This window comes from Dendropsophus ebraccatus, chromosome 1 (assembly GCF_027789765.1).
Source record: "Dendropsophus ebraccatus isolate aDenEbr1 chromosome 1, aDenEbr1.pat, whole genome shotgun sequence".
Lineage (NCBI taxonomy): Eukaryota > Metazoa > Chordata > Amphibia > Anura > Hylidae > Dendropsophus > Dendropsophus ebraccatus.
In genome coordinates this window covers 216,100,923-216,226,425 of record NC_091454.1, presented here as the reverse complement: position 1 = coordinate 216,226,425, position 125,503 = coordinate 216,100,923, and the positions used below count along the sequence as shown (strand labels likewise).

At 44.6% G+C, this 125,503-nt stretch overlaps 1 protein-coding gene across 1 annotated transcript; it reads left to right on the top strand.

Moving 5' to 3' along the window:
- The first annotated feature begins 45,651 nt into the window (after window positions 1-45,651).
- LOC138769631 (complement C3-like) lies at window positions 45,652-124,157 on the top strand. The gene is made up of 41 exons (XM_069948230.1): window positions 45,652-45,698; window positions 47,706-47,795; window positions 49,745-49,931; window positions 53,378-53,540; window positions 56,683-56,753; window positions 58,054-58,148; window positions 58,243-58,325; window positions 60,426-60,513; window positions 61,912-62,014; window positions 62,904-63,021; window positions 65,416-65,531; window positions 73,224-73,370; window positions 73,720-73,926; window positions 78,029-78,232; window positions 79,459-79,620; window positions 80,787-80,916; window positions 81,992-82,039; window positions 84,228-84,330; window positions 85,439-85,524; window positions 91,770-91,909; window positions 92,002-92,208; window positions 93,104-93,164; window positions 93,341-93,427; window positions 93,561-93,758; window positions 96,198-96,273; window positions 100,878-101,037; window positions 101,521-101,622; window positions 102,501-102,651; window positions 103,422-103,585; window positions 108,586-108,741; window positions 108,852-108,911; window positions 109,640-109,730; window positions 110,950-111,001; window positions 113,172-113,259; window positions 115,076-115,165; window positions 115,640-115,745; window positions 118,372-118,461; window positions 120,420-120,503; window positions 121,420-121,503; window positions 121,863-122,004; window positions 123,940-124,157. The coding sequence occupies exons 1-41, from the start codon at window positions 45,667-45,669 to the stop codon at window positions 124,076-124,078; spliced, it is 4,761 nt and encodes a 1,586-aa protein (XP_069804331.1). The 5' UTR covers window positions 45,652-45,666; the 3' UTR covers window positions 124,079-124,157.
- Window positions 124,158-125,503: the final 1,346 nt, after the last annotated feature.

Below are 125,503 nucleotides of genomic sequence, written 5' to 3'. Positions count from 1 at the left end.
CTTAACCCTCTTGAGGCCAAAATGTTCAGTTTTGGGGCCATTTATTTCCCAGCCTAATAATACCAGCCTGCTTCTGCCCAGACCAGTAGCATCATTTTTTGACGCTCCAGGACTACTGGCAACTGAACTACAAGGTGGAATTATATTAACCTTCCTGGGTCTTGTCTTCTTTCTTCAGCAGACCGGCAAATAGTTGCACAAGGTTGCAGCAATGTCCCGTCTCAGCTGTTAAATGGCTGAGCAGAAATTGCAGGAGCCATCCCAACAGACAAAAAGTGCTGTGTGTTGCAGCTTTTTAAGAAAGATGTGACCCAGGAGGGTAAGTATAATCCGTCCCCCCCAACAGAGAAGAGTCTGATGCCAAGAGGGTGAAGGAACTGTTTCAGAGAAAATGAAAAATAAGAAAATGAAGATAAGTTGGCACTTATCTCCTTAATTTGTATAAAATTAGGTAACAATGTTATCATTGGGTGAGCACCAATTTGGACTCTTTTCTTGTTGACATAAAAATTCAACACTAAGGCTAGGTTCACACACAGTATATTTCAGGCAGTATTTGGCCCTCATGTCAGGTCCTCATAACAACCAAAACCAGGAGTGGATTGAAAGCACAGAAAGGTTATGTTCACATAATGTCGTAATTGAGTGGATGGGCGTCATTTAATGGCAAATATTTGCTGATATCTTAAAACAACGGCTGTTGTATTGAAATAAAGTTATTTACCGTTATATGGCGGCCATCCACTCAGTTTCAACATTGTGTGAACAGAGCCTTTCTGTGTTTTTAATCCACTCCTGGTTTTGGTTGCTATGAGGACCTGACATGAGGACCAAATACTGCCTGAAATATACTGTGTATGAACCCAGCCTAAAGGTTTTTGTCATGCCAAAAAAAATCTGACCAAGAGTAATCTTTTCAGAACTTTTTCCACTTCTAGGCTTCCCCCCTCATTATCAATAGACGGTTGTATTTTGGTGCTGAAATAAAGGCCATCCAGGAAGTCGGCCATCATTTTTATGTTGTAGAAACATAGCCTTAATTTCACCTATAGGATATGTTCCCACAATGTCCAAATAACGGCCATTATTTCATAAAGACTGCCGACATTTGTACGATTTGGGCTCAAATCTGGGCAATTCAGTGGAAAAAAAAGACCCTAAAATCTTTCAGGGTGAAAAAATCTAAACAAAAAGTACAATAATGTGGTTACAGAAACTGTGTAACCCACACTAAAATTGAGGCCCCACATTTGGGTAACAGTCTATTAGCATGGCACATTTAGACTTCACAAACTTTGTTGTCTCTAGATCTGTCCGATTATGAGGGCACAGCGCCCTCTTTATGTCAACACAGATTTTAAGCTTCATTCAGGTCTGGACTCTGGTTAGGCCATTCCAAAACACTGATCTTCTTCATGTGAAGCCATTCTTCTTCATGTTTAACCTCTTCATGTGTCACCTCTAAGGATGATTTTGTAATAGACGTTTCTGTACTTGTCTGGCAGCCAGTTATTTACATGGCTCTTCCCCTATATTTCTCCTGTTACTTATTAAAGAGAATGCTGGGTCAGGGTGGGGCGCAGGTTAAAACCCTACATAACCCCCTCCATGTCTCCAGGATAGCACATACCCCAGGAGGCATCATGGGGTGCGGAGCTCTATGTCTTATTCTACTATATGGACCCATTGGGACCTATGCACAGCAACCGTAAGTATATCGTGAACCCACATCTATAGCATTCATATATACTGAATAGAGATGAGCGAATAGTGAAATATTCAATTGGATTTGATTCGAATAGCTCCCGATATTTGACTATAAATATCGAATCCCATTATAGTCTATTTGACCACTTGGAGGTCATCAAAGGCCCAATGAAACCTCAGGAAGTGATGCCAACACCTCTGGAATGTATATAGGACAGCAGGGGAAGCATGCCTGGGTACACGATCGTAAAGTAGAAGTGTACCTTTTGGTCCAGCGGTACTTGCGTACGTATTAGGTGGGGAGTACTATTAGTGTATATATTATGCGCAGTACTTGCGTATGTATTATGTAGTGCGTATATATTACGCGCTCACTCATGCGTATGGATGACACAATACGCACGACGAATGCTAGGCCCCTGTATATTTGCAGATCTGAAAAGAAAACATGGCCCAAAGATCCACCCGATTCGATTTTGCTGAAGCCAAATACATGGTCCAAATCATGGACAGAATTGATAACAATCTCACAAAGTTGGCTTTGCGGAGGCAGTTTAATGTAAGAAGAAATCGGGAGCAGATCCAAAGAAAATGGTCGGACCTGAAATACAAAAGCCCAGAGTGGCTGAGACAGAGCCGTTTAGAGATACTCCAGGGTGAGTAATATGCTGGGAGCCTAATACTGGGTTGTGTAATGTACTGGGGAGCCCCACAGAGAAAAACATGCAGCAAGGTGGATGATAAAAAGCAATGCAAAAAATAAAATTTTTATTAACAATAAAATAAGAATTTTTAAGAAGACAAAAAAATATTAACTCTGCCTTTGGCGTCACCTTGCCAGCATTGCCTGCATTACTGCAAGCTCAAGTTGCAGGACTATCAGCAGGTGACTTGCTGCATAAAGGCGGGTGGACATGCGTCGGCATGCTGCCTCCAATTCAAAGTCGGTGGGTATATCTATTGAAGAAAAAAAATGTTATATAATTAGTATGATAAACTAAAAAAATTTTATTTGGTGGTTTTTAATTTGGTAGTGCAGTGCTTTTTAAAGACCTACCCCGATCTGCCGGAGCTGCTGGTGAAAGTGCGGCTCCTGGATATTCGAGAAGTCCACCAAGTGGGTCAGCTGCGACTATGCCATAGTGAGCGTAACCATCCCACTCCTATGTGTTGTTAAAGAATGCCTTATCGCCATCAGGGAGGACACCAGGGAGAGGGTGTGTAATGGGGTGTGTAATATACTGGGGAGTCCCATAGAGAAAAATATGCAGCAAGGTGGATGATAAAAAGAATGCAAAAAATAATGACAAACACTACATACACAAATAACATTTTTATTAACAATAAAATAAGAATTTTTAAGAAAAGAAAAAAAAAATAACTCTGCCTTTGGCTTCGTCTTGCCAGCATTGTCTGCATTTCTGGAAGCTCAAGTTGCAGGCCTCTCAGCAGATGACTCGCTGCATGAAGGCAGGTGGACTTATGCCTCCAATTCAAAGTCGGTGGATATTTCTGTTGAAGACAAAAAAAGTTATATAATTAGTATGATAAACTATAATTGTCCATTGTCCACATAATGGGGAGAAAAAATTCTAGGTTTCACAATGCTGGACCCCCGGTATAAAGATAACATCTCCTCTTTTATTCCAGTAGAGGAGAGGACCACCAGATTCCTTTCGTACCAGAGAGAACTGCTGCAGAATATGATGGAGATATTCCCACCTTCCATTGCTGGCGGCAGAGAAGAGAGTTCCTCTCAAAGCCGGACAACATCCATTAGGTCCACGGCCGCCAGGGGAACACTCTCCAAAGTAAGGGACACGTTTATGGCACCCCCTCGCCAAAGTTCTATCACAAATACGAACAGAAGGGACAAGTATTGATGGATGTTTCAGGAGTACCTGGCCGACCACAACCCTGTCCTCCCCGATCCCTCGGTGCCCTCGACAAACTCTCATTATACGCCTTGGAGGTGCTGGCCTATCCTGCCGCCAGCGTTCTGTCTGAAAGAGTCTTTAGCGCAGCTGAGGGCATCATCACAGATAAGCGCAGCCGCCTGTCAACTGACAGTGCTGACCGACTGACGCTCATCAAAATGAGGCTCACTTCATGGGCCTAATTTCATTGGCCTCTATACAATTTTTATGAGGGCTAACCTCATGGGCCTAAAGCTAATTTTTCGAGGGCTAACCTCATGGGCCTTGTGACAAGATACTATTTGTCATTTTAGAGGACAGATATGTGTCACCGAGGTGCCTGGCCTTGGTGAAGTGAACCGGTAGCTTTAGACAGTAACTGTAGGTTGACACTTTCATTAAATGCCTCAGCTGTTTCCACAGCTGATCCGGGTCTAGCTTTATTGGAGCAGTCAAAGCGACGGGTGGGATGACTGCTCCCACGTATTCCAGGCTTTTCCATTCCCCAAAAAATAAAAGGACTGCTATTTGGCTAAACAGCATGAGGAGAGAGACTCTATTGCCGTTTAAAGTAATCCCCATACCAACTTTGCTTTTTGTGATTTAAATGGCTACATGATAAATTTTCTTTTGCTCAATATTTGGCTTTCTGTCCATGCTAATGTAGAGGAAATAAGTTGTCAGAGTATTTTTTCCATTATACAAAGCGGTTATATTGTGTTTGGAGAAAAATGTGAATATTTTAATCTAATTCTTTTTCTCCCCCATATCAGTCGGTTCAGTCTCCCTGACTTTAAATTATATTATGTGGCGTCACAACTACCATTTATACTGGGCAGTAAAAATGTTAGTTTTATGGGACTAAGCAGATTATGGAGGGAGACTAAGAGAATTTGTAGGACAAAGTACAGTCTGGAGTTCACTGAAATTTGGGATAACCGTAACTTTGTAGAATTCTTGAAGCTCCCTTCACAGGTATATTGGAAACAGAGGCATTTTGTAAGGTTACTGATTTTTTTCAGAGGGCTCACTTAAAGAGAGCGAGATGCTAGGGCAAAGTCGGGAATGGGCTCACGTCTTTAGATATCACTCACTAAAAAATGCAGTTGCAAAAACACAAAAACACATAATAAGGAATTATTCATGGTTATGCACTCAGTAGGTATAGACAAGATAAAAAGTTTAGATAGGGGCCGGCACTTAATTTCTAAAATATATAAAATATTGTTGGAACAGAAATATGATAATGCACTAAGTGGGTTCAGGAAACAATTGGAGAAGGATTTAGGTACTTTCACAGAGGAGAGTTGGGATAGCATAATTGGGGGGGGGGGGGGGGGGGGGGGGGGGTAGTGAGGGCATCCTCGAATCCAGAACATAGACTTATTGAGTTCAAAATACTACACAGATCTTATTATACCCCTGTCCTTATGAAACACATTGGTTTTCGTAATGATTCTACCTGCCATAGATGTGCTATGGAAGAGGCGGGACTGATTCATAGATTTTGGTCCTGTCAGGTGGTGAAATCCTTTTGACTCCAGGTAGCAGATGAGCTAGAAAGCAGGGGGATATTCTCCAAACTTTATCTTTCGAAAGAGCAATACTAGGTGAAGACAGGGAGATAAGGAAACACAGGGATCTTATCAACACTCTCCAATTCCAAGCAAGGCTTGTGGTGCTGAGGAATTGGTTTTCATAAGAAATGGGATGTTTGGTAGAGGGGAAGTGTTAATAAGTTGGATTTGAATAAAGGGGAGGTGTGGGGTCTTTTCTCTTAGCTTTTGTTAGCGATCCTCTGCAATAATGCCGATGCCTCTAATGGTTAATATATTTAATTAATAAAACACATTTTCGTTGTAATAAAGTCACTTTCGTTGTTCAATAATTTAATTAAAACGAATCCATCATTGTGCAATTAAATATACTGTTAAAAGAAATATATATAAATAAATGTATATTTATATATATATATATATATATTTATTTTTTTACAGTATATTTAATTGCACAAATATGGATTTGTTTTAATTAAATTATTGAACAACGAAACTAATTTTATTACAACAAAAAAGTGTTTTATTAATTAAATATTAAACAGGAAAGTCTATTAAAGCCGTTAATTCATATTGCCGATAAAAGAGCTTTCTGTAATAATTAATACTTTATTTTAATTAAAACATCAAATGTTTAAACTAATTATGCTATCACAATAGCATTATTAGAAGAAACATTTTGAATCATATGTGCGCTCAGCTAATCAGCTGATCGGCTGAGCGCACATATAATTAGCGGGTCCGCAGCACAGTGACTTCATTGTGCTGCGGACCAGCGAAGAGGACACATGAAGACATCAGAGGGTGAGTATACAGCTCTCCCCACCCCTTCCCCAGCACTGCACCCATCCCAGCAAGGAAGGGGGGGTCACTTAACCCCTTCCTTGCTGGTATGGGTGCAATCTGACATCAGTCTGGCCCCAAAGGGGTTAAGGGGGATGCAATGTTTGGATTTTTTAAAATAAAATGGTCAATGAGGGGTGTGGGGGTGTTTTTATTTGAATAAAAAAAAATTTCACTTGTGTCTTGTCTTTATTTCTTTACTTTATAGACTTAGTAGTGGAAGCTGTCTAATAGACGGAATCCATTACTAAGTCGGGGCCTAGTGTTAGCCGGTATAAAATGGCTAACACTAACCCCCCATTATTACCCCAGTACCCAATGCCACCAGGGGCACTGGGAAGAGCCGGGTGCCAGTGGTCCCGAAGCGTCAAAATTGGCACTCCTCATCGACGTAGTCAATGTCGCTGACGTAGTCGATGACGTAGTCGCTGGTCATCGACGTAGTCCATCGAATCCGACGTAATCCACAGAATGCAGATATCTGAAAAACAAAAAGGGAGAAACACACAAAAAAAACACACAAACAGGAGCACAACACCCATCATTGTGAGCGGTGTTTTGCACCTTACAGTATGCAGCATCTTTACAGATTGATGCTTACAGTCTGGCCCCAAAGGGGTTAAGGGAGGATGCATTGCATCCCCCTTAACCCCTTTGGGGCCAGACTGATGTCAGACTGCACCCATACCAGCAAGGAAGGGGTTAAGTGACCCCCCTTCCTTGCTGGGATGGGTGCAGTGCTGGGGAGGGGGTGGGGAGAGCTGTATACTCACCCTCTGATGTCCCCATTTGTCCTCTTCGCTGGTCCGCAGCACAATGAAGTCACTGTGCGGCGGACCCGCTAATTATATGTGCGCTCAGCCGATCAGCGAATCAGCTGAGCGCACATATGATTCAAAATGTTTCTTCTAATAATGCTATTGTTAGGAATGTGACTTTGCGCTCCTCAGTCCATGTCGGGCGGCCAAGGAAGCGCTGAGTTTATGTCTGCTGTTGCACTGGTTTTGTGTCTGAATTGTGTTTCACTTCTCAGCCACACCTGCCTGGCCTGTCAGACTTCTGGCAGTGTAGGGGTTACTGCACTGCTAGGTCTGTTCAGCTGAGCTTGATGCTGGGATCTGGGCTGCTCCAATCAGCTGCTGGACCTGGTCTTTTTTCCTGGATAAAAAGCAGTCAGATCCTCTGTTCCCTGCTGGTTATTAGTTGTTTCTAGTCCCAGCTCCCCTGCTCCTTTCCCAGCGTTCCCTGTCCTAATCCCCTTGCTATTGCTCTGCCCGTGTTCTGACCTCTTGCTTGACATTTGACTATCCGCTCTCCTTCTGATTTTGTACTGCGTTGTCTGTTGGTTTTGACCCTGCTAGTTGACTATCCTCTATTGTGTTTTGTTTGTCTGTCTACGTTTTGTGTATCCACCTACGCAGTGTAGGGACCGACTCCGTGGTTGTCCGCGACCGTTTAGGGTCGACTGAGGCAAGTAGGCAGGTGACAGTGGGTGGGTTCAGATCTAGGGCCCACTGTCTTTTGTCTTGTCTACGCCTGCCAGTCCTGACAGAATAACCAGCCATACCATTTGGGATTTTTTTTCCCCATGGATCCAATGAAAGCGCTGATGGAACAGATGCAAAACCTGAACACTTTGGTTCAGGGACTTGCTGAGCGGGTCCAAGAACAAGAGGCTACACCCCGTCAGGTGACCATGACAACCCCCACACCTCCAGAACCACCTGTTCAGCTCCCTGAAAAATTCAAGGGAGATAGGAAGGATTTCCGATCCTTCAGAGAGGGGTGTAGACTATTTTTTCGGCTCCGTCCTCGCTCTTCTGGGGATGAGAGCCAAAAAGTGGGAATTATCATGTCCCTTCTGCAAGGCCCACCGCAGGAATGGGCATTCTCCTTACCTCCCAATGCAATTGAGTTGACTTCAGTTGATTATTTTTTTTCAGCCCTAGGGCTGTTGTATGATGACCCTGACCGGACTGCGGTGGCCGAACGCCAACTGACCTCCTTACGTCAGGGTAAGAGACCAGTAGAAGACTACTGCGCAGAGTTCCGGCAGTGGTGTATCCCGTCCACCTGGAATGATTCTGCCTTGCGGTATCAGTTTCGGCTGGGTCTTGCGGACCAGTTGAAGGACTTGCTAGTGGCCTACCCCCCTCCAGAGACCTTGGAGGAAACCATGACCTTAGCTATAAGGGTTGATAGACGTATGCGGGACAGACGCAGGGAAAAGGGAATCTCTGACTCGTTCAAAGCCCCATCATCTGTTGCTTCCTTCTCTAAGTCTTCTTCTCCCCTGTCACTATCTCAAGAAGAACCAATGCAAATTGGAGCGACAGATGCTAAGACCCGACGGGCCTATCGACTACAGCACAATCTGTGCCTATACTGTGGCAAGGCCGGACATCGTGTACAGGAATGTACATCCAGACCTGGATCACCGCCGGAAAACTCCAGCGCCTGAATGATTGTCGAGGGGGTCATTCAGGCGCACAGGTACCGCTCGATATGAAAAATAAGTTGATGGTGCCCATTTCACTATTTTTAGGTGAAAAATGTATTTCTGGGTTTGCCCATGTGGATTCTGGGGCATCTGCTAATTTTATTAATTCTGGGTTCTGGTCCTCTCTGGGGGTATGTCCGCTTCAGCTTAAGTGCCCGCTGAGTATTACTGGAGCGGATTTTACCCCATTGGCTCAGGGTAAGGTGAAATATATAACTCCCTCTCTTGATGTAAGGGTGGGTTCTATTCACTTCGAGTCATTGGAATTTTTAGTTATGGATAATTTGTCTTCAGACATTATTCTGGGGTTACCTTGGTTGGCACAACACAACCCAACATTTGATTGGTCCACCAGGGAATTGGTCAAATGGGGATCTAACTGTGCTTCGCATTGTGTTGCGCTGAATGTTGCAGATTGTTCTCCGGTTGAAGGAGAGATCCCTGAGTTTTTGTCAGATTTTGCAGATGTGTTTGATGAAAAAGCAGTAGATGTCTTACCGCCACATCGCCCATATGATTGTGCTGTTGATTTGGTTCCAGGGTCCAGGTATCCGAGGGGAAGAATTTTTAATTTGTCTAGGCCTGAGAGAGAGGCAATGCGTGAATACATCAAAGATAGTTTACGTAAAGGCCACATTCGCCCTTCTTCTTCTCCTATGGGTGCGGGATTTTTCTTTGTGGGGAAAAAAGATGGGGGCCTGCGCCCCTGTATTGACTATCGTGAGCTAAATAAAATTACAGTGAAAAACCAGCACCCTCTTCCTCTTATTCCTGATTTGTTTAATCAGATTGTTGGGGCTAAGTGGTTCTCCAAAATTGACCTGCGAGGGGCCTATAATCTGATCAGGATAAGAGAAGGTGATGAGTGGAAGACCGCTTTTAATACTCCCGAGGGGCACTTCGAGTACCTTGTTATGCCCTTCGGATTATGCAATGCGCCCGCGGTCTTTCAACACTTGGTAAATGATGTATTTCGTGAATACCTAGGACGATTTGTAGTGGTGTATTTGGATGACATATTGATTTTCTCTCCTGACTGGTCCTCACACATTTGTCATGTCCGTAAGGTTATGGAACTTTTAAGACAAAATCATTTATTTGCAAAATTGTCAAAGTGCCTGTTCGGCGTTCAGGAGGTTTCATTTTTGGGGTACAGAATCACACCCAACTCTTTTTGTATGGACCCTCTAAAAGTGTCAGCTATTGAAAAATGGGAGCGCCCTAATTGTCTTAAAGCATTACAGAGATTCTTGGGGTTCGCTAACTATTATAGAAAATTTATCAAGGGTTTTTCTGTAATTGCTAAACCCCTAACTGATCTAACTAGGAAAGGGGCTGATTTGGTACACTGGACTCCTGAAGCCGTTCAGGCATTTGACAAGCTTAAAGGATGTTTTTCGGTGGCTCCGGTCTTGACTCAACCTGACTTCGAAAAACCTTTTGTGATTGAAGTGGATGCCTCGGAGGTGGGGGTGGGAGCTGTTCTTTCACAGGGTCCAGAGACACTCACCAATCTCAGACCTATTGCTTACTTCTCTAGGAAATTCTCCAAAACTGAATGCAACTACGACATAGGCAACCGGGAGCTCCTTGCCATAAAATGGGCATTTGATGAATGGAGACATTTTCTAGAGGGGGCTAAGCACAAAATCAAGGTCCTAACTGATCACAAAAATCTGGTGTATCTAGACAAGGCTAAGCGTCTTACTCCTCGCCAGGCTAGATGGGCTCTCTTCTTCACACGTTTTGATTTTGAAATAACTTTCAGACCTGGTTCCAAAAACGTAAGAGCTGACGCCTTGTCCCGTAGCTTTGAGACCAGCAATGTCCCTAGTGGGGAATCAGAGACTATTTTAGCTCCCGGGGTTGTGGTAGCCATTCTACAGCCCGATCTTGCTGCCCAAGTGGTAGAGTCTCAGTCCCTGGCCCCTAAGAACACCCCTGAGAATAAGCTCTTTGTTCCTCCTAACCTTCGTTTAAGAGTACTGGAGGAGACACATTGCTCAGTGTTGGCAGGTCATCCGGGCATAGCTGGCACTCAGTATCTGTTATCACGACATTATTGGTGGCCCTCGTGGGCTCGGGATACTAAGTTGTTTGTAGAAGCCTGTGAGACCTGTGCCAGGTCCAAGGTACCTCGCAGACTCCCCGAGGGTCTGCTTCAACCCTTACCACTGCCTGCGAGACCTTGGACTCATGTCTCTATGGATTTCATCACCGATTTGCCCCCTTCCAGGGGGAAAACGGTGATTTGGGTCGTCATTGACAGATTTTCCAAGATGTGTCACCTCATTCCTCTTAGTAAACTCCCTAACGCTCGTACCCTAGCTTCCCTGTTTATTAACCATATCTTGCGTCTGCATGGGGTCCCTGAAAATATTGTATCCGATAGGGGCGTACAATTCGTATCGAAATTCTGGAAGGAATTCTGTGGTCGCTTAGGTATAACTTTGTCTTTTTCCTCCGCCTTTCATCCGCAATCCAATGGTCAAACCGAGAGGGTCAACCAATCACTGGAACAATTTTTAAGATGTTTTGTTGCAGGGTCACAAGACAAGTGGAAAGAGTACTTGCCTCTAGCTGAGTTTGCACTTAATAACCGAGAAAGTCAATCCCTCAAAATGTCGCCATTCTTTTGTAATTTTGGTTTTAATCCTAGATGTTCTTCAGTACATGCTGCCGAATCTGTTAACCCTTCTGCTGAAAAAATCTACAATAAACTGTGCACAGTTTGGGCCCAGGCTCTTCAGAACCTGGTTAAAGCCCAAGAAAGTTTTAAAAAACAATCTGATAAAAAACGTATATCTGGCCCAGAATATATGGTGGGGGATAAGGTATGGCTCTCTACTAGAAACTTAAGGTTAAAAGCCCCGTCTGGTAAACTTTCTCCAAAATACATTGGTCCTTATGTAATTATGAAAATCATTAACCCTGTGTCTTATCAGTTACAATTACCTAAGAGTTGGAAAATACATGATGTCTTTCATAAATCACTGTTAAAGAAATATGTTAACCCTGTGTTGCCGTCTACTTCCCCTGCTCCCTTGGTCGTCCAAGGTGAACTGGAATACGAGGTGGAGAGAATTCTGGATTCTCGTTGGGTCCAGAGTTCTCTACAATATCTTGTACACTGGAAGGGATTTGGTCCGGAAGAACGGACTTGGGTGGCGAGCAAAGACATGCATGCACCTCGTCTGGTTAGACAATACCACATGCGTAACCCTTCCAGGCCGGGTCCTTTAGGTGAGGGTCCTGAGGCCCCTCATAAGAGGGAGGGTACTGTTAGGAATGTGACTTTGCGCTCCTCAGTCCATGTCGGGCGGCCAAGGAAGCGCTGAGTTTATGTCTGCTGTTGCACTGGTTTTGTGTCTGAATTGTGTTTCACTTCTCAGCCACACCTGCCTGGCCTGTCAGACTTCTGGCAGTGTAGGGGTTACTGCACTGCTAGGTCTGTTCAGCTGAGCTTGATGCTGGGATCTGGGCTGCTCCAATCAGCTGCTGGACCTGGTCTTTTTTCCTGGATAAAAAGCAGTCAGATCCTCTGTTCCCTGCTGGTTATTAGTTGTTTCTAGTCCCAGCTCCCCTGCTCCTTTCCCAGCGTTCCCTGTCCTAATCCCCTTGCTATTGCTCTGCCCGTGTTCTGACCTCTTGCTTGACATTTGACTATCCGCTCTCCTTCTGATTTTGTACTGCGTTGTCTGTTGGTTTTGACCCTGCTAGTTGACTATCCTCTATTGTGTTTTGTTTGTCTGTCTACGTTTTGTGTATCCACCTACGCAGTGTAGGGACCGACTCCGTGGTTGTCCGCGACCGTTTAGGGTCGACTGAGGCAAGTAGGCAGGTGACAGTGGGTGGGTTCAGATCTAGGGCCCACTGTCTTTTGTCTTGTCTACGCCTGCCAGTCCTGACAGCTATTGATGTTTTAATTAAAGTAAAGTATTAATTATTACAGAAAGCTCTTTTACCGGCAATATGAATTAACGGCTTTTATAGAGTTTCCTGTAATAATTAATATTTAATTAATAAAACACATTTTCATTGTAATAAAATTAATTTCGTTGTTCAATAATTTAATTTAAATGAATCCATACTTGTGCAATTAAATATACTGTAAAAAAAATAAATATATATATATAAATATACATTTATTTATATATATATTTATTTTAACAGTATATTTAATTGCGCAATGATGGAGTCGTTTTAATTAAATTATTGAACAACGAAAGTGACTTTTTTAAAACGAAAATGTGTTTTATTAATTAAATATATTAACCATTAGAGGATTCGGCATTATTGCCGATTTGCCAGCTATTTTTTTTTTTCACTATTTTTGCACTTAAATTTTTTCCACTCTTTTCATTGTAATAGCAACTGCAACTACATGAAACAATACCCTATCACACTCCCACTATTGTACTGCAGCTGCAATTATTCAGCCGTTATTGCAAGGTTCGTTTTCGGCTCGGTTCGTAAGAATCCGAACTTCAGGAAAGTTCGGGGTATCGAACCGAACCGAATTTTTCAAAAGTTCGCTCATCCCTACTCCCAATTAATAAGAAATCATCTAAATAATGAATAACACCCCTTTCTGGCACCCCAACACTAACTACCCACTCAACAAAAGTAGCAAAGCTCTCAAAATAAAAACATGACAGTGTGAAACCCAAAGGTAACCAATTGTCAAAGAAGAAATTACCATCAAAGAAAAACCCAAATGAATTAAATCCTTCCGGATTAACGGGCAAAAGTTTAAAAGCTGACTTAACATCACTTTTTGCGAGCAATGCACCTGCAACAAAAGTCCTTAATAAACGTAGTGCATCCTCAAAGGAATCCCCACTAGGGAATGATAAATAATGAATCAACTTAAATGAATTAGGTTCCCTCTTGGGCACAATACCCAAGGGGGACACCCTAAAATCAGGGAAAGGAGGGGCAGGAAATGGGCCTGCCACCCTTCCTTCTCTCACAATTTCTTTAAAACCATGCACAGATTTCAAGTTGTCCACAATAACACAACCCGACCCAGTATAAGCCGGTACATGAAAACCATATGCAAAGCCAGTGTAAATGAGGTCAGCCCTCTGTCTGCCTGGGTAGGCTTCTAGCCAAGGGGACATGTTTTGGAGGCTCACTGGTGTCCACACTTTTAACAACTGCCTCTCTGGTGGTGGGCTGCTGAGACGCCTGCGCTGCTTTTTTGAAGCAGCGGGACATTGAGTGTTGTCCGCCACAGTGAGAGCATTCGTGGCGATATTTGCAATTGGCTGCCCATTTACACTGGCCTTCGTTATATGCAAAACAAAATCCTGTTCTACGAAAATTAGACTGCGCATTAACCGGTTGCTTAGACATCACACTCCTCTGTGGAAACATTAGGTTTAGCCACAACCCAACATCTTTTGAACCAAAACGCATATTAGGGTGCACTGCAAGTTTTTGACGATACATTTCGTCGTATGAAAACCATCCCATACCACCAAAATGTCTATATGCTTCCAAAATACTGTCAAGATGTCAAGCTGAACATAATTCGGTATGCTTTTCTCCCAGCACCGCACTATAAATACAAAACCCCTGGATCCAATTAAATATTGATCTAGGCACTCTTTTCCGAAATACCAGTACCTTATTCCAAACATGTAGGAACTGAGCGCTCCCGAAATAAGGTAGGCATAGCTGAAATATCCCATACATTGGCCAAAGGTGGCATAACTGGTGCCCCCTTTGCCAATAAGCCACAAAATTGCCTTACAGCAGGATTAGCAAGTAACACAGAAACATCAGACATGGCAGGGTTAACTGCCAACTCACCCACAGCTGCTGAAGACGATCCTCCTGGCTGCTGTGGTGCTGAAGTAGAAGCTGAGGGAGGCTGGAACTCAACGGCAGATTGGCTACTGGCATGCCCCTGAGAGTGCCTGCTGGCTTGTCTGCCGGAATGCCTGCTGGAGTGCTTGCTGTGGTGCCCGCTTGAATGCCTGCTGGAGTGCCCGCTGGAGTGCCCCCTGCATTGACTGCCGACCAACCTACTTTCTTCTGTGCGACCTCTGCCAGGAGACTCTCTGGGACCTGACCTCTCACGGCTTGCCGGACGGCTGCTTCCAGGGGGGGGCCAAAGAAGGCAGAGGATAGTTAGCTCTTTTACCCCTCCGCCTCCGCTTGACCGGCCTTTCCTCCCTCCGCAGCTCACCCTCTTCTGGCTCCTCGCTTGCCGCTTGCTCGTCTTGTCTAGGGGGCAGTATCACACCAATCTGGTAGGGGCACTGCTCGCGACCACTGGGGGCTCTTCCAGGCATCTCCGCAGCCAGGCCTCTCCGCCGGAGCTCTCTGCTCTCCTCAGCAATGCCGACAGCAGATCCTCCATCTTGATGACACCGGAATCGGATGGCGGTGGGCGGGACTTCCGGTTGCCGGGCCGCTCCTCCCCTTCAGACGTCGCTCACCGCTGCCGACGGCACCTCAGGACACCTGCTGCTGCGGACTGCTGCTGCGATGCCACGCCGGCCCAAAGGAAACAACTTGACCGCGTCGCGTGTCCGCTCCCCCGCTGCTGGGCAATTCTCCGCCGCTCTCCACTCGGCCTCTGGCTTCAGCTGGTCCACGCCGCTCCTCTCAGCTCCACCGGACCTCTTCAGTCTTCCTCCTCAGGTAGCTTCTTCTCCTAGGGATCAGCGCCGACTGAGCTCACAGCGCTGGGACTTTCCTTAAAGGGGTATTCCAGGGAAAATCCATAAATTAGCAATGGAAAGGGTTAACCAAGGTTAACCCTTTCCTAATATACTTACCTGTCCGTTTTTGGCCCCCCAAGGAGATCTCCGGTCCGGTCACGTGATGGTCCGGGCTGCAACTCGCGGATCCTCTTCTTCCGGTTCGGTGACGTCACCATAGCGGGCCGGCGTCGGCTCTCCTATTAGCAGCAGAGCACTAAACCCTGACTGGCTTGGTAGCGTGTAGCCAATCAGGGTTCAGTGCTCTGTGTCCCTGCTGTACCAAGTTAGCCGGGTGCTGATGTCCCCGGCCCCCCTCCTTCATGTATTATCACCCCGATCTCTCCCCCGGCCCTCTGTATAATTACCCCGATCTCTCCCCCGGCCCCCTTCCTTCATGTATTATCACCCCGATCTCTCCCCCGGCCCTCTGTATAATTACCCCGATCTCTCCCCCGGCCCTCTGTATAATTACCCCGATCTCTCCCCCGGCCCCCCTCCTTCATGTATTATCACCCCGATCTCTCCCCCGGCCCCCCTCCTTCATGTATTATCACCCCGATCTCTCCCCCGGCCCCCCTCCTTCATGTATTATCACCCCGATCTCTCCCCCGGCCCTCTGTATAATTACCCCGATCTCTCCCCCGGCCCCCCTCCTTCATGTATTATCACCCCGATCTCTCCCCCGGCCCTCTGTATAATTACCCCGATCTCTCCCCCGGCCCCCCTCCTTCCTGTGTATACAGTCCTATTCAAAGATCGCTCAGCCCCCGGTGTAACTGCTGCCTGCGCTGGCCCCGATCTCCGCACCTGTACTCAGCTGACAGGCGCTGTGTACGAAGCAAGGAAGAAATCTCTCCTGCACTCACTTACACAGCGCCTGTCAGCTGAGTACAGGTGCGGAGATCGGGGCCAGCGCAGGCAGCAGTTACACCGGGGGCTGAGCGATCTTTGAATAGGACTGTATACACAGGAAGGAGGGGGGCCGGGGGAGAGATCGGGGTAATTATACAGAAGGCCGGGGGAGAGATCGGGGTAATTATACAGAGGGCCGGGCGAGAGATCGGGGTAATTATACAGAGGGCCGGGGGAGAGATCGGGGTGATAATACATGAAGGAGGGGGGCCGGGGGAGAGATCGGGGTAATTATACAGAGGGCCGGGGGAGAGATCGGGGTGATAATACATGAAGGAGGGGGGCCGGGGGAGAGATCGGGGTGATAATACATGAAGGAGGGGGGCCGGGGGAGAGATCGGGGTAATTATACAGAGGGCCGGGGGAGAGATCGGGGTGATAATACATGAAGGAGGGGGGCCGGGGACATCAGCACCCGGCTAACTTGGTACAGCAGGGACACAGAGCACTGAACCCTGATTGGCTACACGCTACCAAGCCAGTCAGGGTTTAGTGCTCTGCTGCTAATAGGAGAGCCGACGCCGGCCCGCTATGGTGACGTCACCGAACCGGAAGAAGAGGATCCGCGAGTTGCAGCCCGGACCATCACGTGGCCGGACCGGAGATCTCCTTGGGGGGCCAAAAACGGACAGGTAAGTATATTAGGAAAGGGTTAACCTTGGTTAACCCTTTCCATTGCTAATTTATAGATTTTCCCTGGAATACCCCTTTAAATTCAAACTGAATCTCCCGCACTTTTTCCAACGGCCAATCACAGCTGACTGCCCGACCGTTGATCCAATTAGCTGATGGCAACAGCTGTTCAGGGAGAATCTTCTAGAACCGGACCGAACCACCTGTGAGGAGAAAAAGGGGGGGGGGGGGCGAAACAGGTAATGGGACAGACCAAGTCTGCCCTATACAAATATACATAGCACCTGGGGGGAGCTGCAATTCCGTGTGTCCCCCCATTAATTTGGGGGGGCCCTTCGCATCTACCTCATGGCTGATGCCTCATATAGTGTGTGCTCCTCCATCTACCTCATGGCTGATGCCCAGGGGCGGGCTGGGCCGGGGGGCAGGGTGGCATCTGCCCCCCGGGCCGGTCTTCCTCAGTACATTACAGGGCCGCACTGCCCCAGCGCTCTCCTCTCCTCACATAAATAAGCTGCAGGGCCGTCCTGTAATGTGGGCGGCTGAAGCTCCCTCCCCCCTCCCCCCGTTAAGCCCCGCCCCCCCCCCCGTGGACTCGTCCCATGTTCCTCCTGGCCCGGGACTTCCTGCCCCCAGCAGGCCTTGGGATGGTTATGTGTGGGGCCTCACAGCAGCTGCAGCCTGTGCTGCCATAGCAGGAGATCAGCAGTGTGGAGAGCAGGAGGCTACAGGCTGCTAACCTCCAGCTACACAGCGGCCTCCATCTACAGGGCTTCCTGACCATCTCCCCTCCTGTCCTGGGCTCCACTGCAGGAAATGTCAGGTACCTCAGGCTGTAGATAGCAGAGAGGTCGGGACAGAGAAGAGAAGGGGGTCTGCAGAGCTGGGCTGAGAGAAGCACACACACTAGCATCAGTTCCCCCAACCCCTTGTAGCTGCTGCCCTGTTCCCCCTATAGCTGCACCCTCTCCCCCAGGCTGCTTTGCCCCTGTCCACCTGTAGCTGATATGTACCTCCTAAGCTGCTGTTTCTCCCCTTCAGGCTGCTAGGCCCCCACACACTTCTGGCTGTTCCCCATAGCATTAGGATCCCTAATTGTACTAGAAGACGTCCAGTTATACTACACAAAAGTAAGTGTGACTGTGTATGTATGACAGAACTATGTATACGTGTCTGTAACATGTATGTGTATTTGCATATATGGCCAGGTTTACACTATGTAAAAACAACGGCCGTTATTTGTGAAATAACGGCCATTTTCTTTTGCACAACTACAGCCGTTATGAAATATGGCTGTTTTTACACAGAGTGAACCTGGCCTATGTGAGTAATATTTACACGTGTATGTATGTGTATATATATATATATATATATATATATATATATATATACACATACACACGTTAGGGCCCTATTCCACGGGAGCGATAATCGGCCGAATCTGCCCGATTATCGCTCGGTGGAATAGAGAGAACGATCAACCGATGATCATGTCATCTGCTGATCGTTCATTTAGGGCCAGACCTAAACTCATTGGTCCCCCACCACGCATCGCTACGCTGGAAAAGCGGTGCGCGGCGGGCGACCGACAATTTGTGAAGCAGCACCATACTTGTCCGGGCTTTTCCTGCACGCAATCTTCCTCCCCGGGTCCCGCTCGCAGCATCAGCAGCTCCGGAGCGGCCTGACTGAGCTGTCAGATCGCTCAGCCAATTACAGGCCGGGACCGCCACGGCCAGTGATTGGCTGAGCGGTCTGACAGCTTAGTCAGGCCGCTTCGGAGCTGCTGATGTTACGCCACGGGACCCGGGGAGGAAGACTGAGTGCAGGAGAAGCGCGGACAGGTAATTGCTGCATGGGCATCGGTAACTATGTCCCTGCAGCCCTCGCTTAACGATCATCGGGGCCGTGGAATAGGCCCAGTAAACGAGCACCGATCTAGCAGAATTTCGAATTTGCGCGATAACGGTCGAATTCGAACGATAATCGTACGTGTAAACACAGCGAATGATCAAACGATGAGCAAAAAATCGTTCATTTTGATCTTTCAACATGTTCTCAAATCATCGTTGATCGTACGCAAAAATTCGCAGATCGTACAGTGTAAACAGTCTTTCAACGATTTCCCCTATGTGTGAGATAGGCTTAAACGATTGCAAAATGATCGCAATGCGAATATTCTGTACGATGTATCATTCCGTCTAAATGCCGATCGTTTTAAAAAAAAAAATCGTTCATTCAAAATCGTTAATCGCGCGATCGGGCGAATTATCGCTACGTGTAAAAGTACCATAAGGCTTGGTTCTCATTTGTGTTTTTTTTTTTTACCTGCTCCTGATCATTGGCGGATACACACTCAATATGCATACACAACAATATGTATCCATACAGAACGATGCACACCCATACAGAACCATACAGTACAATATACACCCATACAGAACCATACAGTACAATATACACCCATACAGTACAATATACACCCATACAGAACCATACAGTACAATATACACCCATACAGAACCATACAGTACAATATACACCCATACAGTACAATATACACCCATACAGAACCATACAGTACAATATACACCCATACAGTACAATATACACCCAAACAGAACCATACAGCACAATATACACCCATACAGAACCATACAGTACAATATACACTCATACAGAGCCATACAGTACAATATACACCCATACAGTACAATATACACCCATACAGCACAATATACACCCAAACAGAACCATACAGTACAATATACACCCATACAGTACAATATACACCCATACAGAACCATACAGTACAATATACACCCATACAGTACAATATACACCCATACAAAACCATACAGTACAATATACACCCATACAGTACAATATACACCCATACAAAACCATACAGTACAATATACACCCATACAGTACAATATACACCCATACAGTACAATATACACCCATACAGAACCATACAGTGCAATATACACCCATACAGTACAATATACACCCATACAGAACCATACAGTACAATATACACCTATACAGAACCATACAGCACAATATACACCCATACAGAGCCATACAGTACAATATACACCCATACAGCCATACAGAACAATATACACCCATGCAGTACAATATACACCCATACAGAACCATACAGTACAATATACACCCAAACAGAACCATACAGCACAATATACACCCAAACAGAACCATACAGTACAATATACACTCATACAGAGCCATACAGTACAATATACACCCATACAGTACAATATACACCCATACAGCACAATATACACCCAAACAGAACCATACAGTACAATATACACCCATACAGTACAATATACACCCATACAAAACCATACAGTACAATATACACCCATACAGTACAATATACACCCATACAAAACCATACAGTACAATATACACCCATACAGTACAATATACACCCATACAGTAAAATACACCCATACAGAACCATACAGTGCAATATACACCCATACAGTACAATATACACCCATACAGAACCATACAGTACAATATACACCCATACAGAACCATACAGCACAATATACACCCATACAGAACCATATACACCCATACAGAACCATACAGTACAATATACACCCATACAGTACACTATACACCCATACAGAACCATACAGTACAATATACACCCATACTATGGCTGGGTTCACACTATGTATATTTGAGGCTGTATTTGTGAGGCTGTATAGCAACCAAAACCAGGAGTGGATTGAAAACACAGAAAGGCTATGTTCACATAATGTTGTAATTGAGTGGATGGCCGTCATTTAATGGCAAATTTTTGCTGTTATTTTAAAACAACGGCTGTTATATTGAAATAATGGCCGTTATTTACTGTTATATGGCGGCCATCCACTCAATTTCAACATTGTGTGAACAGATCCTTTCTGTGTTTTCAATCCACTCCTGGTTTTGGTTGCTATGAGGACCTGACTTGAGGACCAAATACTGCCTGAAGTATACAGTGTGTGAACCCAGCCTATATACAGTACAATATACACCCATACAGAACCATACAGTGCAATATACACCCATACAGTACAATATACACCCATACAGAACCATACAGTACAATATACACCCATACAGAACCATACAGCACAATATACCCCCATACAGAACAATACAGTACAATATACCCCCATACAGAACAATACGCACCCATACAGAACAATATACACCCATACAGTACAATATACACCCATACAAAACCATACAGTACAATATACACCCATACAGTACAATATACACCCATACAGAACCATCCAGTACAATATACACCCATACAGTACAATATACACCCATACAGTGAAATACACCCATACAGAACCATACAGTGCAATATACACCCATACAGAACCATACAGTGCAATATACACCCATACAGTGCAATATACACCCATACAGAACCATAATATAATTTTAGACTTCCAGCAAAAGTGATAAAAACTATAGTGAAAATACAGAAACCCCAGTTTCCCAGCATATTGTATTGTAGTCAGTATGATGGAGGTCACTCAGTTTTCCCATTATCTTATATTTAGTATGATGGAGGTCACCCAGCTTTCTACCAATCCTATACTCAGTATGATGGTGGTCATCCAGCTTTCCCACTATCTTATACTCATTATGATGTGGTCACCCAGCTTTCCCACCATCTTATACTCAGTGGTTGGTAGCTTCAGGGAGCTGTTTAGTAAATCTATACTGTTCAGCTGGAAACCACATCAGCACAATTGTGCAAATTGGTTCCCTTTAAGGAGCACTCCAGCCCTTATTACCCTCCACACATCAGTGCAGGGACAGTAGATGGTAGCCTGGACCTGTACTCCTGCCAGCGGCGATGTTCCAACAGTTCAGATAACGTCTCCAGCCCTTCCGGTCATTTGTGACCAGGGAATTCCTACTGCTCTGTGTGAAGAGGCCAGATGTCACTTTGTCAATGTAAGTCTATGGGACGGTTCCGTGTCAGCGCTGAGCCGTCCCATAGACTTATACAGGAAAAAGATCTCCGACCCCTTCACAGCGAGCAGTAGGAATTCCCTGTTTACAAATGACTGGAAGGGCTGAATGTGTTATCCAAAATGTCAGAACATTGCTGCTGGAGGAAGTATTGGAGTGGCTGCCATCTACCTTCCCTGCACTGATGTGGGGAGCGTAATAATAAGTGAGGGCCAGAGTGGTCCTTGAAGGATGGGCCGTTGGGCGGCTTCTCATGGGCCACTACTGTGTGCTTGCCCCCCAGGCTAAAATTTGCCAGCCAGCCCCTGCTGATACATATAGTGTGTGCTCCTCCTACATCTTCCCCAGTACTGATACCTCATATAGTGTGTGCTCTATATTTTTAACCCTATCATTATCCATAGAGTCACTATGATGTGGACCATTATGGCTTCTGCTCTAAAATGCAGCTAAGAAAATGTCAGGAAAATCCTCCTAGAAAAGCTGAACTTTTTATGGGAATAATCAGAATCCCTGTTGGTGCTGTGTAATGAATACTATGTAATACGATGGTAAACGTGATTGACTATAGGTATAAGAGGCTGTTCACATTTATGTCAGCACATTAATTAAGAAGGAAAGGTTGTTGGATCTATGGCTCCAGGTATAACATCACTATGACTGCTGTCGCCTGCACTGGTGCACTGAATGTGGCATGGTCCACAACTATCATACAACTGTGGTGTCCCACCAGTCACACCTGTCGAAAAAGCCTTAATCAAGGTGGTGATGAAGGTAGCATTTTCTCATTGTTTTCTATGTGAGCTCTCCCCCTTGTATGCACTATGGGGGAGATTTATCAACAGGGGATTTTTCTAGATGTGGTCTATCTCTGCTTTGGCATAGACTGGTCTATTTAATGTACAATTTACTATCAGGGATAAGCCTGGTCTATTTTCTGTGGTGCTGATTTCTTTGTCTCAGAATTGTCTCTAAATGGTCTCAGAATTGTCTCTGAATAGTCTCATTGGCCCTGGTTTGCCTCGTAGGTAATAAGGATTTTGTTTTTCCTTTCTTTTTCAGATACCGGTATGCAGAAGACTACGTTGGATTCATTTAGACTACGTCGATGACCAGCGGACCTTAAGGTGACTCTGTTCCCTACAATCTGACCCCCCAATAGCTGCTTTTAATCCAAGATCTGTCCTGGGGTCCGTTCGGCAAGTGATGCAGTTATTGTCCTAAAAAACAACTTTTAAACTTGCAGCCCTGTGTCAAACTGGCGTGGCCTAGATTGTGTATGCATCAGGCTGGCACAACCTCTCTGTCCCTCCTCCCCGCCCTCCTCATCATTAGGAATGCTCCAGGCAGATTTTCTACTATTCCTTACCTGTGCCCGGCACATGGGCTGGATCGTTAAGGCACCTGTGTAGTTTTCACTACAGAGGAATAGGAAAAATGGTGAAGAGGGTGGGGAGAAGGGATGGAGGGTTGGTGCAAAGTTAGGGCACAGATACTCCAAGTCATGGCCTTTGGGCACAGGACTGCAAGATTAAAAGTTGTTTTTTAGGACAATTACTGCATCACCTTGGATTAAAAGCAGCTATGCAAAGGTACAAGCGGTTTGGGGGGGACAGATTGTGGGTACAGAGTAGCTTTAATGTTCAATAAAATGGTCAATGAGGGGTGTGGGGGTGTTTTTATTTGAATAAAATTTTTTTCTAGGTGTGTTGTGTTTTCTTTCATTAATTTACAGGCTAAGTAGTGGAATCTGTCTCATAGACTAAATCCATTACTAAGTCGGGTTAGCCGGTATAAAATGGCTAACACTAACCCCCCCATTTTTTCCCCAGTACTCAATGCCACCAGGGGTACTAGGAAGAGTCGGGTGCCAGTAGTCCCAGAGCGGCTGCTGCTTACTTTTTTAACCTGGCTGGTTATGGAAAGGGGGGGGGGGGGGGGGTTGGGGGAATCCTATGCGGTTTTCTTTTCTTAAAATAAGTAATTAAAAAAAAAATATATATGAGATCCGCCCCTCCCCCTTTTCCATAACCAACTGGGTTAAAAACCAAACAGCAGCAGCCTAGTAGTACCAGGGTGGGAGGGGCCCTCCCTAGCCTAATATTACCAGCCTGCTGCCGCCCAGTCCAGGAGCGCCTATTTTGACTCTCTGGAACTACTAGCACCCGACTCTTCCCAGTACCCCTGGTGGCATTTGGTACCGGGTAATAATGGGGGGGTTAGTGTTAGCCATTTTATACTGGCTAACACTAAGTCCCGACTTAGTAGTTGAAACCATCTGATAGACGAAATCCATTACTAAGTCTGTAAATTAATGAAAGAAAACACAACACACCTAGAAAAAAAAATCAAATAAAAACACCCCAAACCACTCGTTGACCATTTTATTGTACATTAAAGTCTGCTGGTCACCGACGTAGTCCAAACGAATCCGATGTAATCCTCTGCATTCCGGTATCTGAAAAAGAAAAAAATACAAGCAAAAATAAACAGAAAGTAAGTGGTTAAGTCCCTGGGAGCCGGACTGTGAACGGGAGAGGATGCTGGTGGATGAAGGACCTGTGATCTTTGTCATGTGACGAGGGGTCGTCCCCTCTTATACCTCCCCTCTATGCTGTGAGTTGTAGTTCTCATATCTCCTCCTGTGATGTCCTCTGATCTCCCATAATAACAGGCTGTCCATGCTGGGAGTTGTAGTTCTCTTCTTATATCTCCTCTTGTGATGTCCTCTGATCTCCTATAATAACAGGCTGGACACGCTGGGAGTTGTAGTCCTATTATATCTCCTCCTGTAATGTCCTCTGATCTCCCATAATAACAGGCTGGACACGCTGGGGGTTGTAGTTCCCCCTGGTATACCTCATGTAATGCCTCCTGATTGTAACTCCATTCTAGCCTGCTCTATGGTGAACAAGCTAGAATACAGACTCCAGGGGGACGACCTCCTTCTAGCAACTTCATTCTAGTCCATTCTAGCATGGATCCGATCTCACCAACAGGCGCAGAGCGATGACGTCATCACACCTGCTGGTGGATCCACAAGGCGCACACAAGGGAGAAGAGGACCCGTCCCCTGCCTGGATTAGTGAGTATGGTTTTATTTTTTTATTTTCTTGTGTTGAGGGAGAGCAGGGGGGGCATTTCTATGGGGGCAGGGGGCATTACTATGGGGGCAGAGCAGGGGACATTACTATGGGGCAGATAAGGGGGCATTTCTATGGGGGCAGGGGGCATTTCTATAGGGGCAGGGGACATTTCTATGGGGGCAGGGGGCATTTCTATGGGGGCAGGTGACATTACTATGGGGGCAGAGGGCATTATTACTATATGGAGGGCACAACATGGGGACATTATTACTATATGGGGGGCTCAGCAAGGAACCCGCAAACCTCCTTACTTTACTGCACATGACACCAAACAGCGGAGTTACTACTGTATAGGTGGTATATACTGTATGGGTGTATAGGTGGTATATACTGTATGGGTGGGAAAAAGGGAAGGAAGTTGCTGGAAATGTGCGGAGCCTAAGATGTTTGTCTGACAGGTCCTGAAGAGAAGAATTGTAGCTTGAAGAAATCATCATGGTGGTCTGGGCCAGTTGCAGAGAAAAAGGTAAGTGACACCTCAGATCAAAGAAGACGTCTCCTGTGAGTTACTGAATTACGTTTTTTTTCGGTATTTTGTCAAACTTTATTTGGTAGGTGTGCCCCGAGGTGTGCTATACAAAGGGGCCCGCTGAGGCTCTCTCGCCCAAGGGCCCACAAAAACCTGGAGCCGGCCCTGACCGTAGGGCATGGAATCACAGCTTGATGATGGGATTCCCTGCTCCTGTACTGTAAGGAGGGGTGCGCTATGCACCCCTCCTTATGGTACAGCCCCAGAGGGTTAGTAGTGATGCTACTGCATCACTACTTAACTCCTTACACTCCGTGAACCAGGCGCACTGCACCCGACCCACGAACAAACTGGCTCCACATTAGGTGGTGAAATACACCAGTTGCACATGATAAATCATGCCTACTTTCAGTGTAAGATGAAGTAGGCATGATTGGTATATATAAGGGAAAAGTCGCAAAATTTTACACAGCTATGCGGTTGCGCAAAATTTTGTGAAAGGTTTATATTTTTTATAAATCTCCACTTATGTATTTTGTTGACCAATAGAGATACATTCTTCCTCTTCTGCCTATCACTATTCTTCTTCCTCTTTACACACATTCTTTCCACCACTCACAGGGGCTCTTACACATCCCTGAGCTAGTACTTACTTGGTAAGAGGAAGTGAAGTGGTAGTCTTACCCAGATTCTCGTGGTAAGTGGACACACAGTGCAGACGTCCCTGTTGTAGCCAAGCCAGGGCCAGGACCTTTGATCTGGACTGTTTAATCTTTGGTCCGAGTGTACAACTCACGTTTATGAAGCAGCCAGAGACACTTAGTTTCTCCAGTCTATCTACTATAGCCACTATGCAGTGCTATGCACTATAAGAGAGACAAAGTTGGAGATAAAACCAGCCCACGCTTAGAACCTCTCTTCAAAGTGCAGGGCAGTATCCTGATTCAGAGACATTGACCTGGATAGAACAAAGCAACCAGGAAAGGTCTACGTATTCTATCTCACAATGCAGGTGACAATGGGACATCCACGGACACTTAGCTTTACTCAGGTAGATAGGGCTGGGGCTTGTATCACCTTAGTAGGACGAGTACCTTGACACTATAGGGCCGAAGGTGGTCAGAGACACAATAGTCTAAACACGGGAAGTAACTCCTCACTCTCAAGTCTCAAATATCTCTCTAAAGTTCCAGCATAGCATAATACTACTTTGGGGTGGGACCCTCCTGACAAACTCCTCTCCTCTATGCTGCACTACTCTACTCTAAACTCTACAAACACAATTATCTCCACTGCATTCTTCTCTTTCAAGTACCTCTGCAGCACAACTCAAGTTGAAGCACTACAGTCTATACTAAGATATTTATTTCTGCCAAAGTGTTGTATATTATTCAGAGATCTGAACAGTAAAAGCTGTTCTATTTTTTATCATTGGGACTCAGTCATCCTTTCCTCAGCACCAACATCTTACACTAACAAGACATACCTTAGGTTAATTTTCCACTTTTCTGTGAGTGACGGTACCGATAGTCCGGGTGGGTCAAATGCCACTCAGGACTACTGTGACAAGAGCCCAAGGGACCCATCACAACCCATCAGGTCACCAATCATCTGGGGAACCGTACGTACTGGCCACACTAAAAACAGGTAATACCATCCCGCCTATGTGCTGCACTAGCACTCGCATCATGACAACTAACATCACTGGCCAAGTGTAACAACACCTACACGGTACTGCACAAAAACACCACACAACCACTAACCCCTGAATCAATGAACAATATGTATGTCTCATGGCCCTATGGAAAACCTTAATAGACCTATGGAGGACATTAAGAGGTGAATGTTATGAAGAACAAGTAAGAGTAAATGGTAAAGTCCAATAGATTTGGTTAAGAAAGTCTTATATACGGTGTTATGCTTTTCTGCCTTATTTCCATGTAAATGGCTTATCGGGTGGATACGGTAAGGGCATGTTTGTCTGTACTCTCTTACCTCATAACTGAGTAAAAGTAAATATTCTGCAGTAAAAGTCTGCTAATCCTTACTTGAGTCTCTTCCAATAATAACAAATACCGTATAAACATATCATTAAAGGGGTAGTTCAAAGGAAAAAAAAAATCTTTCGAATCAACTGGTGCCAGAAAGTGCCGGAGATTTGCAATTTACTTCTAATAAAAAAAAAATCTCAAGTCTTCCAGTACTTATCAGCTGCTGCATGGAGAGGTGTATTTTTTCATTGATCCCTTTGAGTAATCATTGGTATTGTTCGTAAAAGTCCCTTAGGGAGACTACAGAAGCTGACTATCCTGACTTTACTCCAAAAGCTCTTTAGAGTACAGTGGCTATACATAATATCCCCATATAAATGAGCGCCATGTTTGACAATGCGGCCCAATGTACATCTTGTGCGATGTATGCAATCCTTGATCAACCGATCGAGGGTGCATACCATTGTGGGAGATGTGTGCATGTTGCTGGTTTGAAAGCCCAGATCCTGGATCTAAATGAGCGGCTGCAACGATTGAGATGTATTAGCAAACTGGAAAGGGGTCTGGTGCTCACTGAGCAAGCGCTCCAAGGGGTAGATGGGGGAGAGAGTGATAGCATGGAGGTACAGGAGGAAGAGGCAGCTAGTTGGGTCACAGTTAGAAAAAGGGGTAGAGGGAAGAGTCTGAGGGAGGCCAGTCCTGATCTGGCACACCCCAACAAGTTTGCCAAATTGGCGGATGAGGGGGATGTTGATTCAGGGGTGGCATTGCTGCAGCAGGACACTGCCTCTGAAAGCCAGGGGGGTGTCTGCTCCAGTAAGGTGGGAAACAGGAGTTCAGGGCAGGCCAGACAGGTACTGGTAGTGGGGGACTCAATTATTAGGGGGACAGACAGGGCAATCTGTCACCGGGATCGTCGAACAGTGTGTTGCCTTCCTGGCGCTCGAGTTCGTCACATCGCGGATCGGGCTGACAGATTACTGGGAGGGGCTGGCGATGACCCAGCAGTCATGGTGCACATTGGCACCAATGATAAAGTTAGAGGTAGGTGGCGGGTCCTTAAAAACGATTTCAGGGACTTAGGCAGGAAGCTTAAAACTAGGACCTCCAAGGTGATATTTTCTGAAATATTACCTGTACCGCGAGCCACACCTGAGAGACAGCGGGAGATTAGGGAGGTAAATAAGTGGCTCAAGAGCTGGTGTAGGATAGGGGGGTTTGGGTTCATGGAGAACTGGGCCGACTTCTCGGTCGGTTACAGGCTCTACGGTAGGGACGGGCTGCATCTCAATGGGGAGGGTGCAGCCGTACTGGGGGAGAAGATGGCTAAGAGGTTGGAGGAGTGTTTAAACTAGGGACCGGGGGGGAGGGCAACTACAATATAGTAAGTAAAGACAGAGTAGATGGAGAGCTGGGCCTAGATTATGGAACTGGGGGTGGAGCGGCGGGAGGGGTTAGAATAGTCACTAGTGATAAAAGGAAAGGGAATATGGACAAACATATTAAATGTATGTATACTAATGCTCGAAGCCTCACTAATAAAGCTGAGGAATTAGAACTCATAATGGTTGAAGAGAAATATGATATAGTGGGGATAAGCGAGACATGGCTGGACGAGACCTATGACTGGGCCGTTAATATCCAGGGTTATAGTCTATTCAGAAATGACCGTAAAAATAAGAAAGGGGGAGGGGTCTGTCTATATGTTAAATCATGCCTTAAGCCCATTCTGCGGGAGGATATATGTGATGATAATGTGGAGTCTCTTTGGGTAGAAATAAGGGGAGGGACGAAGAATAATAAAATTCTTATAGGAGTGAGTTATAAACCTCCAAGTATAGTGGAAGAATCAGAAAATCTTCTTATAAGACAAATAGATGTGGCAGCGAAGCAGGGGGAAGTCATTATTATGGGGGACTTTAACTACCCAAATATCAACTGGAAAGCAGAAACCTGCAGCTCCAGGAAGGGAAGCGTGTTTTTGGAAATAGTAAAAGATAATTACCTTTCCCAACTAGTAGAGGAACCAACAAGAGGGGGGGCCCTTCTGGACCTGATCTTAACCAATAGGCCCGACAGAATATCAAAAATAGAGGTGGGGGGTCACCTAGGTAATAGTGACCATAACATAGTAAGTTTTCAATTATCCTTCAATAAAATTATTAGTAGAGGGGCTACAAAAACATTAAATTTCAGGAAGACTAATTTCCAAAAACTAAGAGAGGACCTTGGGAACATAGACTGGGACAATGCCTTCAGAAATAAAAGTACACAAGAGAAATGGGACATATTTAAGAGCATCCTGGGTAAATCGTGTGAACGACACATACCATATGGGAATAAACGTAGTAGAAATAAGAGAAATCCAATGTGGTTAACTACAGCTGTAAGGGGTGCAATAAATGATAAGAAACAAGCATTCAGACAACTAAAACAAGAAGGTAGTGGGGAAGCATTGAGCAACTATAGTCAGAAGAATAGAATGTGTAAAACACAAATAAAAGAAGCAAAAATAGCAACAGAAAGAAGGATAGCCACAGAAAGTAAAACAAATCCCAAAATGTTCTTCACCTATATAAATAACAAAAGACTTAAAACCGAAAATGTTGGTCCCCTCAAAAATAATCTGGGTGTAATGGTGGAGGGGGAAGAGGAAAAGGCCAATCTACTAAATACATTCTTCTCTACTGTATTCACAGAGGAGAATCCCATAACAGACGACATGACTAGGGATAATGTTAATCCTCCCATAAATCTCACCTGCCTAACACAGTAAGAAGTGGGAAAACGCCTTAAAAACATTAAAATCCATAAGTCACCGGGCCCAGAAGGTATCCATTGTAGAGTTTTGCAAGAATTAAATACTGTGTTGGACAGACCGTTATTCCTAATATTTAAAGATTCTATTACGACAGGGATTGTTCCACAGGACTGGCGCATAGCTAATGTGGTACCAATATTCAAGAAGGGGTCAAAGAGTGATCCTGGAAACTACAGGCCCGTAAGTCTAACATCTATAGTAGGTAAAGTATTTGAGGGGATTGTAAGAGATGCTATACTGGAGTATCTTAATGAAAATGATCTTATGACGCAGCACCAGCATGGATTTATGAGGGATCGGTCCTGTCAGACTAATCTGATCGGCTTCTATGAAGAGGTAAGTTATAGACTGGACCTGGGGGAGGCTGTGGATGTTGTGTATCTGGACTTTTCAAAGGCATTTGATACTGTGCCGCATGAAAGGTTGGTCTACAAAATGAGGATTCTGGGACTGGGGGAAAACGTATGCAAATGGGTAAGTAACTGGTTGTGTGATAGAAAACAGAGGGTGGTCATTGATGGAAAATATTCAGATTGGGTTTTAGTTACTAGTGGGGTACCACAGGGGTCAGTGTTGGGTCCACTTCTTTTTAATATTTTTATTAATGATCTTGTAGAGGGGCTACAGAGTAGAATCTCCATTTTTGCAGATGATGCTAAACTGGGTAAAGTAATCAGTACAGAGGAGGATAATATCATATTACAGAGGGATTTGGAGAAGCTAGAGGCTTGGGCGGAGAAATGGCAAATTAAGTTTAATGTGGATAAATGTAAGGTTATGCATTTGGGCCATAGAAATAATAAGTACAGTTATGTGCTAAATAATAAAACACTGGGTAAAACTACTTCCGAAAAGGACCTGGGGGTATTGGTGGACAGTAAACTCAACTTTAGTGATCAGTGCCAGGCAGCAGCTGCCAAGGCTAATAAAATAATGGGGTGCATCAAAAGAGGTATAGATGCTAAAGATGAGAACATAGTTTTGCCTCTTTATAAATCACTAGTCAGACCACATATGGAATACTGTGTACAGTTTTGGGCACCGGTATATAAGAAGGACATAGGTGAACTGGAGCGGGTGCAGAGGAGGGGACCAAGGTCATTAAGGGAATGGGTGGGTTACAGTACCAAGACAGGTTATCAAGCTTGGGGTTATTTACGCTAGAAAAAAGACGTCTTAGGGGGGATCTGATCACAATGTACAAATATATGAATGGACAGTACAGAGATCTTTGTAGTGGTCTTTTTACTCCTAGGTCTGTAACAATGACAAGGGGGCATCCTCTACGTCTAGAGGAAAGAAGATTTCATCATCAGCATCGACGCGGGTTCTTTACTGTACGAGCGGTAAGACTGTGGAACTCTCTGCCACATGAGGTTGTCATGGCCGATTCATTAAATAAGTTCAAGGGAGGCCTTGATACTTTTCTTGAACAATATAATATTACAAGTTATGGGCATTAGATTTCTGGTGATACGTTGATCCGGGGATTGTTCTGGTTGCCATTGCAGTCGGGGGGGGGGGGGGGGAGTTTCTCCAGGTGGTGGGGCGGTTGTCTTCTGCCCCATAGGGGTTTTTCGCCTTCCTGGATCAACACAGTAGGATTCTCCTAGGTTGAACCTGATGGACTCTTGTCTTCTTTCAACCTTATTTACTATGTTACTATGTTACTATGTTACTATGCTCCAGGTTCGCTCATCTCTACTGAGACATGACATGGCCGAGTCATGACAGGAGACAGGACAGAGGGAACGTCCTTTCCTTGCCACCAATTGGTGTTGGCATGTCTTCTTGAGGAGCCTTCTGATGAGTGCTGGCTCTGGGACTGACTAGTGACTGCTGGAGCTGGAGCTGGAACTTTGAAGGATCTTTTCCACAGTACCAGTCTGGCTAGTATTCTCCTGACCATTGGGTCTTACTGGGACCTGCAACCTTCATCCAAGCCTGTTGCGACCACCCTGAGTCGTTCCTGAAAGCTGTTAAGGCTATGTGCACACTGCGTAAGAGACCATCCGTTCCGTCCGGATGATCTTTCCAGCCGCAGTGTTCTGATGCGGGCTCATCAGCGCGCGCGCATCAGAACCTCCCACAGCACACAATGAAGCAAGCGGCCAGAGCCGCTCGCTTCATTGTGTGAACCAACAGGGTTTCTACGGCCACATTTCACTGAATTGCGTCTGCAGAAAACTGACATGTCAGTCATTTGCGGGTCCGCATGGGATCCCGGCTGGAGCGTATACAATGTGTATATGCTCTGGCTGGGATCCCATAGAAATGAAGGCAGTGTTCACAGGCGTACAAAGTACGGCCGTTGTTGCCGATGGCGACAACGACTGTAGTTTTACGTAGTGTGAACATAGCCTAATGGCGATGGCCCAGCAGCCGAACTGTTACCATGCTGGGTCACCCTACATCTACAATAAGATAAAAAATCAATTGAAATGAAAATGAAATTGTCACTTATATTGATGCCCTTTAACCCCTTAACGACCGCGGGCGTAAGTGTACGCCCCCAAAACCCGTGCCTTAACGCAAACGGGCGTACATTTACGCCCGCGGTTTCTCCGATCGCTGCGTGTACACACACAGCGATCGGGGAAGATGGCCTGCTATAATGTATAGCAGGCCATCCCTGCTTGTCGGCACGGGGGGTAAATAACCCCTCCCGTGCTGACGATCGCCGCTATTGGTTGATCAATTTAGATCAGCATATGGCGGCGATCTGCAGCTTTCCGGGTCATCGGTGACCCGATGGCCCGGAAAGCAATGGCGGTCGGTGCTGTCCGATTACGACACCGACCGCCATTACTGTTAAAAGTAACGGTGGCCACGGTGCCACGTCCCGATCGCCGGGTGGCCAGCCAGGAGCGGCCGGCCGATCACGGCGATATAAGTACCCCATGAAAGGGTTAAATACCTGCTGTGGACACCTCAGCTAGGTAGCTGAGGTGTCCAGAGCAGGTATTGACCCATACTCACCGGATCCAGCGTCCCGATCGCGTCTTCCGGGTTCCGAACGCGTCTTCCGGGTTCCGAACGAGTCCTCGTCTTCGTCGGCGTCTTCGTCTTTTTCCGGCGGTCCCCATCGGTAATCATCGACTCCAGCGTCGTCAAACTTCGGCTTTTTCCAGAATTGGCATTCTACTGCCCCCTAGCGGCTGATAAGTGTATATAATACACATATCAGTAGCTATAGGGTTGAAGAAAGATTTTTTTTTTCCAAATTTTTTTTTTCTATTTTCCGCACCCTATCGCCGCTGAGTGCTGATCAGCATCGCACGTAAGTGCGCCGCTGATCAGCAACTCCTCCTTTTTGGCGTAGAGTGTTTTTTTCCTATATCCTACAGCCACGGTCTGCTTATAAGTGCCGCACATAAGTGCGGCATTAATCAGCAACTCCTTTCTTGGCGTAGTTTTTTTTTATACTTAATGTTAAAAAAAATGTAAAAAACACCATTACACTACACGGAATAAAGTTTTACACTACACCACTACATACCCCATATACCAATCCCCGTATAAAGATGACCCCCAGGGTGTTTTCGGTGTCGGACGCATACGCTATTATTGCCTCCGACACCGAAACAGCCAGTGAGGATGAATGGGGGGGTCCTTCGTTCCTCCATTCATCCTCATCATCCAATGACGTATCTGGGGGTAGTGTAGCGTACGCTGCCCCCCAGACACATCTTTTCCGCCAGTACCGTCCCAATAAGAGATGACGGTATGGCGTGAAATTCTACAAACTCTGTGAGAGTACCTCAGGGTACACTTACAGATTTAGGGTACGTGCACACTGCGGAATGGAGAAGGATAACCCTTTGTGCATTCCGCAGCTGGCACCCACCGGCAGACTGATGCGGGCGCGCGTCTCCACCCGTGTCATAGACTCCATGTTATGCTTGGGCGGATTCCATCGTCCGTCCAAAGAATGAACACATTTGACTGAGAGTGGAATCCGCCCGTGTATAGAATGGAGTCTATGACACGGACGGAGACGCGCGCCCGCATCAGTCTGCCGGTGGGTGCCAGCTGCGGAATGCACAAAGGGTTATCCTTCGCCATTCCGCAGTGTGCACGTGCACTTAGAGTGTATGAAGGAAGGGACACCCGAATCCAGCCCCCAGATGCCCCCTCCCCCCCCCAATCCTCCGAGTTAGTGGGAAGATCGTTTGGGAACTGATCTTCCCACTGCTGGATAAAGGTCACCACCTGTACGGGGATAACTTTTATACCAGCACCCCCTCTTCCGGTCCCTCGCTGCCCTGTAGCTTGCGGCACGATCCGAACATATCAGAAGTAGTAATAGCGCCCTAATATTTAGCAGCCATGGAGCGGCCCCAGCGCTTCTGGATATGAAGGACCCCGTATCGCCCCCGGGCAACATTTTCCAGGTGACGTCCCCCACACTGGAGAAAGGGAAACCCCAGAAGAAGTGCAGAGTGTGGGGTAACAGGGGATCAGGAAGGACACCATTTTCCAGTGTGACACCTGTCCTGATCCCCCCGGCCTCTGCATACTGGATCGCTTCAAGGCGTACCACACGTCATTGGGGTTCTACATTATCTAAATTCTGTCCCTTATTCCTATTTCAGGGGTCACGTTGATCCAGGGATTATTCTGATCGCCATTATGGAGTCGGGAAGGAATTTTTTCCCTGTGATGAGGCTACTGTCGTCTGCCTTACGAGGGTTTTTTGCCTTCCTCTGGATCAACACAGGTTGAATTTGATGGACACCTGTCATTTCCAACCTTATAAACTAATAATTGGCCAAATACCCCCAAATAAATTAGAATGGTCCCTTCTTCCCCAGCTAAATAGGTATGGCTGCCATTCCCATTAGAGGATGCCATGATGCAATTACAAAGCCTCTGTGCGGCCAGGACAGTAGAAACCCCCAACAAGTTACCCCATTTTGGAAACTACACCCCATAAGGAATCTAACAAGAGGGGCAGCGGGTATATGGCCCCCTGGTGACGGCCACATTTGGGACGTGAAAATGAAAAAAATTGTATTTTTTATTTTCACGGCACATGTTCTACATATGTGCCTGTTACCAGTGGGGTCCATATGCTCACTGCACCCCTTGTTAGATTCCTTATGGGGTGTAGTTTCCAGAATGGGGTCACTTGTGGGGGGTTTCTACTGGCCTGGCAGCACAGGAGCTTTGTAATTGCGACATGGCCTCCATCCTCCATTCCAGCCTCTAAATGGCGCTCTGTCCCTTTGGTGACTTGCCCTGTGCCCATATGGCACATTATGCCCACATGTGGGGTATTTTCGTACTCAGGGGAAATTACCCTACACGCTTTGCATTTATTTTCTTTTTTAACCCCTTGTGGAAATGGAAAAAAAATCAAGGCTAGACCAACATTTGGTGTAATTTGTTTTAAATTTTTACTCTAAATCATTAATCTTGTCTTGATTTTTTCATTTTCACAAGGGGCTAAAAAATAAAAAAAACCACAAAATTTGTAGAGCAATTTCCCCTGAGTACGGAAATACCCCACATGTGGACATAAAGCGCCATGCGGGTGCAGGGTAAGCCTCCAAAGGGAAGGAGCGCCATTTGGTTTTTTGAGGCTGGATTTGGCTGGAATGAATTTCGAGGGGCCATGTTGCATTTAAAAGGCCTCTGTGTTGCCAAGACAGTTGAAACCCCCCACAAGTGACCCCATTATGGAAACTACACCCCTCAAGGAATGTAAAAAGGGGTGTAGTGAGCATATGGACCCCACTGGTGACGGGCACAAATATGGAACAATGTGGCGTGAAAATGAAATATTAAATTTTTTACACTATAATGTTGGTCTAGCCTTGAATTTATCATTTCACAAGGGGTTAAAAGAGAAAAAAACACACAAAATGTTTAGAGCAATTTCCCCCGAGTCCGTAAATACCCCACATGTGGACATAAATCGCCATGTGGGCGCAGGGCAAGCCTCCGAAGGGAAGGAGCGCCATTTGGATTTTGGAGGTTGGATTTGGCTGGAATGGATGATGAACGCCATGTCGCATTTACAGAGCCCTTGTGCTGCCAGGACAGTGGAAACCCAACACAAGTGACCCCATTCTGGAAACTACACCCCTCAAGGAATCTAACAAGGGGTGCAATGAGGATATGGACCCCTTGATGACGGGCACATTTGTGCCGTGAAAGTGAAAAAATGAAATTTTCCACTTTCATGTCACATTGTTCCACATTTGTGCCCGTCACCAGTGGGGTTCATATGCTCACTACACCCCTTGTTAGATTCCTTGAGGGGTGTAGTTTCCAGAATGGGGTCACTTGTGGGGGGTTTCCAGTGTTTTGGCAGCACGAGGGCTCTGTAAATGCGACGTGGCCCTTGAAATCCATTCCAGTGAAATCCAGCTTCCAAAAGCCAATTGGCGCTCCTTCCCTTTGGAGGCTCGTCCTGCGCCCGCTTGGCACTTTATGTCCACATGTGGGGTATTTCCGTACTCGGGAGAAACTGCGCTACATGTTTTGTGTTTTTTTTTCCTTTTATCCCTTTGTGAAAATGAAAAATTGAAGTCTAGAACAACGTTTTAGTGTAAAAAATACTTTTGTCTTTTTTCACACCATATTGTTGGGAAAATCTGTGAAGCACCTGTGGGGTCCAGATGCTCACCGCACCCCTTGTTACATTCCTTGAGGGGTGTAGTTTTCTAAATGGTGTCCCTTTAGTGGTGTTTTTTAGGTTTTGGCACCCCAGAGCCTCTGCCAACCTGAAGTGGTACAGTCAGAAATGACCAAATATAACGGAGCCATTGAAATGCACTAGGCGCTCCCTTATATCTGAGGCTTGTGGTTGCGTCAAATAGCGCAATAGGGCCACATATGGGGTATTTCTATAAACTGCAGAAACGGAGCGATCAATATTGGGGTGCATTTCTCTGGTAATAAGTTTATAATTATGAAAAATATTGGATTACAATAAAATCTCTGCACAGAAAATTAAAATTTTCAAATTTCTTACACACTTAGCTTTTATTTCTGTGACTCCCCTAAAGGGTTAAAAAACTTTCTGGATCTGCTTTTGCAGAGTGTGGGGGGTGCAGTTTCTGAAATGGGGTGCTTTGTGGGGCTTTCTAACATACAGGCCCCTCAAATACACTTGAACAGGTCCCTAAAAATATCTGATTTTGAAATTTTACTGAAAATTTGGAAATTTGCTGCTAATGTTTTACGCTTACTATTGTCTAAAAAAAATGAAATATAGTTTAATAAATGCCGCCAACATAAAGTAGACATGTTTCTAATGCTATTTAATATATAATTTATGTGGCATAACCATTTTCTGTATAAGCAGAAAAGGTTTAAAGTTGGAAAAATGCATTTTTTTTAAATTTTTCACGCTATTTTGGTTTTTTTCATAAAGATTCGTTATAAGTATCGACTCCAATTTACAAGAAATGTGAAGTACAATATGTCACGAGAAAACAATCTCAGAATCAGCCGGATAGGTAAAAGTATCCCGAAGTTATTAATGAATAAAGTGACACAGGTCATATTCATCAAATTTGCTCCGGTCCTTAAGGCCATTTTAGGCCCGGTCCTTAAGGGGTTAAACTAAATGGGGATACAAAGGGTGCCACCCAAGGGGAGGTGAAAGGGGGATTGGACACTGATAAATGGTTTATTAGAAAGTTTATATATTGTATAACGCTGTTCGAACAACGTCTACTGCTGTCCATGGCGGAAATTGGGATGACTGACTGGCTGATTGACAATGTGTTAACAAATTGGTCCTTTTATAATAGTCCCAGTACTGTAGCTATTCCACCGCAAGACCAAGAACAAAGGGGGAGATTTATCAAACATGGTGTAAAGTGAAACTGGCTCAGTCGCCCCTAGCAACCAATCAGATTCCACCTTTCATTCCTCACAGACTCTTTGGAAAATGCAAGGTGGAATCTGATTGGTTGCTAGGGGCAACTGAGCCAGTTTCACTTTACACCATGTTTGATAAATGTCCCCCAAAGTCTTTACTGAAACAAAAGAGGGCGACTTCCATCCGTCATTCCAATATAGAAGAGATTATAAGTTGACATTAAATAGGGAAGAAAGCTGTTTGAGATATATATATATATATATATATATATATATATATATATATATATATATATATATATATAAAAATAATTTATATATATAACAGATTTATTAAATAGAGATTGTAGTTTTTTTTACATTGTCTGTTACTATTGTATTCATGCAGTTTTTTTCATTTTGTTATTCATTCTCCCCCCCCCATTTTTCCCCCATTATTAATATTTTGTTCTGCAACTTTAATAAATGTATTTTTTATTTATTTATATTATTATATTAGTATATTATAGTTATATTTTTATTTTATTAATTTTTATCCATATTTCTTATCATTTATTATTTCTGCAGAAAAGGGATTCAGATTGAATATATTTATATTATACACATATTAATTATTTACATGATTAGATAAATTAATAATCACTATTGTAGCACTTTATGCACTATTATTTTGTTTACTGCCATTCATTCATTCATTTTTTTGTTTTAGTTTTATAGCACTTGCACTTTATTCCACATCCCCTATCTGCATTATACTCTTTGCAGTACATCTTTATGTCCACTAGATGGCACAAGTTATTTATTATTAAAGGAGAAGTCCGGCAAAATGTTTTATTAAAGTATTGTATTGTCCCCCAAAAGTTATACAAACCACCAATATACACTTATTACGGGAAATGCTTATAAAGTGTTTTTTTCCCTGCAGTTAATAATAATAATAATAATAATAATAATAATCTTTATTTATATAGCGCCAACAGATTCCGCAGCACTTTACAATTCTGGGGTACATACATAGACAGAAATCAGACATTACAGAGATAGATATAATTATCAGCCATACATGAGGAGTGAGGTCCCTGCTCGCATGCATCAGCTTACAGACTATTAGAAGGGGGTGCGAGACAAAATGGCAGCGGGGCAAAGTGCTTCATTGTTCTTATGGTCCGGCCATCATTATAAATAAGTCAGTGCAGGTAAGGGGGGTGAGCCTGTCACCAGCCAATGCCTGCATGCACAGGTCTAAGTGCTTAGATGCTTGGTGTGTGTATATGTAAGTGTGTATGTGTGTGTATGTGGTGGAGGTAGGTGTGGGTGCGTGTGTGTGGGGTGGGGGGGGGGGGGGGAGGTTGAGGGTAGCAGTGAAAATTAGGGAACCTGGTAAGCCTGCTTGAATAGATGAGTTTTAAGGGCACGTTTGAAGCTTTGTGTATTGGAGGTGAGTGGCACAGGGGGGAGGCATCAGTATAGCGGCTGGCACAGGGGGGAGGCATCAGTATAGCGGCTGGCACAGGGGGGAGGCATCAGTATTGTGGCTGGACATGGAGATGAGCCTGGCCGCTGTATTGAGAATGGACTGGAGAGAGGAGAGTTTAGAGGAGGGAAGGCCGATTAGTAAGGAATTGCAGTAGTCAAGACGGGAATGAATCAGAGCGACAATAAGAGTTTTAGCAGATTCGACAGGAAGGAAGGGACGGATTTTAGAGATGTTTTTTAGATGCAGATTACAGGAACGTGAAAGATTTAATATGAGGAGTGAAAGAGAGATCCGAGTCACACATAACCCCAAGGCAGCGGGCTGGTTGTATGGGGGTTATGGTTGCACCACAGACAGAGATGGAGATGTCAGGTGGGGGGCGGTTAGCAGAGGGAGGGAAGACAAGAAGCTCAGTCTTAGCAAGGTTTAGTTTTAGGAATAGGGAGGACATAGCGTTAGAGATGGCAGACAGACAGTGGTGTTCTGTAGAAAAGAGGGGGTGATATCACGGGAGGGGGTATACAGCTGGGTATCATCAGCATAGAGATGGTATATAGCGGGGTGATATCACGGGAGGAGGTATACAGCTGGGTATCATCAGCATAGAGATGGTATATAGCTGGGTGATATCACGGGAGGAGGTATACAGCTGGGTATCATCAGCATAGAGATGGTATATAGCTGGGTGATATCATGGGAGGAGGTATACAGCTGGGTATCATCAGCATAGAGATGGTATATAGCTGGGTGATATCATGGGAGGAGGTATACAGCTGGGTATCATCAGCATAGAGATGGTATATAGCTGGGTGATATCACGGGAGGAGGTATACAGCTGGGTATCATCAGCATAGAGATGGTATTAAGCGGGGGTGATATCACGGGAGGAGGTATACAGCTGGGTATCATCAGCAAAGAGATGGTATATAGCGGGGGTAATATCATGGGAGGAGGTATACAGCTGGGTATCATCAGCATAGAGATGGTATATAGCGGGGGTGATATCACGGGAGGAGGTATACAGCTGGGTATCATCAGCATAGAGATGGTATATAGCAGGGGTGATATCATGGGAGGAGGTATACAGCTGGGTATCATCAGCATAGAGATGGTATATAGCTGGGTGATATCATGGGAGGAGGTATACAGCTAGGTATCATCAGCATAGAGACGGTATATAGCTGGGTGATATCACGGGAGGAGGTATACAGCTGGGTATCATCAGCATAGAGATGGTATATAGCAGGGGTGATATCATGGGAGGAGGTATACAGCTAGGTATCATCAGCATAGAGACGGTATATAGCTGGGTGATATCACGGGAGGAGGTATACAGCTAGGTATCATCAGCATAGAGACGGTATATAGCAGGGGAGATATCACGGGAGGAGGTATACAGCTGGGTATCATCAGCATAGAGATGGTATATAGCAGGGTGATATCGCGGGAGGAGGTATACAGCTGGTTATCATCAGCATAGAGATGGTATATAGCAGGGTGATATCATGGGAGGAGGTATACAGCTGGGTATCATCAGCATAGAGATGGTATATAGCTGGGTGATATCACAGGAGGAGGCATACAGCTGGGTATCATCAGCAAAGAGATGGTATATAGCGGGGGTAATATCATGGGAGGAGGTATACAGCTGGGTATCATCAGCATAGAGATGGTATATAGCGGGGTGATATCACGGGAGGAGGTATACAGCTGGGTATCATCAGCATAGAGATGGTATATAGCAGGGGTGATATCACGGGAGGAGGTATACAGCTGGGTATCATCAGCATAGAGATGGTATATAGCGGGGTGATATCGCGGGAGGAGGTATACAGCTGGGTATCATCAGCATAGAGATGGTACTGAAAACCAAACTTGCTGATGATTTGTCCGATAGGTAAAGTGTAAAGTGAGAAAAGGAGAGGACCCAGGACTGATCCCTGAGGAACCCCGACTGTAAGGGGGAGAGAAGATGAGGTGGAGCCAGAAAGTGATACACTAAAGGAGCGGTCAGAGAGATAGGAGGAGAACCAGGAAAGAGCAGAGTCCTTGAGGCCAATAGAGCGGAGCGTGGAGAGGAGGAGCTGGTGGTCTACAGTGTCACATACAGATAGAGCGGAGCGTGGAGAGGAGGAGCTGGTGGTCTACAGTGTCACATACAGATAGAGTGGAGCATAGAGAGGAGGAGCTGGTGGGCTACAGTGTCACATACAGATAGAGCGGAGCATAGAGAGGAGGAGCTGGTGGGCTACAGTGTCACATACTACAGATAGAGCGGAGCATAGAGAGGAGGAGCTGGTGGTCTACAGTGTCACATACAGATAGAGCGGAGCATAGAGAGGAGGAGCTGGTGGGCTACAGTGTCACATACTACAGATAGAGCGGAGCATAGAGAGGAGGAGCTGGTGGTCTACAGTGTCACATACTACAGATAGATCCAGGAGAATGAGAAGCGAATGGTTACCTTTAGATTTGACGGAGAGGAGATCATTGGAGACTTTAGTAAGGGCAGTTTCTGTAGAGTGGAGAGAACGGAAACCAGACTGAAGGGGGTCAAGGAGAGAGTTGTCAGAGAGGTAGCAGGTTAGGCGGGAATAGACCAAACGTTCCAAGAGTTTAGAGATAAAAGGAAGATTAGAGACAGGTCGATAGTTGGCGGCACAGGAGGGGTCTAGAGAGGGTTTTTTCAGTAAGGGAGTGATGACGGAGTGTTTGAAAGCCGAGGGGAAGATGTCAGAGGAGAGGGAGAGGTTGAAGATTTTAGTAAGGTAAGTAGTGACAACAGGAGAGAGAGACTGAACAAGGTGTGAGGGAATAGGGTCACTAGGGCAGGTGGTGGGGCGAGAGGAGGAGAGGAGTCTGGAGACTTCCTCCTCTGTCCTTGACTCAAAGACTGAGAGGGAAGAGGAGAGGAAATACAAGAGGGAATAGGATTAATATTACCTGAGATGATCTCCTGACGGATTGTGTCTATTTTGTCCTTGAAGTAGTTGGCTAGGTCTTCAGCACAGAGGTTAGTGATGGGTGTGCAGTGTCCCAGAACATGCAGACTACTACTCCTATTATGCTCTTTTCTATTGCTGTGTCCATCCCTGTTCTGGTGGGTGTTTGCACTGCAACTGCTGCTGGTTTTACCCTGGTATTCTCTGGTAATGTGCATTCTCATGTATGTTCTTGTGTATTCCTGTGTGCTATTACATTGTACAGTGGTATGCAAGGCTGTTGATCACGTGACCGTGCCAGTTCCCTGTAACCATGGTACCTCCAATGGCCGACTAGCTCTGGCCAGGAGCAACCATGTGACCTCCCACTTCCTCCTAACAAGTTAGTCTTCCCCCTTCTTCCAAGCAAGGCAGGGTGTGTGTCGTCTCTCTCCTACCTCAAAGGAGTTGGACGTGTCGCAGGTCCCACTTCACCACTAGAAGTGTGGATCAGGTGCTCTGCTGTATTCAAGTCTTCGGCTGTATCTGCCTGCTCAAGTGTCCGGAGTCTTCTCTCTCATCTGGGTGTCATTCCGTTATCTCTCATCATCGCTGCAAGGATTAGCAGCAAGTATTCTTCTCAAACTAATCCACCCAGCAACGCTACTTTCTCTCATACTCCTACTCTCATCATCCGGCACATATTCTCACAGCTTATGCAGCATCACTCCTGCTTTATTTGTCAAAGCCTGCTATATACCCGGTTGCAACCGGACGGAACTGTTGCTACTAGTTACCTCATCTATAATAAAACCGCTGTTACTGAACCCTGGCATTGGTGTCCACTAACTGGTGCCCTGACTAGGTGCAGCGAGGAATCGCATGCCCATCATCACCCGCAGATCCCACAGACCGGCTCTACAGCTGTGCCGCCCTCAGGCCTATACCGTGACAAGTATACACCCTGCAGCTGCCCCAGTTATTGCCCGCTCATAACAACAGCACTGCGGAAGTGGCCCCCAGGGGCCAGGGCATCGCAGGTGTCTGAACTTTGGGTTTAAGGAGAGAGTTGAGGGTATCAAAGAGGCATTTTGGGTTATGGGATAGAGAAGAGATCATAGTGGTGAAGTAGGATTGCTTAGCAGAGTGAAGAGCAGAGTAGGAGGTTGGCTGTTGTCTTTGATTTCCTCCACAGACGTTCAGCACACCTAGAACACCGTCTAAGAAAACGAGTTCTGGATGTGTGTCAGGGTTGTGGCCGTCTGTGTCGGGCTGTTTGGGCTATAGGCGGTGCAAGTGTGTTCAGGGTGGTTTTGAGGGTGTCGTGGTATTGTTTGGCAGCCAGATTAGGACAGGAGATGGAAGAGGTTGGGGGCAATGATGACTGTACGGTATCTAGCAGTTGTTGGGTGTCTATAGCACGTAAGTTCCTATATGTGAGTGAGGTCGGGGTGTCAAGAGGAGGACGAGAATTTGTTATGATAAAGGAGAGGAAGTTGTGGTCAGAGAGCTCAGTGGTTAAGTTAGTAAAGTGGGAAACTGGGCAAAATCTGGAGAAGACCAGGTCCAAGGTATTCCCACCCTTGTGGGTTGGGGAGTCAGAATGCTGAGAGAGGCCAAGGGAGGAGGTTAGAGAGAGAAACTAAGCGGCTGATTGGGGGGGTGGGGGGTGGGGGTGGATTGTAAATTGGGATGTTAAAATCGCCCATGATTAGAGCAGGAATATCAGAAGATAGAAAGTAAGGCAGCCAGGTAGAGAAGTGATCAAGAAACTTAGTAGGTTAGCCAGGGGGGCGGTAGATGACCGCGACTCTCAGGAAAAATGGACGGAAAAGTCGTACGGTGTGAACTTCAAAAGAGGAGAATGAGAGGGAGGGCTCAGGGGGAATGACCTGGTAAGTGCAGTCTGGGGAAAGAAGTACACCCACTCCTCCGCCATGTCTGTTATCAGGTCTAGGGGTATGGGAAGGGTGTAAGCCACCATGGGTCAGAGCGGAGGGGGAGGCTGTGTCTGACTCTTGTAGCCAGGTTTCCGTGAGAGCCAGCAGGTCGAGCGATTTATTGATGAACATATCATGAACTTCTGTAAGTTTATTACAGACAGACCGGGCGTTCCAGAGAGCATAGTTACTGGAGATGGGATCCGACAAGCAAAGGATCCTGACCAGGTTATGGGGGTTTCTGAAGGAGGTAGGAGAAGAGAAGCTGTTAGTGAAAGAGGGAGGAACAGGGTTAGGAGAAATGTCTCCCGCTGCAAGAAGGAGAAGGATTGTGAGAGATAGTAGATGATTTAGTGACTTATGAGGACGGTTTCTGTGCTGCCCCTTGGAGAAACAAAGGTGATGGGGGTTCAGGAAGGTAAAGAGTGAGTGTGAACAGTACATGGGTGACGGAAGGAGAGAGGGGCTGATGTGGACAGAGTCCACAGGGGAATGGGCGGGGATAGGTCTGTAGACATAGGATTAGCAGGTATAGAGAGATTAATTAAGTAGTTAGTAGGTCTATGGAATACATGTGCAGTACTCACTGTCTTTCCTCAGAGGTTTCTTATGGTTTCCTTCTGGTTTAATTCTGGTCTAATTCTAAAGTGGTCACTTATGAGGTCACTTGCGATGGAGCAAACAATGGAGTTTTCAAAAGACCAGTGGTCAAAAGACCAGTGTGCCCACTCTTATAGTTCTATGGATATGATTAACTGACTGAAGTCACTGCATCAAGGCTTCACTTCCTGGATAAAATGGTGATGGCACGACCCGACTCCCAGAGCTGTGTGGGCTGTGGCTGCTGGAGAGGATGATGGCAGAAGGACACTGAAGGACACAGGGCACTGGAGGGACACTGAGCATCCCTCTGCCATCATCCTCTCCAGCAGCCACAGCCCGCACAGCTCTGGGAGTCGGGTTGTGACATCACCATTTTATCCAGGAAGTGACATCACCATGTTATCCAGGAAGTGAAGCCTTAATGCAGTAGGAAGTGCAGGGAAAAAAGCACTTTATAAACATTTTCCATAATAAGTGTATATTGGGGATTTGTGTAGCTTTTGGGGGGCATTACATTACTTTAATAAAAATTTTTGACTGACTTCTCCTTTAAGAGATTTTCCTGATGTGGTGCGCATGCGTGCAGAACAAAATGGTAGTGGGGTTGACATCTCTACATGCTCGGGCGGTCACGTAATTTGTGGCATTACGGGTCACATGACGTCGAACCTGGAAGCGAGTAACATCAGGTAATCCAAATTAGTTTTGTTTATCCATTGGCTGTATATCCTCTTGTGGGTGGGATCTTTTCTATAAATAGGATGGATGTGGTTAGTTATATATGCTCCTTGACAAAGGTGGACGCTTAAACGCGCATCAGAGTATGTGGCAATAGGTACTATGGGGGATATTTATCAAACATGGTGTAAAGTAAAAATGGCTCAGTTGCCCCTAGCAACCAATCAGATTTCACCATTCATTTTCCAAAGAGTCTGTGAGGAATTAAAGGTGGAATCTGATTGGTTGCTAGGGGCAACTGAGCCAGTTTCACTTTACACCATGTTTGATAAATCTCCCCCTATATTTTCATTTGGTAAGAACCTGCGATGCTTTACGTACAATAGCTAGTATTTCTCAATAGGCAGCTATACTGGGTTCACACTATGTATATTTGAGGCTGCATTTGGTCTTTGTCAGGTCCTCATAGCAACCAAAACCAGGAGTGGATTGAAAACACAGAAAGGCTTTGTTCACACAATGTTGAAATTGAGTGGATGGCCACCATATAACGGTAAATAACGGCCATTATTTCAATATAACAGCCCTTGTTTTAAAATAACAGCAAATATTTGCCATTAAATGATGGCCATCCACTCAATTTCACCATTATGTGAACATAGCCTTTCTGTGTTTTCGATCCACTCCTTGTTTTGGTTGCTATACAGCCTCAAATATACAGCCTCAAATATACGTAGTGTGAACATTGTGTTTTTTGTATGTTGTTGACAAATTCTGCTGCTCTGTGTTCATTATTGGTTGCCCCGTGTCACTTTTTATCGGTGCTGACTCTTCTTTTTTGTTTTTTGCTTTTTTTGCTCTTTATATATGTTTTTATTCAATAAAGATTTGTAATACATTGTTACTGTTGGTAGCTTGGCATTTTTTTGGTAAATGAGTGTTGCATGACATGTTAGCCTGCAGCTACATGCGACTACACGTGTAGGTATAAATATATATTTTTGATTCACCTAGCATTTTTATATATTTATTACTAATTGGTAAAGTGTCACTGTCGATTATTATTTTTTTTTTTTTCAGAAATCAATAGTACAGGCTTTTTAAAGAAACTTTGTAATTGGTTTGTTGGCCGAAAAATGCATTTTTATCAGGAAAAAGCAGTAAGAAGCTCTTCCCCCGTCTTCATGGTTCTCTATGGAGAAGGGAGGGGTGGAAGGAGATGAAGCACCAAAACAGGACAACAAAGAGTTAATTTACAGCTACATCACTTGGCTATCTCCTCTGAAGTCAGTATTGACCTCTCTGACCTCTGAATACCGGCTTTCACACTGCTCCCGCTGTGTAATCGTTTGTTCTCTGTTCTCTGCTGGCGACTAATCTCCCTCCTCCCCCTCCCCTCTCCATAGGTTATACAGGGCCCGACTGATGTAAAAGAGTTGAGATCTCCTGATAATGAGCAGTGGATGAGAGACAGGAGGGGGGGGGGGACCTGGGGAAAGTCTTTCTGAATGCAGATAATGGCAGATTTGCCTAATAAACCCAATTACAAAGTTTCTTAAAATCGCCTGGATTATTGATTTCTGCACACACACACACACACACACACACACACAAATTAATGACAGTGACACTTTAACTGTTGCTAATATAGTTTGGCTTTTTTATTGAAATTCATTAGAATTCGATTTGCGAATCTTAACGAGTTTGACCAAAATTTGCAAACTTCACAGAACGAATTTTCGCCTGCTTCCCTCATCTCTATTTCTTACCATCCCTTGTTTGCTGGAATCTGTATAATCCTCTTGTTTCTTTCTCTCTATTGTGCAATGGTCTTCTATGGAGCTGAGTGGTTTCCCGGCCGGACTGATTTTGTAATAGACGTTCCTGGACTTGTCCGGCCGCCGGTTATTTACATAGCTCAGCCCTTATATCTCTCCTGTTACTTATTAAAGAGACTGCTGGGGTCAGGGTGGGGGAGCACAGGCTAAATACCTATATAACCCCCTCCATGTCTCCAGGATAGCACATACCCCAGGAGGCATCATGGGGTGCAGAGCTCTGTGTCTCATTCTACTATATGGACTCATTGGGACCTATGCACAGCAACCGTGAGTATAACCTGGACCCTCATCTATAGCATTCCTATATACTGTATATACAAATCTACATATACACACCCTCGAGGGCCTCGAGTTGTCAGAGAGGTCCCTAATGGCTTCTGTCTTCCCTTTCAGCCTTCATTGATCTTTATACCCAAATGAGGGGAGATCTATTTATTAGAGATGAGCGAACCTGGAGCATGCTGGAGTCCATCCGAACCCAAACGTTCGGCATTTGATTAGCGGTGGCTGCTGAAGTTGGATAAAGCCCTAAGGCTATGTGGAAAACATGGATATAGTCATTGGCTGTATCCATGTTTTCCAGACAACCTTAGAGCTTTATCCAAGTTCAGCAGCCCCAGCTAATTAAATGCCGAACGATCGGGTTCAGATGGACTCAAACCCAAACCCGGTTCACTCATCTCTACTATTTATCAAGACTGGTGGGGCAAAAGGGAGTGGCCAGGGATCACCCTGTAGGTTTGCTATATGGCCCATTTATTTTGTGTGAGTTATCCAGGATTAGAAAAAAAAACATGACTATTTTCCTGCAAAAACAGCACCACCCCTGTCCTCAGGTTGTTTGTCGTATTACATTCAGATTCACTTCAGTGGAACTAATCTGAAAACCCCCACACCCAAACTGAGGACATGAGAGGTTCTGGAAAAAAGGAGCCATGTTTTTCTAAGCCTGGATGACCCCTTTAAAGGAAACCAATCACATCATTGTGCTGATATAGCTCCCGGCTGCACCCCATAGGCGTAGCTACCATAGAGGCAGGGTAGGCAGTTGCTATGGGGCCCATGCAGCAGGGGGGCCCCGGGGGAGAAGGTAAGAGTGTGTCCTTCTTCTTAACCCCTTATGCACTGCACTTTGTAGGTGACCCCGTGTTTACTTACATGCTGCAACAAAAAAAAGTTTAACAAGCAGAAGACAAGGAGATCTGCTCTGATAACCCCTGACCTCTGTTCTCCAGCTGTGCCATGAAGTAGGATAATGTGCAGAGTTCCCTGCAGAGGTCAGGGGGTATCAGTGCACAGGCAGTAAAGCAGATATCTCTCTGTCTTCTGAACATTGGGTCACTTACACACTGCAGTACATAAGAGGTTAAGTAGAAGGTAGTCTGCTCCTGCACCTTTGTATTTAGCCATAAGGGCTCCTAATGGGTCCTTATAGGTAAAAACAGTGGACTGTCATAGCAAGTGGCCATTGACTCTCTGCTCTGCCAGTCACTCTTATGGCTGCAGCCAGGATTCTGCCTCTGGCCACAAGAGATTTTAATTTTTGGCCACATCACAGACCATATACCGTATATATATTTATATGCACAGTGCTTTGTGTTCTGCGTAGTGGGGGGGGGCCCTTAAATTTTTTTGCTATGGGGCCCCGTGAATCCTAGCTATGCCCCTGCTGCACCCTATAGCTCTATTATGCAGCTCCTTTACCATACCAGCCGTGGGTTCAGTGTTATTTTTATATGGGGGAAAGGGTGCTTATTCTGGCTCGTGAGGTCAGGAGAGGGCCGGACAGCCGTCCCTGACTTGTCTCTGCTCCCTGCCTCCGTGGGGATGATTTACAGGCAGAGAGATCTGCTAGTGGCCAGAGAGCTGTACACATTAGATGTACACTAATCAGCAGCAGAATGGCAGCAGGACACGTGGCAGCCGCTAATATACAGCAAGGTCACATGTCCCACCTGTCCAATCACAGCAAGGCCAATACTGGGCAACACCAACAGTGATAAAGTATATAGTTCATGGGTGCTGAGATCACTAAATAGGAGCTAATTTGCAAAGTCAGACACAGCTATAGGACGAGATTGGTATTATTTTTCTTATATTATTTTATTTTTCATAATCCCTTTAAATTTGGGTTTGCTAGGACAGGAAGTAGAACTAGGAATATTTTGGGCAGATATGAAATACTGATCTCTCTCTCCATGTGTTTCCTTCACTAGATGCAGCCTGATAACCCCCAGCGTGCTGCGTGTGGACAGTGAAGAGACCATTGTAGTAGATGGACATGGCTCTGCGTTTGTTGCTGACATCACAATCCAAGACTTTCCCCGGAAGAAATTCACTTTGGTTACGAGCAGAGTCTCTGTGAACAACGGTAACCAGTTCTTTGGAAATGTGAAGTTGACGGTAAGATTATTTCCACCAATACAATAACAATTTTTCCTGCATTATTGTGAGGATTAGGACCAGGACTTTAGATATTGAGCCTCAATCTACCCAGTGCAGTAGGCTCCATAGCTCAGGTCTATATCAGCAAAACATATTAACTTGCATTGTAACAAACTGACTAAATGCTCTGTGATCAATGAGAAACAACCATTGCAACAACAATCAGCTCTCTAGATCAGGTTTCTCTGGTATCTACAAAAAAAAAAAAAAGTTCTGTCTCTCAATAAAATCAATGTGCTCCATATCTAAATTATATCGGTTGGGAGATTCTCATTGTAGTCATTATCTTCTTTTAGTACAGAAATAGGGACCCCCGTCCCCAATGTAATATGGGCCATCAAAGGGGTTTCCCCAGTAATAAGCATCTAATTAGTGGAGGAGTCACTGTTGGACTGTCTCATAGTTCTATTTGGTTACCTTTTTTTTTGGTTTCCCACTACAGGTGTTGCTCCTGTTCACACCCTTCGTAAAAGTCTGTACTTTTATGTGGTCTTATTGCAGCTACAGTATTATTAAAGATGACCACTAGATGTCTCTGTATTGTATAACTAAAGTATGGAAGCTGCACAGCTGAAGTGTCTCAAAGGGTTATTGTATGCGTATATACCAGATTCTGTTAGCCAGTAGGATCTTTCCTTTCTTCTGTCCTATCACCTCTTTCCTTTCCACTCTTCTATTGTACTCTTCCTACCCAACCACAGTGCACCTTACATGTTGGACCGGAAGGGGAGGAGTTCACGAGTTCGTTTTTAGGTTTAGTCTCAGTCAGTACCCCGTATGGGTAGGACTCTTTCTTGAAGCATCAAACATGCTGTGCTAAACCCTTCCAGAGAGGACTGGGCAACAGATCACCTCAACCCACGGCGAGGACTAGGAGTAACTACAGTGCAGGACAGTGTTCACAGAAGAGCCAGAGAGCTAGGAACTGATCCGGGTGGAGCAAAGTTACTAAAAGTCGATGAACTCCATCTCGCAGCGCGGGTGTCCCCAGAAAATTCTGACAATTCCGCTCATCCCAGTAGAGATGAGCGGATATTCTGAAGTTTGGGTTCTTATGAACCTGAACTATCGGCATCTGATTCCCGCTGTGGAATCAGCGTAAGGAACTCCTAGAAAACTGGGATACAGCCTATGCCAATGGCTGTATCCCAGTTTTCTAGGCAGTCCTTAGGCTGTATCCACCCACTGCACAGAGCCGGCAGACAGTGGGAGTCAGATGCTGATAGTTCAGGTTCATACGAACCCGAACTTCGGGAAATCCGCTCATCTCTAGTAACAAGGTCTGGGGCCTGTGTCACCCATTAATACGGTTCCACCAAAGCTAGTGGGCATAAGGTGGTGTGACTATAGGAAAAGTCAATACATAGGCACAGGTTGTTTTCTTCTTTTTCTACTTCTTCTATGCACTCCAACCTCCCGGCAGAACACATTACTACTTTGAGACTCTCATAGCACTCTCCTCTCTACTACGCTACCTCAGTAAAACTAACCACCAACTCTACTACATCCAACTCAGCACTTATCACACAAATCTGGTGGTTCTATGTTCATGTATTTATTTGAACTGTATCAAGTGTACATCAAGATTCGTTGTATTACCTGTTGCACATTTACAAGAAGTAAACCCAGTCAACGTTAGCAACTGAGTCTGTGATTACTCACTACCACCTGTACAGCACTTCCACCGCAACCTTGGGACATTTCCTCTATCTGTGGATGGCGGGTCCTACCACTATTCGGGAGGGTTACTACACCGCTCTGGCCACCTGTGACTACACTATCCCAAGGGACCCTGCAGCAACCCGACAGGACACCAACCACAGGGGAGAAGGGTACAACCGGCCTTACTCTTTAAAAGCAGGCGTGCCATCACACCCGTGTGCCCACCAGGCACTGGCAATGTGACAAAACCCTTAAGGTCCAGCTGTATCTCGGCCATCCACCACAAGAACTGGCATCACACTTCCACCTAGCAAGTGACCGGCCGTCCCACCGCTACAACATCCTCTGGGGGTTACCACATTTGTAGTCCCACAGACTTTGTCTAAGGGTTTATGCACATGGAGTAATCCTCGCGGAAAACTCCATGCGAAATCTGCCGCTCGCTCCCCTGCACTCACACTTGAAGTTCCACCTGTCACATAGACTCCAGTATATGCTCAGACGGATTCTGTTGTCTAACCAAAGAAATGACATGGCAATTCTTTGGGCGGACAGCAGAATCTGGAGTCTATGGAGCTGGCGGAGAGGAAATTGGGAGTGCGCGGGGACGAGTGGCGGATTCTACACAGTTTTCCACTAGAATTACTTTGTGTGCATATACGACTGTCACTCTGTTCAATGGGAATCCCAACGATCAGTACCGCACTGATCAGACACTTCTGGTTACGTTTTGATTATGAAAAAAAGTCAACCACATTTAATTTAAAATAACAAACTGTAAGGGTGTGTTCACACTGAGGAATTTTAAGCCGAATCCGTACCTTATTATACGTATATTTCACTTGAAATTCCACCTGTAAAATATGTACAGAACAATGTCCCATTGTGTTCAATGGGATTTCTGCTCTGTTGTCCACACGGCAGAATTAAACCGTGAAAGGTTTTGCTGCCGATCTGCTTACCGCCCAAAGAATTGACATGAGGAAAAGCTAGGAGAAACAGCAATCGGCAGTCCAATGGGTGAATCTGTCACAAGACAATAAAGTGGAAAAGAGAGTGAAGAATGTGTTCACCTGGTGATGTTTCGCTCAGAGCACAACATCTACAACAGCACAATGTACAGTAAGTGGTTCTCAATGCAGCCGCTCCATATTCCTTTGGGCGAGGAGCCACCTATGCCACTGGGTACCATACTAGATTCACAAGCACTGAGGGAATTCCAACATGGACATCACTCACCGGAGACTTCAGGCAGAAAGTTGGTGTCGGTAAAATTAATTTATTTGTCTTGTAAGGGCAATGCGTTTCGAGGCAATAGTTTCTCAAATTACCTTGACAAAGAGGCGTTATTGCCTCGAAGCGAGTGTCCCTTAAAAGATAAATAAATTAATTTTACCAACTCCGACGTTCTTCCTGGTCTCCTTGCGTCTGAAGTCTCCGGTGAGTGATGTCCATGTTGGAAGTCCATCACTTGTGAATCTACTTGAGAATTGACATGCCAATTCTTTGGGTGGATTCCTCTAACGAAAACCCATAGAAGTCATTGGGGCTTTGATTTTCCGCTTTCCACTCGAATTCTGCTTAAATTATTTGCCTATTCTCCGCCAATTCCACCAGAGATGAAAAAGAGGACATCTAAAGCAGAAAACTTTTCTCTTTAATTCCTCAATGTGAACATACCCTTATATTCTTTTCCTTCCTGTCCCCGCTGATCACCATGATGATGTCTCTGTTTTCTTCAGATCCCCTCAAATGATTTGGAAAAAGACCCCGATAAGAAGCAGTTTGTGTATGTATCTGTGAAGTCTTCTGTCTGCAATCTGGAGAAAGTTGTCCTGTTGTCCTTTCATAGCGGATACATCCTCATACAGACCGACAAACCCATCTACACCCCAGGATCTACAGGTACTGTGACATCATTAGGATAGTGAGGAAAAACAGAGAATATAAATGTCCTATTGTCCACAAGTATATATATATGTTTGAGGGCTGATAGGTTTATATACAGTATTTTGCCATTACAATTCTATTACAGTAGTTTACTAAATGTTGGATGAAATTTATGAATATTCCTTTAGGCTATGGTCACACATAGCAAGAGACCGGCCGTTCCATGACCCTGCCAGGTCACGGAACGGCCGGTCTCAGAAAAGATCATCCGGGCCAGATACTGCAGTACCGCCCAGATGATCTTTAGCACCGCTGAGTTGTGATACGGGAGCATCCCTGCGCGCCCGCATCTGAACTCCCCACAGCACACAATGGAGCGTAACGCCGGAGTCAGTTTCTCGCGGCGCCGCTACGGATCCCGGCCGGAGTGTATAGCATGTGTATACACTCCGGCTGGGATTCCCACAGAAGGCAGCACTACGTAAGTACCACAGAAATCACGGCCGTTGTGAACATAGCCTAAAGATTAAAACCTTCATGTCGGCTGATCTTTGCGTCGTTTGTCTTTCGAACATGTTGAAAAACAAACGACTGATATAGCAGCAGTGCTTCCGTGGAATAGGAGCGGCGGCAGCAGACCGCTGCTGTATGCCATGGACTGCCCGAGCAATCTAGCAAACACCTGGGCATCTCTCCGCAGCTCCCCGCGGCCCCTCCTGCACTCACTCGCTCGCTGCTGCCGCGTGTACTGGTGGTTGCAGCGAGCGGGGAACGAGGAGCAAACGAGCGGTAATGGCGCTCGTTTGATCTTCTCATTCGGCCCATAGAATACGGGCTTAAGGGCCGTATTACACAGAGTGATAATCTGCCAAATCAAGCCTAAATTTGGCAGATTATCGCTTCATTTATTAAACACAATGATCAGCTGAAGAAATTATCACCGGCTGATCGTTTTAGTTTATTCCAGCCTAAAAATCATGGGGGCATGGACAGCTGATGACTGGGTAGAAAAATAATAAACCTTATACATACTTGTGCAAATAATGGGTCCCTGGAGTGTCAGTTGCGAGTCTCAAAATACGGGAATTGCCAGATATCCCTCCAGGGAAGGAAAACCTGTTGCCTATTTATGTTAGAATACTCGCAACTGAGTGGGACTTAAGGGGCTACGTATCAGGGTGGTTTAGTGATCTCCCCACTGGGAGTCACCCCCTTGGCAACAGGTTTTCCTTTCCTGGAGGGATATCTGGCTATTCCTGTGTTTTGAGATTCACAACTGAGGCTTCACGGACCCATTTTTTGCATACTTAAATCTATAGGGGGCATTAAATCAATGGAGACTCTGGAGGGAGTACTTCATTGGATTTTTTTCACTGATCTCCCTGAGCTCAGTGATTGCTGTGTTTTGTTCTTATACATACTTGTCCACACTCCCCGATGTTCTTCTTGCTTCTTCCCAATCCCTTCAGCCGCTGCAGGAAATTCACGGACTGGCTCTAAAGTTCCAGTGGTGACTGGCGGACAGAAGCAAGAAGAGCGTGGAAAGGCAAGGGCTGCACAGACATTGCTAACGATACATATATATATATATATATATATATTTATATATATATATATATATATATATATATATATGTATATATATATTATCAAGCCTATACATATGTATATGTAATAGGCTCAGTAAGCGAGTGGCGATCTAGCAAATCGTTAGTGATTGGGCCGTGTAATACAGCCCTAAGTGTCGCTGCATTTTGGTAATTTTTTTCTGGTAAACTCCATGACCATAATATATAGTAGGGCAGAACACTACTGCCGTAGGTATAGGGTGCTGCATCAACAGAAGAAAAAGAGAAGGAAAACAAGAACGCTGGGAACAGCCTTCACATTCCCAGTGATTTTAGGTATACCCGTCATGCGGCCGTTAAGGGTAAGCAGAGAGGGCTCCCGGCATGAGCCCTCTCTGCAGCCCACGGTCCCCAGTTGCTATGTGCAGCTGGGGACCGAAGGTATTATCCTGGGCCGATCGCCACTGCCGTCTAATTCACTATTTAAATGCAGCTGTTAAAGCTGTCAGCTGCATTTATATAGTAGCTGTGCCCCCACTCCCTGGTGTCTAGTGGGGGGATCTCCCCCCTGCGATGCGATCGCTGGGAGGGAGATCCCTTGTAATGAGCCGGCCGGGGCTCAGCGTCGGGCACTCCATGTACCTGGTCTGCTGCAGACCAGTATAATAGAGCAATGATCTGATGGATCATTGCTCTATTATATACACAGAATTGATCTCAATGGGAGATTAGTGCTGTGTATATAGAAGTCCCCCAGGGAACTTCTAATTAATGTATGCAAAAAACATAAAATAAAAAATAAAGTGTTTTTATTAATTAAAAAAAAAAACTCCCCTAATAAAAGTCTGAATCACCCCCCTTTTCCCATTTTATAAATAAAAATAAATAAATAAAGATATTTGGTATTGCCGCGTGTGTAATCACCCGAACTATTAAATTATCGCATTTAATTTTTTTAAAGCCATCAAATATTATCAAAGTTATACAAGTTACATATCATTGTAATCGTACTGACTTGAACATAGATAACTTGTGAGTTTTACCATAGGGTGAACGGCGTAAACACAAAACCCCTCAAAATAAAAGGAATTGCACCTTTTTTTTCCAATGTCACTGCACATATAATTTTTTTCTGGTTTTGCAGCATATTTTATAGAAAAATTAGTCGGTAATTGCAAAGTATTATTATTGTCGCAAAAAATTAGGGCTCATGTGGGTCTATAGGGGAAAATACGCAAGCGCAGTGGCCTTTTAAACACGTGGAGGAAAAAACAAAAGCACAAAAATGAAAACTGTCTCTGTCCTTAAAGGGTTAAGATACTTAGCTTGATATTTCTTAGCCGCACGACAACAGTAAGCTAGGATACGGGTAACAGGACACTGCGTATGAGTGTGAGTGACACTAAGGAGACCTGGTGGTTTATAATGAGAAGGTGGAATTTCCTGACAGTGACTGGGATGGTGGTTGGGATCAGCAGGCTGGGGATCGCTATTGGGGAACTGATGGTTTTGGCACAGAGGCATGGAGCTGTATACATTGTGAACCCATTATACCTAAATATTTTTTTTTTTTTTTTTTTTATATTAAGTTGTTTACAGAATTTTTACCATCAACCCAGACCTAAAACCAGCAAGCAAGCCGGTGATGATTGATTTCCTGGTAAGACTTTGTTCTTCTCCTATATATGTGATATTAGTCAGTAAGAAGATCGCATTAGTTCAATCAGAAATTACAGTGACTCTGTTCCCACAATCTGCCCCACTCCTTCAGCCGCTTGTAACGTCAGATAGCTGCTTTGAATCCAAGATCCGTCCTGGGGTCCGTTCGGCAGGTCATGAGGTTATTGTCCAAGAACAACTTTTAAACTTTCAGCCTTGTATTAAATTGGCGTGGCCTAAATTGTCTGTGCCCTGGGCCTCCTCCCCGCCCTCCTCATCATTAGGAATGCTCCCAGGCAGGATTTCTCCTATTCACCACTTGTCCTAACACTGCACATGGGCCTTAACGATCCAAGACATGTGCAGTGTTCAGACAGGTGATGATTAGGAGAAATCCTGCCCTGGGAGCATTCCCAATGATAAAGAAGGTGGGGAGGAGGGAGGAGAGGCATTGCAGGTCTAGGGCACAGACACTCTAGGCCACACCATTTTGACACAGGGCTGGAAGTTTAAAAGCACAAATGTTGCTCATGGTGCTCAAATGTTGACCAAAGAACACTAACTTTCAGTCAGCAACAATTATTTCTTGGCCTTAAAGGAGAGGTCCTGTGAAAATTTTTATTAAAGTATTGTATTGCCCCCCAAAAGTTATACAAATCACCAATATACACTTATTATGGAAAATACTTATAAAGTGCTTTTTTCCCTGCACTTACTACTGCATCAAGGCTTCACTTCCTGGATAACATGGTGATGTCACTTCCTGGATAGCATGGTGATGTCACGACCCGATTCCCAGAGCTGTATGGGCTGTGGCTGCTGGAGAGGATGATGGCAGAGGACACTGAGGGACACAGGGCACTGGAGGGACACTGAGCATCCCTCTGCCATCATCCTCTCCAGCAGCCACAGCCCGCACAGCTCTGGGAGTCAGGTTGTGACATCACCATTTTATCCAGGAAGTGACAGCACCATGTTATCCAGTGACATCACCATGTTATCCAGGAAGTGAAGCCTTGATGCAGTAGTAAGTGCAGGGAAAAAAGCACTTTATAAGCATTTCCCTTAATAAGTGTACTTTTGGGGGGCAATACAATACTTTAATAAAATTTTTCACTTTTCCTTAAATATATTATGCAATAAGCTGATGAGGTTTTTTTTTTTTTTTTTTACCAATTGCCATCAATGATCATTTATTTGGCCATTAATGTGCCCTATACATTAACTATTAACTACCCCCCTACTAGATCCCTAAGCTCCATCATTACCTGGTTACTTACGATCCTTGATTTTTCTCACAGACTCCGGATAATATTATGGTGAAAAGAACTGTCGCTAAACCCAACGGCAAAACCGGAATCATTTCCTTATCTCATAGACTGCCCAATCTTGCAAGGTGAGTAGGGGGCGGCAGCCCCAGGAATCATATATTTATCATAAAGAGGATGAGGACTAGGATAATTCCTGGCTTTCTACCCTCTATTTGGCAGTTTGGGACTATGGACCATATCAGTAAGGTTTGAGGACAACTTGATACATAATTACACCACACAATTTGAAGTGAAGGAATACGGTAAGAACTGTCAACTTATCACCTGATCCTCTGTGTTATCGTTTTCTGTACTCTGATCTGTGCACATGGTTTTCTATTTGGTCAGTTCCTTGAAGTTAGTTCTCCTCAAAAAAAAAATGGTTTCCACTGCAGCAAGCACAAGCGGGGATCTGTGATCTGCAGAGAGTCCAGGAGCAAGGGTTCAGTTCCCCTGCAGTGCCCCCGCAGGGGGATATAAGTATTTCACAAAGTAAAATGACTTGGCTGTCCATGTAATGCTGCACCCTGTCCTCGAGGGATTCTCTTGGTAGCTGCTCTTCACCAGTTGATAAAAGCCACAACTCAGAAATTATAAGGAAAAATGGTGTGTTTTCAAGACCCAAAGGAGACTTCTTAAGCTGTGAACATGTGTATCCATAGGGGACTATAGGTCATTGTTCCTTGTGGAGTGAAGGCAAGTGGACACTTATAAACCCTTCATGTTCCACTGGAACTCTGGGAAGAAACGCATGCACAGTATTTCTCTGGTGCCACCATTTTTAGGAAGCTTCCCTTCAAGTCAAAGCACGGCTCCTCTGAGGAGCCAAGAACACAATGACTGGAGATTTCATGAGCCAAGCCGGAATCTATCTATAGTAATCTAAGTCACTATCTACAGTATAGACAGCTGTTTGATTAAAATTAACTTTATAAACTATCTGTTGTCATAACCATACATATAAAGTACTGAGAGGAAGGGTAGGCTAACAGGCAACACACAATAAATTATTACAATCACTCGGCATTGCCTCACAATTAGAAATGAGTGATCCAAACTTCCCGACCTGAGAATCGTTACAAAGTTTGCAAAAGGTTGGGTTTGCAACCAAGCCGGATTAAAAAAAAAAAACTTTGTAGATATGGCGGCCGCACATGTCACAGTAAAGTGTAAGGGTGGGTGCAAGGGATTAAACATAATCCCTTGCAGCTGGCCAGTCGGCTTGTGTAGAGTGAACAGAAAAAACATGCACAGTATTTAGGGAGAGAGAGAAAGAGGGGGAGAGAAACGGGAGAGTCGGAGAGAGAGATAGGAGAGTCATGGGCGAGAAACGGATGAGTTGGGGAGAGAAACAGGGAAGTCTGGGAGAGAAACGGGAGAGAAATAAAGAGATGTCCAAAGACTGAGTGTAGGGCCTGAGCCTTCAAACCAAGAAAGACTAAAGAGAACAAAGGAGACTATGACTTAAAAAGTAATACTTCTTTACAAAACTGTGTCAGGGTTGTTGCCCTTTATCAGTACAAAACACGGAGCTATACTGTTTACACTGAGGCCTGTGTTGTGGGAGCAAAGGGGCATTGTTCTCCTTGAGAAGAGCGCCACAAGCTGTGGGTAATCTATGCCATACTGGAAATTCTGAGAAGAATAGTATGCAAAATATCTACATTCTACAGATCGGTAACTTTTTGGGAGAGATTCTGGCTTGGCTTGTTAAATCTCTGGTCATGTTCTAAGACATCTTAAAAGAGCAAAGCAGTGACTTAGACATATTTGCGCTGACATCGAAACACGTGATGGTGTCTCTGCAGTGTTCTTTTGCATATTTGATTTCCCAGGGGGCAATGTTCTAGAATACACTGACATCGAGACATGTGATGGTGTCTCTGCTGTGTTTTGGTTAATATCCCTGAGGTCAACCAGCTTCCTTTTGCATGCACTTACTAGTCATTGCTCCCACTAGCCAGATTCCTACTCCACACTGATGAGGGGCAAATACCCCGAAACAGCTGTCTGTGGATGGATACCTTGCTTGGGTGGTTTCCTTGATTAGAGACATTCCTTGGCTTGGTGGTTCCTTCCCGGAGGAAGGTCTGGCTAGTTCACTGACATCAAGACACGTGATGGCGTCTCTGCAGTGTTCTTTTGCATATTTGCACTGAACAGCACGCCATAATGTATCAATCTGCTTGTGAGAGAAGTGAACCTGAAAGCTACACTGTGATTGAAGTAGGTAAGGAAGGCCCATTTGTGTCTCATGTAGATTGATAGATCTGGGCCCTTGTGGTTAGATGAGGTACTGCAGGACTGGTCACTTTTACAGAGTTTTATAGTACTAATAACTATCGTTTTACGTTTTATTTCAGCTCTACCAAGCTTTGAGATAAAAATATCTACACCAAAGAAATTCTTCTACATTAAGGATGAAGAACTAAGGGTGGACATAGAGGCGCGGTGAGTAGAAGCGTTTGGCCACAATGAGTTTACATGAGTTCTAGAAATATTTATGGGGCCCACAAATAGTCTTCTTCAAATCCTTCTTCAGGAAACTGCTTCATAGTCCTGACTAAATGGCGTACCACACCCTGTAAACTGAACAAAATGAAAAATCACTACCCAAGTAATTCCTGGAGATACAACCATGGTACTGGAATCTACCACACTGTCCCATTAGTCATACCTTCTAGTCTGAAGTAATTGAAATTATAAAAGGAAAAGTAACAGACAACAACCAAAACCTTTTCCCTGAGATATACTTGCTTCTCCTACTTGAGTCATTTGACTTATTGACCATGACCCTCTACAGACCACTTTAATTCTCAGACAGGCTACTCTTGGCTTCATCTGGGAAGACTACCTCCAAACATTTTATCCAATCTTGGATTGGTAAAATAGGCCGAATATTTAAATTACAGAAAATTGGTTATTGGGAACCTAGATCTCACCGGTTCCTAAAAATGTGGAATCCATTGGCAAAATCTAGGAAATTGTATAGGGAAAAATTCCCATGAATAATCAAGTGTCCACTTCTTATCCTCCTCTTCGACAAGGACCTGAACTGAAGAAACAACCTGGGGACAGGGGTGGCTGTGATTTTGTAAGAAAGTAGCTTTTGGTTATCCTGGATAACCTCTTTAAAGGAGAAGTCCGGCATTTGCTAAAAGCTGGCAGGGAGAGGGGGGAAATGGATTACAAGTAGGCACTTTCCTCTGCCCGTGCCAGCGGCCACGAGACCTCTGCTGGAAGTCATTCCCCCCCCCCCCCAAGTGATGAGTGCATGACTTAGGGCTGAGGTAAGTGCCTACTTGTAATCCATCCCCCCTTATCCCTTCAGGATGCTGGCTTTTAGAAAACACCTGACTTCTCCTTTAAAGCGACTCTATACCCACAATCTGACCCCCCAAACCACTTGTACCTTCAGATAGCTGCTTTTAATCCAAGATCTGTCCTGCGGTCTGTTTGGCAGGTGATGCAGTTATTGTCATAAAAAATTAATTTTGAAATTGCAGCTCCGTGCCCTATGGGCGTATCTGTGCCCTAACTTTGCACCACCCCTCTGTCCCTCCTCCCCACCCTCCTCATCATTAGGAATGCTCCAGGCAAATTGCCTCCTATTCCTCACCTGTGTCAGCATGGCACATTGGCTGGATCAGTAAGACACCAGTGAAATGTTCAAACAGAAGTAAATGTTCCAGTGGCATTCCTAATTATGAGGAGGGGTAGGAGGAGGGACGGAGGGGTGGTGCAAAGTTAGGGCACAGATACGCCGTAGGGCATGGGGCTGCAATTTTAGACCAGTGACATCTAGTAAGGTGACTGGTAGTAACATGATGTAATATTTTATCCCATCAGGTATCTCAACGGCAAACCTGTCACTGGCAAGGCCTTTGTGCTCTTTGGAGTCAAGAGAGACAACGAGAAGAAAAGTCTAACAGATACCCTAAGGAGAGTAGAGGTAATGATGTAGTGAGCATGTGGGAATGTGGTGTAATGAGGGCTAACAGTAGTGTGATATCATGTGGCAGGGTAGCAATGATCGCCTCCCCTGTGTACCACACACACACTCAGGGTGAATGATTTCTGACATTAAAATTCCTTGAAACAACCCCAAGTTTCACTGATCAGTTCTTGTACAAAATCCAGTACACACACAGTCCCATAAAGCACAAGGTAGATACAGTTCATATGCTTGAGAGTAGGAAATTCGTAACTTGGATGTTATGGGAAACAACTCTACTTAAATGGATACAAGTCCTATTACACTATACTATACTGACGAGGATCTTCAGAGTTTGGCTTGCTGTCATTCTTAAGAGAAGAATTGTACTCACAGGACAATTCTTCATATCTATCACATGATTAGAGGGATGTATGCAGAAGCACGATCACCAACCGTGGAAGTTGATTAGCACCGTCTCCAACTGGAGGCCAAATAGAGGAAGGCAATGCCAGGGAGCCCTTAAGCAGTTTCTCCAACCCTGGTCTACATGGGGAAAAAAAAGAACATGGTTGGATCTTTGCAGTGTTGACTAGAACAATGGTGACTTGCTACACATGCTCTGGAAAGTGCTGGAGTCTACTTAGAGGCTCTCAAAGGCATCATACTGGAATCTGCATGTAACATGTTCTTCTTGCAAACACTTCTAGGAATTCTGGATCTTGAAGTAGGCCTCAGCAGACTTGGTGGTGTTGGGGGTTTCAGAGCTGGGGCAGACACATGAAGCAATGCTATATACTTCTCCAGCATGTTTATATATTTACCTGGTGTCATAGTACTCCTTTAACAAGTTGGCTGTCCTTGCATAGACAATGTTGACTTTCTGCGGTTTTCGACTCTTTTCTAGATCTCGGATGGTGAAGGTTCTGCTGTTATGATAAGACGAGACTTGAAACATTTTAGAAATGAGAGAGAAATGTTAGAATGGAGAATATTTGTGTCTGTTACCGTCATTACTGAGTCAGGTAAGAGAGATACAGCATACAGTATATCACTGCCATTTCTACAGACCATATCCAGTGAAGTTCCTGTAACATGATCTCAATAGGACTTTATATGGATTGGGTTATCAGACCTTCTAGATATGTTATATAACAGACATTTTTTTTAATCATAGGTGGAAGGCAAGTCATGGTAAACACCTTGTTCCTGTCTTTTTCTAATGATTTTGCCCATGATGTAGGATCCCAGTACAGATCCTGAATCCTATGGTTATTGGTTGTCATATGGTTACAATTCTGTCACAGTGTTTTAGTACGTTAAAGGGGTTATCCAATGTAGTGCTGCTGAACGAGACTCACCAGTGACATTGATATCCTGTCTGCTCCTCTTCTGTGCTCCACTCTGCATATGCTCGTGTCTTCCGGCATCTTCTTCCTCCTTCTGCTGCAATGACACCTCTCGCCTCTAGGGTGCATAGGCGGCCAATTGCTCTGGATTTATAGAAGCAGCTTGTTTCCAGGTTTTCCGGCAACCTTCCCTGTGCAGAGCTTTGGTCTCCTGCAAAAATGCTCGAGTTTCCCATTGACAATGAGGTTTGTTACTCGAAACAAGCACTCGAGTATCGGGAAATATTCGTCTCGAGTACCGAACACCCGAGCATTTTAGTACTCGCTCATCACTAGTTTTGATTGAGTCAGAAAGGATAAGTATTACAAGGGCCTCCTTGCTTTCTCCTGGTACTTACAAGGGCTTTAGGCTGGGACTACTACTTTGTTGATGTCATATTTAAATTCCAAAAAAAAGAAAAGTTATTAAACTACTGGTCATCATCTGCAGGTGTGGTTTCACCCACATCAGATGATGGCGGCTGACAGCCACCCACTCTCGTCTCAGAAGGTGTACGAGCAGAGGGAGGAAGACTTTCCAATCAACCCCTTTAACCCCTAGACAACCCTGGACGTAGAGTTATGTCATGTAAGTCTTTCACCAAACGACCCTGGATGTAACTCTACGTAACTCCTGGGTGTTTCTCCTGGTATGAAGCGTGCTCCGGGGCCGAGCGCGCTTCATAGCTGGTGGGGACCTCACCGTTAATGACAGGCTGCAGCGATCGCGCCGCAGTGTGTCATTAACTCTTTAAACGCTGTGGCCGCGGCATTTAAGTGTAAGTGACAGGGGGCGTCCCCTGTCACTTACCGATCGGGACCCCCGCAGTGTGACTGCGGGGGTCCCGATCGTTAAAACGGACCGCCGGAGGTCTCTCACCTGCCTCCGTGCGGTCCGATCGGCGATCTGTTCACTGAGCCTGCACAGGCAGGCTCAATGAGCAGATCGCCTATCACACTGATCAATGCTATGCCTATGGCATAGCAGTGATCAGTGTCTGCAATCAAAGTAGTGAATGTACAAGTCCCCCAAAGGGACTTCAAATGTGTAAAAAAAAAAGTAAAAATCACCAATATACTACCCCAAAGCCCCTCCGCCAATAAGAGCTTAAATCACCCCCCTTTCCCATTATATAAATAAAACATATAAAAATAAATAAATAAACATATAATATACCGTAGCGTGCGGAATTGTCCGATCTATTAAAATATAACAAGCGTCATTGCAAACTGCGAACAGCATACACGAAAAGAGGGAAAAAAGTGTGCGGATTACCGATTTTATGTTACATTATGTAAAAAAATAATAATAATAGAAAGTGACCAAAACGTCCGATATTCACAAATATGGTATTAATAAAAACTAGAGATCATGGCGGAAAAAATGACACCCCATACAGCCCCGTAGGTGAAAAAATATAACTGTTATAGGAGTCACAATAGGCCCATTTTATTAATAATTGCCAAAAAAAAGAATTTCATAAAAAAAATATATATAACATTAGAGAATCTGTGTAACCTGCATATGGTTGTGTTCGGACTGACCTATAGAATAATAGTATCATGTCGCTGTTACCATATAGTGCATTACGTAGACACAGGAACCCCCCAAACGTTACCATATTGCATTCTTTTTTACGATTTCACCTATTTATATCTTCATAAATAATATATTTGGGATTCCGTCGTACATGTTATGGTAAAATGAATGACGCCATTACAGAGTACAACTATTCCTGTAACAAACATGCCATTACATGGCATTGTAGATAGAAAACTGAAAGTGCTGGAGCTCTTAGAAGGGGAGGAGGGAAAAACGAAAGCGCAAAGATCAAAATTTGCGCGGTCCACTGGGTCATTTTGGGCCTGGTCCTCAAAGGGTTAAGCACCCTAGAACCACCTAAGTGCATAAATGCTTTTTACCATGATGAGAACTGATGAAAATGTTATTATAAGCTACTTACAAGTTCTTAATCAGGATTTACACTCATATACATGTATAGATAAACTGTACGTCTGTTTCCCCTCCAGGCAGTGAGATGGTGGAATCGGTGCTGGATGATATTCCTATTGTCACTTCTCCATATAAAATTCTCTTCACAAAAACAACCAAATTTTTCAAGCCTGGAATGACATTGGATCTGATGGTAAGTGCTCTGATTTATATTAGATTGTATTTTAAATTGTGTTTTTATCATCCTCTTCTATTATTATATAGCTCATTTAATCTGACTCCTTTATCTTCTAATTAAAAAAAAAAAAGAAGATTGGGTTAATAACTAAAAATATAAACCTTGAACCTAGAAACCTAGAAAATCAGCAGGTTTCTTATGTCTGTTTACCACCTATGAGGACATAGTTGTGGTGGAATCTTCTGATATCTTTTGTAGGGATCTTCCCGGGGGATGGTGTGTTAGGACACAGTTCAGGCAGCAAACTTGGACTTAAAAACAGCTTTGGTGTTTATTTGTAGCATAAACGGTCCAGCAACATAAATACAGCAGCACCGTGCAGTGAGAATAAAACAAAACAAAAAGGTCTTGCCCGTCTGGGCACTTACTAACACAGTTCACCTAACTGTCACTTCCATAGGCGGTATCGTGGAGTGTGAATAGGCCCCAGCAGTGATATAACTCCTTGCTCCCAGGAAACACAGCATGCAAGCTGTTCACCCTGGCTGAGAGCAATCCCCTGTAGCACTGTGGAGCTTTTAAGTTGTTGCAGGCTAATCAGGGCACACCTGATTGCAACAACCGAACTGGATCGGGGGGAAGGGAATGGCAGGTCCCACTACCAACCTACCCACCATTCCAGTAAATCCGGCCCGGAAAATGTAAAGAACAACTCAGCAGCATAATACTGCTGAGTAAGAGATCTTTCCCGGATTTACCATCTCACCGTAAGCAGTAGCCTGGGCGAGATGTACCTCCCCTCGAACACTTTACCTGTGACATGTCCACATATCCCCCCCCCCTCTTTTTCAGACCGGAGGGCTGAGCATTTTGTCCCCACAGACAGTGTACCCTTGATAGGGCGTCCGCATTTGCCTGTAACTTTCCTGGCCTGTGTTCCACGGTAAAATTAAAGTTTTGGAGGGACAGAAACCATCTAGTCACCCTCGCATTTTTCTCTTTATTAACCTTCATCCATGTTAGGGGGGCATGGTCGGTCACTAACTTGAACTTTCTGCCTAGCAAGTAATACCTCAGGGACTCTAGGGCCCATTTCACTGCCAGACATTCTCGCTCCACAATGGCGTAGTTTTTTTCGGCCGGGGATAGCTTCCTGCTTAAGTACATCACTGGGTGCTCCTCGCCATTCACGACCTGTGAGAGAACGGCGCCTAACCCTGTATTAGAGGCGTCTGTCTGGACCAGAAACTCTTGCCTAAAGTCAGGGGTAACTAGCACAGGTTGTTGACACAAGGCAGACTTAAGGCTTTGAAAAGCCTTCTCGGCCTCTGGAGTCCATGTCACCATTGCGGACTTACCTCCCTTTGTCAGGTCAGTTAGCGGGGCTGCAACTGTGGCAAAGTTTGGCACAAACCTACGGTAATAGCCCGTAATACCCAGGAAAGCTCTGACCTGTTTCTTTGTGAGGGGTTGAGGCCAATTCTGTATTGCCTCGATTTTATTTAGTTGTGGTTTCACTAACCCCCTCCCAATAATGTAGCCCAAGTATTTAGCCTCCTCTAAGGCTAGTGCACACTTCTCTGCATTGATAGTTAACCCTGCATCACTTATGGCCTCTAACACCGCCTGGACTTTACAGAGGTGACTTTCCCAATCAGGGCTAAAAATGACCACATCATCGAGGTAGGCAGCGGAGTAATCACGATGTGGTCGCAGAATCAAGTCCATCAACCTCTGAAAAGTGGCAGGGGCTCCATGTAACCCGAATGGCATCACTACGTATTGGAAGAGTCCATCAGGGGTGGAGAATGCAGTCTTCTCTCTAGCCTCAGGAGTGAGGGGGATCTGCCAGTAGCCTTTTGTGAGATCGAGGGTGGTTATGTACCTGGCATTACCCATTCTTTCAATCAACTCATCTACCCTGGGCATGGGGTAAGCATCGAACTTGGAGATCTCATTTAACTTTCTAAAATCATTACAGAACCTCCAAGTTCCATTGGGCTTTGGGATTAGCACAATCGGGCTGGACCATTCGCTCTGGGACACCTCAATGACTCCTAGGTCAAGCATACGTTTTACCTCGGCTGACACCGCCTCCCTCCGTGCTTCTGGTATCCTATAGGGCTTAAGGTTTACTCTGCTTCTAGGCTCAGTTTCAATGTGATGGTGAATGAGATGCGTACGCCCTGGAAGGTCAGAAAACTTGTCTTTATTTTTCTGCAAAAACTCTTTAGTCTCCTGCTTCTGTGACACTGATAGAGTATCACCAATCTTGACCGGAGGGATTGGTTGTGACAAATTATTAATAGAGTTTGTCGCCACCAAGGATTCCCTGTCTTTCCAGGGTTTGATCAAGTTTATGTGATAAACTTGGAAAGGCTTCCTTCTACCTGGTTGGTGTACCTTGTAGTTTACCTCACTGATTTTTTCTACAATTTCCTAGGGACCTTGCCACTTTGCTAAGAATTTACTTTCTACAGTGGGAACAAGAATGAGTACCCGGTCACCTGGGCTAAATGTCCTGATTCTCGCAGAACGATTGTAAATTCTGCTTTGGCTCTCTTGCGCCCTCTGGAGGTGTTCCCTTACTAGGGGCATTACAGTGGCTATACGGTCCTGCATTTGTGCTACATGCTCTATAACACTCTTGTATGGGGTGGACTCACTTTCCCATGTCTCTTTCGCTATATCCAACAAACCCCTAGGGTGACGACCATAGACCAACTCGAAGGAAGAGAACCCTGTGGACGCTTGGGGTACTTCCCTAATAGAAAACATCAGGTAAGGTAGTAAGTGATCCCAATCCCGACCATCTTTTTCCACCACTTTCTTTAACATATGTTTTAGGGTTTTATTAAACCTCTCCACTAACCCGTCTGTCTGTGGGTGATATACAGAGGTACGTAGGTGTGAGATTTTAAACAGTTTGCATACATCCTTCATCACCTTTGACATAAACGGGGTACCTTGGTCGGTCAAGATCTCCTTGGGGATCCCCACCCTGGAAAACATATAAAACAATTCACGCGCAATTGTTTTGGATGCAGTGTTTCTTAAGGGGACAGCCTCAGGATAGCGGGTTGCGTAGTCTAAGACCACCAAAATGTACTGGTGTCCCCTTTCCGACTTTACAATGGGACCCACTAAGTCCATTGCGATGCGGTCAAAAGGTACCTCTATGATGGGGAGCGAAACCAACGGACTGCGGAAATGCGACACTGGGGCGCTAAGCTGACATGTGGGGCACGACTCACAGTATTTTTTTATGTCAGCATAAATCGCAGGCCAATAGAACCTCTGGAGGACTCTCTCCTGCGTTTTATCGGTCCCCAAGTGGCCCCCAAGGACATGATTATGGGCCATGTCAAGTACCTGACGCCGGTACGACTTAGGCACCAGAAGCTGTTCCACAACCTCATCATTAATTTTAGTGACTCTATAGTAGAGATCGTTAGTCACAGAAAAATGTGGAAACTTTTTCTCAGCTTCTGGTTCCTGAGGTACCCCATTCATAACAGTGACCTGCTCTCTAGCATTTTTGAGAGTGGGGTCCTGTAATTGTGCAGAACCAAAATTATCCCTAGACACCTCTAAGTCTGGAACATTCTGCTCAGTGGGAGGAGCCTCTTCCTCACCAGCCAGGACCTGCAAAGGAAAAGCATCATTTTCATCCTGTACATTTTTATCATTTACCGTGGGTAATGCAATAGACTTAGGGGTCTCCTCACTCCTTTCAGGGGATTGTTGTTTTCCCCATAGAGCCCAGAACAATGGAAAATCACACCCCAATATCACATTATGCATAAGGTTTTTAACCACACCCACTTCATATTGTACAGCGCCTAGTTCAGTCCCGACATTAGCCAGTACTATAGGGTAAACCTTTGTATCACCATGTATGCATACCACACTCATATGTCTTTTTGGCACAAAGTCCCCAGTCACCAGGCTAGCATGCACCAAGGTGACAAGGCTTCCTGAGTCCAGCAACGCCTTAACAGGGAAGTTATTGACAGTAATGTGGCAGACTTGCGGTTCAGTCTCTAGTCCAGTGACTGCAACAAAAGACGGCTTCGCAAATAGCGACTGATGCCGGCTAGCGTCACACTCCATGGGCTCAGTGGTAAGAGGGCAATGGGCAGACACATGTCCCGTCTCATGGCATCTCCAGCACTTGATAGGGCCTGGTCTCCTTGGCAAGGAGTCCTTTTTAGGGCCACTTAGCCACCTGGGACCATCACCAGTCTTTTGCCCTTGAGACACCTCCTGAGCGCTCTTCCCTCTATCAGCACCCCTCCACACTCCCCCAATAGATGGAAGTCTCTTACCAGCCGATGGCACAGATCTGGCACTCCGTGGAGGTGAAGGTGCTGCAGGAACATCACGGAGGTAGTCCTCGGTCGCCTGGAACCTCTCCACAAGGCTGACGAGTTCGTCGGCACTCCTAGGGTCACCTTGTCCTACCCAGCATTGTAGATCAGCAGGAAGGGCACAGAGGTAGCGGTCCATCACGACCCTCTCTAGGATCTGGGCAGGAGTAGAGGTGTCTGGCTCCAACCATTTTCTTGCCAAATGGATCAGGTCGTACATCTGGGACCTCGCAGTAACGGACAGCACGGACAGCAGCAGTAACTCCTAGTCGGGCGAGTATCTCTGCTTTTAGCCGAGGATAGTCTTTGACCTCTTGCTCACTGAGGTCATAATAGGCCTTTTGAGGTTCGCCTGTTAAATAGGGAGCAATGACCTCTGCCCACTCAGTGGAGGGTAACTTCTCTCTCTCAGCCACCCGCTCAAAGACAGTTAAGTAGGCCTCAATATCATCATCCGCAGTCATCTTTTGCAGCGCACGCTGCACGGCTCTTTTCACAGACAAAGTCTCTGGCGCGGCTGCTGCCACCAGCTGGGGATTAGCACCTGCAGACGCCTCCTGCTTTGCTATCAGGTGCTCAATAAGTCTCTGTTGTGCAGCCATTGTCTGTTCATGGCGCAGGTTAGCGTCTGTCAGAGCCTGTTGTTGCTGCAAACTCACTTGCATTAACTGCTTCATCATCTCCTCCATGTTGCTTGGCTGTTTTTGGAGTGAAGCAGCCGCCTTCACCCAGGACATGAGTAGCGGTGGCCAAGTTGATGCACACCGTTGCCCCTAGCAACCGTTTTGCCCGCATCCTCCACCAATTGTAGGGATCTTCCCGGGGGATGGTGTGTTAGGACACAGTTCAGGCAGCAAACTTGGACTTAAAAACAGCTTTGGTGTTTATTTGTAGCATAAACGGTCCAGCAACATAAATACAGCAACACCGTGCATTGATAATAAAACAAAACAAAAAGGTCTTGCCCGTCTGGGCACTTACTAACACAGGTCACCTATCTGTCACTTCCATAGGCGGTATCGTGGAGTGTGAATAGGCCCCAGCAGTGATAGAACTCCTTGCTCCCAGGAAACACAGCATGCAAGCTGTTCACCCTGGCTGAGAGCAATCCCCTGTAGCACTGTGGAGCTTTTAAGTTGTTGCAGGCTAATCAGGGCACACCTGATTGCAACACCCGAACTGGATCGGGGGGAAGGGAATGGCAGGTCCCACTACCAACCTACCCACCATTCCAGTAAATCCGGCCCGGAAAATGTAAAGAACAACTCAGCAGCATAATACTGCTGAGTAAGAGATCTTTCCCGGATTTACCATCTCACCGTAAGCAGTAGCCTGGGTGAGATGTACCTCCCCTCGAACACTTTACCTGTGACATGTCCACACTTTCTTATAGTAAATTTCAGAGGCGGAGCTTTAAAGCGAATGTACAACCAGGTACTTCGTTTTGGGGTTTTTACCATAACAGATCGGTGCCAGCTCAGAGATGCCAGTGGCACAGTCCTTTTTTTTGAACCGCCGCCTGGTTTGCGTACACAGCAACGGTCTAATCCCGGACACTGCCCAGTTCCCGCACACAGTGCCGGTCTATTCCCGAACACCGGCCCTCCCCAGAGCCGGCCGGCCCACAGTGTGACGAAACCACTGGCCCTCTGTGACGCGACCCCATGGATTCCAATGGAGCCGCGTCCCAGAGGGGAGGGGAAATCGTCACACTGAGGGCCGGCCGGCTCTGGGGCAGGCCGGTGTTCGGGAATAGACCGGCACTGTGTGCAGGAACTAAGCGGTGGTCCAAAAAAAGGACTGTGCCACCAGTATCCCCACACAGGCACCAATCTATTAAGGTATGATACCCAAAGCGATGTACCGTACCTGATGGACCTCTATTAGAGAGAAGATTGTTGACAGGAAAAGCCCCCCTGGCCCATCTAGTCCACCCTTATGTAATACTCTTTCTTATTGCCTTAGGATAGATTTATGCTTATCCCAGGCAGGTTTAAATTGAGTTATTGTAGATTTACCAGCCACATCTACTGGAAGTTTGTTCCAAGAAGCTACTACTCTTTCTACTGATTTTTTCCCAAATAACCTCAGATTGTGGTCCCTTGTTCTTGTGTTCAATTTCTCCCTCCTGAACCTTATTTAGTCCTGTATCATATTTAAAGCTTGTATGCCCTCCCTTTCCCTTCTTCCTCCTGTAACATATATAAAGGTTTCCATCATGTCCTCCCTTTCCCTTCTTTCTACTGTAACATATATAAAGGTTTCCATCATGTCCTCCTTTTCCCTTCTTCCTCCTGTAACATATATAAAGGTTTCCATCATGCCCCCCCTTTCCCTTCTTCCTCCTGTAACATATATAAAGGTTTCCATCATGTCCTCCTTTCCCTTCTTCTTCCTGTAACATATATAAAGGTTTCCATCATGTCCCTCCTTTCCCTTCTTCCTCCCATAACATATATAAAGGTTTCCATCATGCCCCCCCCCCTTTCCCTTCTTCCTCCTGTAACATATATAAAGGTTTCCATCATGTCCTCCCTTTCCCTTCTTCCTCCTGTAAAATATATAAAGGTTTCCATCATGTCCCCCCTTTCTCTTCCTTCTCCTGTAACATATATAAAGGTTTCCATCATGTCCCCCCCTTTCCCTTCTTCCTCCTGTAACATATATAAAGGTTTCCATCATGTCCCCCCTTTCTCTTCTTCCTCCTGTAACATATATAAAGGTTTCCATCATGCCCCCCCCTTTCCCTTCTTCCTCCTGCAACATATATAAAGGTTTCCATCATGTCCTCCCTTTCCCTTCTTCCTCCTGTAACATATATAAAGGTTTTCATCATGTCCTCCTTTTCCCTTCTTCCTCCTGTAACATATATAAAGGTTTCCATCATGTCCTCCCTTTCCCTTCTTCCTCCTGTAACATATATAAAGGTTTCCATCATGCCCCCCCCCTTTCCCTTCTTCCTCCTGTAACATATATAAAGGTTTCCATCATGTCCTCCCTTTCCCTTCTTCCTCCTGTAACATATATAAAGGTTTCCATCCAGTCCTCCGTTTCCCTTCTTCCTCCTGTAACATATATAAAGGTTTCCATCATGTCCTCCCTTTCCCTTCTTCCTCCTGTAACAAGTATAAAGGTTTCCATCATGTCCCCCTTGCTTTTCTTCCTCCTGTAACATATATTTTCTACTTGTACGCCAGTCTTGATAAATGTCACCTATATTTTCAGTTTCAGTGACATTTTTATGGTGATTGGTTCCCTTTATGTAACTTTGACCATTGTTTCTCCAACATTCAAGAGAGTAAAGCATATCTGTAAACTTAGTTTTTATTGATTTTAGGTGTTGGTCACTTATCCAGATGGGAGTCCGGCTCATCGCGTCCCTGTTCTAGCAGAACCTGGAAATGCTAGAAGAGCAACTCAAGAGGATGGAACCGTTCAGTTGACCGTGAATACCCCCTCAGACATAAGCCAGCTGCAGATAACAGTAATACTTCTGTTCTTTTAAATGTCAATCTTCAGAGTAGACTAATAAAGCTAAGAATGGGAGATAAATGGGTGTGTAGGGTTGACGTTGGTGATATAGGATCCATTCATGCCTATGTTCGGGAGGGTTTTCATGGCCAATGTGGCATTAGACACCACCACACATCAGTAGGCCACCATAGAGCTCTTTGGATACTCTATAGAACTGATTTGTCATGGAATTATGAATAGTGCAGATATTGCGTGAACCATAACTGTCTACTATGACTATTGTACATTAGCATATTAGCACTATATTACTTCCACCATTATCAACTGTAGATGTTGTATCTCCTCCTCTTTTCTTCTAGGTGTCGACACAAGATGATAAAATAACCAAGGAACAACAAGCTTCTTCCACCATGGTGGCCTCCGCATACAGACCCATTGGGGGCAATTACTTACATCTCAGTGTTACAGGAGGAAAACTAAAACAAGGAGACAGTGCAGTTATCAACTTCATTGTCCGGAACAGTGACCCCGCTGTCGCAAACCAGATTAATCAATTCAACTATATGGTAACTGGACTTAGTTCCTTTTAATTATATGGATTTATAATATTAGGAATGCTCTATTGCACATAAAGTACAGGGAAATGATCAGATGCCATTATGGGATTAGATTGTTTTTCTAATGCTAGATAGCCTCTTTAAAGGGGTCGGCCACTTTATAGTAAAATAGTTCAGTGTACAGTATTAGTAAGTGTACTCATTGTATATACTGTCAGCAGCTCCCTGTACTCATTGTATATACTGACAGCAGCTCCCTGTGTACTCATTGTATATACTGACAGCAGCTCCCTGTGTACTCACTGTATATACTGACAGCAGCTCCCTGTGTACTCACTGTATATACTGACAGCAGCTCCCTGTGTACTCACTGTATATACTTACAGCAGCTCCCTGTGTACTCACTGTATATACTGACAGCAGCTCCCTGTGTACTCACTGTATATACTGATAGCAGCTCCCTGTACTCACTGTATATACTGACAGCAGCTCCCTGTGTACTCACTGTATATACTGACAGCAGCCCCCTGTGTACTCACTGTATATACTGCCAGCAGCTCCCTGTGTACTCACTGTATATACTGACAGCAGCTCCCTGTGTACTCACTGTATATACTGACAGCAGCTCCCTGTACTCATTGTATATACTGACAGCAGCTCCCTGTGTACTCACTGTATATACTGACAGCAGCTCCCTGTACTCACTGTATATACTGACAGCAGCTCCCTGTGTACTCACTGTATACACTGACAGCAGCTCCCTGTGTACTCACTGTATATACTGACAGCAGCTCCCTGTGTACTCACTATATATACTGACAGCAGCTCCCTGTGTACTCACTGTATATACTGACAGCAGCTCCCTGTGTACTCACTGTATATACTGACAGCAGCTCCCTGTGTACTCACTGTATATACTGACAGCAGCTCCCTGTGTACTCACTGTATATACTGACAGCAGCTCCCTGTGTACACACTGTATATACTAACAGCAGCTCCCTGTGTACTCACTGTATATACTTACAGCAGCTCCCTGTGTACTCACTGTATATACTGACAGCAGATCCCTGTACTCACTGTATATACTGACAGAAGCTCCCTGTGTACTCACTGTATATACTGACAGAAGCTCCCTGTGTACTCACTGTATATACTGACAGAAGCTCCCTGTGTACTCACTGTATATACTGACAGCAGCTCCCTGTGTACCCCATAGAGCTAATATCAGACTCGCCTCCTCCAGGCTGTGCTGTCCTGCTCTGTGGTGTTTTGGTCTGTAAGATTGCTGACATGGAGGAGCATGTGACCATGCCCCGCCCCCCAGTGTCCACCACTGGGCCTGTATGTGTCTAAGAGGACACAGGGGGGCGGGACCTGGTCACATGCTCCTCTATGTCAGCCATTTTATGGACTGAAACAAAACAGAGCAGGGCACCCCGGCCTGGTGAAGGGGAGTCTGATTTTAGCTCTATGAGGTACACAGGGAGCTGCTGTCAGTATATACAGTGAGTACACAGGGAGCTGCTGTCAGTATATACAGTAAATACACAGGGAGCTGCTGCCAGTATATACAGTGAGTACACAGGGAGCTGCTGTCAGTATATACAGTGAGTATACTTACTAATACTTTGTACTGACCTATATTACTATAAAGTGGCCAACCCCTTTAAGTTTCACTGTAAGGGTATGTTTACACTGAAGAATAGGCGAAGAATTGAAGAGGAAAGTCTTCTGCATGGGATTCGAGTCGAATTGACACGGAATTCGAACGGAAAGTGGAAAGTCAAAGCCAAAATGACTCCTCTAGTGAAATCTGCGCATAAATTCCGCCATGTGAACAACAGAGCGGAAATCCCATTGAACACAATGGGACATTGCTCCATACCTATTTTACAAACAGCTTGAAATTCCTCAGTGTGAACATACCCTAAGAATTTCACCAAGAATGATCACAGAAGGGATTTTTGTTTCAGACAATGCATCTTAGCTTGATGAGTGCCCCCACAATGAGATAGTAACAAGGTATCGTGGTTCTGATATCCACAACTTTGGCTATTCACTGTAGGTCCCTTTGGCTATTTATCAACCAAAGAAAAAATTGCAGAACTAATATGTGAATAAAACATATTTCTTTATTTAAATCAATAATAAATTACATAATTACAACCATGAGTTACACAGAAGTACAAAACTGGAGAGGGGAATAGATGTCAGTGGGGTATATGTGACTAAGGACAAATGATAAATAAACAGTATAAGGCTATGTTCACACTGTTTACGAATCCGTACTCCGTTCTTACGCCGCCGTACATGTGCGGCTGAAACTACAGGCATGCGAAAAATCGACATGCGGCCGGATGCGTACGCACTGCGAACATACGCCCGTAGTACAGTTCTGCTTCCCTAGCTTGTTTCGAAGCGATCTGAGGCAGGTCATTTACTTGGAAATCTTCGCCCAGCCCAATAAAACTCACAGAACCTTTTGGATCAAAAAATCAAGTTCAATTTGACCGAAATAAGTACTTCGTACAGGACCGCATGAAAATCCACGGCCGTGAGTTCGAACATTTCCCTCCTCAAACAATGGTCTTGTTCATTTTTCCCGACGGCGTATACAATGCGATCGTAAGTTCATACGTAGTGTGAACTGTGCGGCCGTATATCGTATACTTTCAAGCGAACGCATCAACCTCAAAACTAAGTGCGTATATTCGCGGTTCGCACTACGAGCGGAAATATACGTAGTGTGAACCTAGCCTAAAGGGGAACACCCTGTGTAAGGCACAGCTATATATATAGATTAGATGACCTCCTGTATGTGCAGGGCCAACACACAGGGCAAACACAAGTGTGTATAGTGGAACAAAGTAAACCCACTAATCTGCCCAGCAAACAATAAGTACAAGCCCAAATTATAGACAGAAGGAGTGAGAAATAAAATAGCACCAGCTACCACACTGACATCTTACCACTCTCCAGCACAGACAGCCCAACGTACGTTTCTCACCCTTCATCATTGGCTATTTACTGGAGGTCTCTATTAGTGTTGAGCGGACAGGCTGAACTGTTCCCGTTTGGCAACGTTCTTCAAACCCAAACATTCAGCACTTGACTCCCAGCAGCGGCAGAGGTTGAATGCAGCCCAACGGAGTCCTGGATAACATGGAGTCAACCTATGGAACAGTTCGGAATCTCCGCTCACCACTAAATAAGCCCAGTCATTGGTCATTTTAGCTAAACATTTTAACTAAATTGCAAAGGTCACCTTAGCTTAACTGCAAATTAACGTCGCTGCAGCCTGTACCCGATGCTGCAGCAACATAAATTTATGAAATGGGATGACGTCAGGTCCCAGCTGTCAGTGATAGCCGGGGGCCCACAGCAACTGTCATTACTGGAGCCGCGTTCCGGTGCTGATAGTTAACGCTATAGATACTGCGGTTGGCACGACCGCAACATCTATAGGGCTCCAGATAGAGAATTCTCCCTGTACAGAGGGAAAACTCTCTGTCTGGTAACCATTGGGCCTCTGGAATGTGATCACAGAGCCCCAATGGTAGCCATGGACACTGGAGGCTACGGAGGCCGGCGGGGAAGGAAGGGAGGTAAGGCTGGCGCGAGGGTGTGAGCTCTAACCCCTCCCGTCTCTCCCCTGCCACTGTTACTGGCTTCTAACAGTGGCAGGGGACAGAGGAGAGGGGGCAGAGCTAGGGACTTCAGCTTATAGGATTATTATGATCCCATAAGCTGAAGTCCTAAAACGACATGGGCATTAAAGGCATCAATGATCCATGGTCTTGAAAGGGTTACATTTTTATATTTTTTTATAAAGTAGAAGTAAATAAAATGTTCAGTAGAACTAGCCCTGATGCAAACACAAATCACAATAATCCATAGTGTACCAAAAAGGAGACAACTCATGTCAATCCATAGTTTTAAAGTGCAATAATGCGGCAAATATAAACCTGTGCAAATACGATGGGGGGATTTATCAAAGGGTGTAAAATATGCACTGCCCACAGCAGCCAATCACAGCTCAGCTTTCAGCCACGTCCTAGATTAAGCTTCTGTTCTCTGATATTGATGTTTTGTTTCTCCCCTTCCTCAATAGATAATGAATAAAGGCAGGATAATAAAAGTGGGGACCCAGGCGAAAGGGAGGTACCAGGCTCTTGTCGCTATGTCACTGCCAATAACAGAAGAATTTCTCCCATCTTTCCGCATTCTGGCATACTATACCGTGACATCCGGAGCAGGCCGGGAAATTGTGGCCGACTCTATATGGGTTGGTGTGGCAGACACCTGCATGGGGACGGTAAGGAAATTACCTGCAGACATATCCAGAATTGTAATTGATTATGAAGCTTTGGCTGGACACCGTGCCTCTAGATAAATCCAAGAGCATCTGAGACGGCAAGTTGTATACAGATTTACAGAAGAACTCGAGCAGTACGGAGCAGAATTAAATGAGCGAGGAGCAGAGATTCTGTGCATTTGTTTTAGCTAAGGATGGGGGCCTCCAGATTTGAACTTCCACTTATCAAAGCTTCTGACATGTAGCTATATCACCCAGCTTTAGACTGGCTCCACAATGCTTTTGCTGTGGCCCGGGGTGCTGATACTGATTTTGGGGCCTGCTGATGGGTTCTGGTGTTTTGGAGGCTAATTGTCACAGTGGCCAGGAGTGGTAATGTGGCGACTTGCCCCTAGGAGGCAGTATGACCGGTCATTTGCCAGATGGTTAGGCGTGACCCCACTCTTGTGGTGGCTGGTCAAGGCACAGCTCAGCCGGGTATTATATTGTTGTGACGCCAGTGCCGGCTGTTTTGGGGGTCCCATTGGGTTTTCCACCTTAAACTAACTTGTCCCCTATCCAAAGGACAAGTAAGAAATCGTGGGGAGTATGACTTCTATACCCCCCCCAGCAATCTTCAGATCGCCCCCTCCCTTCCCCCTCCGGTTTTTATTATGCCGCAGGTACAGCATATGATTCATTCATTCTCCATAATTCATTCGCCGTCAGAGAGAGCCAAGTACAGCACTCTGCTCTTTCTGGCAGCTCCATAGAGAATGAATGGATCACATACCGTACCAGCGGCATAATAAAAGCCGGGGGGGGGGGGGGCATCTGTAGATCTCCAGGGGAGGGGGGGGTATGAAGGTCGGAGAGCCCTCAATCTCTCCTTTGGATAAGGGACAAGTTAGTTTAAGGTGGAAAACATCTTTATAGAGTCAGTGTCATTGAAATACCTTTTGACATGTCATCAGGCTGAGACCTGCTGTGATCAGGAGATATAGCCGGGGAGAGCGCGGCAGCTGTGCCATTCAATCCCTGGCCGTATCCCCTGATCTGACAATTCTGACTATGTAAGTCTATGAAGCTATGTTGTTGGAATTAGCGAGTGGCCGGGGAGTGGATCGCAGTTGACATGTAACTTATTGGGCTCCATCCATCATATGGGACACACGTCAGGGTAACCCCCCAGCTGACTGGGTTTGGTGATGGAATACAATATATTGACGATTGATTGTGTCACGTAGCTGAAGATAACAGGAGAAAAGGAAAGAGACAACCATGTTCAGCAACCTGGAGGCTCCATGAGGCTGAAGCTACAAGCAGATCATATGGCGGCTGTGGCACTGGTGGCCGTGGATAAAGGTCTTTATATGATCAATGATACACTGAAGATCTCCCAGAAAAAGGTGATCAACATTATTAATATCTTACCTGATGGATTCTGTACTCATAATGGGGGGAGATTTATCAAACATGATTCCACCATATTTTCCAAGGAATCTGATTGGTTGCTAGGGGCCAGCTCTACTTTACACCATGTTTTATAAATCTCCCCCAATATGTATGGACTATGAATCAGCTTCTTCTTGTTAAATTAACAATTGACAAATTAAGAAAAAAAATCACCCAAATTCTTATCTTAATATAAACTTAAAGATGTGCCCTGTGCCGTGGATCCACGTAGCCCTGATTCTACAGTGCTGAAGAAGGGCAAGGTCCAATAATACTATTAATAATAATGCTATTAGGATATTTATTGTAGATTGTAATTAATAAAATGTAACGTTTCGGACGGGAAGACCTTTATCAGACTCATCCCGGGTATATTCCCAGGTGTGTGCTGTTCCCGCATGGGACGCCCGCCCGGCGCGGCCTTAGGTGCCATGCGTTTCTCCTCAGGACCTAAAGAAAGTCTTTTCCCTCTACCAGATGATATACTAAAGCAGTGATTTTCAACCAGTGTGCCGCGGCACCTGGTCGGGTGTGCCGCGGGGAAAGTTCCCCAAACTATAGTGCCCCTGTGTATAATATGTACTGTTTTAGTGTCCTCTTGTGCCATTTTGGTTGGTGGTGTGCCCCGGGATTTTTTAAGTATAAAAAGTGTGCCGCGGCTCAAAAAAGGTTGAAAATCACTGTACTAAAGCATATGACGCTGACGTTCCAGCTATACCAACTTATGGACGCTCACCTCAAGCGAAAAGAATATACTTTTGATGACTCTGATGAAGGTCTTATCCACCGAAATGTTAATTTTGTTTCAAATCTGACACAGTGCTCTCTGCTGCCACCTTTGTCCATGTCAGGAACTGTCCAGAACAGGAGAATTTTTCTATGGGGATTTGCTACTGCTCTGGACAGTTCCTGACATGGACAGAGGTGGCAGCAGAGAGCACTGTGTCAGACTGGAAAGAATACGCCACTTCCTGCAGGACGTACAGCAGCTAAGTAATTAAAGGTGTGATTATTTTTTAATAGAAACAATTTCCTAATCTGTATAACTTTCTGACACTAGTTGATATATAAACAATTTCTTTTCTCCGGATGACCCCTTTAATGTAATTTCTCCTTTAAGGTCTGGGACTCAGTGGAAAAATACGACATTGGCTGCACACCCGGGAGCGGTGCCGACACACCAGGAGTGTTTTATGATGCCGGCCTTGCCCTGGAGACGAACTTCAAGATCACAACTCCTCAAAGATCAGGTGATCAATCGCAATAAACTAAAGCTGGCCCATACTTATTATATACAAGTCAGGCAATCTGGCAGATTCGGTAAAACCAGCCAACCATTTAGTATGTATGGCGGCCTCCTGACTTGCTGCAGATGGCAGATGCTGGAGGATAGAGTGATTGGGCATGTTGGATTACACATGCCTTATCCTTTTGTTCTCAGGGCAGTAACCACCGCTAGACTGTGGTAGCAGTTTCTATCATGTAGAGTATGCTTGGCCATGGTGAGGGTTCATGTATTTTTGGGTTCAGGAGAGATATTGTTCAGATGACAGATACAAATACATAGAATCATGGTGGCACAAAATGTAATGCACCTACATGATGGCGGTCATGCAAATAAACACTTAATCACATTGACCAATCAGACTTCAGATTACGGCCAGGGGCTCTAGGACCCCACTAGAATAAAGCCCTACCCCACCTCATGCTATTTATACCACTAGTATCTTCTTATATGGCTTCCCTACGCCCCAGGGCCTGGCAACGATTACTACCACTATATCCTCTGTAGCCATGCCCATGGATATGGCCAAATATTTTCCCCCAAAAAGTCCAATATAGCACATCCAAATCAGATCGCAAGTTTAATGACTTTTTAAAAAATCACTGGCTAAATAGTGGCCAACAATCATGAAATTTTGTGAAAATGTTTATGTTATGGCTGTTACCCTATGTTAAATGGCTAGCTTTGACTGGTTAGGCCATTTGACCTAAGAAGATATTTGAGGAACTTTGTGAAGCGAGAAAGTCTTTATGAAGACTGCCCATTTAGATTAAATCATACAGTATATGTTGACTATCTTCAGGTTGACCCCATAAAAGCCACCATTTTGCAATAACATTTTGTTGGTTGTCTCATAGAGGTTTTACTATATATATAACTTCAGGGTATACTAAGTATACTATAGATTTTATAGTAAGCACATTAGGGTACAGTGGTAGGACCTCTTGGTCATGAATGTCCGGGGACTACATAGGAGGTATAAATTTGCATCTGGTTAATATGGTGGTTTTAAATTTTCCATATATTTTTTTTTGCCACAGAGCCTTTATGTCATCCGAAACTGAAGCGTAGACGACGTTCCTCAGAAGGTAAAACTAGTACAATATATAGTCACTTGCTAATAGTCAATGTACTTCTGAGGACTCTTATGGTCATCCTGATTTGGTCACATGGGAGTAGAAATGGGATCGCTGGCAGAAGTGGGATCCCTGGGGCACTTTCTTACTGGTTATCAAGGAGGGTCCTTTATCCCCTGGGGCACTTTCCTAGTTGTCACATCATTTATATAGGAGGGTTGACCTGCTATAAAGTCCCTATTATATATATTGTCAGGTCAGTGCTCACTTGATCCTCGTTCCCTGCTCGCTGCCAGCTCTATAAATCTTTAGATCATCCAGGGAGCCCATAGAAGATGGCTGCGGTGTGCTGCCGCCGCTCCTATTGCACGGAGTTATGGCAGCAGATTGTTGCTATCCTAGTCATTAGTCGTTCAACATGTTTAAAGTCATTGAAAAGAACAATGCACGATGGCGGCTGATCGTTGCCTTTTATTAAACAAAGCGATGATTGGTCATAATTAGAGATGAGCGAACCGGGTTCGGGTTCGAGTCAATCCGAACCCGATCGTTCGGTATTTGGTTAGCGGTGGCTGCTGAAATTGGATAAAGCTCCAAGGTTGTCTGAAAAACATGGATACAGCCAATGACTATATCCATGTTTTCCACATAGCCTTAGGGCTTTATCCAACTTCAGCAGCCACCGCTAATCAAATGCCTAACGTTCGGGTTCGAATCGACTCGAGCATGCTCCAGGTTCGCTCATCTCTAGTCATAATGGCTGATAATCGGCCAAATACGGCTGATAATCGCTTTGTATAATAGGGCCTTAAGTTTTCATCCCCTGGGGCACACCCTGTGTGATGTGTCTCATTGATGGTAAATGGGGGGGCATGATGGGGGGGGCATGATGTTCCTCATGCAGTCACTCAGCCAAACACACATTTAGCAAACAGTAGAACAGCTCTTTACTTTATATAACTTGGTAGAAGAATTGCTTTGCAGGCTTTGGCGGAAATAGTCCCTTATTCATAGTAAAGCAGGGTGGATGTGAAGCGGTATTCCTCTCTACTGTATTGTGTGTGGGATATAACACAGACTCTCCTGTGGTCTCTAGTAGAAAAACAGACCAGTCTATGTGACAACAAAGTCACCTTCACGAGTGGGTTCCCAATGGGCAAAAATGTTGAGTAGTAAGGTAGTAGTACTACTGAAGGCTAAGTTGTTGTTGTTTCCTATCACAGGGACACATGAAAGACAATAGAGACAGACTTGCCGAAATGGAGAATTCAACAACATCTACAGGAGTTTCAATTTTCAAGGCTTTATTCCATGTTCAAATACCGAAGAATGCAACGTTTCAACCAGAACTGGTCTTAATCTAAAATGTTCAGGTCGAAACATTGCATTTTTTGAAAATTGGAACTCCTGTGGATGCTGTTGAATTCTCCATTTCTGCATACAACTTCAGGTAGTGGGTACTACTGTACCTCAGCGTGTATCCCATCTACAGTATATACACCAAGGTTCCTGTGGTGCTGCTGGACTCTCCATTTGTTTTAGTAGAAACAGACTTGTCAACAATTTCCAAAAAGTGGTTAACCGGTGAATTAGGGGTACTGTAGAAATGTGTGAAGGATATAGGTACGACAATTATTTGAAGAGATGTTCTACACAATTCATTAAACTTAAGGCTAGTATGAAGGCTGGTAGAAAAGGAGTCTATATTGGTGATATCTAGTGTCGGTGGTGGGGTGAACAAAAGACAAACAAGAGATATTTCTAAAGATAATGGCACATATTATATATGAAATGTTATCTGTACAAGAAAGCCTCACGGTGGAGGAGGGTGAGGGAGTTGGGTATATCCTCTTTAACCTGACACAGGGATAGAACGGTGCCGTCACGGGGAAACCGGTGCCGCGGTCTGTTTTTCATTTTACTGGCCGGTGCTCAAGCACTGGAGGTACGCCGGCCCGCCCCCCAGTGGGAGGGAATTCCCTCCCCTCTATGACGCTGCTCCATTGATTCTAACTGAGCCGCGTCATAGAGGGGAGGGAATTCCCTCCCACTGGGGGTGGGCCGGCCTACCTCCAGTGCTTGAGCACCGGCCGGTAACCGTGGATAGAACGGCGCCGTACACGGGAACAAAATCGCGGCACCGGCTTCTCTGTACAACCCATTTTGTATTTGAAAGTTTTTATTATTTTCTTTTTATCAGATTCTGATTATATTGAGGATGAAGATATAATAACCAGAACAGATTTTCCAGAGAGCTGGCTATGGAATATAGTGATGATGAATGAAAGACCAGATAACAGAGGGTGAGTATAATATACTCAAATAAGTTTGTGGTCAACATATTAAAACCCACAGGAAGCATGAAATCCTGACAGGATTTTGTTTGCTACCTGAAAAAAAAAAAATCTGCTCATTTCTTGTGCTGTGGTGATTTTTATCGGTACCATTTTGCCATTGATATGACTTTCTGGTTGCAATTTTTTTCTGGTCTGTGTAATAAATACAATGATCAGCCGATGACAACGATCATCGGCTGATCGTCGATATGGTTTTGAACCTATAATTGTCGGGCACTGACCGCCCATCGCTACGTGTAATACCGGTGCATGGCTGACGATATACATTACCTGTCCAGGCTGCAGGGCTCCTCTTGCGCTCTTCTCACCGGTTCCCGTGTGCTCCAGCTTCAGAGCGTCCTGTCTAAGCTGACAAGCCACTCAGCCAATCACTGCCCGGGACTGCCGTGGCCATTGATTGGCTGAGCGGCCTGTCAGCTGAGACAGGCCGCTCTGAAGCTGGAGCGCGTGGGACCGGGGAGAATACCGCAAGAAGAGACCTGCAGCCTGGACAGGTAATGTAAAAAAGTTAAGCAAGGGCTGCAAGGACATCGCTAACAATGTCCATGCAGCCCTTGTTAAACGATAATCGGGCCGTGTAATAGGTCCAGTAAACGAACATCGATCTAGCAGTTTACAGTTATTATCGAGCCCCCATTGGCCCGTGTAATAACACCCTTAGTCCTTGTCTGTCTGCCCTAATCACCTCTAAGCCTATGCCTGGTGCCTGCCATGGTTATATAGTTAGTGTGCCTATAAGCGCTTCCTACCCTGTGATTTGCTACCCTGACTTCTTGGTTCCCTGACTTTGGCTTGTATCCCTGACTATGTGTTTGCCTCCCGATTTGGTCTGTATTTTAGTCCTCTGTTTTTTTTTACTCTAGTTTGCCTTATGAAGCATAACACTGCTTACAATGTGTCTGGTCCTTCAGGATAAGTAGGAGATAGAAATTCTCAGAATTTAAGTAGAAATCAGTCATTATGATTAGTATAAATGATCCCCTTGTACCATATTGTCAGACATTTTGGAGTTTACCCTATTAATCTCTATTGCTTTTATTTTATTTTTTTACAGAATTTCCACGAAGATTCTTCCTGTTTTCTTAAAAGACTCAATCACCACATGGGAGGTTTTGGCTGTGAGTCTATCGGAAAGTAAAGGTAAGCTGCTTCTTCTTTTTCCCTTGAAGAGTCCATGTATCAGGTCCGTTGTTCATGGAGATGTAACAGGTGAACGTGTCATTTATCCGACTCTTCTGGGTCCTCAAGTGTTTGAGGAAAGTTTTAATCCTTTGGGCCATGAATTTTTTTTTTAACTCAACTTTATTAAAATTTTCACAAGAAACACAGGAGAATAAGTAATTTCTCCCAAGTACAGTGGTGCCTTGGATAACGAGCCTAATTCGTTCCGGGACCGCGCTTCATCCAAATCCACTCTCAATCCAAAGCAAATTTTCCAATAAAAAACAAGTACAGTATATGCAGAAAGTTGGTTCCACACCCCAAATATAATGATTTTTTTTAAAAAATTCTAAATAACAAGTAGAGTAGATGAAACAAACAATTTGAAACAGCTGAATATGTCATATTATAAGTTACTGTAGAGTATAGCAAGCAGCATGTGGTGTATAATGTATAGTAACTGTATAACCCTGATAACACAGCAGCTGGATATGTGATATATAAGTTACTGTCCAGTATAGCAGCATGTGGTGTATAATGTATAGTAACTGTATAACCCTGATAACACAGCAGCTGGATATGTGATATATAAGTTACTGTACAGTACAGCAATCAGCATGTGGTGTATAATGTATAGTAACTGTATAACCCTGATAACACAGCAGCTGGATATGTGATATATAAGTTACTGTACAGTACAGCAATCAGCATGTGGTGTATAATGTATAGTAACTGTATAACCCTGATAACACAGCAGCTGGATATGTGATATATAAGTTACTGTACAGTATAGCAGCATGTGGGGTATAATGTATAGTAACTGTATAACCCTGATAACACAGCAGCTGGATATGTGATATATAAGTTACTGTACAGTATAGCAATCAGCATGTGGTATATAATGTATAGTAACTGTATAACCCTGATAACACAGCAGCTGGATATGTGATATATAAGTTACTGTACAGTATAGCAAACAGCATGTGGGGTATAATGTATAGTAACTGTATAACCCTGATAACACAGCAGCTAGATATGTGATATATAAGTTACTGTACAGTATAGCAATCAGCATGTGGTATATAATGTATAGTAACTGTATAACCCTGATAACACAGCAGCTGGATATGTGATATATAAGCTACTGTACAGTATAGCAGCATGTGCAGTATAATGTATAGTAACTGCATAAACCTGATAACACAGCCGCAGGTTGTAGATACAGGATGGAGATGCAGAACCCCATAATGCAGTAGCGTAGTACAACAGGCTAAAATAGAGAAGCAGGGCTGCTGTCAGAGGTCTGTGTGGTCACATGACAGCAATGGGGAAGGGGGGGGATGTTCAGCATGGACCAATCAGGAAGTGACAATCACAGAGCTGTGCAGGAGGACAGTGACAGAAATTTCTCTATACAGCAGTGTGAGTGCAGGCTCATTTTAGTAGCAGTGTGTATAGCTGAGTGTGAGTGCAGGCACATTATAGCAGCAGTGTGTATAGCTGAGTGTGAGTGCAGGCACATTATAGCAGCAGTGTGTATAGCTGAGTGTGAGTGCAGGCACATTATTGCAGCAGTGTGTATAGCTGAGTGTGAGTGCAGGCACATTACAGCAGCAGTGTGTATAGCTGAGTGTAAGTGCAGGCACATTATAGCAGGAATAGAGAGGATGGGAAACACAAGGGCTGACAGAGACTGCAAGGAGCATGAAGCAATGAGCAGGACAGATGTGGGCACATACATGCAGCACTCTCTTTCCGGGTAGAGAGGGGTTACAGCTATGAAGAGATTACCTCCACAGTCCTCTCCCCTGATGTAAGCCCCAGCCTGAAGTGGATCTGCTATGATTTAGAAGGTGAGGGAGACTTCCTGGGTCAGAGTACAGGGCTGTAGACTCCGCTATGCAGACCATGCCCCTCCCCCAAATCCGCCCCAACCCAGTACAGGGATCTCTTGTACCAAAGCAATGCTCGTAAACCTAGTTACAATTTTTTAAAAATGTGAGCTTTTCTTGCAAAACGCTCTAAATCCAAGTTACTCTTACACCAAGGTACCACTGTATTGTAAAAATAGAAAGTGGACCGGCGCCGCTTCTGGTGTGATATGTCAGATAACTGAACGTGCTCATGCAGAGTAGCGAATGATCTCACTCACCTGGTGCAGTTGTGCAATATCATAGGCACAACTCTACAAAGCGCATGGATGAAGTACAGTGCAGCTCTCCGAGGGTCACTACTGGCGATCCAGTCACCAGGGATATCGACCCGGACCAGGCAGATAAAAGAGGACTTCCTCAAGATGAAAGCACAACCAGCCAAAAACAAAAAATAAAAACACACATATGCCACTAAATGTGAATAAATGTGAGGTCTATAGAACTGGACACAGTATTCCAGATGTGATGTCACTAGAGCTCTATACAGCGGGATCACAATCTCCCTCTTTTATCTGCCTGGTCCAGGTCGATGTCTGCTTTATTCTCCCGAGGATGGCAGTACTCTGTATACAGCCTGTATGCTCTGTATATAGAGAAGATGAGCCATTTTGCAGATTTGGCTAGAATCATATATTTCTAGAACCATTTTGGGCACAATGCCATGTTCTTTTCCCCAGGAGTGACCCCATTTGGGAAAGGAGTTCAATTTTCGTGTCGTTTTAGCTGGAAGGGATTTAGGGAACCATGTGTTTGCAGTGTCCCGTGGTATGAATACAGTGGAAACTCCCAGGAAGGACACCATTTTGGAAAACAAACTTCTCAGACGTCATCTAGGAGTGTAACTGGCATCTAGACCCCATAGCTATGGCAGGTCCAGAGGCTGTGATTCGGTCATCAGCTGCCAGTCAACTATATAAATGTAGTATTCACTATTTACTGTGGCATCTAGAGGGTTAAGCACTGAGACCACTGCAAGATTCAGTGTAAGAAATGTGGCAGGAACTCAGCAATATGATATCACGACTCGGGCAAAACGGCCTGTCCCGGCTGATGGGCTGGCCGCTCAGCCAATCACTGACTGGAGCGGTGCCCCGCCCCAGTCACTTGCTGGCTAAGCGGCCAGTTTATCAGCAAGGTTGTGAGTAGAGATGAGCGAATAGTGAAACATTCAATTCGATCCGATTCGAATAGCTCCCGATATTCGACTTTTGGAACGAATAACGAATCCCATTATAGTCTATGGGAGAAAAATCCTTGGGACCTGGAAATCAATATTCGACGAATTGGAGGTCACCAAGTCCATAAAGACATCTTTAGAAAGTGATGCAAACACCTCTGGAATGCATCTGGGAAAGCAGGGAAGCAGTATTATATAAATAAATGTATATATATATTCATTTATTTATTTACAGTATATTTAATTAAACAAACCTTTATTCGTTTTAATTATGCTATTGTACAACGCAAATAGCTTTCTTAGAAAACTTGCTTTATTAATTAAATATTAACTGTTACAGGAAACGGTATTATTGCTGGTAATTGCTATTGCCGGTAATACAGCTCTAAGTAATACTTAACTAATACTTTACTTTAATTAAAACAGAAAATGTTTCTTCTAATCATGCTATTTTTTGATCAAAATAGCAACATTAGAAGAAACATTTTGTTTTTTTATGTCTGCTCAGCTGATTGGCTGGGCGGACAAATAAGGAGCCGGATCCGACACACTGAGCTCAGTATGCGGGGCTCCGGCAAAGAGAGAAGACAGAAGAGAGAAGACCTGGAAGGGTGAGTAGAAAGCTCTCCCCTCTCCCCTGCACTGTACCCATCCCAGCAAGGAAGGTGGGGTCACTTAACCCCTTCCTTGCTGGTATGGGTGCAGTCTGACATCAGTCTGGCCCCCAAGGGGTTAAGTGGGGACCCTTACTTAACCCCCTGAGGGCCAGATTATTCAGTATGGCACCCAAAGGGTTAAGGGGGATGCAATGCATCCTCCTTAAACCCCTTGGGTGCCACACTGTAAGCAGCGATCTGTAAAGATGCTGCATACTGTAAGGTGCACAACACTACTTACAATGATGGGTGTTGTGCTCCTGTTTGTGTGTTTCTCCCTTTTTGTTTTTCAGATATCGGTATCCTGTGGATTAAGGCGGATTCAGTGGACTACGTCGATGGCCAGTTGTTGGGATTTCTTTTTAAATAAATAAATAAATAATAATAATAAAAAAAAACACACAGCCCCCCCCCCCCCCCCCCCCTATTTTCATAACCAGCCGGGTTAAAAACCAAGCAAGAGCCGCCTGGTAAATCCAGGGTGGGAAGAGCCATTGGTTTAGGCCCTCCCCAGCCTAATATTACCAGCCTGCTGCCGCCCAGTCCAGGAGCGCCAATTTTGACGCTCCGCTACCACTGGCACCCTGCTCTTCCCAGTATCCCTGGTGGCATTGGGTACTGGGGTAATAATAGGGGGTTAGTGTTAGCCATTTTATAGTGGCTAACCCTAAGCCCTGACTTAGTAATGGATTCCGTCTATTAGACGGCTTCCACTACTAAGTCTATATAGTAAAGAAATAAAGACAATACAGAAGTGAATTTTTTTTAAAAATTCAAATAAGTAAACCCCCACTGGTCCAACCACTGGTCATCGACGTAGTCCACCGAATCTGCCGTAATCCACAGGATACCGATATCTGAAAAACAAAGGGAGAAACACACAAAAAAAACACACAAGCAGGAGCTTAACACCCATCATTGTGAGCGGTGTTGTGCTCCTTACAGTATGCAGCATCTTTACAGATCGCTGCTTACAGTGTGGCACCCAAGGGGTTAAGGGAGGATGCATTGCATCCCCCTTAACCCTTTGGGTGCCATACTGAATAATCTGGCCCCCAGGGGGTTAAGTAAGGGTCCTCACTTAACCCCTTTGTGGCCATACTGATGTCAGACTGCACCCATACCAGCAAGGAAGGGGTTAAGTGACCCCCCTTCCTTGCTGGGATGGGTACAGTGCAGGGGAGGGGGGAGAGCTTTATACTCACCCTCCGATGTCTTCTCTCTTCTATTGTAGAATGAAAATAGCTTTCTTATAACGAAAATTTGCTTTATTAATTAAATATTAACTGTTAAAGGGAGCGGTATTATTGCCGGCAATTGCTTTTGCCGGTAATACTGTTCCCTGTAATACTGCTTCCCTGCTTCCCAGGAAGCTTAAACTCGAATCTTTCGAATAGTGCAGTATTCTATCAAATAGCTACTCTATCGAATACTATTCGCTCATCTCTAGTTGTTACATGTCAGCTCTGGAGATCCCAGTGCCCAGCAGGGGGCCCATTGCCAGTCCCGCCGCTCACCGCAGGCACGGGAAGAGGTAAGTTGATACTTGTATTAAATTTCCCTCTGCCCCTGCCAGATATTATAATCCTCCCGACTTCTCCTTTAAGAACCTTCACATTAAGCTCTAAATGTATGGTGTTGACAGGAAGGAAATATCACCGAGTTGCAGGACTACCATCAGTTCACAGGTTGGCAGGAATGAGACTGTGAAACATTTAGGGGCCTGGGTGTTAGTGACTGGTGCACTTTACTTATAATCAGCTAGAAGTCATGTGCTACACGATATGCCCAGTGTTTGGAATTGAGGCACCTTAAAATCCTCACAGTGATGAGCTATCATTTTTATTTTTTAGAATAAAAAATGTGAAAGTGTTACTGTCATTAAAAATAACTTCAGGACATCAGGTACGCCAAAAGATTATTGATCAGGAGATATAGTTGGACGGAGAGTACGACAGCAATGTGATTCAGTCCTTGATTGACAATGTAAGTCTATGAGGCTACCTTGACGGAATTAGCGAGCGGCTGAGGAGTGAATCGTTCTACTGCTCTCTTCCCGGCTATATCTCTTGATGGTAACGGGACTCAGCAGTGAGACCTGGCGAGATCAATAACTTTTGTCGAACCTGATGACATATTTTTAATGAAAGGGACTCAAAATGACTTTTTTATATAGTTTATTAGCCAGCCAGATGAGTTAGTTATCTGTCCATATTATTTACTACTGTTCGCGTTAGATAACTAGCGTACATTGTAGGTTACATCAGAATTATAGCACATTATTCCTGGGCAGATTTGCTGAAAGACCAATGTAAGAAATGCCAGGTAAATCTGCCTCTTACTAAAAGGGAAGACTAGATGGACCAAGTGGTCTTTTTTTGCCGACAATCTTCTATGTTTCTATCTGTTTAATCATTTAGATAAGATCTGACCTTCTCTTCTATATCCCCCTGACAGGTATCTGTGTGTCTGAACCTTATAATATTCGGGTGATGAGGGATTTCTTCATTGATCTGAAGCTTCCATATTCTGTGGTCAGAGATGAGCAGGTAGAGATACGGGCCGTTCTGTACAACTACGGCAACAATCCACTTAAGGCAAGTAAGCCAGATTATTAATTTATGGATTCAAGACTTTTAGTTCCTATATACAGAATCTTTAAATGTCCGCCATGTTGTCTTGGGTTTAGGTGCGTGTAGACTGGACCTATAATGAAGAGTTGTGCAGTCTCTCTACTGCCAAGAGGAAGTATAATCAAGTAGTGATCATCCAACCTTCCTCATCGGTGGCTGTTCCATTCACCATTGTGCCATTATCCTTGGGAAATCATGAGATTGAAGTGAAGGCAACTGGGGCGTATGTATCTGATGGTGTGAAGAAAAAGCTGAAGGTTGTGGTAAGTTCTAAAAAAAGATGCAATAATATTTCTCCATGTAGGTGCATACCCCAGATCCTTGTGACTACTATACTCCCATATACCTCCAGATGGTGGAATACAAAGGTTTCAACTACGTAAATAATAAAAGTTCTGGAATCCTCTGTTGTATATGACACACTTAGGGCCACATGTATCATCCTGCGAACGGATGATTTTCGGCGGAAAGTGACGATTTGCGTATTTTTTTATTCGCAAATGGCCGATTTGCGAATAAAATATTCGCAAATCGGCACTTTCCGCCGAGTACGCCAGGGGGGTGGAAAGGGGGCGTGTAGGGGGCGGAACCATCCGTTCCGCTCAAATATACGCCGAAAACCTACTCCAGTCCTCAGTCCGCCTCTACATAAATCTCCGTAGCGCCGGAGCTGCGGGGGCATTTTTAAGTCCGGCGTAAAAAACGCCGGACTTAATAAATGCCCCCCATAGTGTGTTTTCCTCAGAATTTCTCTAATATTTGAATAAGGCTGGGTTCACACTACGTTTTTGCAATCCATTTTTATTTGTGAAAACGAATGGAAAAAAAAAACAGATGGAAAAATGGATAGATTTGTGTGTGTCCGTTTTGATCCAATTTTCCAGTATAAAAATAAACAGATCAAAGCGGATCCTTACTTTTAAAGTACACTAAAACATAGCGGACCACATTTTTGTCTACATTTAAAAAAAAAAAAAAACGATGCGTTTTGATCTGTGTTTTTGTCTTTACATTGGAAGTCAAGGGAAAAATGAATCAAAATGAAAAAAAAAAAAAAAAAAATGGATGAAAAAAACAGGCTGCAAAAACATATTTTGAACCCAGCCTAACTCACCCTTGTTCCTCCTTTCAACTTTTTATTTAATTTCCTATCTTCAGCCAGAAGGAAGACGTGTGACGCAGGCTCTGAAATCGGTTGTTTTGGACCCAGAAGGGAAAGGTCTGTATATAGTATAAGGCTATGAGGGTTACCTTATACTTCTACAAGCTAATTTGAGGGGTAGAAATATTTTTGAAAATGTTGATGTCTAATGGCGGTAACATTTGTTAATTTTTAGGTTTTCTTATTTTGGCTAAATAACGTTGAATCTTTTCTAATGACTGATCATTATGTAGGTGGAGTCCAAGAAGAACTGATCTCAGTAGTATATCCCAAAAATATAGTCCCGAGGACAGAGGTTACCACCATTGTTACCATCCAAGGTAAGTGCTGGTTCGCCATCTCTCCTGATATATACTATATAGTTAACTCATACACAAAATGATGAGCAATCTCTGACATTAGTTCTGTTCATTCCCTAATCTTGTGCCTGTATCTTATCTCTATTACACTCAGGAAGCCCAATAAGTGAAATAATGGAGAAATCCATTGATGGAGTCAATCTGAAACACCTTTTCTATCATCCTAAGGGATCAGGAGAAGAAAATATGATAACCATGACGGGTCTTCTGATGGCCACACATTACTTGGATGTTAGCAACCAATGGGAAGGACCAAAGCCCAGGGAGGAGGCCATTCAGTATATAAGAAATGGTAAGATCATCTCCATTACTTCTGAAAGAATAGGGCTATGGAAAATGTTCAGTTGACCCATGAGCCACCTTCCTCTTCTTTTTTTTTTTTATCATCAAATCTTTATTTAAGCGCTGCGGAATCTGTTGGCGCTGTACAAATAAATATTATTATTATATTATTATTTTTTGAAGGAATGGCAACAGCATAAGACAACTTATACAGTTTCTTAGTAATGGGCAAGAACATGGGGAAAAACTGAGGGAATGAAGGGGAAAGGAGGGGAGAGCATGCTGGTACTGTTCCGTATCCATGTCTTTAAATGGAAAACTTGCAGAAAAATGTGTAGTTGGAAGGCCACCACAGTCCCATGGAAGTCTATAAAGCGGAACATAGGTCCAGGCTTCAGATGTGATGAGGCAAGTCCAAAGTTTGAGCCAACATTGCATGCGTCCACATATATTACTTATGTGATAGCTATAATCAGCCGAACCAAACTAAACAGGACAGTCAAACATAAGCGAAAAAGTATACATAACGATATGTTATAACTATACCATCCAAAGATGTGAGGTTGGTTGGGGCAGATCACAAGTAGATAGGCATGAGCTTATGGTGGGTCAAGATTAGTGGCTAGGGCAGGAGCAGGGGCAGAAGTGTTTTTTTATGGGAAAACCAGGGACCCCATATTTTCTAGAATTTGTCATGTCTTCTGTCCACCCAACTAGTTAATTCCTCTAACCTACATATCTGGTCACTGAGAAATCGTAGGAGGGGAGGTGCTAGGCCACAAAAGGGGTACCAAACAATTTTACTTTACACTTGAATTGGTCTGATGGAAGAGTGAGAGCTACAATCAGGAGTGTAAGAGTTATCGGAGGAGAGTAGACCAAATTGCTGGTCGCCTCCACTTCATCCAAGAATGGCTTCATGGTTAGGCATTCCCACCAAATGTGAGAAAGGTTGCCAACGCCGTCACTATTTAGACACTGAGAGGCCTAAGTGGTACATTAACCTGGGGGTCTTATACCAGCATGTGAGGAGTTAATTGTGCAATTTTTCTTGCAGTTAGGAATCGCCGCCTCGGACTCTGCTCGGAATTCTGCCTGTGTGTCAATGTTACGTATAGGGCGCCACTGCTCTCTGTGGCTGTGCACTCAAAGAATTTAATGTCAATTCTTTCAGTAGAGAGCTGAGGTGTGTGTGTGTGTTAGTATGTGTGTTACCTTTCTTTTTCTGGTAGCTGCTGTACTTGGTCCACAATCTGTTCCGTAAGTTGTGGCACAAGTGCCAAAGAGGAGTAATGGTGCTGTGTTCGTGCCGCACTTCGTCCCGCCTCATTACTACTTCCTCCTCACAGCTTCATGTGAATATTCATTGCGGGCTGGCTCCGGGCTTCCTGGCGACGTAATCTGTCGCTGCGCATGCGCTGTTGACGGCAAAGACTTATGTAGAACAATTTGTGCATGCGCCGTAGCGCGATGGAGCGGCGCAGGTGCGCTGAGGGCCGGAGCCTGTGCCCTCAGTTGCTGCACACAGTTTGCCTGCGCCGCTCTGATGCATTTCACCGCATGCGGGACTTGTTCGTCAGGAGCGTGCACGGTGCACAGAGCCAGGGTGCCTGCGGGAAATGACGGGCGTGCACGGCCATTGCCGTCAACGACGCATGCACAGCAACAGATGACGTCGCCAGCAAGCCCGGAGCCACCCCGCAATGAATATTCACGTGAAGCTGGGAGGAGGAAGTAGTTGTGAGGCGGGACAAAGTGCGGCACGAACGCAGCACCATTACTCCTCTTTGGCACTTGCGCCGCAAGTTACGGAACAGATTGTGGACCAAGTACAGCATGTACCGGAAAAAGAAAGGTAACACACAGACAAACACACACACACCTTCCTCATAATGTCAGCACCTCAGAAAAAGTGCTGACAGATTCCCTTTAAAATTGACACACTTAGGCATTCCGAGCAGAGTCCGCAGCTGGGGATTCCGCTTGGAATTTCTGACGGTTTTTGCAGTGTGAATGAGCCCTAATAGCCAAGGTACAAAGCAAAATTTAAATAGCAAAAGTCTCCCCGATATTCGAATATTCAATCTCATTAAAGTCTATGGGAACAAGTATTTCATTATTGAAAAACATCTACTCGACCACTTGGAGGATAAAACCGGAAGTAGGGGGATTTTAACGCTTATCGAATATTTATTAAATACTCGGCATAATATTCGATAGATCGAATAACTTACTATTCGATTGAATATCTATTCGATCGAACAGTATTCGCTCATCACTAGATATCACCATATTGTAGATGATCAAACTTGAGCATAAAAAGGCATACAATGTATAACAAGTTCTAGTACGTGTGTTCCCATGTGTTGATCCCAACATGGCCGCCGAATGTCCCGTAAACAGAATGAATAATTGTGTGATTGATATACCTCATGTTCTTCTCTGACAGGTTTAGCGCAGCAATTGCAGTACAAGAAGCCAGATGGTTCTTATGGTGCCTTTGCCAACACACCATCCAGCACATGGTAATGTAGATATGTACCATAGTTTCACACTATGGAGCTTGTTTTATTTTACAATTGACCACGATAACACTTAGGGTCCTATTACACGGAGCGAATTTTAACGATTAACGACTAACGATAAACGATCACAAAAGAGATTGTTTATCATTAACCTGAAATCATTCACCATATTACACAGAACGACAATCGTTAGTTCCAATCGTTACTATGATCGTTTATTCCATCTGATCCCAGAAAAACAATGAACAATGTGCAATTACACTGAACGATTAGTGAAAAAATGCAGAACTTGAGCGAATAAACGTGGAATTACAGCGAACGATTAGCGAACGATTAACGATAATTTTAGGTTCTGACTAGAGATGAGCGAACCGGGTTCGGGTCCAGCCGAACCCGAACGATCAGCATTTGATTAGCGGTGGCTGCTGAAGTTGGATAAAGCCCTAAGGCTATGTGGAAAACATGGATATAGTCATTGGCTGTATCCATGTTTTCCAGACAACCTTAGAGCTTTATTTAAGTTCAGCAGCCCCAGCTAATCAAATGCCAATCGCTCGGGTTCGTCTGGACTCGATCCCGAACCCGTTTCGCTGATCTCTAGTTCTGATCTAAATTAACGATCAACGACCAACAAACAATTTTTCGATCGTTGCCTGCAATTACACAGAACGATTATTGTTTAAATTCGAACTATTTAACGATTTTTCGCACGATAATTGTCCCGTGTAATAGGGCCCTTTGTTGCTGCCTAATTGCACAAACTTCAAAACTACAATTCACATCATGCCTAGATAGCTAAAGCTCTGGGTGTGGTTGTCCAGGCAAGATGGGAATTGTAGTTTTGCAACAGCTGGAGGGTGTTGAGTTTGACAACCCTGGTGTCGGGCATCAGAGAAGCTAGTACTTAACCCAGGGATGGGGAACCTTCGGCCCTCCAGCTGTTACAAAACTACAATTCCCATCATGCCTGGACAGCCGAAGCTTTAGCTTCGGCTGTCCAGGCATGATGGGAATTGTAGTTTTGCAACAGCTGAAGGGCCAAAGGTTCCCCATTAGAGAGGAGCAAACCGGGTTCGGGTTCGAGTCCAGCCGAACCCGAACGATCGGCATTTGATTAGCGGTGGCTGCTGAAGTTGGATAAAGCCCTAAGGCTATGTGGAAAACATGGATATAGTCATTGGCTGTATCCATGTTTTCCAGACAACCTTAGAGCTTTATCCAAGTTCAGCAGCCCCCGCTAATCAAATGCCGAACGTTCGGGTTCGGCTGGACTCGAACCCGAACCCGGTTCGCTCATCTCTATTCCCCATCCCTGACTTAACCTATGCTAAGAGGGGGGAGGGGTTGTCAAGCTATGTTAGGCTGGGTTCACACTGTGCTTTTGCAATCCTTTTTTTTTTTCCATCTGTTTTATGCAAGAAACTGATGAGAAAACAGATGCATTTTTGTGCATCCGTTTTTTTTTCTGCGTATACAAAAATGTGGTCGACCGCGTTTTTGTGTACTAAAAAAAGGATGTGTTTTGATCCGTTTTTTGATCAGTTTTTGATAGTTAGAGATGAGCGAATCCCTGATCTTAACTACGTGAAACGCTTCGTTTGATCAGCGTTCTGCTCATCAAGCTTGCCGCCCTTTCAGCACTGCTCCGCTCCACCCCGGGTGGCGGGGAAAAGCTGTATCCAATCCTGGGAAACTGGGAGAAGTTTTCCAGGATTGGATCCAGTTTTTCCCTACATCCTGGGAGAAGTGGCAGGGCAATAATGAAAGACGGCAATATTGATGAGCAGAACGCTGATCAAACGAAGCGCTTCACTTAGTTGAGATCAGCGATTCGCCCATCTCTAATAATAATGAAAGTCAATGGGAAAAAAGATGCACAGATCTGTCTTTTGTCCTTTTTGTTTTCCAAAAAGATGAAAAGAACAGACTCCAAAAACGCAATGTGAACCCAGCCTTATAGTAAGGTGCTCTGTGTTGCTCGACTGTCACCCCGGCACGGGGAAAGGGGGGGGGGGGTTTACAGGTTCCCTTTAAAGGGGTAGTTCACCAAAAATATATATATTTTTTTCAAATCAACCGAGATTTGTAATTTATTTCCATTAAAAAAAATCCCCAGTCTTCCTGTACTTATGATCTGCTATAGATCCTGCAGAAAGTGGTGTATTCTCTTCAGTCCTACAAATTTCCCAATCAGCACAGTCATCCCTTCACTCCATTATTGTTGCGTCTGGGCTTCTTGAAGCATAAACCAGAGACCCTGCCACATGATCCCATCTGTGACCCTGCCTCATGATCCCATCTGTGACTGAACCACTCCTCCCATCTTGTGGAATGGACCACCCAGTGGCAGATACACCCTCTTTCCATGCCCAAAACCAAGGCTAAGACGAGTTACGTATATTAAAGGAAATTAGGAAAGCAGATTTATCTGCAAGTAAACTTCTTCTGTGCGGCTGGACCCCTCAGACCTTGTATAGACTATCGGGTCTGAATAGAATCCCCCAAAATCACAATCTTCTACCCCCTAGGGTCAAACTTTTTGATCATAAAATAGCTCAATCCTACATCAAGTCGGTGCTTTCATAGACTATCGGGTCTGAATAGATTCCCCCAAAATCACAATCTTCTACCCTTTAGGGTCAAACTTTTTGATCATAAAATAGCTAAATTCTACATCTAGTCAGTGCTTTCAATTTATTATGAATCAAGGATGACCATTTTTAATACTCAAGATGGATGCTACGAGTACTTGGTCAAGTCTTCAGTGTCTTTAAATAATTAGTAAATTCGATTTTTTTTGGAATATCTTATATTGATATGTATTGGTATACTTGGGTGACATATTAATTTACTCTCAAGACCATTATATCCCTTTACTTCAGGGATGGGGAACCTTCAACCCCCCAGCTGTTGCTAAACTACAAATCCCAGCATGCCTGGACAGCCAAAGCTTTAGCTCCTTTATAGAGACTCAACTGTTGTATTCAACTAGTCTCAATCCATTGGTCTTTAAGATCTGGCTAGGATTCAGGGTGAAGAAATCAATTTGCTTGTTTTATAGAGTCACTGGTCCAAAGAGTACAATGGAAGAATTGATTCACCTATTTTTTTCTTATTCCCATACAGTCACCAAAAGTATTTTATAAACCTTGTGAATTATTTCTCAACTGGATCCTAATGTATAGTGAATCAGTAAAACTCAGCTCAGACTAAAGCTCTTTTTATTATTATTATTTATTTATTTATAAAGTGGCCTTAAAGGGGTAGTGCGGCGGTAAAGAATTATTCACAGACTAACACACATTACAAAGTTATACAACTTTGTAATGTATGTTATGTCTGTGAATGGCCCCGTTCCCCGTGTCCCACCACCCCCACCCGTGTACCCGGAAGTGTGGTGCGCTATACTCACCTGTCACGTGCCGACCCCCGTCTCCGATCCTCAGCCAGTGACGTCTACTTCGGGCGGCCGACTGTCCCGAATGCTGGCCGCCCTCTGCAGCGTCATCCGATGCTCAGCCGCGATTGGCTGAGCATAACTGTGCTCAGCCAATCGCGGCTGAGCAGCTGATGACGTGGCCGTGCCATCAGCCGCTCAGCCAATCGTGGCTCTGCAGAGGGCGGCCGGCATTCGGGACAGTCAGAGCTGTTCGCCGCCCGCCCGAAGAAGACGTCACTGGCTGAAGATCGGAGATGGGGGTCGGCACGTGACATGTGAGAATAGCGCACCACACTTCCGGGGACACGGGTGGGGGTGGTGGGACACGGGGAAGGGGGCCATTCACAGACATAACAAACATTACAAAGTTGTATAACTTTGTAATGTGTGTTAGTCTGTGAATAATTCTTTACCGCCGCACTACCCCTTTAAGTCCAGAGCGATATGCACTAGATAGGGGTAACAAACAGAAACATTACAAGATCAAAAACACATTACATTAAGGCAAATGAAAGACTGATACATGGGGGAAGAGGACCCTGCCCGCGAGGGCTTACAATCTTACAAGCTCTTCTCACCATTACGCAAAAGCATGAACACCATAAAGAATATTATTTATCAGCCATATCATAAGATGTCTTTGTGTGTTTTGCCAGCCAATTATTACAGGACAATACAGTTGTTTGTAAAAGGATACTCTGCAAGGAGAGGCCACAGCTGCTTAAAATGGGTTCATTTACAAGAGATGGAAACATCTGCTTATAAAGGGTTCACCTGCTAGAGGAGGACAAAGCCACTTATAAAGGGATAATCTACTAGAGTAGGACACAGCTGCTTGTAAAGGGGTTAATCTGCTTGTAAAAAGTTAACATGTGGGTCTCTCACTGCATACACACACACACATCATCTGTAGCCATATAACTTAAGCATAAAGATTGCAGCATATGACTTCTATGTTTGTTTACTATACAGCCCCCTACCTGGATAAAAACTCTTACAGTCTTTCAAATGTTCTTTGGATTCACCGACTTTAACAGTACATTTTTACAGTTCCTCACACTATGTATACACTATCCCTCCCGGTGCTTTTTAAGCTCCCCCTTTCATATTTTGATACTCTCCTCCTTCTGGTTCTCTCAGCTCTTACACTACCCTTTCTCCTCAGGCTCACCGCTTACGTGGTTAAAGTATTTTCCTTGGCTTCAAGTCTCGTCAGTGTTGAGAATAAATTGATATGTGATGCTGTAAAGTGGCTCATTCTAAATAAGCAAGGAACAGATGGGATTTTCACGGAGGATAGACCTGTCTATCACACGGAGATGGTGGTAAGTACACGAACCTCACTGCAATATTATAGGACATAGGAACGTAGTTCTTTTGGTTCTAAGGCCTAATGTCAGCAACATTGTTGCCAACCACTATAGATAAGGTTGACAATGTTCTTATTACGGCTGTTATAATACATTTCCTTATCCATTTTTTGCTGCCACCTCTGTCCATGTCAGGAACTGTCCAGAGCAGGAGAGGTTTTCTATAGGGATTTGCTACTGCTCTGGACAGTTCCTGACATGGACACAGGGGGCAGCAGAGAGCACTGTGTCAGGCTGGAATGAGCACACCACTATCTGATTCTACTAGACATCATCATCGTGGGAGTGCCGAAGGGATCATAGACTATCCTAAACATGCACGCCCCCATTGCCAAAAGTTGTGGAGGCCGGGAAAAAGGTGGCCAGCTTTCAGCTATTGTAACTATGAATGGCTTTTTGAAATGGAATCTAAATGTATTGTTTTCTTTTTTTTTATAGGGCGGTATAACAAAAGGCTCTACTGATCTAGATTCTACTCTCACAGCCTTCGTCCTCATCTCCGTGCTGACAAGTAAAGAAACCTGTGCCGACCAAGTCAGAGTAAGTTCTTCCTCTCTTTTTTTCATGTTGCTGTCAGAGAATCCCGTTCTAATCCTTTTATAGTCCCACCTTCTGTGATCTATGGCTGAGGTGATATTACATTTTGACTGTGTAAGTAATGTTTATAGTCATCATACCATGGTCTTCTAGTACAGTATTATACACCATATAGTCATATTACAGTAATAGTCAGGCCTTGACCTGATTCAGGCCTTGACCTTTTTGAATAGCTATAGTCCTAACTAGATTAGGACTTTATCCTTTCTATGGGTCCATTCCCACTGAGCAAAGGAAACTGAATTTACAATGCATGGCGGATTCCGCTTGAGATTCTATCTGTCCTATTGCTTCAATGGGATTTCTCATGCTCCTCTACTCTCCACTCAAAGAAAGTACACGTTCATCCTTTGAGCAGAAAGCAGAGGCGCACAAGAAATCCTATTAAAGCAAAAGAATCTCAAGTGGAATCCGCAATGCAGACTCGGCTTGTAAATTCAGACTCTTTTGCTCAGTGGGAACGGGCCCTGTCTGTGCACCTACTGGTAGCCCATTGTTACACATTGAAGAGAATAGCCATAGAGAGAGACAGTTCGAGCAAAATAAGCCAGAGAAGCCTCTGGTCACATTTATCCGGGGTCCATGTGTAAGAGATGGCTTTATCCATTATACAATGAACACCAACAAATCTCAACCCGTCTGATGTTCCGTAAGACTCAAAGCATCACCTGTTTGATGGTAAGGACAGTACCGCAAAAGTAAGAAAATTCACCTAATCCCTAGGGGAAGTTTTTGCAATTTTAATCTATATGGGGGCACAAAAGGGCCTAACTACTATTTGATAAATAGGAGCTTAATGCATCTGTATATCTTTTGTGTAGTTTATTCCAGCCAGCATTGAAAGAGCCACACTGGATATAAATAATCATTATGAAGACCTGCAGAAACCTTACTCCATAGCCATCACCTCCTATGCACTGGCCAAGGCTGGAAAGCTCAAGGACATCAAGAAACTAATGGCGGCTTCTACAGGTAGAGTACCAGCACTTATTTTATTTTATAGTTTAGTATACTGTACATGTTTCCTCATTCCTGACATTGTATATGCATGTATGGTGCCATGATGACTCTACAATACAGCTGACCTCCTGATTTGGTGTCCAGGATTGGAGATGATGCTGATTTGGGCTTCTTTACCTCTAGGATGCCATGGCCAATAGTAACTGTGGCATCTAAGTGGGTAAACACAGATGGGGCTCTCCAATGGACCCCATCTCTTTCCCAGCAAAATAATCATGGAAGTGGTGGTAGTGGTATTGGGGATTTGTCATAGACACGTGTTAAAGGACCTCAGATGTGCTTTTTACATCTAAGTCAGAGATACATTCTATACATATTATACAGAAATATTACAGATTATTAGATAAGCCAATCAAAGTAACCACAATAACACGTCTTCTGTGCCAACCACTGTGCTACCTATTGCGTAATAATGCCTCATTTTAACCCCAGAAAAGAATAGAACTTACACTCACCTTTCCCCAATGCCATGACACTAAGATTGACTGAGGTTCCTCTCGTAAGGTGAAGTCAGCGACCCAACACTCACTGCCTTCACCATGAATATAATGTGAAGATATTTGTAGTCCTGACATCTTGTAGAGAAAATACCTAAAGAAGATTGTGTCCTATAAAAATGGCAGGTCGTGATGCCACTAGCTATTTAGGCTCCATAAGTGGTGCTGATGTACATGAATATCATAGCATCATGTGGATTTTTTTTTGCCCACATTTCCTTCTAGACAACGCCCACTGGGATGATCCAGGCTCCCGCTTTGTATCCATTGAAGCTACCTCCTATGCACTCCTCACCCTCTTGACAATGAAGGAGTTTGAGAAAGCGGCACCACTGGTACGATGGCTAACCGAACAGAAATACTATGGAGAAGTTTGGTCATCAACACAGGTATGGGATTGTGTGGAGTAGTAAATTTCAGTTTAGTTTAGTTCTTCTAACGTCATTTGCAATGGGAGAGAAAAAAAAGAGTACACTGGCCACATCTACTGGAGGGTCGTGAACCACTATCAAGAGAATTATCTTATTAAAAAATTTAAATTTTCACATAAAAGCATACAATCTACAGAAGATTTTTCTTCAATCAACTCACTTTATTAGTTCTTAGGAGGAACTATGGTATTTTTTATCTCCTGGACAAGGTTCTTTGCAGGAGCTGGGATCGCCCCATGCTGTCAGATAGTGATGAGCGAACATGACGCTAATTGTTCATGTTTGCCAATGACGAACAGTTCATGTTCGCGATCCAAATGTCAGGATGTTAGCTCATCACTAGTCTTGGATATAAGACTAACTCGGTAGGCAATCTGGCAAGGAGCACCAATGATAACTTGCCATTGTATACCAACCATGACATTTGGGTGATGTGACCTTTGAAAAAGCTGACTGATGTAGGATGTTTGCACAGGAACTTTGGAGAAGACAACTATATATGATGTATAAGGTGTACAGTGGGTACAGGTCTTTAGACAGGGTAGATGTAATGCCACTTGGGAAGAGTGAAACTTCTGATGCATTCTACACAAAATGTTGTTTGATTGTGTACATACAATTTCAACAGCAAACACAGATACTCAAAGTTCAAGTCTTGATATGGAATGTGCAGGTTTTGGGGTTAGTTTGAATTCTACAATGTGCAGTAGCTTGGTGCATGTTCCTGAGATCATCAGACCACTGCAACTACAGTATGGCTTCCATTGATGCATTGGAGAAGATGTGGATTTCCTTTCTGACAACAGATGAAAGAGAACTTGGAGCATAACAATGTGGAACTCTTATACTTCCAGAGGCCTTTCCCATTTTCCCCATTACTGTTATTTCTGGACAGGTAGCGGTAAACTGTCTCATTTGTGTCTTGCCTTGAATAGCGATAGGGTATTAACCCATGAGGGTCATAAATGCTGTTAACGTCAGATAAAACTCCTCTCTAGGGTAAAAGTTTGTCACAGGCTGACACTTGGAAAGGAATCTTCCTTTAGGCTGTGTTGCATAGGAGGAACATCAGGTGTGATAGCAAGGTCCTTGATCGATCATCTGATGGAAAGGCTTTCTTATTTTGACGTAACTATAGTCTACGTTTCTTGAATATTGAAGATATTGACAGCCCCACAAGCGGTGTCCAGGTAACCGAGGCCAGGTAGTTTATGATCTGCCTTGACCAGCTAGAGGTCCACCATAGGTCACAGAACTTTTCTCTAATGCTTCCAGACTGCCATAGGTTCCCTCCAGGATTATAAATGCAGGATTATCAATGTGGACAGATCTGAGTCTTTATACATGTCATCGACCACATTGAGGACTCTCTAGTGGAGACACATTGTCTGCATGAATTTTAATCAGAGGAAAGCTCATGCTTCAGACTTTTTTAAGATTCTCTCTAACCCGCTACACTTAATGCACTATGGCACACAAATCATCAAGTCCGACATCCCTCGACGTGTCTGGTGATGCTGCAGGCCATGGTAGAAATGCTAGGTCATGCAGGCTGCTCATAGTAGCACAAGCAACATATGGACTGCATTTATTAGGTTAGGTACTGCATAGGGATGAGAGAACTTTTGAAAAGTTCGGTTCGGTTTAATCCGGCAAACTTTCATGAAGTTCGGATTCGGCCGAACCGAACCTAAAACGAACATTGCAATAACTAATTGAATAATTGCAATAGTGGGAGTCTAATAGGGTATAGTTTCGTTTAGTTGCTATTACAATGAAAAAAGTGGAAAAAATCAAAGTGCAAAAATAGTGAAAAAAAATTAGCCAAGGTGTAAGTGATTACACGGGACATAGGACACAAAGTTCCTTGGATCCAGTAGGGTGGAAAACAGACATTTGACAGTGGAACCAGCAGCAGTAACAGTACTGTATTGGACCCAGTGTGGAGGAGGGGGAGGAGGAGGCAGAAGCAAACAGCCCAGTATGGTTAAAAAGAGACTATTGGAGAAGGCGGCACCAATTGCTTGCACCCAGCCCAGTATGATTGACAACAGACTATTTGAGGAGGAGGCAGTACCTGATTGCACCCAGGCCAGTATGATTGCAAACAGACTGTTCATGGAGGAGGATGGTCAGCCTTGGAGTAGTGATCTTGGAATCCTCGCTGATGATGTTGGTTACCACACTTTCCAGAATACGGACGAGTGGGATGATGTCCTTGATGCCTGCTCACAGAGTCGCGTCCTCAAAAGGGATCAACAATTGGCAGGACATGTTCGATTAAACCTGTGCACTATGAGGTTTATCACATGTGCCCTACAAAGTGTATGACTCCCTGCTGCACTGCAGAGAAAAGGTTCCTACCTTTGTGGGCTACAACACTGCCCACCGTTAGTTGACCTTGGCTCAGTCATTCATATATCTCCTCCCTGATGGTCCGGAGGAGCTCCTGCCCACTGTGGCTCCATTCACTCAGGCTCACAAAATGGAGGACAGTCTGAGAGCGCCGGGCCTGACATTGTTGGTAAGACACCAGGGCATGTTGGACTGCAGTCAAAGCGGTGGATGGTTGCAAGCTGGTGGAGGCAGAACTTTTGCAGAACTGGCCCCCTAAAGCATCAGGGAAGTGACAGTGGCAAGAATGGGCTAACTTTCTGGTGGTCTTCTGGGGGAATGTTGACCTAATGGGCAGTAACAGACATGTACTGCCCTTGCCTATAATTAAAGGACCAGACATCAGTACTGGGGTGCACGTCTTGGACACCAAGATACCCAATGAGTCGCCAACATTTTTCTACACAACTGTGCAGTGATGGGACTTTTTTTTTTCTCGGACAGTGATGGGACTTTCTTTTGGACTTTTTTTTTTTTTTTTTTTAACTTTTTGTTGTTGCGGCTAAACGGGGTTCTCCTATTTTTTTTTAACCTGATTGTAAAGATATGAACTTATTTTCCCTTAATAAATTCAATAAGCTTGAACACTGAAGTTGCTTTCATGTGTCTTGGTTAATACTCACCAAGCACCCAGGTACAGTATATCTTAGGAGACTAATTTAAGGTCTTACCCTAACAGGGGTGACGTCACACATCTTGATATTCACAAAAAAACAGGATACAAGAGATTATAGGAGTAATAATCCCTTGTATTCTGATCTACTCTGTGAAAAAAGTACATTTTGCGTCGTCGTTGTTATTTTTACCAGATTCATAACAAACTTTCTCAAAGTTCGTAATGAAACTTGTTTGTAACGATTCGGTTCGCTCATCCCTAGTACCGAAGGGTTTCATGACCAACGTCAATGTAACGTTGAGCTGCTAATGTACCTGTAATGAAGACTATGAAGACTAGAGGGCTACCATACATTATGCCAACAAGCACTATGATTTCTGGAGTAGGACTGGTGTGATGTTTCAACATGAAGGTCTCCAGACCATTCTCCAGCTATGTCCGACAGTATGTCCGAGATAAAACCATTGTCATCTTGCTCTGCACCATGTTAGCCTTTGAATGTGGTAGTGTAATACCTGTAACTGAAAGTCTGGCCCGTAGCCTAGTGTCATGCAAGCACCTTCTGATGACTTGTGTAGACACTGTTTAATAATGTAGACTTGGTGTGTGACGTGTCAAAAAAATTTTTTGGGGTGTGAGCGCACACTAAATAATAAACTATTCTATGGAGTGCAGACAACCTTGGTGTGTGACGTGGACCATTACACGCCATTCTTCTAATCTGATAATCTGTCCGTGCAGATGTTCTTCTCTTTGGATCTCTTGCTTTCATTCTAGTTTGTCTCCTAACCACTAGAACATGTAACATTGACAGTGCCGACATCTCAGTCTGTGTGTGTAGCAACTAGGGTATGAGACCTTCCACAATCATACTGTACGGACTTGATCAATTCTCTGAGGTTACATGTGGCTGCACAGAAATTGGAGCTAGGTGCTGAAAACGTGATCATTTATGGATCTGCTACTTTTTACTTTTGCATAGCTTCAGATGGATGCAATTTCATTGTTGAGTTTATTTTCAGAGATGCTTGTACATTTCAAAGTTTAGGCCTACTAGTTTGGTTTCTTGTCTTACAGTTGGTTACTGTCTTATTGTTCTTTTGTATTCTACCCCTGGTTCTCATTTGGCTGTCAGTTTCAGTTACCTAGTGGTGTGTTACCATTTTTTATTGATGCTACTGATATTTTATATGTTCTTGTATAATAATTTCATCCAACTTCTGACTAGGCATCCTGGGGGCATATAATTCCTGGGAGCCATTGTTAGGGCCCAGGAAAGGTGACTGCTATGACTGAAATCTCCCCTTTCCACAATTGTTGGAATAGAAACTTTATTCTAACAAAATCAGTAGAGATGAGCGAGCTGAGCCTACAGAACCCAGAATTATTCTGAACGTTGCAAAAAGTTCGGTTGGCTACCATACCAATTTTTTTTTTTAAAGTTCAGACAGGTTCAGGAAGAGTGGCTGTATTTAAAAAATATATATATATGTTCTCATCTGTCTGCGCTCCCCTGGTGTCTTCTTGTGGTTCTCCAGTCCCTCCCTGTCGTTCTCTCCGGTGAGGGGCGGCTCAGCCAATCACAGGCTGATTAGGATGTGACAGCTTCATGACCTGTGATTGGCTGAGCAAGTTTTCGCTCTAGAGACAAGAGTGCTGTCCCATCCCAGTCACCCTGTGATTGAATGAGCGGGCCTTTACCATAGTAGACAGCGGGACAGGTGCAGACCGGAGAAAAAAGACCCCGGGGGAGGGCAGACATGTAAATATAATGAGCAGCTCGTTAAAGTTTGGTTTGGCACAAAACAGAACTTTACATTGAAGTTTGGTAAACCTGCCAATCTGAACTTTTGATCAGTTCGCTTATAATTAGCCTAGTTCTATAATGTGGAGTTATGGGTGGTGTTCTAACCATGTCATCTTTCCTCTATGAATCTTTTGGCTCTAGGCTACTATGATGCAGTTTGAAGCCCTTGCCCAGTACCTGATGGATGTGCTAAGAGTCAAAGACTTGGATATGGCTGTCACAGTTAAACTTCCAGGAAAAACCCAAACTACAGTTCGGCTAATTCCACAAAATGCCTTGGTGGCACGAACGGAGGAGGTAAGATACCAGGGATGTGATGGAGGCTGAGCAAACAATTGTTACTTTGGTTGGGCAGATACAGTATAACATTTCTCTGGACTCTTGTGACTTGATCTGTTTCTTTGTAGACTTCTCTAATTGGAGACATCATAGTCAATGCCACAGGAAAGGGTCAGGGCACTCTGACGGTAAGAGAAGACTAGATTTTACCAATGTTATTTTTTAATACATTTACTTATAGTATGTTGAACATTCAAGATAATTCTTTTCAATACAATAATATTGCCAAAATTATTATACATCTTTTGCGCTACACCTATTTGGGTAGACGATAACACGTTTAAGAGGGTGGAATCAACTATAAATAAGTTGATATGGGGAAGAATACGAGTGAGGATAAGACAATCAGTATTATGTCTGCCAAGGGGTAAAGGTGGGGTGGGTTTATCGGATATGAGTTCATATTTCCTGGCGTCTCAGCTGTACCACCTATGGAATAGAGAGAATGTTGAGCTATATAAATTTTTGGAAAATAAAGTGAGTGATTCCTTTGGTGGTATGATTGAGATCCTGGAATCGGATGCCCTAAAGGGTGAGGAATGGGAAGACTTTCCAACAGTTGGGACTCTGCTTAAGACCTGGGAGAGGTGTAAGAGATGGTGTAGTGTGTGTAATTCGACTGAATGGACTCCCCTCTGGAAGAATCCTAGATTGGAGGAAGTATACAAAGTGGGGACATTGGTAAACCTTAAAGGGGCGGGCATAGTGAGAGTGTGCGACGCCTTTAGAGAGGGGAACCTAAGACCTTGGCACTCATTGAAGGAGGAATATAGATTGGGGGGAAAAGAGTGGTATGTGTATGCCCAACTGAGACATGCCTTTGTGAGATCTAAAGATAATTCTTTTCGACCACTAGGTATTATCTGTATATAACATTCTCGAAACAGAGAAGGAGAATAAATGCAACAATTTTGATCTGTCAGTGACCATTAAGGACGAACCTCACGGTAACATTTCTTGTTGTTTTCTTATGAATGCTTGTCAGTATTTTGGCATTTTACATGAATAATTCATGACATGGAGATGTGAAAAGATGAGATCCTGGGCAGAAAATCGATTAAACCTTCAATTTTTTTTATTCCGCCTATATAAAAGTGTACCGACAGATGGCTTAAAGGGAACATGTCACCATGAAAATTCTATGCAGGCTATCGGCATCATGTTATAGAGCAGAAGGAGCTGAGCGGATTGATATATATCTTTATGGGTAAAGATTCAATATAACTGAACTCTCTAGTGTTTCCATGCTAAAGAGTCCAGTTCATTGAGTGGCACCGCCCACTGGACTCCTTACCACAGTGCGATCAGGGATTTCAATCAAGATGTAAAAAGTTATACTGAATCTTTTCCCACAAACATATATATATATAAATCTGCTCAGCTCTTCCTGCTCTATAACATGATGGTGACAGGTTAGATAGCATTGTCTTGGTGACAGGTTCCCTTTAAAGCAATGCATTTCAGAGGCACATGACCCCCTAAGACATACTAGGAACCTACAGTATATACCTACAGGAGTATCTGTTTACCTCCTCGGGGGGTAACTACCTACTGGAGGCGCCTATCTACTTAATGGGGCACCTACGTACAGTAGCATCTGTTTACCTTCTGGGGGGCTATTTACCTACTAAGGGCACCTATCTACCTACTAAGGGCACCTATCTACCTACTGGAGGAACCTATCTACCTAATAGGGGCATCTACCTACAGGAGACCTATTAATTTCGGAAGAGTCTCCCCATAGATCAGTACTCATCATCGTTCTGTGCAAATAAAAATAAAATGTCTTGATGATGACAATAAGCTCCTTTATATTCTTGAATATTCTTTAAGTTGGTCATACACATGATGGCTGCTTGTTGGTTATGTTGGTGTGTAAAGGTTGACCTTGTATTGCAGTCTAGCCCCTCCCATATGACAAAAACCATAGATAACAATGGCGCTGTTTATAGAAAAAAAAAAGATACTTTTTTTTTTTGCAATTCTTGGAAAGTAATCTTGGTCAGATAGGTTGCTAGGGATATTCTGCTATCCATTACGTAGGAAACTGTGGTTGTTAGGGAGTTAATTCCTAGCAACCAGCCTGTCCGATTGCCACTAGTAAACTAAATCTATATTTTGTGAAATAAGATGAAATGTGATTTATTCTTACACTTTCTCACACAGCTAGGAGACCAGAGGGGGCCATATCAACTGTGTCCATGACTATCTGTACCAGGTAGGTTCCATTAATTGTTAAAGGGAAACTATGAGCCTGTCTAACTTGCCCCTTATTGTACATGGAGCACTGAGGAGGAAGGTATGTGTCTTACCTTCCTCCTCTGTGCTGTTCCCATACTGTTAGTAGTTGAATCCTCGGCCCGGAGCACTGTTGGGAGCACTGCCCCGCCCCCATAGCACCAAGCCGTCGGGCTCCTTCTAATGATAATCAATGGAGCAGATGGGCCATCTTAGCGCTATAGGGTTGGGGCAGTGCTCCTAATGGTGCTCCGGGCTGAGGATTCAACTACTAACAGCGCGGGAACAGTTACTGAGGAGGAAGTTAAGACACGTACCTCCTTCCTCAGCTCCCCTTGTGCAATAAAGGACCCTCGGCAGGCTAGATTTGTCTAACCTGCTATTAGTTTCCCTTTAATACGGTTAATAATGTATAAACTCCTTCATATTTCTACAGAAGGAATACAAAAAAATACATTGGATGAGTGAACAGTAGAGATATGCATATATGAGATAGCAAATAAGATTAGATCGAGATGATATTCGATCGAATATTGCGGTATTCGAAAGATTCAAATTCAATCGAGTAGTGAGGCGAATACGCAGGAAACATTCGAAAGCCCTCCCATCGTAGTTGGCGCTTTTTTTAATCCAATGACCATGCAGGGAGGCTGTGAGGGACCCTGGGAGTACGCACGCAGCACGAAAACGGCGTCTACCCTCATTGGATGGCTGAACCACATGACCTCGAATCTTAAATACTTGGCTCCCGCCTCTCGACCGCAGATGCGCTTTCAACCTAGTCAGGGAAAGATCTTGCAGCAGGGAGAGATGGGTTTTAGTAGCGTTTTGGTTAGGCAGGATTACTACAAAACCCAAAAGTTCTTTTCAGGGCTAAAATACAGCAAAAAAGTCATCTCTGCATCCAAAGCTTCTTAGTGCTAAGAAATAGATGATATAACAGCAGCAGCAGCATCAGCAGGTGTATTCATTCCAGTACCCTGTGTGTACAAGTGACTTATAGTGTCCCTGGTTTAGCCCACTAAGGGCACGTTATACATATTGTTCTAGTAGCCCACTAAGGGCACGTTATACATACTGTTCCAGTAGCCCAGTAAGGGCACGTTATACATACTGTTCCAGTAGCCCAGTAAGGGCACCTGATATATACTGTTCCAGTAGCCCAGAAAAAGGCACATCATACATACTATACATACTGTTCCAGTAACGTTCGTACAGCATGATGCATGATACGTGCGAATAACATGACGCTCCACAGATGCACATTGGAATCATGTATGTAAACGCTGCGCAAGAAATACTAAAGAAATGTGTGAATATTGTGATCAACGTTCGTAAAGCGTTCACAAATATTTTTCCTTCACAACTGCGGAGAGTGGCATTATACTGCGATTTTGGGGTGTTGGTTGCACCCAGGCATTGCTCCACCTTGAGGCTATGTTCACACTACGTACGAATTCGTAGGCATTTTGTACGGCGCCGTACATGTGCGGCTGAAACAACGGGCGTGCGAATATTCGATGTGTACGCAATGCGAACGTATGCCCGTAGTCTACTTACGCTTCCCGAGCCCCCTACGAAGTGATCTGACAGCAATCTTTTACTTGGAAATCTTCGCCTAGCCCCGGACACCCCACAGAACCTTTTGGATCGGCATAGAAGAGTGGAAAAATGAAGAAATCACCACTTCGTACGGATTCGCGCGATATGCTACGGGCGTAAGCTACAGCCTTCCGGCCGGAAACAGTGGTCTGGTTCATTTCTTACGTCGCCGTATACGATCCCGGCGTACATTCGTACGAAGTGTGAACTGTGCGGCCGGGATCGTATACTTTGCATTGTACGCTAACTACGTAAGTTTCTGGCCGCATATTCACGGAGCGCACTACGGCCGGAAGCTTACGTAGTGTGAACCTAGCCTAAGGGAGGTTTCATGGGGGACTTGGTGACCTCCAAGTGGTCGAATTTTGATTTCCAAGTGCCGCAAATTTTTTCCCATAGACTATAATGGGATCGAGTATTCGTTTCGATTTGAGTTCTCGAAAGTCGAATATTTCACTACTCGCTCATCTCTAGTGAACAGTATAGAATAATGCACCATCAATTCTCATTGCAATAGACTAAAGCTATAACCTTTATATAACTTGCAGATTTCTTAAGGATTCTGATGCCACCATGTCTATCATTGATATCTCTATGATGAGCGGCTTTGGACCAGATATAGATGACCTCAAAAGGGTGAGCATCATTATTTAGAGACAATTCAGCTACATATTAAGAATATCTTAGACATCAGATCAGGCTGAGAGGAGAAACCCATGTTCATCGCAGACTAGCTACTGTATGTGTACAAGGGCTGAGTATCATAGAATCCAGTCTCTGGCCGCTATTTATTACATGGCTCATTGTCTTCCATACAAGGTTCAGGTAGGAGTTCTTGGTTATTCTGTGAGTAGACTAATAATATAAACCCTGACTGAGAGCTGGAAAACACTTAGGGGGACATTTAAGACGTGGTACAGACGCCATTTTGTGGTGCAGAAGGCCCAGATGCAAATAAATATATTTATTTGTTTTTGCAAATACAGTGAAACCTTTGTTCTCGAACATAATTGGTCCAGGGAGTTGAGAAACGACAATTCTGAGAACCGAGCAGCGTTTTCCCAAAGGAAATAATGTAATTGTCTAATTGGTTCCAGCACCGACCAATAATTACCTACAGTATCATATATTACATTGTACAGTGCCCAGTGTAATACAGTATAAGGCTATGTGCACACTGCGTATATGACCCTGGCCGGGCCACGGAACGGCTGGTCTCTGAAAAGATCATCCCGGCGCGCCCGCATCAGAGCTTCCCATAGCGCACAATGAAGCAGCTCGCTTCATTGTGTGGACTGACAGCATTTTCTACGGCCACAATTCACTGAACTGAAGTTCTTTGTGGCGCCGCATAGGATCCTGGCCGCAGCGTATACGATGTGTATATGCTTCAGCCGGGATCCCATAGCAGCATAGGCTATGTTCCACTCCGCATAAAGTATGGCGCAACAACGGCCGTACTTTTACGTAGTGTGAACATAGCCTTAGGCAACAACAGCCGTACTTTGTACGCCTGTGAACACTGCCTACATTTCTATAGGATCCCGGCCAGAGCGTATACACATAGTATACACTCCGTCCGGGATCCCGTGCGGACCCGAAAATAACTGACATGTCCGTTTTCTGCGGCCGCAGAAAGACCTGTCAGTTCACACAATGAAGCGATTGTCATTGTGTGCTATGGGAAGTTCTGATGCGATCAGAACCCTGTGGCTGGAAAGATCATCCGGCCGGTACTTAAGTACCAGCCGGGATGATCTTTGTAGAGACCGGCCGTTCCGTGACACGGCCGGGTCATGGAACAGCCGGTCTCTTACGTAGTGGGAACATAGCCTAACAGTACTTCAAGACTGGGAGCTGAAAAAGTGTTTGAGAACCGAGCAAGAGTTACAGAAAACCGAGGTATTACTGTATTTCATTTACATCTCGTCCCCCTGCTCCACTCGTACTAGAGTGATGGGGTGGAGCAGGGAATATGGCCGCGTGCAGAGGGGGTGCCACATTTGATTTCACTGCTTGGGCATGGAGAGGCTCTGTGGTGTACAGGATTTATCTAGCGGAATTGTGTCTCTACATACATCTTGCGAGTATCTGGGCTGCCGGGACATTTTAAGACCAGCGCTTCACTGTAAATTTGGTAGAAAATGGGGCGATAGGTAGTAAGTAAACCTGGGACCCGATGTTAGAAACCGTCAGCAAACAGGTAGAGTGACACAGAGAAGTGATCCCTAAACTGACATCCAGAGCGGTATCCCTACCTACTTACCTCACTCTGCCCTAAATGGCAGCGGGTAACTTGGAGACGGCCCCTGTCCTGAGTAGGTGGAACACCGAACAACACAAGACAGACAACACACCGTAGAGAGAAGACGAGGGTCCGGGTAAAAATTTACAGACAGCAGAGGTACTCGTCCAGGTAATAATTTAAAGTGAACGTTTCCTTTATTTGCAGCTCGTGAAAGGAGCGGACAGATACATCTCCCACTTTGAGATCAACAATGGAGCATTTGATAAGGGCAGCTTGATTCTGTACATTGACCGGGTAAGAAGTTCCTTGTTGCTGCATGGACTGATCAGATCATCATAGCAGAAGCTTCTCTGTAAGACCAAACCTCATAGATTATCTCCTCTGCGGTGGAGAACACCACTATGACTCCTTATACCCCAAAATGGCACATAACCTTAAGTTGTCTTGATGACCCTTCCTCCTTCATCCTGTACGTTACCTGTTGAGCTTTTCCTATTTCCTTGAGGACTAAGAGTCCTATTACATTGGGGGATCATTGGCCTAGCAGACCAATATTGCACTTTGTCAGAGGGCCAGTGACCAGCCGATGTGTCTGATAAATGACAGAAACAATAGACTGCACAAATTATGATGAGAGCCAGATATGCATGTCTATCCACCGTAACAGCTCGGCGGCCATGCACCCATGCTCGTCAAAGCTCATAAGAACCCTAGTAGCCTTTGTCATCCAACCACTAGATAATCCCTATTATTCATTATTACTCTTAGATTTCCCATAAGGAGGAAGACTGTCTAAAATTCAACCTTCATCAGTACTTTGCAGTAGGACTTATTCAGCCGGGCTCCGTCACAGTGTACGACTACTACTCTCCAGGTATGATCCTAGTAGAGCTGGGCGATATGGCCAAAAAATAAAATCTCGATTTTTTTAAAAATTTTGGACGATTCTCGATTTAAATCTCGATTTTTTTTTTCCTTTTTGCTAAATAAACAGAATAGTTTTGTCCTTGCAGCATCATATACTATTTTAATGACATTTGAGACAACTGTATTGCTTCTCACTGTAACAGTGCTCCCCTGTAGTAGACAAGCCCCCTGTGTGCCATTCTGGGCCCCCATATAGTATAGGAGATCTTCTTTGTGTGTTTAGTAGTGGAGGTATAGTGGATAAGGGGTGTAGTAGTAGTAGTACAGGTAAAGATGAGGGCTGTAGTAGTACAGGTATAGATGAGGGCTGTAGTAGTACAGGTATAGATGAGGGGTGTGGTAGTACAGGTAAAGATGAGGGGTGTAGTAGTAGTAGTACAGGTATAGATGAGGGGTGTAGTAGTAGTACAGGTATAGATGAGGGGTGTAGTAGTAGTACAGGTATAGATGAGGGGTGTAGTAGTAGTACAGGTATAGATGAGGGGTGTGGTAGTAGTACAGGTATAGATGAGGGGTGTGGTAGTAGTACAGGTATAGATGAGGGGTGTGGTAGTAGTACAGGTATAGATGAGGGGTGTGGTAGTACAGGTACAGATGAGGGCTGTAGTAGTACAGGTATAGATGGGCAGCTAGGGGGGGATGGAGGGCGACTGGGGGTGACGGAGGGCGACTGGGGGTGACGGAGGGCGACTGGGGGTGACGGAGGGCGACTGAAGGAGGAGTGGGGGTGATGGAGGACGACTGGGGGTGACTGAAGGAGGAGTGGGGGTGATGGAGGGCGACTGGGGGTGAATGAAGGAGGAGTGGGGGTGATGGAGGGCGACTGGGGGTGACTGAAGGAGGAGTGGGGGTGATGGAGGGCGACTGGGGGTGACTGAAGGAGGAGTGGGGGTGATGGAGGGCGACTGAAGGAGGAGTGGGGGTGATGGAGGACGACTGGGGGTGACTGAAGGACGAGTGGGGGTGATGGAGGGCGACTGAAGGAGGAGTGGGGGTGATGGAGGGCGACTGAAGGAGGAGTGGGGGTGATGGAGGGCGACTGGGGGTGACTGAAGGAGGAGTGGGGGTGATGGAGGGCGACTGAAGGAGGAGTGGGGGTGATGGAGGGCGACTGGGGGTGACTGAAGGAGGAGTGGGGGTGATGGAGGGCGACTGGGGGTGATGGAGGGCGACTGGGGGTGATGGAGGGCGACTGGGGGTGATGGAGGGCGACTGGGGGTGAAGGAGGGCAACTGGGGGTGACTGAAGGGGGACTGGGGGTGACTGAAGGGCGACTGGGGGTGATGGAGGGCGACTGGGGGTGACTGAAGGGGGACTGGGGGTGATGGAGGGCGACTGGGGGTGACTGAAGGGGGACTGGGGGTGATGGAGGGGGGCTGGGGGTGACTGGGGGTGACTGAAGGGCGACTGGGGGTGATGGAGGGCGACTGGGGGTGACTGAAGGGGGACTGGGGGAGATGGAGGGGGGCTGGGGCAGCTGGGAATGATTGGAAAAAGGAGTACACATAGCCCTCCTCCCCTCACCCCGGCCACACATGCAGGTCCCGGTCTCTGCAGGAGGCTGCAGGGACTGTAGTGGTGATAGCGTCGCTGCCATTACTGGAGCTGTACAGCGGGATCAGGGGTGAAGATCCTGCTGTACAGCTCCAGTAATGGCAGCGACGCTATCACCACTACAGTCCCTGCAGAGACCGGGACCTGCATGTGTGGCCGGGGTGAGGGGAACGGAACGCTATGTGTACAGCTGGGGGCGGTCGGTCGCGGCTCTGGGGGACTGCCGACCGACCTGCACCTCGCCGCACTTCCCGCCCGCCCGGCTCCTCCACGCAGCGCCGCCCCCTCACTTCCCGCCGGCCGTAACCTGCACCTCATGCCCGGCCGGCACCTCCACGCAGTGCTGCCCGCCCTCTATCTCCCGCCCGGCACCTGCACCTCCCGTCCGCCCGCCCGACTGACTCTCCGCGCTTCTCTGCCCTTCTCTGCCCGCAATGATTTTTTGTGAAAATCGAATTTACGATTTTCACAAAAAATCAAATCGATTCTAACCTTCTGGGCGAATTAATCGAATTAATTCGATTAATCGCCCAGCCCTAGATCCTAGTGAAAATAACCTCTTTAACCTCTAACACCTCAGCCATTCCTTAGTCACTGGTGTGATGTCCAGTATACATTACATCATTAAAGTCATCGCCTGATGATCATTGTCTATATTACGTGGAGTGATAATCGTCCTAATTCGACCGATTATCGCTCAGTGTAATAGGGTCTCTAGACTTTACAGTTTTGACTTACCATCGCTCACCATTTTAATAAGTGTCAGTGTGTGACCTAAGACTGTGTTCAATGAAGTGATGAATCAAGGACAAAAGGAGACGGAAAATCCATGCTTCACCAGACCGGGACCCAGGTCTGTGACAAATCCATCCAAGAATGGTGGTAAATGTGGTTACACCAGTGCGTAATAAAAATCATTTTCAAAAAATAGAGATGGGTGCAGATTTATCCTAGTACTGGCACAACTATTTCTAAAAAAAAAATTAAAAAAATCCTGTATTTTTTTTTTTGCCCAACAGAAAATCGTTGCACTAAATTCTACCACATGGAGGAAGGCAGCAAACTTCAGGGCAAAATCTGCCAAGGAGAAGTGTGCCGCTGCGCAGAAGGTAACCATAAGAACCTTATCTGAAATCTTTTTGTTGAAAGATTAATAGGTTAATACATCAGATACATCCTGAATTTTTATATTTAAGGCTATGTTCACACTACGTATATGTCCAGCCGTAGTGCGAACCGCGAACATACGCCCGTAGTTTTAAGGTTGATGCGTTCGCTTGAAAGTATACGATATACGGCCGCACAGTTCACACTACGTATGAGCTTACGGCCGGATCGTATACGGCGCCGTGAAAAATTAGCAAGACCATTGTTTGAGGACGGAAATGTTCCAACTCACGGCCGTGGATCTCCATGCGGTCCCGTACGAAGTACTTATTTCAGCCAAATTGAACTTGATTTTTAGATCCAAAAGGTTCTGTGAGTTTTATTGGGCTGGACGAAGATTTCCAAGTAAATGACCTGTTTCAGATCGCTTCAAAACAAGCTAGGGAAGCATAACTCTACTACGGGCGTATGTTTGCGGTTCGCCCGCATGTTCATTTTTCCACGGCCGCAGTTTCAGCCGCACATGTCCGGCTGCGTATGAACTATATACGTAGTGTGAACATAGCCTTAATGTAGAACTTTTGCATATGCAGTGGTCCAGCAACATACAATATTATTAGTTTCTAGCAGGACCATTGTACGTTGAAACCATTTTTTTGGGCCCCCCCCCCCCCCCCAGTAGCCTGTGGCATGATGATCGGTGTCCCGCGGCGTAGTGAACTGCTTCTTTAAGGAAAATAAGCAGACAATAGTACAGATAAACTCAACAGAACTGGAGTATTTAAAGGGGAACTATTAGACAATATAAGCTACTGATACTGTATGTCCTTACTGCACATGGGGCATTGAGGATGAAAGTATGTCTCCTACCTTCATCCTCAGCGCCATTCCCGTGCAGTTTTAATAAAGTGCTCTGTACAGTAAGGCCATTTGGAGCACTGGCCCCTCACCAGATCCAATCCGCCCGGGCGTCCCTATTGATTATAAGTGAATGAGGCCGGCCGAGGGCGAGCTGGATTGGAGCTCTGGGGTGGAGCAGTGCTACAAATGGTCTTACCTTTCAGAGCACTGCATTAAGGGTTTGTTCACACTACAGAATCCGTGTGGGGAACCTCCAGGGGATTCCACCGAAGGAAGTTCTCCACCCAGATTTCGTGTGAACGAGTCCCAACACTACATGGGAACAGTGCAGAGGATGAAGCTAAACTACATAAACGGTGCCAAAACACCCCGGGGACACTAGGTTATTTAGAATTAACACTGAAATGCACAGAGGGCCACTGAACCCAGTAGAGCCTCGATTTTCCCCATTTTAAAATAAAACATAACTTTTAATAGTAATGTATGATAAAGCACAGAGTTTAAAAACCTCGACGGTGCAGCCCCGATTGAGAAAGCCACACTAGGTGACCAGGTGTAGGGTGAGTGGCCATGATCTCCTTTAATAAAGGACTGCTTGGGGACTTATTTTTCACCTGAAAAATATACATTTTATGGGGAAAAAAACAGTGTCCTTACCTCCCCGGCTCCAGTGCTGGGGTCCGCTGTCCTCTGCTCCAGGTCCTGGTCTACCGATTGATTCTAGGAGCTGGAGCGGTGGACAGCGGATCCCAGCACTGGAGCCGGGGAGGTAAGTACATGTTTTGTTCACCCACCTCCTCCTTAGCATTTTGGGGGGAAAAAAAGTCTTTGCTGGGACTTCTCCTTTAAGGACCTGGGAGATCATGGTCCATACTTTCTGGAGTTTACGTACCTTCTATGATGTCAGGGAGCAGTGATGTCCCAGCATACGGATGTGAGCAGCATTGTAAGTGGATGCTGTATTTAGCTAACAATGGCCTCTGAGAAGCCCTGGTTAGTTGAATCCATTGTATTTTGGGGCATCGTATGTCAGTGACCGCTGCGCTGTGATGGTCTGTGTGAAAATTCAGGTTTATTTATTTCCTCTTTCCTTTGGCAGAGAATTGCTTTATGCAGCAGCAGTTGGAAGGAGTTGACTATCGTGTTCGATTTGCAAAAGCGTGTGATCCTGATGTGGATTATGGTGAGATCATTATAATGTTATTATTGAATGGTTTGAATAAATCTGTCGTTTCTAAAAACTTTTGACACATCATAGAGACATGTCAAAAGTTTTGATCGGTCCAGGTCTATATGTTTTGACCCGTACCGATCGGGAGAGAGACGCTGCAGTACGGTCCACTCCTGCTCTGTGTTATGGAGCCTGAATGTTTTTTTTTTTTCTTTTTCTCCTGGCTCGTTCTCTCATTCGCTACGAGACGGGCGTGAACACTCAGACCCAGACCAATCAAAACTTTTGACTAATATACGATCAGAAATAGAGGAAAAATTTATTATTTTTAACTTCTTCATGTCTGGGTTTATTTTCTCTTTTGACTACCCCCCCCCCCCCCATCTTCTAAAACTCATACCGTGTGGGATCAAGAACATTATATTTTAATAGAGCAGACTCTTCTGCGTGATACCAAATATGTTTATTTTTATATTAGTTTACATTTTTATTATTGTTTTTTTTTTGTTTTGTTTTTTTTTTAAACCTTTTTAGTTCTTTTTACACATTTTAAACTCCCTAGGGAACTTTTTATAATCAATAGTCATATTACTAATACTGATCTATGCAATACAGCTGCTCTCCAAACCAGGATAGGGTTACAGGCCTCCCAAGAGAAGGGACCTGGTCGCAATTACAACTATTGCTGCGGCCCTGCTCCTGAATGTTGGAGGGACCAGTATCCACCAGGGTTGCCATTTCTGACACTGAGGCCCTCACGTCATCACCCTACTTAGCAGTTTTCTTTGGATTCAGAGAAGAGGCCTTTCCACGTCTACTCTACTAGCCGCTCGCTCAGTGATCAGCATGTTCCTGTAAAGATTTTCCATATATATATATATTAAATTCATATAATCCTCTGAATTGACGGCATGTATTTCATTTCCAGTCTATAAGACAACACTGACCGCCATTGAGAAGGCCGATAACTATGACACCTACGTGATGACAATCAAAACAGTCATTAAACATGGTAAGTTATACACTGTGCATAATGTATGTCCTGATATATTTGTACACACAATAATGTAATAAAAAATAACATCTAAGGCCACGTTCATACAATGTGTGAAGTTTATCCCGGCCGGTACTGCAGTACTATGCGTATACACTCCGGCCGGGATTCCATTGTCTGCAGCACAATGTAAATTTTCTAATAATCACGTCCGTTGTTACAAATTGGCAACAACAGCCATGATTGATAGAAAATTTACGTTGTGTGAACGTGGCCTAATTTTATAATCTCATCTTTGTAGACCTCGTCTCCGCACCTTCCTCCCCTATAGTGCTCTGTATACAGCTTTTATATGCTTCTATGTTCCAATTTTCCAGGCACCGATGAAATTTCTACTGGACAAAAACGAAATTTTATCACTCATGCTAAATGTAGGAGGGCCTTAGACTTTAAGATAGGCCGAGACTATGTGATCTGGGGAGTGACCAAAGATCTGTGGAACACTAACACTGCATCTGGGTAAGTGATAGTAAAAAATTGTGAATTATGAATATATAGTACATGTGGAGAATGGTCAGAGCCTCCCCGTACATGGAGGAAACAAACGTTGGTGGCAGCAGAGGGGCCTGTGTCGCCCCTTACTGCTGCCATTCCTTAGAAGTACATATGATACATATAATATATTTTTAATAAATTTATATGACAAACTAATATAACTTTATTATAGAAATGTATTAAACATTTTGTTTTTATCTCCAGAGTATCCCTTTAATTGTTGGTTTACTACATCTGTCACAAAGCAATCTATACTATCAGGGTAGTGCACTACGAAAGAGAATGGACACCGGCCTTTAACAGGAGTCCATATGCCTTTGTATACTTTTTGTGGTTCCCTATGCTGTAAGAAGAGAACCCAATCCAGCAGATCCACTGACAGTAAGCTGGTGATGAATGAAGCATTGCTGACTTACTGTACAACAAGGAGCAGGAACTCTAGTCTTTTTGACAGGAGTCCTAGCTCCATTTACATGCTTTAAGCTGGCAGCTTATCTACATGACCAGCATACGCATTACCAGTCATGTCACCAGCTCTATAGAAACTATGAAGAGCAGTTTAAGGGCCACAGGGTGCCAGTATGCTGCAGTGCTGAGATCTTATGATACCACCCATCACCACCGTATATGCTACCATCAGTAAAATCTTCTAAATAGAACTCCCAAGATACAAAGTAATAGAGATATATAGTGGATTTGCTTTTTTCCTGAAATGTTCCCCAAACAAAAATGAATAGGAATTAAATGGTAATGTATGTCCCCAAATAGCATCACCCACTGGAATGTCACAAGGAAAAGTAAAATACAAATACAATGTTGACGCCACAAATCCAACATTTGTCCAGTTCTCTAGGGGTTAATGGATGATAAGCGGATATTCATAATAATTTTATTTCATGGCTTGGACTGAATCAGCACATATACAGGTGGTCCTCGGGTTCGACAATTTCGAGTTACATTGTTTCGTGGTTACAACGCTTTATTCCAACACCTTATTTAGACTTACACGGTTCCGACGTAACTCGAACGCCCTTCATTATGGCTCCCAAACGTAAGCCAGACTCTTCTGATGCCAGTGCATCAAAGAAAAGGAAGGCCATCACCATGGAGGTGAAGTTAGATAGGTGTTAGGATAGGCTAAGTGTTTACAGTACAGTACTGTATAAATGTATGATCCGTTTACAACGCCGCATAAGAACGGATCAACGACGTATGTCGAGGACCACCTGTATAGCAAAATATAAGGATGATATGCTTATACCTAGAAATTATGGACGTGTGACTCATTTAACCCTTTTGGTTCCTTTGGACCCCCTGATGAAGCCGTTGGACCCCCTGATGAAGCCGCTGTGTGAGCAAAATTCTTGTAGGGTGTAGAGAGTGTACATTCTACCATGTAGTGTCCTGTATGTATCTAGATAGCTGGTGTTCTTCCTGTTTTATACTTGTGCTTTGTATGTACATCACCTCTTTATCACCAACGGTATGTTTGAGGATTCTTATATGTGTGTGTAATGCCTCTCTGGCAATGGGTGTTGTACAATATTTGGGGGATGAATATTTGATTACCCCACCACTAGTTTTATCCGTTCCTTACAAAGTTTTGTGAATCTTGATTCATACTTTTTGGGGGAGATTTATCAAACTGGCGTAAAGTAGAATTGTCTCAGTTGCCCCTAGCAACCAAACCGATTCCACCTTTCATTTTCCAAAGAATCTGCGAGGAATAAAAAGTGGAATCTGATTGGTTGCCAGGGGCAACTGAGACAATTCCACTTTATACCAGTTTAATAAATCTCCCCCTTTATGTCTTATAAAGTAATATATTGGTCTATTTTGTCATTTTTATTCTTTCTTTACTTTTTTTTTTTTTTTTTTAACTCTTTGGTTTCCCTACAGATATTCCTACATGATAACCAAGGACACATGGATTGAGATGTGGCCGAGTGACCGGGAATGCCAGAAACCTGAATACTCTAAAGTCTGTGAAGACCTCTCCATGTTTGTAGATGAGCTGGAGATCCGCGGCTGTGTCTGATGAATTATTTCAGACACCGGCCATGTTCTTCTTTTTATATTCTTTAACAATGAATACATCAATAAAGGTTATTTCTATCCATTGGTTTCATGTCACTTCTCTTAACCTAGACTCACATTCTTCTTATTGAATTCCCATATAACATATATAGACCATTGGTTTGGGGTATAAAGAATACAGGAGATTTTATAGTGACTTCATATTGATAGCACGGTTTCATTATCAGGAATGAGAGGAAAGCAGCTACAAAAGTGTTCATCTCTGAAGGACTCTCCATGGCTTAGTATAATACCTACAGATCATTGATTTCAATGGGCACCATGTAAGGCTTTGGTTGCTATTAGAGAAATTGATTTGGATTGAATTGAATGGATTTTGGCATCTCCAAACATTATTAGATTTGGCAGACAGAACTTTACAGAGAGAGAGAATTGTAACTGTCCATACTTTACATTGTGTTTCCGGGCGCTGTTCTGTGAACAGCTTACAGAAATAATAGACATGTTCATTATTTTAACACCCGTTCTAAAGAACGGGCGTTAAAATAACAAAGTGTGAACACAGCTGGCGGCATTGCAGTGACTTCAATGCAATGGCGCTCTTGCAGAAAAGATTGGACGCTGATTCAATTTCAATCAGCGTCCGTTATTTTCTTAAAAAGAACAATGTGCAAACATAGCCCAACGGCTGTCATAGCCCAAGCAGTGTACCCTAAGGGTCAGTACTGGGCCCCCTTCTATTTATTAATGAATTTTAGGATTAAACTAACAGCAATGTTTCTATCTGTGGAGAAAACTGTCTGGCCTTCATGGAGTTAAGTATTGATGCTATGCATCCCCACTTAACTCTCTCGGGGGCCAGACTATTCAGTTTAAGGGCCATTTATTTCCCAGCCTAATACAGCACATACGGTTGCAGCAGTGTCCTGTCTCAGCTGCCAACTGATTGAGCAGGAATTGCAGAAGCCATCCCGACAGACAAGAAGTACTGTGTGTTGCGGCTTCTTAAATGTGACCCAGGAGGATAAGGATAATCCACCCTCCCTCCCAACAGAGAACAGTCTGATGCCAAGGGAGTTAAGACAATAAGACAATAAGAAAATGAAGATAAGTTGGCACTCACCATATAATAACAATGCTCCTTTGTTTGTTAGGTAAGTTAGGTAACAACACTATCATTGGGTGAGTGCCAACTTGGACTCTTTTCTTGTCGACATAAAAAGTCAATCTGGTGTCCTACCACGGGTGTTACTATTGTTTACACCCTTCAGAAAATTGTGTACTTATTGTGCAAAAATGGTGATGAAGGTAGTGATAGAGTTTTGCCACTAGATGTTGCTGTATTAGATATGGATCTGCAAACCAATGGGAATCTGTTCTTCTTCTATCCTATCATCTCTCTCTTTACTTCTTCTTTTGCACTCTT

Coding starts and splice junctions, on each gene's coding strand:
- LOC138769631 (XM_069948230.1), top strand. CDS start 45,667: ATGACGTCGAACCTGGAAGCGAGTAACATCAG. Junction 85,525..91,769: donor GAGTCTATCGGAAAGTAAAG/GTAAGCTGCTTC, acceptor TCCCCCTGACAG/GTATCTGTGTGTCTGAACCT. Junction 102,652..103,421: donor ACTAATGGCGGCTTCTACAG/GTAGAGTACCAG, acceptor ATTTCCTTCTAG/ACAACGCCCACTGGGATGAT.